Source organism: Diabrotica virgifera, chromosome 4, assembly GCF_917563875.1.
Source record: "Diabrotica virgifera virgifera chromosome 4, PGI_DIABVI_V3a".
NCBI lineage: Eukaryota > Metazoa > Arthropoda > Insecta > Coleoptera > Chrysomelidae > Diabrotica > Diabrotica virgifera.
This window is the reverse complement of record NC_065446.1, coordinates 138,288,535-138,432,713: the sequence shown is the minus strand read 5'-3', so window position 1 is coordinate 138,432,713 and position 144,179 is coordinate 138,288,535. Positions and strand designations below refer to the sequence as shown.

At 33.9% G+C, this 144,179-nt stretch overlaps 5 protein-coding genes across 6 annotated transcripts; 3 read left to right on the top strand and 2 right to left on the bottom strand.

Moving 5' to 3' along the window:
- Positions 1 to 2,565: 2,565 nt before the first annotated feature.
- Positions 2,566 to 3,162, bottom strand: LOC126883672 (uncharacterized). Its single transcript, XM_050649331.1, has one exon. The coding sequence runs from the start codon at positions 3,160 to 3,162 to the stop codon at positions 2,566 to 2,568; it is 597 nt and encodes a 198-aa protein (XP_050505288.1).
- A 6,138-nt stretch (positions 3,163 to 9,300) lies between these two features.
- LOC126883671 (tigger transposable element-derived protein 6-like) lies at positions 9,301 to 9,917 on the bottom strand. Its single transcript, XM_050649330.1, is given in 2 exon segments — positions 9,301 to 9,713; positions 9,716 to 9,917. Coding segments are annotated over 2 exon segments (615 nt in total).
- Positions 9,918 to 52,125: 42,208 nt separating this feature from the next.
- On the top strand, positions 52,126 to 55,395 carry LOC114339671 (uncharacterized). The gene is made up of 5 exons (XM_028290338.2): positions 52,126 to 52,334; positions 53,914 to 54,080; positions 54,254 to 54,476; positions 54,847 to 54,964; positions 55,199 to 55,395. The coding sequence occupies exons 1-5, from the start codon at positions 52,292 to 52,294 to the stop codon at positions 55,341 to 55,343; spliced, it is 696 nt and encodes a 231-aa protein (XP_028146139.1). The 5' UTR covers positions 52,126 to 52,291; the 3' UTR covers positions 55,344 to 55,395.
- Positions 55,396 to 82,737: 27,342 nt separating this feature from the next.
- On the top strand, positions 82,738 to 92,447 carry LOC114339672 (uncharacterized). The gene is made up of 5 exons (XM_028290339.2): positions 82,738 to 82,908; positions 88,406 to 88,575; positions 89,776 to 89,998; positions 91,149 to 91,266; positions 92,069 to 92,447. The coding sequence occupies exons 1-5, from the start codon at positions 82,866 to 82,868 to the stop codon at positions 92,211 to 92,213; spliced, it is 699 nt and encodes a 232-aa protein (XP_028146140.1). The 5' UTR covers positions 82,738 to 82,865; the 3' UTR covers positions 92,214 to 92,447.
- A 2,989-nt stretch (positions 92,448 to 95,436) lies between these two features.
- LOC114339673 (uncharacterized) lies at positions 95,437 to 130,994 on the top strand. 2 transcript variants are annotated; one of them, XM_028290341.2, is made up of 5 exons: positions 95,437 to 95,725; positions 101,770 to 102,002; positions 119,106 to 119,328; positions 129,489 to 129,618; positions 130,793 to 130,994. In XM_028290341.2, exons 1-5 carry the CDS (start codon positions 95,686 to 95,688, stop codon positions 130,944 to 130,946), a joined length of 780 nt encoding a protein of 259 aa, XP_028146142.1. In that variant the 5' UTR covers positions 95,437 to 95,685; the 3' UTR covers positions 130,947 to 130,994. The 2 variants fall into 2 exon arrangements, with proteins under 2 accessions (XP_028146142.1, XP_028146141.1); XM_028290340.2 differs by lacking the exon at positions 95,437 to 95,725 and adding an exon at positions 100,515 to 100,678.
- Positions 130,995 to 144,179: the final 13,185 nt, after the last annotated feature.

Below are 144,179 nucleotides of genomic sequence, written 5' to 3'. Positions count from 1 at the left end.
GTCTTGTGTGAAGACATTCTCAGTTCACCAAAAAAAGGTCAGTCTCATTTGTTTGGACATGAATGTATGGGTTCTTCGTATTAAATACCACATTATAAATTGAAGAACATAATCAATAATATCAGAAAAGCTTCATCAAACTTAAATAGAATTGTTGCCAATAAATCATAATAGTTAAATGTTAATAAAAACTTTCAATTGGAAACCAAAAGGAAATAAGATTCCCATGTGTAAATGTTATGTTTAAGAATAATAAGATATAGCAAATATTAAGCAGTGATTGCCATTTAAATAAAATAAACAATATTTTGATTACAATTGTAACCCATATGTGTTATTATTTTACTCTTTTCTTTCCTATCCCGAAAATAACATATTTCCACTTTGTATCCCTTCACAACATAAAAGATACGCTCCTGTAATTAACTATAAAATATGTTTGGACAGTAAGCAATGAGATATCAACACTCAATTTTTAATTTGTGTCTGTTCATCGTCGTTAGTGTGTCGTTTTACGTCTTTGGTAAGTTTTTAATATTTTTCTAAAATAATGTATTGTCTTTCATTTGTAATTTTAGAATCAATATTGACAAAGGTGAGAGATATCCACCGAAACGTTGATTGTGTATAAATGGAAAATAAAATCTAGTTCCAAATTTAAAACCTAATCTTTGAACCTAAGCCCAAGAAAAACAATATTGTTATATATATATATATATATATATATATATATATATATATATATATATATATAAAACAGATGAAATAGAGAATGTGGAAAAATCCCCTTACGAACAATTCACACATCCACCACTTCGGGCTGGGAAAAATTTTTCGAATAGAATCAAAGATCCAAACACCAGTTATTAAAAATGTGTTTCGCCCTCTTCAACCTCTCTGGGCTCATCAGTAAAGATGAGAGGTTGAATATCTTTAGACACATTCCAATCAAAAAACAACATTCGAGACCTAGACATAGAGTACGAGTACACATTTCGTACGAGTGGTCGTCAAACCATTAACCTTGGATCTTTTGATCACTGAGTGTGTTTCAAGGCTCTACATCTTATGTTTTTAAACATATATTTTACTTACTTTAAGTAATTAGGGAATTAAAACTTGAGACTGTCACTGTCGGACTTGCCGTAGATTTACGCACCTTCTATGTCTAGGTCTCGAATGTTGTTTTTTGATTGGAATGTGTCTAAAGATATTCAACCTCTCATCTTTACTGATGAGCCCAGAGAGGTTGAAGAGGGCGAAACACATTTCTAAGAACTGGTGTTTGGATCTTTGATTCTATTTGAAAAATTTTTCCCAGCCCGAAGTGGTGGATGTGTGAATTGTTCGTAAGGGGATTTTTCCACATTCTCTATTTCATCTGTTTGATTTCGTACGAGTGGTCGTTAAACCATTAACCTTGGATCTTTTGATCACTGAGTGTGTTTCAAGGATCTACATTTTATGTTTTTAAACATATATTTTACTTACTTTAAGTAATTAGGGAATTAAAATTTGAGACTGTCATTGTCGGACTTGCCGTAGATTTACGCACCTTCTATGTCTAGGTCTCGAATATTGTTTTTTGATTGGAGTGTGTCTAAAGATATTCAACCTCTCATCTTTACTGATGAGCCCAGAGAGGTTGAAGAGGGCGAAACACATTTCTAAGAACTGGTGTTTGTATCTTTAATTCTATTCGAAAAATTTTTCCCAGCCCGAAGTGGTGGATGTGTGAATTGTTCGTAAGGGGATTTTTCCACATTCTCTATTTCATCTGTTTTATATATACATATATATATATATATATATATATATATATATATATATATATATATATATATATATATATATATATATATATATATATATATATATATATAAAGAGAGAGAGAGAGCTTTGAGGTTTATTGGGATATGCAGCAGTGAAATAAGTGTACTCTTTTAACTAAGTTTCAAGCTTTCGAGAATGTTTATTTTCATCATCAGGAATAACTGAAATAAAGTGCTACTGTTAGTACAGCATCCCCGAAAACATATAATACAAGGTGTAAAGGTTTTAAAACTTACGTTAATGAGATTTGCTTTCCGTGGATGTTATACTCACAGGTGACAAATTTACGCACCACTCATTGATTGAGTCAAATATTAAAAAATACATGGTGTAAAAGACCAAACTGACAAATTATCTTCTACACTAACACATAAGAAAAAGACAATTAAAAACAGTTTTACATGCCACGTGTGCCGGCAAATGTGAAATGTGAGGTTAGAAGTAAATGTCATTCCTGGACATTGCAAATTACACCACTTCTTCTTTTTCTTTTTCTTATGTAGTACTACTACTTTAAGAATACACATCAAAATTTACCAGAAATTTGTTTGAAGTTGAAAAAAACCAAAATTGTAAACAAAATACTTTTCAATGAACTGAAAGCTGGAAACTTTACAATGAATCAGTTGTTGAGACATCATTGGAATGAGAATGGTTATTCAAATATAATAGATAGGAGTAAATAGAGCTTAATTGATTTATGTCACTCCTTTTGTTCATTGCATTAAATTTTATGCAATGAATGCCATCTCTAAGAACAGTCTTTTAGTATAGTTCGATTCAGAAGCTAAAACTCTGACCGATTCATAATTCATCTTGTGATGTTCTTTATTAACATGTTCGGCAAGAGCAGATCTTTCAGGATATAATCTGCTATCACTGCGGTGACTAATTAAATGACTATCTAAACTGCGTGCGGTTTGTCCAACATATACCAAATTACAGTTGTTACAGGGAATCTGGTAGACAACGTTAGAACAATCCTTAATGTCACTCTCGTCTTTAACCTTAGAAAATATAGATCTTGAATTTAACGAAGCTTTAAAGGCTATTTTCAAGTTGGTGATGTCTTTAAACAGTCTAGCCAGTCTGGGTGTTATGCCTTTTACGTACTTTAAAGAAGTACATAAACAATTGACATTTTGTTCTCCGCTTGTAACAGTAATTTGCAACTCATCATTCTGGTGTATTACGTTAGGGGTCAAACTGAATAATATCTTGGTGATTAGGTGTTTTGGGTAAGAATTGTCGATAAAAAGGTTAGAAAGGATTCTCAGGTTCTTCTGATGGCAAGAAGGATCACTGATAGCTATGATTTTATCCTTCATTTGCTTAATCAAATTGATTTTTATTGAATGTCGATGATATGACCAATAGTTAAGAAAACGTCCAGAACTATGAGGTTTTATATGCCAGTCAATTCTCAGGGAGTTGTTATGGGTTCTAATGGACCGGGTATCAAGAAAGGGGACTGAGCATAGATCATCCTCATGTTCAATTGTAAACTGTAGTAGAGGGTCATAACTATTGAATACTTGTAAAATTTCAGCGGATCCATTGCTAGGAATAGCGAGGATTAAGTCATCCACATACTTTTTTTACAAAAGGAATATAGAAGGACAATTCTGGGATCACCATATCCAGTAAATTATCCATCATATAACAGGCCAAAATGGGAGAAATAGTACCTCCCATAGGAGTTCCTTGTGTTTGTCTAAACACAGTATTGTTGAATGTGAAATAGGTGTTGTTAAACAGAAAGGAGATGAGTTTTTTGAAAGATTCCAAGCTGATATTGCAATGAGAACTGATAAAATTCCAATTATTTTCAACAGCTATTAAGGCTGCATCTAAATGTACATTAATGAATAATGAGACTACATCCAGACTGATAATAACATAGCCTTCAAGTAACTGAGAGTTGTTAAAGTTGTTAAAGACATCAAATGAACTTTTTATGTAATATTCATTAGAGACATATGCATTGGTCAAAATCTCAGTCAAAAAAGATGCTAATAAATTGGTAGTTGGAACTTCAGAACTTCAGTTTCAGTTTACTTCAAGCAGCAGCGAGAAGCGGAACTACCTGACTTGACAGTGGCAACGTCGTCAAAATAATAGTTTTTCTCAAAACCAAAATTATTCAACGCGGATTCAAACCCGGAAAACAACAGAAAGCATATATATATATATATATATATATATATATATATATATATATATTTAATTTTTCACAAGCGTCAATCCTACAGAGGGTAAAAAATGAACAGAAAAGGTTATTTATAGAAATGACACATATACAGAAAAATAAAAAATGTATAAATAGAAAATCAGATATAGACAAATTAAGTAACATTTATTGTTACATATTAGCATATCAACAAAAAAATTAGTACATCATAATCTGATTTTCTATCATATAATCCAACATTAAAATTTATATACATGCTTTAAAAAATGACTGGACTAATTGGGTTTGATGTTATTAATTTTTTTTTCATAGATCAATCTAATAAAATCTAATAAAAAATAAAAAATATGTTGTTACTAGTTTTACTTTCCTCCTATATAAAGTGTATACACTTTACATATTTCATGACATATTTCAAACATGACAACATAACTGAAGTTTTTAAAAATACTTTTTCATACCTATGTGCATAATTGTCCTTTTGGTAAAGTTTCAAATTTTTTCAATGTAATCTCATGACTAGTAAGTAATTAAGAAAATTGTAAGTACCTACATAATTTTTATATTTGTATATTTTTGTCAACAGATGTCTTGAAAAAGAATTAAAAATAAATTCGAAAGCTTGACAGTAAGTCAAAGAGTTTTCTTTGTCTTGTGGGCCAAAATAGACTGCATCCTCAAGAATCACTGCTTGATATTTGAATATACAGTCAAGAATACCATAATCTTATATATATATATATATATATATATATATATATATATATATATATATATATATATATATATATATATATATATATTTACTCCCAGCGTATGAAGTGAGCCACATATCAAAAGAAACTGCGGTTGAAGTGAGGTCCTATATAAAGTGAGGTCCAGTATACGGACCTCACTTTGTCAATCAATGTAAGACTTTTTCGTAGACATGTACTGATAGCAAACACTGTTTTTTTACAAAAAAAAAGTGGGACCTCATTTTGTATGGTCCACATCAATTTTTAGTTCAGACATTTTCCGCATAGAGGCGCTGACTTTGGCGTATATTTTCTAACCATGAATATTCTATGCCCCGTTGAATAACTTACGATACACATAGTGAGGACCATACAACTGGCAACATCGTTCAACCAATCTTTAAAACAGTGGATCGTCGCGTAATAAATTCAAAAGTACAAAAATGTATAATACTTTAATCCTTTTAAGAGCGTAGGCCCAAAATTTCGGGCGAATTCTTTTTAAACGCATTTATTTTTTTCGAATCCTGAGAAAACTAATGGGTATTTTTTAAAAATTTAAACGCAGAATAAAAGTCTACATTAGTGGCGAGGGCAGAAAGTCCCTTATAATAAACAAAAAGTTTCTTTGAATGATATATTTAAAATTAAATATCAGACTAATTTTTTTCACACCTGTGACTTATTAAAATAAATGTTATAGAAGTTCTCACGGACTTTCGACCATAGGTAAAGGCAAGCGTCCACAGGTCCGCATCGTACGCATCGGATTAATTTTTCACACTGCGTCCACTGTATCGGCAGCGATCGGATTGCCGATGCCACTACCTGCTAGGGTAGAAAAATTGCCAAGGTAGACTTTAAAATTTGTTGTTTATTTAATTTAAAATATGATATTTTGTAAAATATGATATTTTAATGTATTTGTTTAGTAATAAAAAATCCGCAAAAACGTAAAATATATAGTTCTTTTTTAAATATCTACAGAACGAAACATGCTAGGTACATACAACCTGATATGAAAAGAAAGCCTGTAACATTTACTACAAAATGCAATACTAATATACAGGGTGTACCATTTAAAGAAATGAAAACAAAATTTTATGTGCAAATAGTGTTCACATTGTATATATATTAATATACCTATGTCAAAGATATTAAATTATTTAAAAATGACACTATACTAGTAAAACTCTCATGCCATTTTAAATATTTCGAAAATTATTAATTTTAGACCTATAAAACCTTACACAAACTCTACATGTTTTTAAAAAATACACAAAAATACAAAATGATTTCTAAACATTTTTTATCGGCATAGTAATATTAAAGCTTATACACCAATTCTCTCGGTAGACCGTAAACTGTAGCAGAAATAAAGACGGTAGACCGCATAGTAACACAAATTTTTCTAACTAATTATACATTTGAATTTTTAAATATAAAGGAATACCTACACAAAGCTGTAACAATTTGACATTTCATTTGTAACAAATGAAAAATAGTAACTACATCAGTAAAAGTTTCTTTTTACACTTCTCTAATATTTAGTTCCAAAAAACCAGTTTAAACCAAATTCTCTTAATCTATTTTAAAGTTCCAATAAATCCAGAAATTATCTTGAATTACAAGAATTTAAAGATCACCTTAGATGTTACCTGTTTATTACTGGTGGCAATACTTTTATTAAATAAACTGGTTAAATACTGGTAAACATTATTTATTAAATTACTTTTTCTACGACCGTTTAATAAGATGCTCATTATTCGCTATTTTTTCATAGATAATAACACCCAATACTGTACCCGTGAGTAATAATTCATTACTCACGGGCTGAAGTTACTCACGGGTCATTACTCACGGGCTGAAGTTAGATTCAAGTGGCGCATGCCACTTAATCGGTATATAAACTGCAAATAAAATTACTTAAACATGTTTATTTAATACAATAATTATTGTAATTTATACCAACAATTAACTTCGAAACATTTTTAAACGAATTTTAACTGTAACAATGTCAGTATATTTTTTTACGTTTATATCTTGTTTACTAAAAATTTTGACGTTTATCATTTAATTTAGTGACAGTGACATTAGCGCATTTTGTTTATGTTAATTGGAATTTATAACTAATATTGTGTTTGTTTTTCAAGTTATATTGTGTTAAATATGTTATAACATATTATGTATAGTTATATATTGTTATATTATACATAGTTAAATGTAAATAAACATTATAACTATATATATGAAATACGTCCACCGACAACAGCCATTTCCTATTTATTAGATTCACTGATAGTATGTAGGTACAAATTTAAGCTTATAATTTTTCGGAAACGAATACAACTTATATTGACTATTTTTAGTTGTATTTTTACAATTAATAATAAGAATTTAGTAATAGTAGGCAACCAATTATTCAGCCACGTTCTAGGGGTAAATAGCATTTAGGTATTTTTGTAAATTATTATAATTTAAATCTCGAGTAGTTGATAATTAAATTTTTTACTAATTAAAATAAAAAAAAGGTCGTAGAAAAAGTACAGTATTCTACTCGCATGTAATGGCTATTACTCACTCTGATGAATTACGACACTCGCCTACGGCTCGTGTCGCAAACTTCATCATCGTGAGTAATAGTCATCATTACATGTTCGTTGAATAATATACTATTAGGCCATTTTAATTAAGGCCTTTTTCTTCTGATCTATTGATCATTTAATTAATTTATGTGGACAGCACTCTTTTGCACAAAACACATCTTTTGTAACATTTTTCAGAACTACTGTAGAAGCAATTTTTAAGTTTTTTTTTATATGTTTCCATTAGCTGATAAGAAGTGCTTATTAAACACAACAAAACATCTGTTAAGCGACTTTCCACAACGCGTTGGAGTTCTCAGTCACTGCGCACTACGCTGGCTGCAGTTAAAGTATTGGCAGAACCTTTTTATAGTGTTGTTGCTTCAATTGATTAATTCTCTCATAAACAAGAAAATTTATACACCAGAGGTACTGCACATAACCTTATGTCCGATTTGTGCAATTAAGGGCATAACCGTTGATCAATCATGACCAAAATAGGGGCACTTTGTCTTTATATTGAAGAAAAACGTAATCATATTATAAATAAAGTAATACATAGATTTTGCCACGACAAAATATGAGGACGACGACATTCCCACCTAAAAACTAATTCGACGTAGAAAACGAATGGATAGTGAGTTAGCTACCTATATAGGACTTACACTTCGAGCAGAACTTCAAAAAGATAATATTATGTTAAAATGTTTTGATATTCAATTTTAAACTCGAAACCAGATCAGTCCAATATGGCTTCATTGTTCGAGGCTGTGCAGACACACACTTTGCTTTTCCACGAACAGTGAACAGTTGAAATTAGCTGTTTCAACATTTTGTGACTTTTACCATGAAGAGGTATCAGAAGAACCTCCTGCTAGAAATACCAAGGCTCAGAAGACTTTTACAAGCGGCCAATATTACAGCATCTAAATGGTTAGCTGTAGACTTTTTAAAATTCATTGTAGAATATGATTTTATGGAATCTCTCCCAAACTTAATGGTCGCCTTAAAATTGTTTATGACCATTTTTGTATCGGTTGCTTCATATGAGAGAAGTTTTGGGAAGCTACAATCAATCAAGAATTACTGGCGAGAAACAATGACGTCAACAAGGCTAAATAACCTAGGTTTATTAACTATCGAATGGAGCGGTCAATGTTAGGAGAATGGAGCGGTCAATGTTAGGAATAACTCTGCGAGACAAAATCAAAAACGAAGAAATCAGGAGAAGAACAAAGGTGACTGACGTCATCGAAAGGATAGCCAGGTTGAAGTGGAGATGGGCAGGACACATAGCCAGAACGACAGATAGGCGATGGAAGAAGAGGTTACGGAAATGGAGGCCAAGAGAAGATAAGAGAAGCGTCGGTCGATCGCCTACAAGATGGACTGACGACTTAACAAAGCTAAAAAAAAACTGGATCAGAGCGGCGCAGGATAGATGGGGTTGGAAATGAGGGGAGGAGGCCTATGTTCAGCAGTGGACTTTTGAGGCTGGATGATGATGATTAACTATCGAACATGAAGCAACACAAAACATAAATATAGAAAATGTAATTTCAGAGTTTGTCGCTAGTAAAGCTAAAAAATATTTTAATTCATTCACATAGTGTAAACCAAAAAAGTAAATAAACTTATATAGAACTGCCGGGAACTAGATAGTGGTAGCACAAGATAGGGAGACATGGAGAAACTTAAAAGAGGCCTATGTTCAGCAGTAGACGATAGCGGTTAGACGATGATGATGATGATGATGATGATATACTCTTAACTGCAGTTTCGTTAACTATAATTCTTAATTTTTTTATTATTCAAAACATACGTTTATCGGATTTTCGTTGATTTTAACAATCTTTATTTTTAGGATTTGGGGTGACACCATCGATTACCGCCCCGGGTGTCACCCACACTAGCTACGCCACTGTGTTTGAACCCTTGAAACAACGGGGGGTTTTACTTTTTCCAATTAAGAGTGGTTTTTCTTTGTCCCCTATCATGTTGGTGCAAAATATTATTGTGATTCTTTCTTTTGGGTAGGGCTCTAAAAAATAATCCCGTCTCATCTGCATTAAAAATATCTCGCGGAGAGTATCCTTTAATTAAAGTGAGCAGTTTTTCCTTCCAGTCAGAAACCACTAACAAATCTACAGCAGCTGCTTCGCCACATATGGATTTGAACGAAATATTATGTCGCTTACAAAATTTCTCGAGCCATCCACAAGAAGCTTTCATATCAACACTTAGCTTCTTTGCAACTTCTATTGCTTTTTCTTGGATAATTTTACCAGAAACGGGAATATTTTTAGATCTCACTTTACAAAACCAATCGAAAACAATTTGGTCTAATTCAGCACCCTCGGTTTTCAAAAATTTTCTTTTGCTTCCAGGTTTCCGCACTCAGAAAATTTATTAATTAAATAACTTTTATGTTTCAAAATTTCACTGGCTTGAGTTTTTCCAATTCCAAATTTTTCTGCCAACTTTCTAACAATCGACTTATGCGTCTCTGCATAATGAACCACATCGACTTTTTCTCTCAAACTTAAAAACTTCCTTTTGGTGGACGCCATGTTATTTACGTTGCAAAACCTTTAAAACTAAAATTATTTCAGTTACTTTAATTTTATATAGGTCGATGTTCAGATAAAATCTATTGCGAAACTTAATCCGAAAATAACAAAAATTAACTTGAATTTTTGAATATGCTTCATCTGCTATTTTCGTTAAAATTGTATTCTAGACAAAACACAATAACGTTATTATAAAATTTAAAGCGGCGTCCTCATTGAGTCGACGTTGCCGATCGACTGTGTTTATCGACACTCTCGACTGAGTGTGTACGCGGCAATCGACGTGTCGACTGGTTTTCCATGCCCTGTCTGTAAAATCAAAGGGTAGTCGAGTCGAATCCGAAGTGTGGACGTGCATTCGACCTTCGACCTTCGACATTTAAAAATACAGTAAAAATAATTCAGCGTGCGGCGTAGTCTGCCTCATCTAAAGTCTCGTGTTTTGTACTTGTTGGAAAAATGGAATGGGAAAAAGAAAAAGTGATTGGATTTATTGAAGCTTACAAATTAAAAACAAATCTATGGAACACTAGAAGCAAGTATTATAAAGACTGAAACATCAGACACGATGCTTTGATGGAAATTTGCCAGTGAATTTAATGTAGAAAAGCAGGTGGTAGAACAAAAAATAAAAAATCTTCAAAGCCAGTTAGCAAGAGAAACACAAAAACAAAGGATGGCAATAAATCTGGCAGTGGCACGGAGGATGTGTACAAAAGTAAATGGTTTGCTTATGAAAGTTTAAGATTTTAAACGTGACAAAAATAAGACCAGGTCTACAATTGGTGTCTTGCTTACAAATTTTTGGCCCGATTTTTTGCAACAAATATTCAAATTCAATTTCCGACATTCGAAAAAAATTTCTGAAACGTCCGTTACATCTGAATTCAAGGTTCAATATATCGATATCATCCTTTTTCAAATCTTCCATCAGATTACTACCTCTATACCGATTTCTACTTTGAAGACTTGGTCGAACCCAAAATCTTCTTTTACGCAATGATTTACGTTTTTAGTTGTGATAATAACAAATTCGGTACAAACAATAATGGCATCATCTTCGTCACACATTTTCGTTTCGACTGTCGACAAATATTCTGCCTACCTGGTGTGGACATCGAAGCTTTTTCGATTTGTCGGTCGACAGTGTCGATAAAAGAGTCGATCGACAATGTCAACTCAATGAGGACGCCGCTTAATGTTCCTGGTACATATCGGCATTCTTTTCATCGGCTGACACAGGACATTAGTAAAATTTATTATTTCACTTGCTTTGCTTAATACAGTTCGTTAATGTGAAGCGGAAACATCAAACTTTTATTACTTGGTGCCGATAACCTAAACATTTGTAATATCAAATATCACTCATGGACATCTGTATTGATTTGAAATAATAAATCTAGGTAGTTCTATAACATAATATCGATCGTGTAAAGGCCAAAGGGCGTAACCCTAAAAAATTCGAAATTTGGTTTTTTTGTTATTTTCAAAGACCGACCAGAAATACACCTCCCGGACAAAGGTCATACCCATACCCCATCTATGTCGGCGCACACAGTGGAGGCGGTTTCCGCTAGCGGGCAACGCTAGCGGGACCCGCTTTTAAACGTTTTCAAAAAGAATGCACGTCTTTAAATGTGCACGAACATAGTCAAAGCAGGTCCGCGCGGGCCCCCTCTCCGGGGCTGTAATTTTTTCCTCGACGTTGGTGGGAGGGCCGAGTAACTGGTCTTGGTCTCTGTTTTTGTGAGGAGGGCACGACCAGTGAAACCAAATACAGTCCCAGCGTCCAGCGACTGTGCACTGGGTGGGCGCCGGACACCGCCGCTGGACGCTAAAGGGCGCAGCAACTGGGGCGAGCAGTTGCTGCGCCTTCGCCTTCAGCGTTTTTGTCTACCTTCCAACTTTCCTGCGGCTACACAAACCCCTCTTTGCTTTGATCGTCTCCCCCCACTTGGATGAAGGTCGAGGTTTTCCTCGACCTCCGCCAAACTCTCTTCATTTTCTTTAAAATGACCATCACACCCAAAATGTAGCCGACATGTCTTACCTCCACCTAACCACTTCTCCCACCACATCCCTAACCCAATCCCGCGTAGCTGGGGAAGCAGCAGTTGCGCGGAAATTCCAGGCAGACTGTGGATACAGACTGCCACTGCGCCCGGAGGCAACCGTGAGAAAAAGCCTAGAGGAGAAAACCTCAATAAAAAATCCGTAATCCAAGGTGTGGGACACCGTGCCGAAGGATGGATGACCACACGATACGTGGCCATGAACGGTTCCTCGGGGCACCTGGCGAAACCTCGTTGTAACGTAGCCTTACCACCACACGCGGGGCTCTGTGGTGGCGAAAAACTAGTTCCCTTGCTACTCGTGGGACCTATATGAGCTCATACACAATTAAAAAAACGCGGACGACCAGAGCGGTGAATCTGGAAGGATAACAGACCACTTTAAGAGGAGGAGTTCTATAAACTACCCCCCTGAAGCCATTTATACTAAAAGAAAAATGTCCACCGGCGACAAGCCGGAAGAAAAAGTATACAAAAAGAAGACATGCTATGAGGCAATCGAGTTACTCGACTACCTTGCGGACATATCGAAGCAGCTTTTAAAGTTTGATTCGCTAGTTAAAGAGCACACTACCACACCGAAGCCCATTAAGGACTTGTGTAAGAACCTCGCAAAAAGACATTCTTTCCAGAAGATGGATCTGGTGAAAGACTGGCTGGTTAAGAACTCAATGGAACCAGTAGAGAAACTGTTAATAGAGAAGGAGACCCAGGTTGATATGGGAGCCAAAAAAACCGTGGAATGCGGTACCCAAACCGACGCATGGCACGGTCCCCCCAGCGCGGTCAGGATGACGAGTTTTGATGGAATAAACTCTTACGAAGACTTTCAGAGGCACGCTCGCTTTGATTGGCCTGAGGGGATCTTTAAAAAGACAAGCGTTGAAGTGCGGAACCCCCTTGACTCGGTCTGCAACGTGAAAGTTGTGGTCTTAGAGTCAAACGACCCAAATATGGCCCTGTCTATACAGAGATTATACAGGGACTGATACCCGGCTCTCTCCACCCTCGAAGGCGACTTCGAGATGATGGAAAACTCCTATACGGTGAGAGTAGGCGGCGTAAGGAAAAAAACGGAGGAGAGAATCGTTAAAGTAAAGGCCAATACACCGGAGAAAATATGGCTCGCCCTGGAGCGGGTCAGAGAAGAAACCAAGGCGGGAGACTCGGTGGCACTACATCACCTTAGTTTCATGCAGGTGCATGATTTGCGGAAGATGGCTGAAGTCATCTTCTCGAAGACGGAGGTAAGTAAGGTGCAGATCCATACTACGGCCACAAGGAAAGAAAGGCTCACCTATGGATTCATAGTCTCGAAGAAAGATTCGTCTTATTCACAATTACTCGAGGGGGTGGAGAAAGCTGTTGGGGACTCGAAGGCGAAAGATGCCATCCGTAGTCTGCGCAGCACTAAAGATGGGAACCTTCTTATTACTCTGGTTAAGGACCAGGATGCAGCCAACAGCATCAAAACCGCCATCACTAACAAGGAGAGCGGGTTAACGGCCAAGATGGTGGGTGCGGAGAAGCAGGCCATCATACATATAAGAGGCATGACCGAAAATACTGAGGAATCACATCTAAAGGCAGCCATTAAAAAGGAATTGGGCACCTGGGAGCCCAATTTCCTAATTAAGCAACTCAGACCAATGCGTAACAGTACCAAGGCGGCCACGGTGGTACTAAGCGCACAGGCGGCCACGAAAATATTGGAAGTCGGACACCTCAAGGTTGGCCTCGTACGCTGCGAGGTGGAAAAGAGGTACATTGTGAAAAAATGACAAAGGTGCTGGAGCTACCTCCATGAAAGTAGTAAGTGTAATGGACCCGACCGCACTGGGTGCTGTCAAAACTGTGGCAAGAAGGGGCATGCTTTCGATGCTTGCAAAGAAGAGGAGTTCTGCGCGGTGTGCGAGCAGTCGCACCGTATCGGCAGCGGGAGATGTCCTGCCTTCCGAGAGGCGCTTCAGAAAGTAAAGGCGGCGGACCAAGGTAGATCCTCCGAACGTTCCCCACCACTATTCAACCAGCGGCCGGCCACCGGAAATAAAGTCACTAAAACAAAACGCGCGGGGACTCCGTCTAAGTAAGATATTCCTACCCAAGATATCGCTGCTACTTCTCGCACGCAACAGGAGGAGACCGAAATTAATGAGGCCTTAAGCCGTCGCCCTCCTACTACAGAAGACCTGGAGAGGATGGATGACGAGGTGTTCAACGGAGGAGTGTTTACCGACGAAGGACTTTTGGATAATTACGATGTGATGCTAAATGAGGCCACAGAGAATTTGCGTCATGTTAGGGAGACGACGAGTTCCCCCTTTCCACCCCCCCACCTAGGAAAGGGAACCTTGGATGTCTCAAATCCCCCTCAAGAACAATGCAGCGGTAGTGGCAGCACAAGTACGCTACCCCCCAAGGAGTCTTCCCATCAGGATGGCTCTGGGACCGAGGAAAATGTAAGAAATGTCGATTAGTGTTCACCCATTCTGCTTTTACACTTCGGGACTATTGGTTGGGTAGTTTTTCGTTACTAGCGCGATGACGACGGCGGCGAACAGACAGCTCAGGATTTTACAAGTGAATGTTGGTAGAGCCAAGGTGGCGCACGACTTGGTCTATGCGAAGGCCTTAGACATCGGGGCGGATCTGGTGATCGTACCAGAATCCAATAAAAATATCGCTAGTAAGTTTGGGTGGGTGACGGATGTGCTCCGCGACGTCGCTCTCCACCTTATCAATAAGAACGTGAGTATCCAAAAGATCCAAAGGAAGGAAAGTGTAGTCAAAATCAACTTAGTTGATGTGGCTATTATAGCCTGCTACATCTCTCCTAACGTCAACATGGCGGTCTACCGAGATAAGGTGGACAGCATCATGGAAGCTGCTCTGGTGGAAAAGGATTTCATCATAGCCGGGGATATAAACGCGAAATCCGTTCTATGGGGTTCCCCAAGGAACGACAGTAGAGGAGAGGTATGGAATGAGTGGATCTCCTCTCTCGATCTGGTCACCGCGAATAACGGTAAGCCTACTTTCGAGAGGGGGGATTGGCGCATCCATATCGACGTTACGCTGGTGTCAACCAAGTATTCCAGTAGGGTCACGAAGTGGGATGTGCTGGATGACAATCTATTCACATTCCACAAGTATATCTCCTACGAGATCGGATCCAGGGGGTCGACCAGTGGCGGTAGAAAGGTCATGACTTTCGATAGGGCAACCTTCATCGACCGTGTTAGGGATCTCCGCGGGGAGCCCCTGACTTTGCCAGCCTTAGAGATGTCATGATACGCGCGCATAGGGCGAGCACGAGGCGCAGCCAGATTCCGTATACGGTACCGTACTAGTGGAACGAGGAGGTACAAGCAACTAGAATTCACTGTTTCAGACTAAGACGCATCGCACAGAGGGACAGAACCCTGCAATCCAGGGACACATACAAACAAGCCAAAAAGGACCTCACCAAGGTCATCAGGAGGTCCAAACGAATGTGCTGGATGAACCTGTGCGATGCGCTCGAGGACGACATATGGGGCGAGGCCTACAGGATTGCCACTAAGGCCCTGCGTGTCGAAGCCCCATATAGACTCACCGAGAGTAGAACGAGAGACATTGCGGACATCCTCTTTCCCAGGAAGCCTGATTTGTTCTTCATGCCCGCCACATGTGAGCGCCCTGAAGCCGTCACTTCCATGGAACTCACCAGAGCAGTGGAAGCGATCAAGACTGGGAAGTCGCCGGGAACGAACCGTGTGCCGCCGGAGGCCGTTAAAATTTTGGTAGCAGCGCAGCCTGAGTTGGTCAGATTGGTACTGACCCAGCTCCTCACGGCTCAAATTTTCCCTGACGTTTTGAAGAGGGCACGCCTCACCCTAATTCCGAAGCCCGGTAAAAATCCGGAGGAGGCCAGATCCTACCGACCGATCTGTCTCCTTGATAGTCTAGGCAAACTCTACGAAAACGTAGTTAAGAACCGCCTACAAGCGGAATTGGATGCTATAAACGCCATCTCTGATAGGCAATTCGGATTCAGGAAAGCCAGATCGGCGGTAGATGCTGTTAAGTTCATTACAGACCGCGTTAAAGCCACGGCGAGGAGGTGGGCAGTAGTGATCATGTTCGATGTTAAAAATGCATTTAACTCGGCAGGTTGGGGACATATAGTCCGCAGGATGGAGGCCCTCAACGTGTCGAGTTATCTGACAAACGTGATCAAAAGCTACCTAACTAATAGGTACGTGTCTGCAGGTAACGACGACATTAAACTTACGGCAGGTGTTCCACAAGGGTCCGTCTTAGGCCCGACGCTGTGGAACATCCTCTACGACGAGGTCTTAAATATACGATACGGTCGGGACTGCATCGCGGTTGCATACGCTGACGACCTGGCCATTCTCGTAACCAGCGATATGTACTGGGAGGTGGTTAGTACGGCCGAGACGTGTTTCAGGCGGGTGAATGCCTGGATGAACGAGAACGACTTGAACTCGCAGGCGGTAAGACAGAGGTGGTTATCCTAAAGGGACCTAGGGATAGACCGGACCTATTGTTCCATTTTGGAAACAGCGAGGTCAAGTCGAGCCTCTGTGCCAAATATCTTGGCGTGGACCTCGACAAAGGGCTGGGATTCACCAAACACCTCGCAAGGGTGGTGAGGAAGGCCGAGGCACAAACTGCAGCTCTCCGGAAAATAACACCAAATATCGGAGGGCCAAGTAGTGCCCGGAGAAGACTGTACCTACACGTCGTACAGTCTACCCTTCTCTATGGGGTTCCGGTCTGGGTTGAGGTTCTACGTCACAAGAAATACAGAGATATGATAAACAAGGCACAGAAGAAGCCTCTGTTGAATGTAGTAAGCTCATACAAGACTGCATCAACCGTGGCTCTACAGGTGATCGCGGGCGCCCCTCCCATACATCTGCTAGCTAAGGAACGCCAGTTCCTATATGAGCACCGCCACGGCCACTTACCCGAGGTAAGATCGGCCGCACGACAACAACTCCTGGCGGACTGGCAGCTGGAATGGGAGGCGGAATCTACCAAAGCCCAGTGGACCAAAAGGCTGATCCCGAACGTAGAGTCGTGGTACGCCTGCGAGTTCAAGAGAGTAAATTTTTACTTTACACAATTTTTGACCGGTCATGGATCATTCAGGGCATTCACCCACAGGATCGGGAAGTCGGACGACGACCTGTGCCGGACCTGTCGCGTGAGGGAAGACGCAGAACACTGCGTTTTCCAGTGCAGCGTCTTTGCTCACGAGCGGGTCAGGCTACGTAGTAGGTTTAGCGACATCGGCCCTAACAATATTGTTAATTTTGCGATCGGAAACAAGGCGGATTTCGAGGCCATAATTGACATTATAACCGGTATAGTTAAGAGAAAATCCGAGTTGGAACGACTAGAGCAGAATGGGTGAGGCGGGTCAACACAATAGTTGTAAAATAAAAAAATAAATATAAAAAATAAAAAAAATAAAAAAGCAAAATAAGAAATAATAAAAAAAAAATAATCCGCGTCAGAGAAATATGACCCTAATTCTTCTAGGGCTCATTCTATCCGCCACACTACAGAAGAGTCACCCAAGCCCTGCCGTTTTCAGGCAGGGGTTGGCCCACCTTCCTCCGTGTAGGAATCAGACTTTTCTCTATTTAGTCCTACCGTTTCTAGGCTGGAAAATAGACCCTTAAATGACCCAATGCTTCTGGTTACCTTTTTACAGACAGCTCGGGATATCCCCATGCATCGCTCCCTAAGGAGCACGTCCAGGGATATTCCGGGTCGGAAGAGGGGGTGGTTTTAGTTGGTAGGTGGCTGGTCATGGGGGCATGCGGGACGCACGGGCCATATGGGTACTAGGGACACCTTCCCTAGTCTGCTAAGAGCGTTCCACCTAAGTCCAAAAAAAAAGGTCCGCGCGGGCCAACCGCCTCAACCCGCCTGACCGCTTTTGCTAGAATGAGAATTTATTTTTTTCCGCGCGGTTTTAATGTTTACTGCAATGATAATTTAGTTTATTCGCTCTTTTATAATAAGAAATAATAGTTCTCCATGGATTAATTTTATAAATAATTGTACATTATAATAAACAAAAGTAATAAAGTCAATCTTATTGAAACCGTAATTGTGTGTGACTTATGTATTTCTAAAACCATTCCAGTATTAACTATTAACTAAATCAGTACTTGAAAAATAAATTTACAACAAAACTACTTACCTCAATGTTATAACAAGAATTCTTCCGGAATGATAGCCTGCTTATGTAAATTACACCAGTTTTTAATTAAACGATACTCCTTCTTCTTCTTAAAGTGCCTATCCGTTCCGGATGTTGGCGATCATCATGGCTATCTTGACTTTGTCTACCGCAGCGCGGAACAGTTCAGTGGTAGTGGTATTATACCACTTTTGTAAATTTTGAAGACAGGAAATGCGTCTTCTTCCCGGTCCTCTTTTACCATTTACATACCTTCCCTTGGAGAATCAGTTGGAGAAGGCCGTAACGTTCTTGATTTCTCATTACATGTCCTAGATATTCTTACTTTTTTGTTTTGATGGTTATGAGAAATTCACATTCTTTCCCCATTCTACGCAGGAATTCCACGTTAGTAATTCGGTCAGCGCAGGATATACGTAAGATGCTCCTATAACACCACATTTCGAAAGCTTCGAGCCGATTCATAGATGTAACAGTTAGTGTCCAAGCTTCCATTCCGTAGAGCAGAACTGTGAATATATAGCATTTCAACAGACGGTATTTTGTTTTTAATGATATGTCTCGACTGTTGAAAATGGGTCTCATTCTAAAGTATGCTGCTTTCGCTTTTATTATTCGCTGTTTAATTTCTGAGTAGTCCCATTCGCTATTTAAATTCGTACCCAGATATGTATATTCTCAACTCTTTCGATATTCTGTTGGTTGACTGTAAGTTGAGAGTTTAATATTGTTTTTAACGATACTCCACTTTCTCCAAAATATATTTAAAAGTCTCTTGAGTCATTCTCATATACTGGAAGAATCGTTCATTATCTTTTAATTTTTGAAATAGATGATGATATTCTCCATAAATTAATCTTTCTCGATTAATAGGATGTACATCAACTCTCTTTCTTTTCAGTTTAGTCAAAACAGAATCTAAAGCAATTATATCATCATCGGAAGACGACATTTTTCTACAAGTAGTAGACGCAACTGCCATATTTGAACGATCTCTCTCGCTTTTACCCGTCTTCACTGTGTTACCATACCCGCGCGCGAGAACCGCGCGGTTTGCCCGCTAGCGGAAACCGCTTTCACTATGTGTGTCGCCTATGACTATAAACCTATAAAGTATCAGAATAATGTCATTTTGTATATTTGGCGGTTTCCCAATTTCATCCCAACATTTGGCAAAACCCTCACGGCGTAACCCAGAACAGCTAATATCACGTACCGGATAATTGGCGTAAGCCTAACTTTTCCTTGGCATCACCTGATCAATGGTTCTGGCCAGAGGGCGTAACCCAAAAATTGTGGTTATATTGACAAGCTATTTTATGGTTTCTGGAAACATCTACTGCTGTGGAAAAAGTTTCTATTGTATATCTTGAGCCAGGTCATACTTATATGCCTGTTGATTCATTACATGCCACAATTGAGTCAAACCTAAAAAAGAAAATAATTTGGGCTCCTTTAGAATGGCCAACGGTTATTGTTAATTCACGTACACAACCGCAGCCCTACGAGGTAGAGGTATTGAATTATACTGACTTCAAACATTTTAAAGCTCTTCAAAAAGCTATTTTTCCCTTATTAAAGAATGATAGTACCTAACGGAAATAACAAAAAACTATCCGAATTGAAGCTAATAGCTTTTGAAAAAAATTCCTCCACGGTGATAGCAAAAGATTCGGAAAGTGAAGAAATAAGAATTTGCGTGAAAGGACAAAAGACAAGGCAATCAACCATTACTTTACCTTCACTGGCACCGCTATATAACGAAGAATTAAAATTGGTATCTACTAAAAAATACGAGGATCTAGTGAATTTAATTAAAAATAATGTTATTCCAAATCGGTACCACGAAGAATATTATCCAAATGAGATCAGACACTTCGGAGCCGGATGAACTTGCTGAAACTGATGAGGAAGACTAATTTTTGTATATTCTGTTTATTATTAACACATGTACTCGTAATATAGCACTATTTAGGATTACTATTTTTTATTATTGTATACCTATAAGATCATTAAAAACAAATTATTAATAATTGTTAAAATTCTGAACTGGATGTATTATTGTCCTAAATGTTTTGCACATTTGTTGTATATCCGAAAAAAAAATCACATTTTATACAAGATATACAAAACTTTTTTATTTGTTTCAGTTTTTTAAGTGATTCCACCCACAGGCTCGTTGGTGTAGGTATAGCATTTATTTTAAATAATACAACTATGCCTATGCCTGCACATTCTGCATCTGCACAACACACAGCTGATTGATATTGATACTAAAAAATATCTTTTAATATCTGTTTTAGAATAAGCAGGTCATGTTTGCTGAATTGGAGATCCCATAATAGGAATGTCAAGTTCATCAAAATAGTTAGTTAAGCTTATCACATTTCTTAAACATATTTCAGTGAGCGTGAGAATCATTAAGGAATACAATAATACAAACGTTAAACAAATCAAAAATTATTGATGAATTTAAACAGTATTTTTTCTCGGAATTCATTATTTTTTTATTATCCTGTAACTAAGTATTAAGGTTTTATTATCTAAGATGACCCGGCAACCGGCAAAACCGGTTATTACGAAGTAAAAAAACCGCCAAAAAAGCCAACCAACATAAAGGGGTTTCTGACATTTACAGCGTAACCCTCATCAATAGTCATATTTAAACAGGCCAGCCAAAAGGCGTAACCCACAAAATATGATATAAAATTCTTATTTCTTATATTTTTAAGCAATAATATAAATTTTTGTTGTATTTATTTATTTCGGGAGATGACGTGCTACAAGTAAATAGTGAAAGAAAATTTAAACTAGCTACATAGCACAAGTAATTAGGTTTTTTAAGCCTCCTGTAAAATTCATAAATTGAGGGTTACGCTCTTTTGCCTTTATACCATCGATATAATGTAAAATAATTGGATAAAAATTTTTTTACTGTCCGCATTTGTACCATTATTTATTGTCCGCGTCCGTTGTTGAGAGTGTCCGTTGAAAGGAGTTAATAAGTACAGGTTCGCATATTGTCGAATTATTTTTGTTTTAAAAATCGTCCCTATCGTTAAGAGAGAGTTTACTGTATTACTTTTTTTCACTAGTTAAAAAATGAAACTACATATAATATAGTAGGGGAGGAAAGTATGCTAAATGTGCAGTCACTCGAGCGCTTAGGGGACCTATTGGGTTGTGAAGACTAGGTTCTAAAACCAAAAAAAATTAAGTAAAGTTTTCCGTTTTAGTGGGGAATTGTTTCAAATAAAAGTTACTTATTGTACGTAAGGAATCCGAATCTGCAATAAAAAATGGGGGCTCCTATTTAAAATTTTAAGTAACCCTCCAACCCAATCTCCGTTGGGGGTCGTGTTTGGTGCAATTCGATAGATTTTTCAAACATATTGAATAAGTGTATTTTTAAGCTTTTCGATCTGATCATTTCGAGAAATATCGCGGGATTCGTATTAAAAATTTAAAGTTTACCCCCACCCCTCTCCGTGGGGAGTCGTGTTTGGTATCATTAGATAGATTTATGACAAATATTGAGCACGTATTTTTTAGTTTTTAGATCTATCGTTCATTTCGCGAAATATTCGCTTTTTTCTTGTGAAACTTTGTGACTCACCCATTTCCTTACGCCCCGCCCAGATCGTCAGATTTTTTAAATATAAACTGTTTTGCATGTAGTTAACTTACACATTCTCGATTCGGACGTCGAGTAGTAAGGTCACTGCTTGCACACTCTACTCATAACGACGAAGAGCGAGAAGTTTGAGAGCATCAATTGCTGAAGATAGCAGAGCACGGTTAGCCCCAAGGAATTAGTTTGGACCCACCGAAAAACCAACGACGCTTGGCCGTGTAAACCAAAGGTAGACGGATAGTGGGGTTTCAGAGGAATACTCTGGCCCCGGGCTCGAGTGCAATACACTCGCCCCGAACTCTACCTAGCGTTCACGCACGGCTGCAAGAACAAGTGCCAGTACGGGGTACAAACTAATTTTGAAAAAGGCTTTCAACGAGGGACCAAATAGCAGCAGGGTAAACTGCACAAATCACAGGTAGTATAGTCACTGTCAAAACATCGGAAAGGCTAGGAGGGATAGGACAAGCCATCTTTATCCCTGGGGTTTACCCCTCAGAACACCCTGAGGCTGGGGTGCCCTCCTACTCGCTGAACCGACATCCAATCCAAGCACGACATGTCTATCCGAGATAGATCATCCGATTCCACCCGGTCGCTCCGTTCCCGGACGACCAAAGAAAATGTCGAAACATCCAACCAATACTCTAGCCTTAAGGAAGAAGGCAAAAACCACCCCCTAACGAATACAATCGCTCTCAGGCGGAGATGGATCTGGCTAAAGAAAATGCAGACCTGGCTATGGCACAGGCGAGGTTTAGGCAGAGCTATCGCCGCATGAGAGCGGAAGACCCCGAAAACCCCATGCTATTGAAGTACGATACTGAGTACCGTGAGCTTCAGGCAGCAAGGGAATACATCAAACAAGGCGCAACTCCAAAGGTAAAATCTATTCAAACATCCGAAACGTCAAATCAACGATCCAAATCAGCATCATCTTCTCATCGATCAAAATCACAACATCGCACTTCTTCACGGCCCAAAACTTCTTCTCACACTCAATCATCTCAAACATCAAATCAAACTTCTATACAAACATCTACTCAATCTTCTTCACAAACATCACAACAATCTGCCACGAATCAAGCCCAACAATCAAATCAAACTCCAAACAATGCTCAAAACAATTCGTCTGACTTCGCCTTCCAAAGAAGACAACGCAAATCATATGCCAACGCTGCCGCAGCAAGCACCCGCCCACGCAATCCCAACGTAGTCAACTCCATGAACAACCCTAAGATCTACGAATACTTAATTAAGGACCTTCCAACGGACCTTTGCGTGCAACGAACATTCTATCGTCAACTGAACGCCACCCCCCTTCTAAATAATAAAATCCACTCTATGAAAGTCCTTTCCCACGGTATCGCTCACATGCGATTATTCAATTCACTAAATGCAGAGGAAATCGAAACCACTATCCGTAAAGCCACAGGCCAGACAATGATTACGGTCACAAGCCGTACCAGGAATCAATCCAATTCCAACAACTCTCCGACATACCTCCTCTGCATTACTGGCGTCGAATCTGACTACTCCGAGGATGAGATCACCGCTTTGCTCACCGAACAGGACTTCCCAGTCGTCAAACTGTGGCGAGTAAAATCCTACAGGCTTGGGCGAGACTCTTTGGTGGTCAAGGTGGTGACCAATTCCCAGGAAAAGTATACACAAGCACTGAGCCGGGGCATTTCTTTCGACGGTACAATTTACAACGTCGAGCTCCCACACAGCTCCGATCCCGTACGTCCAACCCCGAAGTACTGCAGCAAATGCTGCATGAACGGGCACAACATCGACGAATGCCGTGAAAAAGCTTTCGTCTGTCCTCACTGCGGCGGTAACCACAAATCAAGTGCCTGCCAAACCCCTGAGCAACCCAAATGCCCGAATTGCAGCGGTGACCACCCTGCATATTCAAACAAGTGTCCCGACAGACACACAGTCCCATCCTCCGCCCAAGAGATTCAACCTCTCATGGTTGAAAGATCATTTCCACCACACGATATGCCTTTGGAGACGCAAAACATCATACTGATTCAAACAACGCTTCTGTTGAACTTGATGCCTGAACTCAGGGAACAAATAGCTACAATCACCGCTAACCTGGTCAGCCAGATCTATGATCACTCAACCGTGACCCATGGACATGGCAGCCAGATCAAACTGGCCTTCAGCCCGAACAACTAAACCCCCCCTTTATGGATTTCACCCTAGGTGCAGTTAACTGTCAGGGTCTCTCCAAAAAGAGACCCCTCATCAAGAATATCCTGTCGAAGCATAACATTCAAATCCTTGCACCCACAGATACTCTGTCGAAAAGCGATCCACACTTCGCAGGATATTCGATCATCCATCGAAGCCGCTGTCAGGTTTCACGCGGGAATGGTATTCTCGTTAAACACGGAATACCACACAGCATACATACATTCCCACAAAATTTTCGTCCACCAGACGTGGACTTCCTGGCAGTTGACGTGCACATCCCCAACAACGAAACCCTCACGATAGTCTCTTACTACAAACACCCGGATCAACCACTCAACAGGCATTTGCTAGAGTATTTTTCAAGGCTCGGCAAGGCCGTGTTGATGGGCGATCTGAATTGTAGACACACTCAGTTTGGTGATCACCGTCAAAACCCAGAAGGCATCCGCCTCACGGATTTACTACTAGACCTTCCAATCTCTCGAATCACCAACACTGAATACACGTTTCTGAACGCTGCTGGGGCTTCTATTGTTGACCACATCCTAGTTACTAGTAACATTCTGGATCGGTTCGAGGATAGATGCCACATCGGTGACTCAATAACGTCAGACCACGTACCACTTCTTGTCAACACTGACATACTAACTCCAAAACAACCCTACCCTCCAAGAACTATAAGAGACTATCGTCACGCTAACTGGACTGAATTCAAAAATTTCATCACTCAAAATCTTCCAATGTTAGGCGAACTCGACACTAATGATAGTATCGACACTAGTGCAACCGAAATTGAGAACCTCATCACCGAGGCAATCACGCACGCAATTCCACTCAAACAAATAACCTATACATCACCGGCACTACCTCAATACATCATTGCCAAAATTCAACAAAAAAGACGTCTTCTACGTCAATATAAGGCCAACAGAAACCCACTAATCAAAACAGAATACAACCGAATCTGCGCCAGGATAAAGAGAGAGATATCTGACCTAACGGCTCGCCGGTGGGAAGATACTACCTCAAAACTGGACTACAGAGACGGTAGTAAATTCTGGCACAAATTCAAAGTCCTAACAAAACAAAAATTATCTCAACCATCTCATCTGTTGGTCAATAATCACATAATCAATTCCCCAGAAGGGAAAGCCGAAGCATTCAAAAATTCGCTTCAAACCAATTTTCAAACTCCAGACAACCCGAACTTTGATCACTTATTTAAACTCAACACAGAATACATAGTAAATGTTACTCTCAATCACCACGTTCCAGTCTATGATCCTATCATGGACCCCCTCACAAACAGGGAAACGGAGAGCTTTTGCCAAATAGGTAAAAACAGCGCTCCCGGACCTGATGGCATCAACCGAAGATGCCTCAAAAAACTTCCAGAGAGTATCATCCCTCTTCTAACTAAAATATTCAATGCATGTCTCAAAAACAGCCACTTCCCTACTCCTTGGAAAGTGGCCAATACCATCATGCTTTTGAAAAAAGGCAAACCCCCAACCAACGTGGAATCCTATAGACCAATTTCTTTAATCAACACTCTGGGCAAAGTTCTTGAGCTAATCCTAAAAGAGAGGCTCAATGACTTTCTCGAAAACCACAATATCATACCAAAATTTCAATACGGATTCCAGTCAGGTAAATCTACCAAACATGCAATAACTGATTTCACTACTAAAGTTACTCAAACCATCAACGATGGTTCATTCGCCATAGCCACATTCCTGGATGTGCAGAAGGCTTTCGATCAGGTCTGGCATGACGGACTTGTTCGGAAGCTTCTGGACATCGGGCTACCATTACAATTTATCAAAATTGTACACTTATACCTCCACAACCGAACTGTCAGAGTGAAAATAAGTGATCAAAAGTCCACACCCTTCACTCCACAAGCTGGAGTTCCCCAGGGTTCAGTCCTAGCACCGCTGTTATACATCATCTACAACAGCGATATCACCAACCAAAATATCCCAGGCACTCGGCTGTTTCTCTATGCAGACGACACGGCTCTGCTCACAACAACCTCTCGATACAACCCAAGACTCCTCTTCAGAAGAGCCCAGGCTCTGTTGGACGGTGTCGGCGAATGGTGTTGTAAGTGGAGAGTCACGCTGAACGCGAACAAAACAACAACAATTGTGTTTCGCGCCCCTTCTGTGTCACATAGAATCATAATTAATGAAGACGACCAATATCCTCTGAGACTGTTGGGAGAAAGGCTTGCTGTTAGTCCGACTGCGAACTATTTAGGAGTTCTGTTCACCAGGACTCTTAACTGGAACGCAGATCTAAAGGCAACTTTAGATAGGGTAAGGAACAGGGCCAGACTTCTCAACTCTCTCTCTGGACGAATTGGCAAGACACACAAGAAGACTCTCATTCACACTTACAAGACCTTTATTCGACCCGTCATGGAGTATAAATCTTGCCTTTACTCTCTCTGCGCTAGAGCAAAACAAGAGTGGTTGTTGAGTGCTGAACGTCGAATCTTGCGTAGATGTAACTATGAGCACTGGCGATATCCCTCAAACGAAATCCATAACATCTCGAACATCCCCAAAATCACCGAGAGAATAAACTCTCTGAACAGGAACTTCACAATCAAAGTAATCAACGGCCCCCCCTCCGACACACAAGAATCTTTCAAATGTTCCTGTTAATCTTCCGGCCACGTACTCTACCGAAAGCCCAAACGCAAAAAGATTCATTTACCGTCCGCTCTAATGCAAACATGCATTGACGAACTCCCGGTAGAGTACGAAAACATCCTCGAGGCTACCCCGTTAGCCTACCGTACCCACCTTTAACATCTCCTCTTCCCTACCCCGAACAGGGAGAAGTTGGTTTTTTGCGGTTTCCCAACTTCATTGCACAATTATACCTGTTCGTCCCAAGAAAATAGCCGCAACTATTTTCTCCACTCGAACTCACACTGTCCACGCCGCGCTCAAAACCACCTCCTGACCGCCGACGAGGGACGCAGGTTCGCCTGTCCTTGTACAATGGTTTCTAGGGAGACTGGTCGAGAGCAAAGCACGGACAGTACACGTAAATGTCTATGGAACCAACAACAATCCACAAACTTTCTTCTCTGTTGTCTTCTTAGCCTTCTGGACACCACCGTCCGACACCACAGGATCCAAAAACACCTGGACACGGCGCTTGCCCCAGTGCGTTTTTCGGACTGTCTGCTTTTGCTGCCAACACTAAACATTCACTACAAACCCTGAAGAGGACAAAATCCTAAACGGGGACAATCATTGAACGCATTTCCACATAGCACTTTATCTATACACGCAAATCAAACAATGGTAGTAGTAGTAGTTAACTTACCTTATCGTAATCTGATGATTTCGAGTTTTTCTAAGGATACATTTTTTTTTCGGCCCCCCTTATTAACGAATTCCGCTGTGTTTAGAGCCAATATGTGGTAGAGATACATCTACAGGGTACCAGGTTTCTCCCCATATGATAATCTGACGCGCTCGAGTTACTGCAAAAATCTCCGCCGTCCGCTTGGGCTCCCCTACCAATAGGTAGCTAGGATTTTGACGTTTATTAGGTACCTACCTAAATAAAAATTACTTAACATTGTCAAAATTTATATCGCATAAGTTTACAGTAAACTACATTTTATGGTCTAAAATATATTTTAAATATGATATTATTGCAGTTTGTGGTCTACATACATACTAGATTAGTGTCACACTACACACTACACACTACTTAGTGTCATACATACTAGATTGTGGTCTACATACATACTAGAAGCCAATTAAAAATATTCAGAAACTTGAGTGTAGGTATTATAAGAAGTTACTGTTAATAGTATATAACCACGTTACAGGAAAAATTGTTGTATAAGAGCGATAACCTAGTGAGTAGACCTCGGATTCGTAAACCAGAGGTTTCGAGTTCAAATCCGGGGTGTGGATCTCCGATTTTTTTATTTATTTTTACTGCATTCATGTCTATAGACAATGCTGCAATCTATAGGCAGGGGGAGCAAAGTATGCTAAATTTGCAGTCACTCGAGCGTTATGAGGACTAATTGGGTTGTGACTATTAGGTCCTAAAACCAAAAAAAGTTTTCACTTTAGTTTCCATTTTTAATTTAATTTTCCATTTCCAATAGGTAATCGTTTTTCCGATTATAGCGCCATCTATCCATAATTCGAAAAAATGTCTTGAATAAAAGTTGCTTATTTTTACGCAAAGAATCCAAATCTGCAATACAAATTTGGGGGTCCCATTTAAGATTTTAGAGTAACCCCCCACCTCACCTCCGTTGGGGGTCGTGTTTGATACCATCCGATAAATTTTTTAATAAAACTTTGAAAGTGTATTTTGCAGTTTTTCGATCTGATGTTCATTTTGTGAAATATCGCGGGGTTTGTATTTAAAATTTTAAATTTACCCCCCACCCCTTTCCGTGGGGGGTCATGTTAATTCGATAGATTTTTGAAAAATAGTGAAGACGTATTCTTTAGTTTTTCGATCTGATGTTCATTTCGCGAAATATTCGCTTTTTTTTGTGAAAGTTTTTGACTCATCCATTTCCTTACCCCCCGCTCAAATCGTCAGATTTTTGAAATATACACTCTTTTGCTTGTACTAAACTTACCTTATCTTAATCTGACATTTCGAGTATTTTTAAGGATAGACTTATTTTTTCGGGCTCCTCTTAACGAACCTCCCTGTGTTAACAGCCAATATGCGGTAGAGGTACATCTGCAGGGTACCAAGTTTCGCTCTACGCGCTCGAGTAACTGCAAAAATCCCTGCTTGGGCTCCCCTACCACTATTGCAATGCGGTTTATAACTATATATTTAACATCAAACTAGTGCATATCTATATCTAATTGAATATACAGGGTGTTTGGTAAAGAATGGGCCATAACTTAACCTCAGATTCCTGAGCTTAGAATAGGTAGATTTAGGCTAACTCAGTGGTTCCCAACCTTTTTCCGATGATCGCCCCCTTAGACATGTTTCGTCAGTTATGAATACTACAATCGCCCCCCTCTCAAATTAAATTGAAACAAATAAGTAATCATTAAAAATAGACAGGCGAAAATGTCGGGTTCGTTGGGAAAAATATTCCCATGAGATTTTTTGCATAATCATATTCGTGAGACATCCCAGAATAAGGTTCAAGAAGTCGCCCACGTGAAAAGTGGTCCAAATTTTTTTTAACAATTTTTTTTAATCAAATTGCAAAAATCAGTATTTTTTTCCCGGACAATTTTTTTTTTAGGTTTTTTGGACCATTCTAGACAAAAAAGGGCTCTTATAATTCTTCTTTAAAGTTGATCTTTTTTGAGTTATAAGCAATTTAAAATTTGAAAAACACGAAAATTGCCATTTTTAAGACTTAATAACTCGGTTAAAAATTATTATTATGAAAGTCAGAAAGTGACTAAAACAAAGTTTAAAGCCCCCGCTACATGATCCTGAAGAAATATGTGTCATTAATTTATTACTATGCTGTTATTTTTAATTAATAACAATGAGCGGTTAGATCGTATTGACGCGGCTGTAAATGTGAGTGCGAGTAAGATACACAATTGGACTGCCGGAATGACATCTCTCTCGCACTCAGCATTAACGGCCGCGTAACACGTGCATGGCGCTCATTATTATTATTTAAAAATAATAACTTAGTAATAAAATAATGACAAAAATTTCTTCAGGATCCTGTAGGGAGGGCTTTAAACTTTGATTTAGTCATTTTTTGACTTTCAGAATAATAACTTTTAACCTAGTTGTTAAGCCTTAAAAATCGCCATTTTTCGTTTTTTTTTCAATTTTAAATTGCTTATAACTCGAAAACAATCAACTTTAGAAAAAAATTATACAGAACTTTTTTGTCCAGAATAGTCCAAAAAAACTAAAAAAAATTTCTCCGGGCCAAAAATATTGATTTTTACAATTTGATTAAAAAAAATTGTTAAAAAAAATTTGGACCACTTTTCACGTGGGCGCGACTTCTTGAACCTTATTCTGGGATGTCTCACGAATGTGATTATGGAAAAAAATCTTATGGGAATATTTTTTCCAACGAACCCGCCGTTTTCGTCTTGTCTAAAAAGGTACGTATCCATATTTATTTATTTTTATATTTCGTAAAATGATAAATGATTATATGTAATGGCTTCCTTGGGCCTGGTGTGTCTAACATAATTTCTTTATGTCTGGCTTAATGTTGGTTAATAGCAACCTCAAATCCCCTCTTTAAATTATGTCCAGCCTATTTCTTTGTTTGTTTTTCAATATGCATACAGAACTAAAACCTTTCTCCACTAAATATACAGGGTGTAACAAAAATACAGGTCATAAATTAAATCACATATTCTGAGACCAAAAATAGTTCCAATGAACCTAACTTACCTTAGTACAAATATGCACAGAAAAAAAGTTACAGCCCTTTGAAGTTACAAAATAAAAATCGATTTTTTCGAATATATCGAAAACTATTAGAAATTTTTTATCGAAAATGGATATGTGGCATTCTTATGACAAGAGCATCTTAAAGAAAAATTATAGTGCAATTTGTGCTCCCCATAAAAATTTTATGGGGGTTTTGTTCCCTTAAACCCCCCAAACTTTTCTGTACGTTCCATTTAAATTATTATTGTGATACCATTAGTTAAATCCAATATTTTTAAAACTTTTTTGGCTCTTAGTATTTTTTCGATAAGGCAGTTTTTATCGAGTTACAGCTTCTTTTTAAATATGTTTACATAAAAATTTTATGGGGGTTTTGTTCCTTTACACCCCCCAAATGTTTGTGTACGCTCCAATTAAACTATTACTGCGATACCATTAGTTAAACAAAATGTTTTTAAAACTTTTTTGCCTCTTTGTATTTTTTCGAGAAGGCACCTTTTATCGAGATATGGCTTCTTTTTTAATACGGTTCAAAATATACCTAAAAATGTAAATCATACATAAATTTTCATATTATTACCAAGTCTCCATAATCGTACTTAACCATATACAAATATGTGGTGGATTTGACAAATATTCAAAATATCTCGATAAAAACTGACTTTTCGAAAAAGCACTAAAAGCCAAAAAAGTTTTAGAAATATTGTGTTTAAGTAATGGTACTACAATAATAATTTAATTGGAACGTACACAAAAGTTTGGGGGGGTTTAAAGGAACTAAACCCCCATAAAATTTTTATAGGGAGCACAAATTTCCCTATAATTTTTTCTTAAGATACCACTGTCATAAGAATGTTATATGTCCATTTTCAATAAAAAAACTTTAATAGTTTTCGATATATTGAAAAAAATCGATTTTAATTTGGTAATTTCAAAGGGTTGTAACTTTTTTTATATGCACATTTGTACTAAGGTAATTTAGGTTCAATCAAACTATTTTTGGTCCCAGAATATGTGGTTAAATTTATGACCTGTATTTTCGTTACACCCTGTATTGTGGGGAATGCTGATAATCGTAACTTGATTGCATTCCACAAGATTGGATATACACTTCTTTTATCTGCGGTCAAAATCTTTCATAGCAACACTCCTGAAACAGACTTTCAATTTCAACATCATGTTTCAAATCAATCAAGCTTTCTTAAAGATAAGGACATGCCGTTGAAACTTCCACGCTAAAAGGATTGATAAACCAAGTTGGCACTTTCAGACTAGTCAAATCTTGGAATCGGGGCTGCAGATTTCTTTCAATATTTGAAGGTGGAGGCAATATGTTTGAAGATCCTCAGAATCACCACAACCACAAGAGGATTTCTTGTTGGGGAATTTGGTCAGATCTCTTCTCTGCATATTTTGTTCAAAAATAGATAGTTTGTCACTGAATACTCCGACTACTCCCTTCGTTTTGGCCATATTTATGTTCTTCCCTTGTAGTTGCAGGACAGTTAATTATTCGCATAGTACAGTTAAAATAATTACACTATAACTATAACGCAAGAGAAATTGAACGTTTTTTCTACTTTTAAGGACAAAAAAGCAAATTAATTAGCGAATCGAATTAAAAATTATTTTTCACATCAAATTTTAGTAGGGGAGGAAAGTATGCTAAATTTGCAGTTACTCGAGCGTTATGGAAAACTATTGGGTTGTGAAGAGTAGATCCTAAAACCAAAAAAAGTTGAGTTAAGTTTTTCATAAGTGGGGGACTTTCCATTTTTTAATTTAATTTTTCATTTCCAACAATCGTTTTTCCGATTATAGCGCCATCTATCTATAATTTGAAAAAAAGTTACTTATTTTTACGTAAGAAATCCAAATCTGCAGTAAAAATATGAGGGCTCCAATTTAATATTTTAACGTAACTTCCCACCCCACCTCCATGGGGAGTCGTGTTTGGTGTCATTCGATAGATTTTTCAAAAATATTGAATACCTGCATTTTTCAGCTTTTCGATCTGATGTTCATATCGCGAAATATTGCGAGGTTCGTATTTAAAATCTTAAATTTAGACCCACGCCTCTCCGTAGGGGGTCGTGTTTGGTATGATTGGATAGATTATTGAAAAATATTGAACACGTATTTTTTAGTTTTCCGATCTGATGTTTATTTCGCGAAATATTCGCTTTTTCTTTGTGAAACTTTGTGACTCGCCCATTTCGTTACACCCCGCTCAAATCGTTAGATTTTTGAAATATACACTGTTTTGCATGTACTTAACTTACCTTATCTTAATCTGAAGATTTCGAGTTTTTCTAAGCGCCGGACTCCACTTGCGATTTTCTAGTCGCGCGATTGTTTTGTCGCGAAGATTGAATACATTGTTTCAAATACAAGTCAATCCACGATTATTTAGTCGCAAATGGATTGACTTGTATTTGAAACAATGTGTTCAATATTCGCGACAAAAAATTCGCGCGACTACAAATCGCAAGTGGAGTCCGGCGCTTAGGATAGATTTTTTTTCAGACCCTTCGACCCGGACCTTTTTCGAACCTTTTTCCTGAACGAACTACCCTGTATAAAGAGCCAATATATTTATGGTAGAGGTACATTTACAGGGTACAGGGTTTTTCAGGGTTTTTCGCCCTGTGATTTTCTGACGCGCTCGAGTAACTGAAAAATCCCCGCTTGGGCTCCCCTACCATTTGAAACATTATTTGGTTAAAAAATCTCAGTTTTTTGGTAAATATATATTTTAATTTGTCTGGATTCAATTATGGTTCTGTCGATATCTGAGAAGACTTAGTATTTACACAATATCGCCAAACTGAATTTTGTTATAATCGGTTTAAATTTTCTAGTCCGTTTGCGAGACGACTATACCTATCGAACTAAATTGTGTCATGATTCATAGCCCTCTGTTACTAGACGAGATGCTTGTGTTATTATTACCATATTACCTGCACGGGTAAACATATTCATTTTTTATTATCCTATGGATATCCGATCGGAAGTATGGTATTTTTTTTCTCAACTACCCATTTCTCGGTTCCCGGATTCTAAACGCCCCCTTTTCTCTATCGCCCCCATATCGCCCCTTTCGCTCTGTCGCCCCCCTGAAAATCTTAAATCGCCCACCGGGGGGCGATCGCCCCCCGGTTGGGAATCACTGGGCTAACTTACCTTGGTACAAAAGTTGTTAATCACCGAAAGTCAAAGTTAAACTTTTATTTTATTTTTTTTTAATATTTCCTGACAGGCATGAGACAACAACACGAAATTTGGTATATGGTGCTGGTATTGTACAATCTAATAAATTATGTTTAAACAAACGTTTCTGGCTACTACCAGAGGCGTACGACGGCAGAACGTGAATGGTTGACCCTTCCCAAATTCTACGCCACTCGCGGAATTGATATTTTAGTGCAATTTTTTGATTATCCAATACTTTATTATACAAAGCCATTAGTTTTCGAGATATTTGAAGGTAAAACGAAGGAGCAAAAAACATTAACCAAAATAAATGTGCCTTTTCATTTTTAACTTCAAATATCTCGAAAACTCATGACATTACCGTTACGAATGAAAAGTATATTATTTGCAGAGAAAGTATTGCAGAATCTAAAAATTATGCTTAAATAGCAGTTTCATCAGTGGCGTAGAATTTCGGAATGATCAACCATTCACTTTCCCCCTGTCGTACGCCTCTGGTCGTAACCAGAAACGATTATTCAACATAATTTAGTAGGGTGTACATTGCCTACACTTTCTGCCAAGTATCACATGGATATGTCAAATTATTTTAAAGTATTTTTTAAATAATTTATTCTTTATTTAAAACTTTAAGAACTTTAAAAACGACTTGACATATCCTTATGGTACTTGACAGAAAGTGTAGGTACTGTACACCCTACTAAATTGTGTTAAATAATCGTTTGTGGTTAATACCAGAGGCGTACGACAGGGGAAAGTGAATGGTTGACCCTTCCCACATTCTACGCCACTGAAAAAACTGCTATTTTAGCATAATTTTTAGATTCTCTAATACTTTATATGCAAATAATATACTCTTCATTCGTAAAGATAAAGTCATGAGTTTTCGAGATATTTGAACTTAAAATGAAAAGGCACCCTTATTTTGATTAATGTATTATGCTCCTTCGTTTTTAGCTTCAAATATCTCGAAAAGTAATGGCTTTGTCGTTACGAATGAAGAGTATGTTTTTTACATAAAAAGTATTGGAGAATCAAAAAAATGCACTAAAATAGCAATTCCACCAGTGGCGTAGAATTTGGGAAGGGTCAACCATCCATGCTCCCTGTCGTACGCCTCTGGTAGTAGTCAGAAACGTTTGTTTCACATAATTTAGTAGATTATTCAATAAGAGCACCACTTACCAAATTTCGTGTTGTTGTCCCATGCCTGTCAGGAAATATTCAAAAATAAATAAAATAAAAGTTTAACTTTGACACCCTGTATTTACGTTATTATCAACTTTTCTACTAAGGTAAGTTAGCTTAAATCGACCTATTTAGAGCTCACAGGAATCTAAGGTAAAGCTATGGCCCTTTCTTTACCAAACACCCTGTAGGTATTAAAGTTTACTTTGTTTATCTTTATTTTGTTAGTTTTATTTTTGTTAGTTTAGTGGAGTTGAAATCAAATAAGTGTTTTGCCTGTAAATAAAATTAACAAACAGTACGAGCAAGAACAAATCGTCCATATCCTTCTTATAACTACAAGTGACTGAAACAGGAAACTAGGAAACGTCGGTAGAAACGAATAATCTCATATTTACCGACAACACTGTATGGTCCTCACTTGATGAGCTGTAAGAAAATATACACGTAAAGTTGTCCTCACTTTGTGCTCATAACTAAAAATTATATACAGTCTCAATTTAATAGCTGGGTATAATGGCCTCACTTGGGTGGTAATATACTTGAACAATACGGGACACATATACGTAATTTTTTTTGTGTATACTGGTCATTTTTTAATTGCTATTTACTTGTCAAGGTCACTATGAAGAGTTGAAACGATTATGTCTACGTTTTCTACCGGTCCTCACTAAGTGCGCGTAATGTCAAGACCTCATTTTGATATCTGTGCATAAATATATATATATATATATATATATATATATATATATATATATATATATATATATATATATATATATATATATATATATATATATATATATATAATTTAAGCAAAATTTATAATTACATCATTTCCTTATAATTTTAAATAATATTCAGAGCACCATAAATATTTCACTTTTTTCACATCCTTATAACATTTCTTTTGTACTTCTGTAAACTACTAAAATATTTTTTTTCTCTACTTATTTATTTCTTCTTTCTTTTTTTTAACAAATCATTACGTTATAATATATTTAAATAAATTACTTTTAGCTACTTGTCAATGTAGGCTGATTTTTTCACTGACATTGACTTTTTGTATTAAAATTTTTTTTCCAATTTACCGATCATTCAAATTCAAAATTCATTTCAAAAATTTAAATCTTTTGGCCATTAATTTATATTATGCAGTCTGGGAAGAATTCATTTTATGGATATTAATAGTTTTCCTCTTATTTATATGTATTAATGTTAGCAAGTTTTAATAACCAATCTAGATTTATCTGGTGAGTTATATTTTTACATGATCTATGTTTCCACTTTAATCAGTTACTTTTTAGCTCTTGAAAATGAATGTAAACACATTCGAAAGCTCGAGTAATAAAAAATAGTGTTTTTTATAAACCGAAACTCGAAAAGTGTTTTTTAAAAACAAGTCAACAAAGTACTTCTTTTTTCTTTATATATATATATATATATATATATATATATATATATATATATATATATATATATATATATATATATATATATATATATATATATATATATTTCTATTATTATTTTCTTTATATATATATATATATATATATATATATATATATATATATATATATATATATATAAGAAGTACTTTGTTGACTTGTTTATAAAAAACACTTTTCGAGTTTCGGTGGGTTGGAGTCAATAAAAAGGGGCTGTTAGAATACTATTTTTTATTACTCGAGCTTTCGAATGTGTTTACATTCATTTTCAAGAGCTAAAAAGTAACTGATTAAAGTGGAAACATAGATCATGTAAAAATATAACTCACCAGATAAATCTAGATTGGTTATTAAAACTTGCTAACATTAATACATATAAATAAGAGGAAAACTATTAATATCCATAAAATGAATTCTTCCCAGACTGCATAATATAAATTAATGGCCAAAAGATTTAAATTTTTGAAATGAATTTTGAATTTGAATGATCGGTAAATTGGAAAAAGATTTTTAATACAAAAAGTCAATATCAGTGAAAAAATCAGCCTACATTGACAAGTAGCTAAAAGTAATTTATTTAAATATATTATAACGTAATGATTTGTTAAAAAAGAAAGAAGAAATAAATAAGTAGAGAAAAAAATATTTTAGTAGTTTACAGAAGTACAAAAGAAATGTTATAAGGATGTGAAAAAAGTGAAATATTTATGGTGCTCTGAATATTATTTAAAATTATAAGGAAATGATGTAATTATAAATTTTGCTTAAATTTTGAATTTCTGATCTTTTATTTAAACTATGATCACTTCTACTAATATATATAATTTCCAAAAAAGTCCTTTTGAATTTATTACCTTCATTGCACAAAATTTTTATGTTGTCAAAATCCATGATATGATCTTTGTCAATCACATGCTCTGCCAAAGCACAAGACGGTTTTTTGATTCGGCAATCAATTTTGTGGGAAATTACGCAACTAGATAAATTCCTCCCAGTCTCAGTGTGAGGCTGTATATATTGGTGAGACTGGGAGGAATTTATCTAGTCGCGTAATTTCCCACAAAAGTGATTGCCGAATCAAAAAACCGTCTTGTGCTTTGGCAGAGCATGTGATTGACAAAGATCATATCATGGATTTTGACAACATAAAAATTTTGTGCAATGAAGGTAATAAATTCAAAAGGACTTTTTTGGAAATGATATCTATTAGTAGAAGTGATCATAGTTTAAATAAAAGATCAGAAATTCAAAATTTAAGCAAAATTTATAATTACATCATTTCCTTATAATTTTAAATAATATTCAGAGCACCATAAATATTTCACTTTTTTCACATCCTTATAACATTTATTTTGTACTTCTGTACACTACTAAAATATTTTTTTTCTCTACTTATTTATTTCTTCTTTCTTTTTTTTTAACAAATCATTACGTTATAATATATTTAAATAAATTACTTTTAGCTACTTGTCAATGTAGGCTGATTTTTTCACTGACATTGACTTTTTGTATTAAAAATTTTTTCCAATTTACCGATCATTCAAATTCAAAATTCATTTAAAAAAAAATTTAAATCTTTTGGCCATTAATTTATATTATGCAGTCTGGGAAGAACTCATTTTATGGATATTAATAGTTTTCCTCTTATTTGTATGTATTAATGTTAGCAAGTTTTAATAACCAATCTAGATTTATCTGGTGAGTTATATTTTTACATGATCTATGTTTCCACTTTAATCAGTTACTTTTTAGCTCTTGAAAATGAATGTAAACACATTCGAAAGCTCGAGTAATAAAAAATAGTATTCTAACAGCCCCTTTTTATTGACTCCAACCCACCGAAACTCGAAAAGTGTTTTATATATATATATATATATATATATATATATATATATATATATATATATATATATATATATATGCTTTCTGTTGTTTTCCGGGTTTGACTCCGCGTTGAATAATTTTGGTTTTGAGAAAAACCATTATTTTGACGACGTTTCGGCAAGATCTCACTTGCCATTGTCAAGTCAGGTAGTTCCGCTTCTCGCTGCTGCTTGAAGTAAACTGAATTCTTACTCACGATACCGTCACTTATGTAGTTGATCCTGATGCTGCTTGCCCTGCGCGAACCCTGGCTTTTGTTATTGGTCCGGTGTAGGTTGCAGTCGTCGGCGGGATTTTACGCGTGGATGTTGCGGCCTGATTTATTTTGGTCTTTTTCTTCAGTACCTTTTTCCATGTTGTAGGAAGCCGTTGCGCATCATCTCTTTGGTTTAAGCCGTTGGGATTTCTTTCAATTTCTATCGATTTTCTGATTTCCCGTTTTCTTTTTACTTCGATGTTAGCTAATATCGTTGTTTGGTTCAGGTTTATTGTGTGTCCTGTATTTGCGACATGTTTAGCCAGGGATGACGTGGTTTCTCCCCTTTCGATAGCATTTCGGTGTTCTTCTCGTCTTACCTGGATTCTTCGGTTGGTCTGTCCAATGTACGACTTTCCACAATCCCCACACGGAATCTCGTATACACCTTGACTTTCTAACGATATTTTGGTCTTTGGTGTTGGTAAAATAGTTGAGCTCTTTCTGTCCGTATTAAATATCGTTTCTATGTTGTGTTTTCTCAGCACTCTCAGCAAAAAACATTTTAAAATAAAATAAGCCCAAAATACTTGTCGGAGACTGCAAAATAACGTTTGAACTTGAATTTATAGGCGAGGAAATGAAGCAATAAACCTACCAAATATTTGCAATTATATAAATCGCTATGAAACTATTTTCATTCGATTTGCAAGAGCCTTTGTGAACAAAAATGACGATGACAAAATGAAAACTGCATTTCTGAACAAGGAAAATGCATTTTGAAGTGATGAAAAATGATAAATCTGTAATTCTGTATTCTGATAATCTGTAAAACCCGGGAGTTTTGGGTTCGCTGAACATGAAGGGTTCGTCCCCTGGAGTTTCATGAAAGTTGGATACAAATTAATGAAAACTCATTATTAGGAGGATTTTTGAATTGCTGAACACTAATAGCACGTCGGCAATAGTCTCTGAGATACCTGGTGCCTATAGTGGGTCTCATCTAGAGTTATAGTACAGGGCGCATCTGTTTTGAGATGGACGTTGAGAAGTGACTCATATTTTTTGCAAAAATTGCTTGGAATTAACTTATATAATAATTGAGTTATCCTCCCACTCAAAAAGGTCCGGAACATTGTTTAAATAATCAAAATGTCAAAAATGAAGGAAAAATTCGATTTTTTTCTTCGTTTTTTGATTATAACTATAAAAGTATTTACTTACGAGAAAAGTTGCACTAACAATAAAGTTGTGTAATTAAATTTCCTACAATATAGGACTGGTTAAAAATGTTAAAATTTGTCACCCTTGTTGCAAAATATCAATAATTGCGGAAAAAACCATAAAAAAGAAGTATTCGCATTTTACGTTTTTCAACCATTTATGCTACACTTAGGACCTTCATATTTTAACAAGAAAAGCTTTATCTTTTTTCAAAATGTTGCAGGACTGAAAATAAAGTAGATAGCAAGTTGAACTTTTTTTACATATAGAAGAATACTGTACCTTTCATTTGCAATTTGCAAAATTAAAACGGTTTTCTACCACGGCGTCAGGAATTCTTTTAAATTAACATTAATTCTTGGTGATACGCGCAGAACAGCGGTGTTCGATTCATACAAGTTGATTTCCACCAAAATGTCTTCCAATCTTTATCTAATATATTATTTTCTTGCTCTATATTTTGTTGTATTTTAATATTTTAATTCCACAAAAATCAAACTAGTTTGATTATTGTTTGTGAAATATTAATTGCATATGTTTAAAAATAATAAACTTTTATTCTCTAAATTAAAATATATGAACAAAGAAAGTTTTTGCTAAAAAATGTTATTTCAAAGGACAGAGTATGTGTCTTGATTTTGCAATAAACAAATTTATTTATTAATATCGAAATGTAATAAAAATTAAAATTAATCAATCATTATCAAAGGTCATTGGAATGCCCAATCAGAGCAAATGTATCCGCTGCCCTGCGCGTAGCACCAAAAATTAATATTTATTTAAAAAAATTCTTGACGTCGTGGTAGTTAACCGATTTAAATTTTGCAAATTGAAAATGAAAGGTACAGTATTCTTCTACGTGTAGAATATTCTACATAAAAAATATTCAACTTATTGTCTGCTTTATTTTCAGTCTTGCAACCTTATGAAAAAATGATTTTTTTTGCGAAAGCTGGATTGCAACATTTATTTTGCAAAATCTATTAAACTGATCTTAATAAAAGTTACAGAGCTGTTTTATTATATCATAAAGTTTTCCTGAGTGAAATATGAAAGTCCTAAGTGTAGCATAAATGGTTAAAAAATGTAAAATGCGAATACTTGTTTTTTTATGTTTTTTTTTCGCAATTATTGCTATTTTGCAACAAAAGTGGCAATTTTTTAAATTTTTAACTAATCCTGTATTGTAGGAAATTTAGTTGCGCAAATTTTATGTTAATGAAATTTTTCTCTAAAATGAATACTTTTAAAGTTATAATCAAAAAACGATGAAAAATATCGAATTTTTCCTTCATTTTTTGACATTTTGATTATTTAAACAATGTTCCGGACCTATTTGAGTGGGAAGAGAACTCAAATATTATTTTATGAGTTATTTTTTAAAAAAATATGAGTCACCTCTCACTCTCAACATCCAAATGTACTAATATTTTTACAGATGCGGCCTGGTCTATTATATGGAAGTCTACTTTTAGTTATATACTACTAAGTTTTATACTAAGTCAGTGCAAAATTATGACACGGGGGTTTTTGGGCGACGGTAATCATAAATATCATGACGGCAATGGCCTATGAGAGACCTGGTGCTTAGGACAGACCTTGTCTCTAGGAGTTTTGTGAAAATTTTATACAAAACCAGTGCAAACTCCTTATTTGGGAGTTTTTGGAAAGTTTTATCATAAATATTATGACGGCAATGGTCTCCGATGCACCTGGTGACCAGGGTGGGTCTCGTGTTCTGGGGTTTTGAGAAAATTAGATACAAAATCAAAGTAGTTAATCGGTTTTTTTGGGGTCAGTGAATACGATTATCATGGCGGAGATGATTTCCGATGTCACATATGACCACGACGGGCTTAGTTCTCGATATAATTTCGATACAAAATCAGTGCAAAGTCCTTATTCGGAGATACTTGGGATCGCCGAATACGAATATTATGTTTATTATGAATAGTCTTCGAGGCACCTAGTGTCCAGGAGGGGATTCCTCTGTAGTATTTTATGGAAATGGTCCTGCACATCAAGTGCCTCGGAGACCATCGCCGACATTATATTCGTGTTCAGCGATCTCAAAAATTTCCGAATAAAGAGTTTGTACTGATTTTATATTAATTTTCTACAAAACTCTAGGAGGCCAGGCCCGTCGTGGTCATCAGGTTAATCGGAAATCATCGCCGTCATGATATTCGTAACAAGCCACCCCAAAACACCCGATTAACAATTTTGCACACTAATTTGTATCTAATTTTCACAAGACTCCAGAAGACGAGGTCCGTCCTGATCACCAGGAGCCTCAGAGACCATGCCCGTCAGCATATTTACAGATGCTAGCGTGTGTAGACACCAGGGTGTTGAAATCAGTTAGGGTTTGGAAAAACAGTACATTTACAGAGGCTAGCGTGTGTAGACACCAGGGTGTTGAAATCGGTTAGGGTTTGGAAAAACAATACATTTACAGATGCTATAGCATGTGTAGACACCAGTGTGTTGAAATCAGTTAGGGTTTGGAAAAACAGTACATTTACAGAGGCTAGCGTGTGTAGACACCAGGGTGTTGAAATCGGTTATGGTTTGGAAAAACAGTACATTTACAAATACATTTACAGATGCTAGCGTGTGTAGACACCAGAGTGTTGAAATCAGTTAGGGTTTGGAAAAACAGTACATTTACAGAGGCTAGCGTGTGTAGACACCAGGGTGTTGAAATCGGTTAGGGTTTGGAAAAACAGTACATTTACAAATACATTTACAGATGCTAGCGTGTGTAGACACCAGGGTGTTGAAATCAGTTAGGGTTTGGAAAAACAGTACATTTACAGAGGCTAGCGTGTGTAGACACCAGGGTGTTGAAATCAGTTAGGGTTTGGAAAACAGTACATTAACAGAGGCTAGCGTGTGTAGACACCAGGGTGTTGAAATCAGTTAGGGTTTGGAATAACAGTACATTTACAGAGGCTAGCATGTGTAGACACCAGGGTGTTGAAATCGGTTAGGGTTTGGAAAAACAATACATTTACAAATACTAACAGATTAGGACACCTTGAAGTGATTTGGAGTGTTGAAACCAGCTAGCTTTTTTAGTGGTTATACATACATAGATGCTAACGGCTATTGACATTGATTTTATACAGTATAGTGCAAATGTCTGGAATAAATTCATTATTTAGGAAGCCACCGACTTTAAGGAAAAATCCTGAAACGGATCCATTTTTAATTTTAAATTATGACTTTTTGACATATATATCATACTAGACACGTCATCCATCTGGGAGTGACGACGCAATCGATGATTTTTTTAAATGAGAATAGGGGTCGTGTGCTAGCTCATTTGAAAAGTTTTTCAATTCTCTATTCAGTAATATTAACATTGACATACAGGCTGTCTTAGAAAAATTATTTTGAATTAAATTAATTTACACAAAAAGAAGAATAATATAATATATGTAATTTATTTAATTCAAATACTTGTATTACAAATAATAGCACTACAGTAGTAGTACTACAGTACTACAGTACTACTAGTAGTACTACACATAATTTCTGTCAGAAAACAGAAATAAATGTTTATTTCATAAATACACATTGCTTTTCGCTTAAATTCCACGTTCAAACTGCCAAGAGACAGATGGGTGGCATCTTGAACATTAAAATTAAACGAAAAGCAATTTTAATTTGAAATTAATGTCGACTCAATTCAAGTTCTCTGTTTAACCGAGGTATGACAATACCAAAAGGCACCGTTAGGAAAATATTCCAACTTACGGTTCAGAGAACCTGTATGAATCGAGTCTTTGTACTCTAATACAGAGTATGGCATTAGTAAAATAGAAAATCTAAGGTTTCGTTTTGATTTAAATTTGTCTCCTGCTATCCCCCGATAGTACTATTTCTAGGTCTACCCGTTGTCAAGGAGGCTCTACAGAAGACAAATTCACACCAACACTCCATAGTGTCTCGGTATAAAATAAACTATTTATACCGCTGTATGGTTATAACGCCCTCTAACGGGGAATAAGTGAAATGAATATCAACTCGATTCAAGTTCGATTGGTATTGTCATACCTGGCTTAAACAGGGAATAAGTTAAATGAATGTCGACTCGATTCAAGCCCGACTGGTATTGCCATACCTGGATTAAAAAGAGAACTTGAATCGAGTCGACATTCATTTCACTTATTCCCCATTAGAGGGCGTTCTAACCATACTACGGTATAAATAGTTTATTTTATACCGAGAAACTACGGACGTGCTGGTGTGAATTTGTCTTCTGCAGAGCCTCCCTGAACGGGTAGACCTAGAAATAGTACTATCGGGGGATGGCAGGAGTTTAAATCAAAACGAAACCGTAGATTTTTTATTTTACTAATGCCACACTCTGTATTAGAGTACAAAGACTCGATCCATACAGGTTCTCTGAACCGTAAATTGGAATATTTTCCTAACGGTGCCTTTTGGTATTGTCATACCTGGGTTAAACAGAGAACTTGAATCGAGTCGACATTCATTTCACTTATTCCTCATTAGAGGGCGTTCTAACCATACTGCGGTATAAATAGTTTATTTTATACCGAGAAACTACGGACGTGTTGGTGTGAATTTGTCTTCTGCAGAGCCTTCTTGACAACGGGTAGACCTAGAAATAGTGCTATCGGGGGATGGCAGGAGACAAATTTAAATCAAAACTAAACCGTAGATTTTCTATTTTACTAATGCCACACTCTGTATTAGAGTGCAAAAACTCGATTCATACAGGTTCTCTGAACCGTAAATTGGAATATTTTCCTAATGGTGCCTTTTGGTATTGTCATACCTGGGTTAAACAGAGAACTTAAATCGAGTCGACATTCATTTCACTTATTCCCCATTAGGGGGCGTTCTAACCATACTGCGGTATAAATAGTTTATTTTATACCGAGAAACTACGGACGTGTTGGTGTGAAGTTGTCTTCTGCAGAGCCTCCTTGACAACGGGTAGACCTAGAAAGAGTACTATCCGGGGATGGCAGGAGACAAAATTTAAATCAAAACGAAACCGTAGATTTTCTATTTTACCAATGTTTATTTATCAAAAAACTTCTGTTTTGTTTTCTGACAGCAGTAGAGTGTATTTTGAATTAATTAAATTACATACATTCTTCTTTTTGTGTGAATTAATTTTATTCAAACAAAATTTTGTTGTAAATAATTATGTTAATATTTATATTACTGAATAGAGAACTGAATAACCTTTCAAATCGGCTAGCACGCGACCCCTATTATTATCTAAAAATCCATCGATTACGTCATCACTCCCAGGTGGATGACGTCACTAGATTGATATTTATGTCAAAAAGTAATAATTTAAAATTAAAAATCGACCTGTTTCAGGATTTTTCCTTCATTCAATCGACCTGTTTCAGTCGCTGGCTTCCGAAATAATGAATTTATTCCAGACATTTGCACCATTCTATACAGTGCGTCCATAAAATAACGCATAAATTCATTATTTCGTAAACCGATGACCTTAAGGAAAATTTTCAAACAGGTCGAATTTTATTTTTAAATTACGCTATTCTGGTATATACAGGGTGCGCCAAACCTCTGGTTTTCTTTGATTACGGCTAAACTATGAGATATACAAAAAAATGTTTATAACAAAACTAATGTGTATTAAAGAGGTCTATAATTTAAAATTATTTTCAATTATACAGAGTGAGTCAGAACGACGGTATAAACCAAAGTTTTATTTTTTTAAATGGAACACTCTGTTTATTAAATCATTTTTGAATATATTATTTAAAAATATGAAAAATTTGTATAACGTCTTATAGGCCTGTTAATAATTTTCGAAATATTTACATTTTTATTGAGAAAAATGGTAATATTTATAGGGTTGTGGATTATGTTTTCAAGGAAATAAAAATTTAGGTGATAGGTCAAAGTTTTTAAAATATAGTGTTATTTTTAAATAATTTAATATTTTTTACTTTTAGCCATAAAATATACAGTGTGATCACTATTTGCAAATACAAAATTTTCTCATTTTTTTTAAATGGGACACCCTGTATATTAGTTTTGCGTTTGGTAGTAAATATTACAACCTTTCTTTTGGTATGAGGTTGTATGTACCTAGCATGTTTCGTTTTGTAGATATTTTAAAAAAACTATAGATTTTACGTTTTTGCGGATTTTTTATTTAAAAATTTTTTTGCAAAAAAAATAATTATAATCTGGTTTTAGAAACATACACTAAAATATAAAATATGAAAATAAAAACGTAATTAAAGATTAAAATAAATCGTATGCTAGTACAATTCAATTGAATTTAATAACTTTAAATTATTTTTCAAAAAATATTTTACCATATTAATGAATGCATAAATTAGTTACTAAATTAAATAAACAACCAAATTTTAAATCAACCATAGTAATTCTTCTACCGCAGCAACTTTCCTGTACCAAATTAATTGTTAGTTATATTGTATTTACGAGTAAGATCAGTTAATAACTTTTTAATTTACCTACATCTTGAGAACGTATAAAGTATGCTTTGAAACAAATGAACGGTATGGAAGTATATTAAGAAGTAAATAGTATCTATGTACCTACTCGTGTCACAAAAGCTGGTAATAATTTCTAATGGTTTCGTCCAAAACAAATGTCATATCCAAAAAATTTTCGGTTAAAAAATTAAAATTTAAAATATTAGGCAGGCCGCACATCAAAGAAACATGAAACGTAAATTACGTTTCATGGAAATAAACCCCTGCTAAATAAATATATGTCCGGCCATTTATGAAACTCTCCGAAAATAAAAATGTGTCATGAGCATGAATCACACTCGTTTCATTGGTAGGCGGACTTTGAGATTTGTTTAGCAATGTTTTCTTTTCATGAAACATGTTTTTCGTTTCATGTTTCATGTTTCATGTTTTTCGTTTCATGTTTCTTTGGTGTGCGGCTTGGCTAAAAAATTGTTACAAAAATTTCAACTACAAAAGTATTACCAGCTTTTGTGACACCAGTAAATACTATTTATACTAATAAATAATTTGGCTGATCCATTTAACATTCATTTGTTTCAAAGCATACTTTATAATAATTTTTATATTATAAAGATGTATGTAAGTAAATTTAAAAGGTAAATTAAAAGTTTAACTAAATACAATTTAACTAACAATTAATTTGGGACAGGAAAGTTGCTGTAGTAGAAAAATTACTACGGTTGATTTAAAATTTGGTTGTTTATTTAATTTAGTAACTAATTTATGCATTCATTAATATGGTAAAATATTTTTTGTAAAATAATTTTAAGTTGTTAAATTCAATTGAATTGTACTAGCATACGATTTATTTTAATCCTTAATTACATTTTTATTTTCATATTTTATATTTTAGTGTATGTTTCTAAAACAAGATTATAATTATTTTTTTTTGCAAAAAAATTTTTAAATAAAAAATCCGCAAAAACGTAAAATCTATAGTTTTTTTAAAATATCTACAAAACGAAACATGCTAGGTACATACAACCTTATACCAAAAGAAAGGTTGTAATATTTACTACAAAACGCAAAACTAATATACAGGGTGTCCCATTTAAAAAAAATGAGAAAATTTTGTATTTGCAAATAGTGATCACACTGTATATTTTATGGCTAAAAGTAAAAAATATTAAATTATTTAAAAATAACACTATATTCTAAAAATTTTGACCTAGCACTTAAATTTTTATTTCCTTGGAAACATAATCCACAACCCTATAAATATTACCATTTTTTTCAATAAAAATGTAAATATTTCGAAAATTATTAACTTTAGGCCTATAAGACCTTATACAAATTTTTCATATTTTTAAATAATATATTCAAAAATGATTTAATATACAGGGTGTTCCATTTAAAAAAAATACAACTTTAGTTCATACCGTCGTTCTGACTCACCCTGTATAACCAAAAATAATTTTAGAATATAGACCTCTTTGATACACATTAGTTTTGTTATAAACATTTTTTTGTATATCTCATAGTTTAGCCGTAATCAAAGAAAACCAGAGGTTTGGCGCACACTGTATATCATACTAGTGACGTCATCCATCGGGGCGTGATGACGTAATCGATGATTTTTTTTAAATGAGAATATAGGGGTCACGTGATAGCTCGTTTAAAAGGTTATTTAATTCTCTTTTCACTAATATAAACATTAACATAATTATTTATACAGGGTGTCAAAAACTTTTTTTCAAATAAATTAATTGACACAAAAAGATGAACGTATGTAATTTGCTTAGTTCTAAATACATTTTACTACTATCAAAAACCCTAAAAATGTTTTTTTTTTAAATAAACATTGATTTTCGTTTAAACGAAATGTTCAAATTGCCAAAAGAGGCAAGTGGGTGGTAGCTTTAACATTGAATTTAATCGAAAAGCAATATTTATTTGTGAAATGACAGGTTTTCCTTTTTTCTGACAACAGTAAAACGTATTTTGAATTAAATAAATTACATACATTCTTCTTTTTGTCCCAATTAATTTAATTAAAAAAAAATTTTGGACACCCTGTATAAATAATTATGTTAATCAAAAATGAATAACCATTTTCAATTTCGTTGCAAAACGAAAATACAGCCGAACCATATTCCAGTCCAATCAGAGAGTGCTGCAAGCACCTCTACCGGTTTCGAAACTTATTAGTCTCTCATCAGGAGGCACATATGCTGCTCTCCCTGATCCAACCAAAACAAACCCCAGCGTGCAGTCCCGAATTGCAACGAACGAAATGGCATAGATGCCCTAGCGGCAACTGCTAGCAAAAGACTAAGTTTTCACTCTAATGGCATATAAACTTAGTCTTTTGAAAGACTAAGTCTCTGAGTGAAAACTTAGTCTTTTGCTAGCAGTTGCCGCTAGGGCATCTATGCCATTTCTTTCGTTGCAATTCGGGACTGCACGCTGGGGTTTGTTTTGGTTGGATCAGGGAGAGCAGCATATGTGCCTCCTGATGAGAGACTAATAAGTTTCGAAACCGGTAGAGGTGCTTGCAGCACTCTCTGATTGGACTGGAATATGGTTCGGCTGTATTTTCGTTTTGCAACGAAATTGAAAATGGTTATTCATTTTTGATTTACATTTACTCTGTGTGGAGTATGAAGGGAACCAGTCTCGTTGGAATTTGACCGCGCTGAGCAGATGTGACGTGAATTGTAAATTGTAGAATTCCCTCATCTTCCTTAGTCTCAGCATCCGTATGGCTTGCAAATTGTAGAAGCCTCGGAGGTGTAACCAGAGAAGGTTCCCATTGTTTTCATTCTGGTGGGATATGTTATATGCCATTAGAGTGAAAACTTAGTCTTTTAATTATGTTAATGTTTCTATTAGTGAATAGAGAATTGAATACCCTTTCAAATGAGCTATCACATGACCCCTATTCTCATTTAAAAAAATCATACATTACGTATTCAACCCTAGATGGATGACGTCACTAGTATGATATATATGTCAAAAACATGTAATTTAAAAATAAAAATCGACCTGTTCCGGGATTTTTTCTTAAAATTGCCGGTTTACGAAATAATAAATTTATGCGTTACTTTATTGACTCACTGTATAAAATCAATGTCAATTGCCGTTAGCATCTATGCGTATAGCCACTAAAAAGTGGCAAATACTTAGTATTTGTAAATGTACTGTTTTTCCAAACCCTAACTGATTTCAACACCCTAGTGTCAACACACGCTAGCATCTGTAAACCTACTGTTTTTCCAAACTCTAACTGATTTCAACACCTTGGTGTCAACACGCGCTAGCATCTGTAAATGTACTGTTTTTCCAAACCCTAACTGATTTCAACACCTTGGTGTCTACACACGCTAGCATCTGTAAATTTACTGTTTTTCCAAACCCTACCTGATTTCAACACCCTGGTGTCTACACACGCTAGCATCTATAAATTTACTGTTTTTCCAAACCCTAACTGATTTCAACACCCTGTTGTCTACACACGCTAGCATCTGTAAATGTACTGTTTTTCTAAAACCCTACCTGATTTCAACACCCTGGTGTCTACACACGCTAGCATCTGTAAATGTACTGTTTTTCCAAACCCTAACTGATTTCAACACCCTGTTGTCTACACATGCTAGCATCTGTAAATGTATTGTTTTTCCAAACCCTAACTGATTTTAACACCCTGGTGGCATATTGACAGATGCTAGCGCGTGTAGACACCAGGGTGTTGAAATCAGTTAGGTTTTGGAAAAAACGTACATTTACAGATGCTAGCGTGTGTAGACACCAGGGTATTGAAATCAGTTAGGGTTTGGAAAAACACTACATTTACAGATGCTAGCGTGTGTAGACACCAGGGTGTTGAAATCAGTTAGGGTTTGGAAAAATTGCATTCTTTCGACTTCCCATTTTGATATTTTTTTAAATCGATGTCTTGAGCGACAAGGATTTTAATAATAATATTTCCATACACCTATTTTAATTAAAAGCTGGGATATTTACAATAAACAATTTTAAAATTCCTTATTAAAAAATAGGCTCTCGTGGTTAACCGATTCAAAGCTCTTCAAAACGCTTTTGAAAGCTTCATCCTTTCTTTATATGTAAAAAAAATCGACTATTTAAAGTGCTTATTTCGGGCCCAGAATAATTTTAAAAGTAAGTAATTTTTTGCAGACCATGGATTGCAAAATTATTGTTTGAAGACTATTAAACCAATCCCAACAAAATTTAGCACAGGTTTCAGACGTATTATTAGCTTCTTCTAGGCAGAATATGATTAGAAAGTCGAAAAAAATTAAAGGAAAAACTCAATTTTATGCACTTCTGTCCCATTTATTGCTTTTTTTAACAAAAACATTAAATTTCCAGTTTCTGGCTAGTCAAATATTCTATAAAATTGAAAAACGAAACTTTGTTAATAATTTTTTTTGGAGAAATAATATCTCTCGAGTTATAGGCGAAAATATTAGCACATAAAGTAAAAGTTTTCGTTTCTTTTTAAGATTTGGTTAAAAATAAAAAATTAAGCACATGATTATTAGTATAACAAACAGCCTGAAGTGATCGCAGCAAAAACGTATATCCTTAAAACGTGACACATCCCGCCTGAACTAATAATAAATATACTTAAAATTTACAGTGTGTTTTGTTGAATCTTAAATTTTTTCTGCATATTATTGACAAGAATCAATGTTTTGCATATTATTGACAAAAGTCGTGCATATTTATGCGCATATACTTTACGTTTAAATGTGCATATTTGCCTAGTTCTCATGACAACAGATACTTACAGTGCTGGATATTTAATTTTATGTTCTGTGGCAGTTATGGAAGGGTCCAACATCGCTACATGCCTGATGATGGCGTCAGACTTAGATTATGATTTTTAAGAGCTCCAGAAACAGGTTTTCTTTCCGTAATAGTCTCAGAAATCTAAGACGAATCCGACCGTTTCAATTGATAAATTGAATCTCTTGAAACACCAATATCACGTGCTTTGCTAATTACAGAGTCCCCTTTCTCAAGTAACGTTGAAGCACGAACTTTCTGTTCATTTGTGAGTTTCTTTCGCCTTCACCCTATAGTTTTTACTTCAGTTTTTCAAGAAGTTTCACATTGACTACTTGTATAAAGCCAACTGAGCCTGTTTAGCGTTTGAGGGGAGAGGTGATAACGTAGGTACTTGCGTCGGAAGGTGCTTGTAGTTTGCTGACATCTTATTTTCTTTAGTTTATTCTGTGCGCTTGTAATGTAGTCTTGGCTTTATACAAGTATTCAATTTGAAACTTCTTGAAAACCTTGAAGTAAAAACTATGGGGCGAAAGAAATTCACAAATGCATAGAAAGTTCGTGCTTTAACGTTACTTGAGAAAGGGGACTCTGTAATTACCATAGCACATGATATTGATGTTTCAAGAGATTCAATTTATGAATTGAAATGGTCGGATGCGTTGTAGCCTTTTGAGACTGTTCAGGAAAGAGAACCTGGTTCTGGAGCTCTTAAAAAACATCATCTAAATTTGACGCCATCATCAGGCATGTAGTAATGTTGAACCATTCCATAACTGCCACATAACACAAAATTAAATATCCCTATAAAGTAATAATTTGTAAAATTAAAATAATATTTATCCTGATTTATGAGCTTTATTCAATTTGTAAAGATTTTTTGCCGGTACTCTAGGTATAATTATTTAATTGGCGTAACTGCTTGAAAGATTTTAAACGATCGTTAAAAGTTGAGAATTTAGTTAATTTCAAAGATGCATCAATAGTTCTGAAAGCAACAGACAACAAACAAAGAAAAATAAAAGCTTGTCTTGTTTACTAGACTCAAATTACTCAAATTTTTTTAATTAAACTGACTAGGTTCTAGTAAAAATTGATCGATATTAAAATTCGAGGTAAATAGTTAAACATTTCTTGTAACCGTCGACGATTTATCAAATATTTTTAAAAACAAAATTCCCATAATCTAAACATACAATTAACAATTTACTAAATTATACTTAAATATTAATTTCAGAAAAACATTTCTTGTAATCTTATCTCCGGGTTAACTAGGAGATGCGACAATTCGTGTTGTTTATAATACCTAATCAAGACTTTATTTAGTATATAAGAGTTGACAACTGAGGACAAAAATATACCAAGTTCGGTCTTCAAAGTAGACAGATACAAACGAATACAAAATGAACAAGTATATGATTTTAGCTGTCCTCCTGGTAGGCGCTGGTAAGTGTTTCTTTTTTGTTCCGTTTTAATTTTTTGCCCTAATAATTCAATTTGCCTAATACGGTAGTTTAGACATGTTAGATAGAAATGTTTAACTAATTAGTAAATATTATTACTATTATTTCGGCTGAGAGTAGAGTTTTTATTTTTATTTGTTTAAAATGGTCTAATTTTTCTAGATTTTTTCCCAAAAATTTTCTCCACAATTTTCAGAATTAGTGGTGTTTCATATTGACGATAATTTTACAAGCTTTCTTTATATGCCTTTAAAATTTGACCTAAAAATCTAAGATTACTACTTGGTATAACTTTTGTGCTGTTGTATCGGTAAATGCTGTTCTGGTTATCTTCATAAAATGAGAGATTTTCATGTAAGAGGATTGGTTAAAGGTGTTACATACTAATTGCAAATACTATTTCCGTTCACTCTGAACTTGAAGACAATTTATTGGATATGTTTTGAAAAGAAGCTGTGAAATCGAGTAGGTACACCAAAACTACAATATTTTGACCTGGCTTTGCTTCGTTAAGTTCTGCTAGAAGAACTAAGTGAATATTTTTAAGGGATTTTATTCATAATTGTATCCTGAATTCCAGTGGAAAGATCCAAATTAATAGTATCCAATATACATACATAATCGTTCTTCTTCTACGGTTAGGTGCCGAGCGAGATGCGTCTAGCTTTTGATGAAATTTCTTCATTCTTTTATGTTCATCGTCAACTGTGTTGTTTCTTGTCAAGAGTTATCCTTATTTTGTAATACCTCCGCTATTCTTCCACTATTTTATTGCTCTTCTCCTTCTGTTTTTCCCTAATTATATAACTTCTCGCACTTATTTAATTATCCTGTTACTGCCTATCCGTGTTATAAGTATGACCGAATCATGTTAATTTGTTTGCCTCTATTGTTTCAAGCTACGGTTTAGTTTTAAGTGTATTTCTTATTTCTTCATTTCTATGTCTGTCTGGCCTTCTTACTCCTATCTTTTTTTGTCTTTTTTCTTGAGGGTTCCTCTATTAAGTATCTGGAATAGTTTTCTGGTACTCCGTAATCTGTTGTTAAGATCGTCCTAAATGCTTACTCTGTTATTTATTACTGTTCCCAGGTATTTTTATATGTTTGCTTTATCCTTTTTGTTGATCTATCATCACTTTGATTAGGTCGTTCGTTCTTATTTCATTGTCATTTTCATTACCTGTGTCTTCTCTTTATTTACACTGAGTTCCATTTTTCTAGATTGTACTTCAGTTGTCCTGCTGTTTCGGCATATGTCATCTGCAAATACGCATATATCTTCATTTATTATTTGCATGCTATTCCATCCTATAGAGTACTTTACAAAGCTATTATTCTTATATTCTTTCACTATCTCATTGACCTCTTTGTCTAATTCCATGCGTTGTTTTTTGAGGTTGCGATTGCATATAGTATTAGAATTCTTGTAATTCATATAGTCTTTCCATTTTACAGCATTTCTTATTCAACCAATTATCTTTTGCTTCATTTATCTTGAATTTCTCGTTGAAATATACGTATTTATATTTCTACTTTCATTATACTTCCTCTTTCTTTTCTAGTCCTCGTTCAGGGCAAAAAAGAAGACTCCAGCAGCTCATCTGAAGAAAATGTCAGAGAAGTAGCAGAATTATTGAACAAGAAATTCAACACCACCCTTCTTCTTGATGTTATCAAAATGGCCGAAAAAGCTAAAGCAAAATGTCCAGACTTGGAAGAAAAACTTGACGTAAGTGATTAACTGAATTATGTATATATTATTAAAACCGATAGGTAGATATTATATTTACCAAAATAATATGAATTAATCAACCGCTGATCGGAATACTAACGAATTTAAATGAAATAATAGTGCCATGTACAGAATAAGTTTAGAATTTTAAATTTTTCTTCTATTTATAGGATATTTCCGGAAAAATTGAAAAATGCGTTGACGAAATCGAACTTGGATCAGAAACTTTCTGCTCTCTCGTCAAGAACAACTTGGCTAGATGTTCCAAACCAGCCATCGATCTAATTGCCTCCTGTTTACCAGAGGAATCCAAAGACCTTCCTGTATTGGCCCAGAAAATCATTGTTGCCGTAGTAAAACAAGCATGCAGTTCCACTGTTGAAGAAATTTTGGGTAAGTTTTTTATTTGTTTGTACTTTTATATTGAATCAAATATTAAGGTAACTGAAAGGTAGTATTCCCTTGTGATTAATCTGGTATATTGACGATGTAGTCTTAGTAAGAAGGCAATACTGAAAGGAATTTAGAGTAAAGACTGGAACAGTGAAGATAAATTCTTAAAGAAAGAGGTTTATAACTTAGTGGGACAAAAACATAAACTAGTCTAAGGATGGAGTTTCTAAGCTGTTGCATTATGGCAGACGGAGTTAGTTGGAATATACTGATATTACAAAATGCTCTATGAAAATTGCAAAACTGGCTCTTTAGACAGATAAATGAATACTTTGAAAGGTGTATATTAATACATATCTTTTTATTTCAGAATTGTTGAACCCATGTGCCCTTGAAAAGGACTTCGCTTCTTTCCCAGCTTGCAGAGAAATCAAAACCGTTATCGACGAACACAGAAACAAACTTCCATCGAAATCACTCATCTGCTCGTAAGTATTTTATTAAATTAATATAAAATCTTGAACAAGTAAAAAGGAGAAAAAAAATTGAAAGTCAATAGCATCTTTCATTTTGTAGATCTTCTGTTTTTTTGTGGAATATCGGAAACTTAGAAAAATAACTTTTTGTGATGTGACATTGTAATATCTTTGCCGTAATTAAAAAAATGACTCCAACAATCAATATAAATATTGAACTAATCTTTGGTTATCTTTTTCTTTCAGAACTCTCCCCAAGATCAGGAACTGCGCCAAAGCTCACATTGAAGCTTCCTGCCAAAACACAGTCACCAGACAAGCTGCCTTGAAATTCCACGATGCTATCGATGCTGCCCTTAAAGACGACTGTGATGCCCTTAACAAAGCCTAAATCATTTATGACAAAATGCTCCAAAAAATTAATAAAATATTTTTATAGTTAACCTATTGTGTTATTATTCTACCCGTATTTTTCTGTCCCAAGTATAACTTTATTTAATATTAAAAAGGAGTGAGATATATGATGATCGTGATTATTATACATACATAATAATCACTATCATTATAATATATGATTATCAATTATCATACAGAGTGAGTCTGTAATTTGGAATAAATTCAATATCTCAAATACTACTCGTTTTTTTGAAAAATTCTGACCCGTCGATTAGGATTTCAATTTGTCCTTTTTGACATACAATAATAATGTATACAGGGTGTCCCAATTTAGAGATATGACGTCATCGCAAATTTTCTTAAATGGCAACACTGTCATTTTGATAGCTATTTTGATAGGGTGTGTAAAGTTATACATGACTACAAAATATTAAATTTTTATTCTCTACCATTTACAGGATAATAAAAAATAACAAAATTATGTCTGTAATTTGGAATAAATTCAATAATTCAAATACTATGTAATTGTTTTTTTTTTTGAAAAATGCTCAGACCCGTCGATTAATAATTCCAATTTTTAATTTTTGACATACAATAACAATGTATACAGGGTCTCCAAATTTAGAGATATGATGTCATTTTTGATTTTCTTAAATGGTAACACTGTCATTTTGATAGCTATTTTGATAGGGTGTGTAAAGTTATACATTACTGCAAAATTTCAAATTTTTATTCCCTACCATTTACAAGATAATAAAGAATAACAAAGTTATGAAAAACAAGTAATCAAATAATAATTGAATATAATTATTTCAATTAAGCAAATGCTCATAATGTTGCCCATTGACTATTTGACAGTAATTGAGGGCAACATTATGAGCATTTGCTTAATTGAAATAATTAAATTCAATTATTATTTGATTACTTGTTTTTCATAACTTTGTTATTTTTTATTATCTTGTAAATGGTAGGCAATAAAAATTTGAAATTTTGCAGTTATGTATAACTTTACACACCCTATCAAAATAGCTATCAAAATGACAGTGTTGCCATTTAAGAACATCAACGATGACGTCATATCTCTAAATTGGGACATCCTGTATACATTATTATTGTATGTCAAAAAGGACAATTTGAAATACTAATCGACGGGTCTGAGCATTTTAAAAAAAAACGGGTAGTATTTGAGATATTGAATTTATCCCAAATTACAGACTCACTCTGTATAGTGTCGTACATAAAATTATAGTGTATTATACAAGAATAAAAAACCGCTAAACGCCGTAAAAATGAGTGGCGCATACAATATTCCAGCTACAAAAGATCTGATATGAATATTACGTGGCGCAAAAATGTATTTTCATTTTGATGCAAAACAAAATTCTAGTTTTATTTTAAAAGATTTTTCCATAATATTTGCTAAATTTGAAGTAAAACTAGCCACAAAAGAGTAACTTTGATACAGTTTGAATTTTGAAACTATTTTGTGGCGCGTTTACTTCAAATTTAGCAAGTATTATGGAAAAACCTTTTAAAATAAAACTAGAATTTTGTTTTGCATCAAAATGAAAATACATTTTCGCGCCACGTAATATTCATATCAGATCTTTTGTAGCTGGAATATTGCATGCGCCACTCATTTTTACGGCGTTTAGCGGTTTTTTTATTCTTGTATCAGGAGTTGTTCAAAGTTTTTTATAAATTAAATGTATGAAGTTGAATGCAATGTTTCTCGATTACACGTTAAGCTTTATAAATGTTCGCCTTTGTCGCATTATCTCCCAAATGATCTAGTGTCCATGTACACTAGACTTTTTATTATTCGAAATAGATTGAAAAAAATATTGGGATGGCCGGTAAATGAACTCGGATTGCCCGTTGCGAGATCAAATTTAGCGTCGTAACCATTAAAACTACATAAACCATTTCGGGAATAATCGTAAATTGGATTATAATTTTGCAGCTTAATAACTTCTAAACGGCTTAACCGATTTTGATCATTAAACATGAGTTTGAAACGTATTGACAAGTAGTATCTGATGCATCTAAGGTCAAGTATGATAACTATGATAACTGAAGCTATTACAGAAATTATTGAGCTTGAAAAACCGTTTTTCCCATAGAAAATAGATTTGATCATATTTATGAGGCCTATAACTTAAAAATTCGAATTTTTCCGGATATGAGGTATACACCGTTAGATATGTCGAGAGTCCTTCTACAAACGCTCAGTTATTGGCGCAATTCGTAGGTTGAAGTTTTGAGTAATTGTCGAAAAACCAAATTTTCAAAGTTTAGTTTTTCAGTTTTTCGGCTATACTGAGCCGTGTGTATGTCTGATCCTGACGGCTTAGACACCATTTAAAATCTTAACTTAACACTATTGAGTTGGTGTATTTGCGGGTCTCCTATCTCTTCTTGAACCGAAGATATACAGGGTGTTTGGTAAAGAATGGGCCATCGCTTAAACTTAGATTCCTGAGGTTAAAATAGGTCGATTTAAGCTAACTTACCTTAGTACAAAAATTGATAATAAACGAAATACAGGGTGTTAAAGTTAAACTTTTATTTTATTTATTTTTGAATATTTCATGATAAGCATGGGACAACAACACGAAATTTGGTAAGTGATGCTGGTACTGTAAACCCTACAAAATTATGTTAAACAAACGTTTCTGGCTACTACCAGAGACGTACGACGGGGGAACGTGAATAGTTAACCCTTCCCAAATTCCACGCCACTGGCGGAATTACTATTTTAGTGCAATTTTTTGATTTGCCAATACTTTCTCTGCAAATCACATACTCTTTATTCGAAACGATAAAGTCATTAGTTTTTAAGATATTTGATGTTAAAAACGAAGGAGAATAACACATTAATCAAAATAAGTAAATAATCATTTTAACTTCAAATTTCTCGAAAACTAATGACTTTATCGTTTCGAATAAAGAGTATATGATTTGCATAAAAAGTATTGAAGAATCTAAAAATTATGCTAAATTAGCTGGTTCGTCAGTGGCGTAGAATTTGGGAAGGGTCAACCATTCACTTTCCCCTGTCGTACGCCTCTGGTAGTAGCCAGAAACGATTATTTTTTGGTAATATTTAGTCCAAAATAATATTCTATGAAAATGACTTATGTCATATGCCATTTACATGAATTATGTGAGGTTATGTACAATAAAGTATGGTTAATTACTGAACTCTAAAAAGAGCACATGGCGTTTTACTTATTTTCTAATTTCACAGTAAGATATCCACTGTGTTGATACTTTAAACAACAGGTTATGGCCCAGTTTGATTCGTGTTATATCCAGGGTTGGTTATTTGAAAATTGATAGTAATACAAGTACAAGTAAGTGCAGATTCTTTTAGAATGGCCTCTAATTATTTGATGAACTTGCCGAAAATAAAAGGTCGTATTGATTATGACGATTGGGCATTCGCTGCTCAGAATTTTCTCATCTTTGAAGGACTTGCTGAACGTGTCGAAAGTGAACCAGGAACTGACGAAGCCACGAAGAGTGAAGATCAGAAAACTAAAGCAAACTTATCTTAACCATAGATCCATCTCTTAATAAAATGAAGTCAATGTTTGACGATTCTGGCATTACACGACGCATAAGTGTGTTACGCAATTTGATTTCTATTCGTTTAGATAATTGTGATACAATGGTTCCTTATGTTAATCAGATTGTAGAAACAAGCCAGAGGTTACGAGGTACCGGATTTGGGATCCATGATGAACTGGTGGGTTCCTTAATGCTTGCGGGCTTATCTGAGAAATTTACACCCATGGTACTTGCAATCGAAAATTCTTCTCTTAAAATTACCACTGATAGTATTAAAACAAAACTCCTTAATGTGGTAAGTGATAGTGATAATAAAAGTGGTGCATTTTGTACCCGTCACAGAAATAAGCCAAATCGAAATTAGTCAAATTCGACAGTGCGCAACAATTTTGGTGAAAGTGATCGAGTTAAAAAAGAAGAACGAACTCGTGAAGTGAGGTACTTCGGATGTAAACAGTTTGGTCATTTCAACAACAAGTGTCCTTTGTTAGCAAAAGAAAAATCTCAAAACAAAAAGGAAAATGCCTTTAGTGTTATATTTTTGAGTACGAACTTTCAGAAAACAGATTGGTGTATAGATTCAGGAGCTAGTTCGCATTTAGTAGCTGATAGAAATTTGTTAAACAAGGTATGTACAGGCTCTTTTTGTCAAGAAATTATGGTAGCTAATAAAACAATGGTTCCAGTAGTAGCTACAGGTAACGTACTTTTAAAAATTATTGTAAATAAAGATGTTTTTGATGTTACTGTAAAAAATGTTCTCTGTGTACCACAATTGTCGACAAATCTTTTGTCAGTTAGTCAGTTGCTTAAAAATGGAAGTAAGGTAGTATTTGAACTTATGTTGTGTAAAATTTTTAATGCTGATAATAGTCTAATTGCTGTTGCTGAACTTTGTAATGGTGTGTATAAACTTAATGTACCTAGCTAATGTACAGTATTCTGAACAATGTAATTTTAATGTCTCTTCTGAAATATGGCACCGTAGACTTGGCCATATTAATAGTTTGGACATGATAAAATGAAAAATGGTTCTGTTTTAGGACTCAGTTGCTCAGATGTTACAAAGCTAAGTAAATCTAATTGCATTACTTGTTGTGAAGGTAAACAGTCTGGTATGTCTTTTAAAAACACAGGTACAAGAGCAGAAAAGCCACTTGAAGTTATTCATGGAGACTTATGTGGACCCATGGAAACTAGGTCAATTGGAGGCTCTAAGTATTTTTTTAATTTTTTGATGACTATACACGAATGTCATTTGTTTATTTTTTAAAAACAAAAGATCAAGTTTTCGAAGAGTTTAAAAAATTCAAAGTGTTAGTTGAAACACAACTTGACCTAAAGATTAAAACATTTAGATCAGATAACGGGGGTGAGTTTGTGAACAAACAATTTGACAGTTTTTTAGAAAGTCATGGTATTGTACATCAGAAAACAAACCCTTAAGGCTGTATGACACTATACATTTTCTTGTATCATTTCTAATATCGTTTCTGATATGTCAAAAAAATGCATAGTGTCATACACAGATACAAGAAACGATATCAGAAACGATACAAGAATTTGTGTCAGGCACAGATTATTGTACAAGATCTGCGCCAATTTCTGCGCAAAGAACAAAAACGTAAAACCTGCTGCTGCTGGTAAAACCGGTGGTAAAACATCTAAAATGTCATAATTACTTACTCATAATGGCGGCTGAAATGAAAATAGGATAATGTATTGATGAATTTATTTGTGTTTTTGTAGGTATTATTTATAAATCTTTTATTTATACTTAATATACCGTTTGGTATGGACTACTGTTCTACTAATAACCATATATTTAGCTCCTAGTAAAGTTCAAACTATAAATTTAGGTTTCATGGTGCATAATTTTTTAATAGACGAAAATACAATAGTTCCTAATTTGGATCAAACTGAACATAATTCTAATGCAAATATTTTAGCACAAATATCAAAACAAAATAAAAGCACAAATAATCTATCTCAGTCAACGTAAAATTCTGGTTAACATTAAAATGTTAATTGTATAAAAGTTTATAAATTTTATAAAATATTTAAAATCAGCTGTCTGTAGATGCAGTACTACCATAACGTGACACAGGGTGACAAACAAAATTTCGACCAATCACGTGCCGAATTTCATACAATTTTCGATACAAGAACTTGCATAGTGTCATACAGGGCACAAATGTACGTACAAGAAATGATACAAGAAAATGTATACAAGAAACGATATCAGAAACGATATTAGAAATGATACAAGAAAATGCATAGTGTCATACAGCCTTTATACCCCAGAACAAAACGGTATGTCTGAACGATTAAACCGTTCCGTTGTAGAAAAGGCAAAGTATATGATCTATGATATTTGATGCTCAATTGGAAAAGAAATTTTGGGCAGAAGCCGTTAATACAGCTGTATACATTAGAAATCGTTCTACTATTTCAGGATTAGACAGCAAAACTCTTTATGCAATGTGGTATAATAAAAAACCTGATATTAGCCATTTTAGAGTTTTTGGAAGTCATGCAATGGTCCATGTTGTTAAAGAAAAGCGACTGAAATGGGACAAGAAGTCTAAGAAACAGATTTTTATTGGGTATTCAGAAAACGTTAAGGGTTTTAGGCTGTTTGACCCAGAAACAAACGTAATCACTACTAGCAGAGATGCAATTATATTTGAGGATAAAATTGGTAATCCTATATGTGAAAACTCTGCAGAAGATGTGGAAGTATCAGTTGCAGTGGGGGAAAATGAAAACTTTCCAGGAAAACCCAGATTTACTAGAGCAAGAAACTGACACAGAAACCTTTGCTACACCTGATAGTTCTTCTGCAAATGAATCAAGTGGTGTTAGCGAATATGAACCTGAAGAAGATGTGCAGGAGCAGAATATACCAGTGGAGGATAGAGACAGACCTCAGCGTATCCGAAACCCTAAAGATTTTTCTGATTATGTGACATATTTATGCACAGAAAATAATCTAGAAAATGATCCAATTACTGTCCAACAAGCTCTGGAAAGACCAGATGGGAATAATTGGAAGCAAGCAATGTTAGAAGAGATGCAATCTTTCAATGAAAATTATGCTTGGGAAATTACTGAAATTCCAGAAACAGGCAGTGTGGTAGACTGTAAACGGGTTTTCAAAAGAAAGACTGACGGTGAAGGTAAGAATAGATATAGAGCTAGGCTAGTGGCCAAGGGTTTTACACAACAATATGGTATTGAAAATAAAATAAAAATTCCATTTTTATTCAGTTGCAATGCGAAGGCAAAACAATCTTATATTTCAATTAGAATACGGAGCGCAGTGCAGCCCTCTGAATCGACGATTTTCGACTCTTGTTGGAGTCTCATCGGAGAGAACGTAGGCCTGCTACTCCATACTCCAATTGATCAACACCGAGAGTTCATCCCCCACACCGCAACTGACGTGAATGGACTAGGTGACTAGCGTCATCTGGCAATTGAAAGATGAATTAGTTTTCAATCCTAATAGCAATATTAATATTATTTAAAAATATTAAAATATTACTAAAAGATTTTTAAATTGAAAACTTATTGGTCCATTTCCTTGGTAACACCTCCATGGCTTCTAAAATTTGCAAGCCACATGGATGCTGAAGCGAAGAAGACAAGAGGGAATTCAAAAACTTACAATTCACGACCCCGTCTGTTCAGCTGGTAAATTCCAACAAAAAATGGACCTAGTTACTCAAAGAAGTAACGACCAATATAAAAATAAAATAAAAATTCCATTTTTATTCAGTTGCAATGCGAACGCAAAACAATCTTATATTTCAATTAGAATACGGAGCGCAGTCCAGCCCTCTAAATCGACGATTTTCGACCCTTGTTGGAGTCTTATCGGAGAGAACGTAGGCCTGCTTCTCCATACTTCAAGTGAGCAACACCGAGAGTTCATCCCCCACACCGCAACTGACGTGAATGGACTAGGTGACTAGCGTCATCTGGCAACTGAAAGATGAATTAATTGTCAATCCTAATAGCAACATTAATAATATTTAAAAATATTAAAATATTACCAAAAGATTTTTAAATTGAAAACTTATTGATCCATTTCTTTGGTAACACCTCCATGGCTTCTAAAATTTGCAAGCCAGATGGACCGTTTCCTTGGTAACACCTCCATGGCCTTTGGTAACACCTCCATGGCTTCTAAAATTTCTAAAATGAGAACGATGGAGGAGTCCGATGAGTCTCCAACAAGAGTCGAAAATCGTCAGCTGGACTGCGCTCCGTATTCTAATTGAAATATAAGATTGTTTTTCCTTCGCATTGCAACTGAATAAAAAAATGGAATTTTTATTTTATTTTTATATTGGTCGTTACTCCTTTGAGTAAGTAGGTCCATTTAATGTTGGAATTTACCAGCTGAACAGACGGGGTCGTGAATTGTAAGTTTTTGAATTCCCTCTTGTCTTCTTCGCTTCAGCATCCATCTGGCTTGCAAATTTTAGAAGCCATGGAGGTGTTACCAAGGAAATGGACCAAAAAGTTTTCAATTTAAAAATCTTTTAGTAATATTTTAATATTTTTAAATATTATTAATATTGCTATTAGGATTGAAAACTAATTCATCTTTCAATTGACAGATGACGCTAGTCACCTAGTCTATTCACGTCAGTTGCGGTGTGGGGGATGAACTCTCCGTGTTGATCAATTGGAGTATGGAGTAGCAGGCCTACGTTCTCTCCGATGAGACTCCAACAAGAGTCGAAAATCGTCGATTCAGAGGGCTGGACTACGCTCCGTATTCTAATTGAAATATAAGATTGTTTTGACTTCGCATTGCAACTGAATAAAAATGGAATTTTTATTTTATTTTATTTCATTTTTATATTGGTCGTTACTTCTTTGAGAAACTAGGTCCATTTTCTGTTCTAATTTACATGCTGAACAGACGGGGTCGTGAATTGTAAGTTTTTGAATTCCCTCTTGTCTTCTTCGCTTCACCATCTATCTGGCTTTCAAATTTTAGAAGCCATGGAAGTGTTACCAAGGAAATGGACCAATAAGTTTTCAACTTAAAAATCTTTTAGTAATATTTTAATATTTTTAAATATTATTAATATTGCTATTAGGATTGAAAACTAATTCATCTCATCAATATGGTATTGATTTTCAGGAAACTTTTTCTCCAGTAGTGAGGCATTCCACTTATAGGTCATTGATAGCACTATCACTTAATTTAGGCTTAGATATAACTAACTCATTTGCATGTGGCCACAGCTTTTTTGAATGGTCAGCTGGAAGGAAATGTATTTATGCGGCAACCAAAAGGTTTTATCATTTAGGGTCAGGAAAATAAAGTTTTAAAGCTCAAACGTGCCATTTATGGTTAGTCCAGAGATATAAGATTTTTCTCGTGACACATCCCTCTCCAGTCCGAAACCAAATTTTTTGAGTAGTATGGAAATCTATATTAATAACCTTTATGTTTCCTGCAGCCGATTTTGATGATATACATAGTTATAAACAAATAAAGATCAAAAAACGGTAAATTTTCGCTTTTTTTGTCTATAACCAAAAAGTTAAGCATTTTAAACAAATTTGAGAGTAACAAACTCATAAATCGTCTAAAAAATTTCAATATGGCGTTCGCTGAATATGTCTATCCTTAGTGATTGATTAGAAAATTGTAAAATAAATAATAAATTTTGAGTTTTTATAAATATTCATAACTTAGGTAAAAATTAACTTAGAACCTTCTTATTACACGAATTGCTGAGACTTCTGGTGCTTAAATTATATTTTAAATTTCAAAACAATTGGTCAAATAGGTTAAAAGTTATTTAATCTGTTTATCCCAAATTCTTTTTTTTTAAAACTACAAGTCAGAAAATTATGAGGTTACAGTAAGACTTCTGACAGTAAATGGAAGAAGAACATTTACACTATTGACTTAATTTAAAAAAATGACAAAAAGTAATTTTAAACAGTGTAAAAACTTACTTATAAACAATTAGAATAACTTTTTAACCGTTACCCGTAGAAAAATTATGTTTTCATATTTGGAAAGACTGAATTTTTATACACATTTAGAAAGAAAAACAATTGTCCTAGGACAATTAGGGACGAAGTTAGCCCCCCTTTTTTTAATTCACATGTTTTTGCAAAATAATTTTGCAGTATTTAGAATTATTTTTTGTCACTTCTTTTAATTAAATTAATATCATAAATCTTCTTCTTTCATAAACTATCCAAATTATTAGTGTAACTTTATCATTTTCTGACTTATAGCGTTGCAAAAAAAATTAATTTGGGAAAAACCAATTAAATACCTTTTAAACTATTTGACCAATTGCTTTGAAATTTAGGGTATGATTTAAGCACCAGAAGTCTCAGCATTCCGTGTAATAAGAACGTTCTAAGTTAATTTTTACATAAGTTATGAATATTTATAAAAACTCAAAATTTATGAAATTGAAAATGGTTATTCATTTTTGTTTGAATATTGTTTGTTTGGTTTCTTAAGGTTATATTGTCTTTTTAACTAGCAGTGGCGTGCTGGCCATATAAATGAATCGGTGCAATCACCGAGAGGCCGCTACCTTATGAAGCCGATCAGATAGGTTTTTTTCACAAAAATTTTTAGATGTAACAAAAAAAATATTTTTTAATTTCTAATTGAATTTTAATTTTTCTAATAATATTAATAAAACATTTCAAAAAAATTTAAATTTTTTTAATGGTAAAATACAGTTAAATAAATACAGTAAGTAAATGAATAAGACTGTACTATACATAAATATATTGCTAGAGATAATATTTATTTTCATACATACAAGTATATTTATGGCTCTCCAATTTCCTTAAAACATGTATAATATGTACTCTGTAGAATAAAAAATGTCTTGAACATTTTTTCCGAATTATTGGAAGTATTGAAAAACGATTTGATCAAGACAAATCGTTTTATAATGTTATAAGCACTATACATCCTAGAAATTTTGACACAATAAAAATGGTATACCTTTAACGGCATTTAAATCATTTACTGAAAAATTAAGAAATGTTTATCCTACCATATCTGCGACTGCAATTAGACATTGGATTGTGCTGATAAATGGATTGTATTAAAAAATAGGATTTTGCAAAATACTGAAATTATAGAAGATCGAGTTAATGATGAATATGTTCAGTCTACAGAAATTATGAAGGATGATATTATTAATCTAAGTGATAATGAACATGAATAACAAATGGCAATGTTGTTGATATCGTGAAAACTTCACCTCCGTGTGGTACTAAAAAGTATAAAGATTATATAGCTTGCTGTTACGTTGTTTTGCATAAGTACAACCTATTTCAGTGTACTTATTCAAATTTAAATAGTTATAGCATTTATTAACTCTTTCAGTGACACAGAAATCTTGCGAAAGAAGTTTTTCAACGTTGAAATATATAAAAAATCAGTTAAGAAGTACTTTAACACAAGAACACTTGGAAATATTTATGATAATGGCTATAGAAAAAGAAGCTTTGTATGAGCTTAAAAATGATGAAATAATCGACGGATTTGTTAAAAATTCTACTTTAATGCGGAAATTATTAGTCGAGAGTTAAGTTATTATTTTATAAAATAATTGCAAAAGAATGTTTAGATTATTGCGTTGCATTAACATTTTAAATATTGTTGAATTAAAGTATTTGCACTGTACTTGTATTTGTACTCTCTTGTATAATCGATTTACTAAAATTCAACTTAATACATGATTGAAAAATTCTCAAAATTTTATTTTTCTTTTATCTTAATTACTACATCAAATTCATATTATATTTATTTAAGAGATCATGGTTTCTGCCTTACTGCATACAATATTGGCATACATGTCATTTATTATTTGTAAAATTATTGCTTAGTCTTAAATAAAAAAATATATCAAATTAAAAAAATCATTGAGTTTAAAGTTGTATGGTTGATTTAAAAATAATTTATATTTTTGTTTTTTTTTTGATTTTATAAATAACAATAAAACATCCTGATAATAGAAGATAAAATGATGGGAGGCCGCTTTTCTATAAAATCACCGGGCCGCTTGAAAAGTTCCAGCACGCCACTGTGAACTAGTGGGGGTGTTGGTAATATTTAGTCCAAAATAATGTTCTATGAAGATGACTTATGTCATATACCATGTACATGAATTATGTGAGGTTATGTACAATAAAGTATGGTTAATTACTGAACTCTAAAAATACAATATGGCGTTTTACTTATTTTCTAATTTCCCAGTAATATATCCACTGTGTAACATAATTTATTAGGGTGTACAATGCCTATACTTTCTGCCAAGTATGACACGGATATGCCAAATTGTATACTGTACACCCCACTAAATTATGTTAAATAATCGTTTCTGGTTAATACCAGAGGCGTACGACAGGGGAAAGTGAATGTTTGACCCTTCCCAAATTCTACGCTAATGATGAAACAGCTATTTTAGCGTAATTTTTAGATTCTCGAAAACTTTCTATGCAATGTTGTCCTGCAGCTATTTTCTTGTGGCATTTTTATAATCAACTATTTATAATGGGAAATAAGCCACAATTTTACCAAAAAAATATTTTATTAAGTTTTTATTTTATTCAGTAGTTTTTGTATTTTGACAACTAAACCCGATTTGGGCTTCGAAACGTTAATGAAATCTTTTTTGGTAAAATTGTGGCTTATTTTTCTATGCAAATAATATACTCTTCATTCGTAACAGTAGCGTACTGATAGATCAGCGGGCCCTGGTTCCAGCTGGGATGCGGGCCCCCCGAACAATAAAAACACATATTGTATATCAAAAGTTTTTAATAAATAGTAAATATAAATCATCATATTTTTGTAAAAATTTCAACTAATTTAAAACAGTAAATTAATATTAATCCTATCCTTTTTCATACTGATATGGCTGATCACTTTACTCCAGCTGTTTTTATAAAAATAATGAAACTCAAAAATTTTTCTACATCTATGTATGTACATCTCCAGTCATAACTAAAACCTTTAATATCGGAAAACTAAAACAGCTTTTAAGAAATGAACATTGGAATGAAATTTATAACAACAAAATGGATTTTCAAATTATTGTATGATACATTTATAATTAAGTTAAATAATTAGATACAAACCCCCAGGGAGAAAAAAGCTTAAATAAAAAAATAGCAAAAATAAAACCTTGGATATCGGTGGGGTTGATATATTTAATCAAGCGACGAGATTTTCTTAAAAAGGAATTAATAAAGCAATGTTCGCCAACACTTAAGGGAATAGGCGTAAATTTCGGCTCCAATGCATTTTAAATGCATTAATTTTTTTCGAATACTGAGAAAACTAATAAGTATTTTTAAAAGATTTAAACGCAGAATGAAAGATTACGTTATTGCCGAGGGCCGAAAGTCCCTGAAAACTTCTTTAATGTTTATTTTAATAAGTAACAGGGGTGAAAAAAAAAAAAAGAAAATTTAGTGTGATTTTTAATTTTAAATGTCATTCAAAAGAAATTTTTTATTTATTCTAAGAGATTTTTCGGCCCTCGGAAATAATGTAGTCCTTCATTCTGAGTTTAAATTTTTCAAAAATATTAACTAGTTTTTTCAGGATTCGTAAAAAATGGACACCATGCCTGTGGTGATATTTTCCAAATCGAACATTAGCTATCTTTGTCATACAAAGGACTCAGATGAACAGAATGTGGTGACAAGACATTGACAAACAAGCTTACTAAATATTTGACACTGACACGGCTTCAGCAATATTTTGAGTAATTTATTAAATAATATGGATGGTGTATTTGATAAATAATTTACTTAAAGGCACACTTAAGATGTGACATTGATAAAAAGATATTAATTGTTTATTATTTATGGAAGATCCAAGCAGAGAATACACCAGGATAAATTCTGTGATCCAAGTATTTTGTTGTTAATATTATGTTCAAAATTTATCTAAGCGTTCCATAGTAACAATGTATTATTAAAAAAATCACTTTTACTCTTATCTCGATTATCAGTTTTAATTGTATAGTATATAAATTATTATAATCACGGAATACATAGTTAGTGAAAAAATGATCATATTAATTAACTGAATTAATAATTTAAGCAATTATACAAGTACCTAACGGTTATCCAAGAACATTCAAAGGCCATCTCTAAGTTAATCATGACAATGCCATTGTCAACCAATGTTTATATCTCCATACCAGTAAGAATTTTACTACACGTAATTTGCTGCGTAAAGAAAGAAAAAGTAGGTATAGTCGGTTCGCTAAGCTCAGACACAACTGGCTAGTGATTTTAATAGGTAATTTTTTTGTTTTTTGCCAATTTTCCCAAAATTGGCAAAATTACTTACTAAAATCACTAGCCAGTTGTGTCTGAGTTTAGCAAACCGACTATATATCCGTAAATATTTGCGCCTACGCTCTTAATATTGAGTATAAAAACTATAGAAATAAGCTTAAAAGTTTATTAAAAAAAAACAAAAACGACTTCTATCAAAATAAAATTTATGAAGCTGGTGAAAACACAAAAAAATGTGGAATACTATAAATGATAGGTATATCTGGTCGGAAGCAAACCTCTAAAAATATTATACATCTAATAACATTATATCAATAATCACAGTAAAGTTTAAATAAATATTGGTATCTATTATAATATGGATTACCGTCGAAAGCCGACATGATCAACCAAAAAAGAAGATGTATTTCGTGATTTTTCTAGTGACCTTCTTGGGTGTGAATCTGTCTCTTTAATTTACTCCTCCCGGTTTAAAAACAAAGCGTCAATTGTGTCAATTGACTTAGCACCATGCCTAGGCAAGAGTTGTCTGTTTTGTGCTACACAATGTCAATAGACACTGTATCAATTATTTTACACAAAAGTGGTATTACGGTTGGAAGTTAGAAGTAAAATTAAACATCAACGTAAAGTTAATGCTACAGAACAAGACCGACGGTATACCGTAAACCACATTGGATGTTGAATACCTTGATAGTAAACTAAATAATATTATAGTAATACGTCGCTGAAGAGTTCTAAAAACAACTGCTTTTTGTATAAGACCAGACTAAAAATCTAAAAATTAAAGGAATAACGCAGAATACACAAAATATCGCCTATATGTATAACTTAATTAACCTATGAAATACCAATAATGTCAAAATTTCATAACAGTGGAGTAAACTTCCCTCAGGTTGCACTAATTACAAACAAACATTACGGAGCAGTAAATTTGAATTACACCTCCAGGTTTAAAAACAGAGCATAATAATATAAAATATATTAAATGTAATAGTATAGGCTTACTATTCAACGAGCATAATGATGCCTTCGACTCATGTCGTAATTCATCTCGAACAAAAGGAGCATGGAACGTCTACTTTATTGTCTTGGGATTATTTTTATAACACTAAGCAATACTTGCATTGAATATCTAAATTTCCGAAATTTTACAACTTCATAGTTTACAACTTAATTGAGAGATCGTGCTAATACAAGTGTTTGGGTTAGCAGATACAGGCGGTTAAACAAAGTGTTGGAACCATGGCTTCGGTTTATTGCGGGCAGGTAAAAACGAGTACAGAACCTTTACAAAGGCGTTCACTATATTTCTTCAAAAATTTTGTTTTCAATTTTTTTTATAAATAGGTAGGTATTCTATTTATTTTATAAGTAGGTAGATATAAAAAAATACCTACTACACCAAAATAAAAATTTATTAAACAGTTACATTTTCTACTATGTACTTGTGTAGTTCAAAATGTCCCCATAAAAAAAAGAAGCAAAAATCGAGTTAGAGCGGGCCCCTTCGGGGCCCGGGCCATGGTTCCGCGGAACCCGCGGAACCATGCTCAGTACGCCACTGATTCGTAACGATAAAGTCATAGTATTCGAGATATTTGAAGTTAAAAATGAAAAGGCACACTTATTTTGATTAATGTATTATGCTCCTTCGTTTTTAGCTTCAAATATCTCGAAAACTAATGGCTTTATCGTTACGAATGAAGAGTATGTTATTTACATAGAAAGTATTGGAGAATCAAAAAATTGCACTAAAATAGAAATTCCGCCAGTGGAGTAGAATTTGGGAAGGGTCAACCATTCACGTTCCCCCGTCGTACGTCTCTGGCAGTAGCCAGAAACATTTGTTTAACATAATTTAGTAGGGTGTAGAATACCAGCATCACTTACCAAATTTCGTGTTGTTGTCCCGTGCCTGTCAGGAAATATTCAAAAATAAATAAAATAAAAGTTTAACTTTGACACCCTGTATTTCGGTTATTATCAACTTTTGTACTAAGATACGTTAGCTTAAATCGACCTATTTTAACCTCAGGAATCTAAGGTTAAGCGATGGCCCATTCTTTACCAAACAACCTCTATACCCCCAAAAAATATGCCGCTTTGTACCGGGTGTCCCAATAAGAATGGCTCTCGGCCATATCTCAGGAACGGTTTATAGTAGAGCTTTGAAATAAAAAATTTTATAACAAAAGTTGCCTCAGGAAAGGCCTGGAAATTATTTTCATAATTGTGGGTCCACCGCTAGAGGGCGTAATTGAATATCAAAAATAAAAAAATCTAAATTTTACAAAATTTTCCCAATGAAGGGGCACTGTAAATCCGATTATTGTATTCTTCATCAAATTCTGCGCATATTTGATTTAACAAGTTTAACTCTACCTTTGCAAATAAGAGGTGGGGGTGAGTGGGAACCTTGTTATGAAAAAATGGCTGTAAGTCCGGTTCTGCTAAATCAAATTTTGAAAACTGGGTCTTGTTGAACACAGATCTCTTTCTTCAATGTAAGCGTGATGATTTTGAACCATCCTACTAAGTAATAAGCCAGCTGGGAGGCGTTATTAAATTTTTTTCAGAAATCTAGTTTTCTTTGGAAAATATTAAATACAAGTATGCATTTTTAATCATACTTTATAAAATTAGATTAAATTAGCAATAGAATAGCGAAAACCGCATGTCGATACCTTTTGTCTATCTCAAGATATCTCGAGAAACGTGTAAATTTTATACATAACTGTTACTATCACCGGTAAACTAAGTTAATGAAAAGTAGTGTGCTGTGGAAAAAAACAAAATAACATTTTCCAGATGTCAACGTATAAAAATATAATTAATTAAAACAACAATATAAAGAGAAACAATACTATTAAAATTAAATATAACACAGAACAAAAAGAACTACTTAGTGACGACCTAAATATTCAAATTGTTGCCCATCATATACTGCTCTAGAATACATTATCCAGAGAATACTAAACGCCATTCAAAGCATATTGAGAGCAGAAATTGAGACTGCTGTTCAATCTACTCTTGAAAGAGTAAATGTTTGCAACGAAAATGATGGGCAAAAATTTGAACGTTTCTGTCATCACTAAATAGTTGTTTTTATTTCTTTGTAATAGGGCTTTTCAACGCTTCTCATTTGTTTCGAGCCTCTGTCATATGCCGTATAATCCGTGTATAATATTAATATACGAGATATGAACGAGGCTCGAAACAAATGAGAAGCGTTGAAAAGACCTAATATACGTTGACAGCTGGAAAATGTTTCTTTGTTGTTTCCATAGCACACTACTTTTAATGAATTATTTCGTTTACCGGTGACAGTAACAGTTATGTTTTTAAATTTACACGTTTTGTAAGATATCTCGAGATAGAAAAAAGATATTAACATGCGGTTTTCGCTATTCTGTTGCTAATTTTGTCTTATTTTGTAATATGGTATTAAAAATGCATGTTTGTATTTAATATTTTCCAAGGAGCACTAGATTTCTGAAAAAAATTAAATAACGCCTTCTAGCTGGCATATTACTCAGTAAGTTGGTTCGAAACCATAACTTTTACATTGACGAAAGAGATCTGTCTTCAACAAGACCAAGTTTGCAAAATTTGATTGAGCAGAACCGGACTCACAGCCAGTTTTTCATAACAAGGTTCCCACTCACCCCCACCTTTTATTTCCAAAGGTAGACCTAAACTTGTCAAATCAAATATTCGTAGAATTTTATGAAGAATACGACGATCGGATTTCCAGTGCCCCTTCATTAGGAAAATTTTGTAAAATTTAGATTTTTAATATTTGATATTCAATTACGCCCTCTAGCGGTGGTCCCACAATTATGAAAATAATTTCCAGGCTTTTCCTGAGGCAACTTTTGTTATAAAATTTTTTATTTCAAGCTCTACTATAAACGGTTCCTGAGATATGGCCGAGAGCCATTCTTATTGGGACACCCGGTATATACCAAGTCCTATAGCTGGCTTATGGGTGGTCAAAAGTTACAAACTACCCCGGTTCTGAATCGGCCCTAACCCCCTCTTTAAACACAGAGAAAAATTCAGATCGGTTTAACTTTTCCACACACATACATACATACATATAGTCCGTCCGCTATAACTTTTCCCATGCGGTACGAATCATTTTCAATCAAATTAAGTCAAAACAGAAAGTGAAACGTACGCCGATGTGTGTAGTATATAGTATACAGTATACAAAATATATATACACATCGACGCTCGTTTCAATTTATGTTTTGACTTAATTTGATTGAAAATTAATCGTACCGCATGGGAAAAGTTATAGCTGACGGACTATACATACATACATACATACATACATACATACATACATACATACATATCCACAAACATTTTCCCTTTTTTAAATAGAAAGTGAGTCATATTTCTGAGCTCGGTAACTTTTAAATGGTATAACCGATTTTCAAAATTAGACATGCTTCGGAAAGGTAATGATCAGTACTATTAGAAGCCGCGAAGGTCGGTCCTAAATTTTTGAAGTTTTGGGAGTTTTGGGGACGAGAACGAAAATCAGACCCTAACCAGGAATGGCCGTAAAATCCATACCCTTGGACCAAAATTGACGGTTGATATATTAGTGGGTGAGTCTTTTATTGAACTTTAAGATGGGAGTTGGCCCAAGTTTCAATTCAGTCAGATTTAGAAAATCGAAAATTTCGTGTATATACATGGTGAGGCAGATAAAGGGCCTATTAGAAATATCTCGAGAACTAAAGGTAAGAGAATCATGAACATTGGAATTCAGGGGTTTTGAGGTATGAGCTATTTAATGAAAATATTTTAGTCTCTTTGATACTTCCGGTTATACCGGAAATTGATTGTAACTTCGTTTTTTAAGGGGACACCCTGTATATTTTTACATTTTTGGATGTTGCTTGATGTCTTCTTTTTTAAAATATGAGGTTTTGTAATATTATACAGGGTAGTTTAAAAGATAATTACGGTTTTTTATTAATTTTGTAGCAAACTTCACACCCTGTAGAATTGTACTGATTTGATATCAAAAAGTCCATTTATGTTCAAGTGATTTTTAATATAGTCTATTATTATTAAAAATTAATAATATAGCGAAATGTTTAATTTTGGTATAAAGGTTTGGTCGAAACTCGGAGTGAGTTTTTTCTGAGTTTTCTTAAATAGAATACCCTGTATTTCTGTATTGTAATGAAGTGATATTTTATAGTACTTTTTTATTTCTTAGGCATTCCCTGTACCTAACTGCTTTAATTTGTAAGTTATTCGTAGTTCTTTAAGCCAAACATTAATTGCAACAAAAATTTCGTGAAATTTTATTAGGTTCGACGTGAAAAGATTTAATCATAAATCATTTTTCGAAAATAAACACATATTAATCTCGACTGACCCTTAATTTATTAATATTGGTTAATAATAATAATAATATCTCATGGCATTTTTGTCGAGGAGATCCTTTTTGGATTGTTCCGGCGCCATTTACATCTTTAACTCTGTTTCAAGTAACTAGTGTCGATGTACACTAGCCCAGGGGGACCGATGGCTTAACGTGCTCTCCGAGGCATGGTGAAACGGCTCGTATCATTTTTAGAAATGATAAATTGGATGTCTTTGGCAGGGCTCGAACCCACGTGCACTGGCGTATGAGGCCAGCGATTATGCCGTGTCGTTACGGCCGCTCACACACACTAATACTGGTTGATATATCACAATAATTACGTAACTAAACTATTGTAAATTATTAAAATGAATTAAATGTTAGTGTCACTGAGAATCTGCATATTAGTACGAATGTTCTCGTAATCTAAGTGTCTAGTACGTCTAAACTATTCTAGTAAACTTTGAGAATTTTCTCTCTTCTTTGTTGTCGTCTATCAGGAAGTTGCATGTGATAAAATCTTATTGCTAGTAGTACATTTTTATTATACTCTCCTAGAACAAAAACTTTAATAATCAGTTCCCCATTACGAAAATTTATATTAGTTATGGTAACAAAGCAACTGGAACTACACAAATAACATAATGCCTAATGTTTAATCATGTTTAGTGTCAAAGCCATAGCCAACTAGAAAGAATTTGGTTTGTTTTTATTAATATTTTATGCACCAACAATCTTAACAACGTAGGCATTTTTGTATCTCATCCAATATTAATAAATTAAGGATCATGCTAGGTTAACATGTATTTATTTTCAAAAAATTATTTATGATTGACTATTTTCACGGCAAATCTAATAAAATTTCACGTAATTTTTGTTGCAATTAATGTTTTACTTAAAGAACTACGAATAACTTACAAATGAAAGCAGTTAGGTATAGGAAATGCTTAAGAAATAAAAAAAGTACTATAAAATATCATTTTATTACAATAAGAAAATACAGGGTGTTCCATTTAAGAAAACTTAGAGAATACTCATTTCGAGTTTCGACCAACCCTGTATACTAAAATTAAACATTTCGTTATATTATTAATTTTTAATAATAATAGACTATATTAAAAATCACTTGAACATAAATGAACTTTTTGATATCAAATCAGTACAATTCTACAGGGTGTGAAGTTTGCTACAAAATTTATAGAAAACAGTAATTATCTTTTAAACTATCCTGTATAATATTACAAAACCTCATATTTTAAGCAAGAAGACATCGAGCAGAATCCAAAAATGTAAAAATATACAGGGTGTCCCATTTAAAAAAACCAAGTTACAATCAACTTCCGGTATAACCGGAAGTAGCAAAGACACCAAAATATTTTCGTTAAATAGTTCATTCCGCAAAACCCCTGTATCTCAATTTTCATGATTCTCTTACCTTTAGTTTTCGAGATATTTCTAATAGGCCTTTTATCTGCCTCACCCTATACCGGGTGTCCACTAGGGTGGAGCGCAAATTTATTTTTTCAAATTTCATTTTCGCGGGGTGCGGAATTGATGCGTTTGAATTTTCGAAAAATTTTCATTTTCGAATGAAAAACTTAGATGCCATTTTTTTGTATTTTCAGTCTGAAAAGTGCCCCAAGGTGATTGAAATTTTGGAATTTTGTAAAAAAAAATTCTAAAAAAAATTCGATAGAGTCAACTAGAGTCAACGATAATGTTTTATTAATTTATTTAAGCTATTAGGACTATAATATGAAGAAAAAAAAAAGAAAAATAGTCAATATAAAGTAAAAAAAATATGCTTAAAAATTGAAGAATAACATAAAAACTCATTGTGAACCATAGTCTTTCTTAGTATCAAATTTAGACATAAAAAGGCATGATTTGAGCTTATTCTTAATGAATCCGCCTCTCCTCCGTGACCCACAGAGGACAGCACTTGCTTCTGTAACTAATTTGACCTACCTTTTAGCGGATTGTGTGTAACATGGAATTTTTCCGTGATGGCCTATGATGGCCTGAGATATCCTTTCGGTACTTAAATTCTTCGTCAGTGGAGGTTCTGTCTTGTGTTTTCCAATCTATCATATCGAGGCAATCATCAGCATCCATATTTAAAGTAGGTACTTGGAAAATATGAAAGGCTCCTATGTATGATGTCTCTCTGATCTTCAATATTCTGCGCAATTGCAACTTCTCTGACGTACTGTCTCTTGTCGGCTAACATTCCTAGTAGTAGATTCTCTGAATGTCCAAAGAATGCATTTCTCTGTATGACTGGGACAATAACATTCTTCAAGTGGTTTGACAAATAGCGCGACAGTTTTATCGTATCATATAAATGTTTGGAACCAAAAATACAAATTGGCCTGGTCTTGATTCTGAACCACCTAGGAGCATAGACAGTTACAATAAATGTGCTTAGTATAATTAGGTTTTCTGACGGAGTTTCGCTTGAGACATATAATCTCAATATCCGATTAACCATTGTCAACCATCTAGGGTGAATTAGTTTACCAGGATATTTTTTTCACAAAATTTTCATCACAATATCCACTACTGATATACTGACATATTTGTAGTAGATATAGTTAATCTGTGCTTAATTCCTGTTACGATTTGGTAATATCGGGCAACGTACATTTAATTGCATGAAACGGAACAATGGGTAATACTTTACAGTTAGTAACTGCCTCGCCAATGGGACCTGTGAAACCTTTTGGTCCACTTCTAGTGTCATCTAGATGTTGAAAAAGATGACGCAATGTCAGTTAATTGGCGTGTAGTTGGCATATGAACCATTGGAGTGGAGGTGGAAACTTGATTTCCAATAAACGAATAACGCCACCTTTGTTTCCTTGGTTAACGACAGTCCCATCAGAACCAACAGCCATTTTTTGATTTACATCGATAGACTTCGAGGAAAGAAATGTCAGAATAGAGTTACAAAGTAGTCCTAGCTTTAGAACGAGCTTTTCGAACTCTATTTCTGTCTATAACCCGTGATGAATCGTTTTCAGTAATGAGACCAATGTGGTGGAAAGCTGCAGAAATGATTGCTACTCCAGCACGATTTGCCACCCCATAACGATCTAATGTTCTGGCAACAACCGGAAATGTGACTTCAGCCATTGTGAGTGAAGAAGTGGAAATATTCGATTGCGATTGGAAGTCCTCAATTTCACCGTTTTTGTTTAATGTATCTGGCTGTTGAACATTCGGTCGTATCTTTGAAGTTGTAGGTAATCTAGAAGTACTAGGAATGGATTCCACCCCTATTTGCAAGACTATTTGTTCTTCACGTTGCTCTTGTTGGTGTAATCTATGTAAATCTATCTCAATTTTTTTGGTCGCTTCACGATCTAAACTATTAATCATTATTTTATGGTCAGTTCGTTGGTCGATTAAGAAATTTCGTTCTGGTATTGGAATCTTTCGGTTTCTAGGACAGTTGCAATCTCTGAACTCTTAAACATTTGCAAGTTTCAATATCAAACAATTTCTTGCTATCCTCACCAACCTTTAATAGCTTCTCTTTGTAACCGTCTTCGTCCTTCCTGCCTTCATAAGGAATCAATAATGTTATATACTTATGATGGAAAACTATAATAATTCTAGCCAATGTTGTTTTGTGTTCTACTTACTTACTTATAATTGAAATTGAGTGGGAGAGTGAAGGCCGACTCCTGTGACAGGTTATAACTCTTTGGTTGCAGCGTTAGGTCGGGGGTTGGCGCGAAATTCAAAATAGATCAATTTAAGTAGCGCTGGGGCAGTTATTCTGATAAAAATAGAAATTAGTGTTATTGAAGTTTTCGATTCATATCCTAGAAGCGAATTGATACCGCACCCCGCGTAGGTAAAAGTGCAAAAAAATTTTTTTTTTCAGATTTCAAAATTTGAATCACGTTGGGGCAGATGTTAGCTTCATAATATAAAAAAATGACAAATAACTTTTCCAATCCTTTCCCACAGTAGCATCGATTCCGCACCCCGCGGTTGTAAAAATTATTATTTCATTTTTCTCCATATAACAGCGCTCGACTCTAGTGTCAACTTATATTTTCCCCCATTTTAACTGCCTATAACTTCTAAACGGCTTAAGATAGAAATATGCGGTTTTTGATGAAATGTTTTATTTTAGTAAAAGTTTTGTCTCAATGGATTGAATTTTTTATATCGCTTTCAAATACGAAAAGAAAAATGGCGGATTTTAAAAAAAAAACGTTGTTGACTTTTTTTAATGGAACACCCAGTATATTTTTTTGTAAATTGAAAGAAAGGCCATTTACCTATCCAGCGATATAAAGTTTTTCAAAATCGGTTGTCAAATCACTGAGTAATTAATTTTTAAAATGAGAGGTGCAACGTGGATATCACATACCTAAATAACATAACTAAGCAAATTGATATTATGTTATGTGATTTCCACATTGCATCCTTTATTTTAAAAATTATTTGCTCAGTCATTTGACAACCGATTTTAAAAAATTTAATATTGCTGGACAGGTAAATGGCCGTTTTTTCAAGCTGCAAAAAAACATACTGGGTGTTTCAATAAAAAAAGTCAACAACGTTTTTTTTTTCAAAAATCCGCCATTTTTTATTTAAAAGCGACATAAAAAATATTCATTTACCTAAAAACTTGAAAAAACGGTCATTTCCATAACCAACGATATAATTTTTTTTAAAATCGGTGGTCAAATGACTGAGAAATTAATTTTTAAAATGAGAGATGCAATGTGGAAATCACATAACATAGTATTTTGCTTAGTTATGTTATTTAGGTATGTGATATCCACGTTGCACCTCCCATTTTAAAAATTAATTACTCAGTGATTTGACAACCGATTTTGAAAAACTTTATATCGCTGGATAGGTAAATGACCTTTCTTTCAATTTACAAAAAAATATACTGGGTGTTCCATTAAAAAAAAGTCAACAACGTTTTTTCAAGAATCCGCCATTTTTCTTTTCGTATTTGAAAGCGATATAAAAAATTCAGTCCATTCAGACAAAACTTTTACTAAAATAAAGCATTTCAGCGAAAACCGCATATTTCTATCTTGAGCCGTTTAGAAGTTATAGGCAGTTAAAATGAGGGAAAATATAAGTGGACACCCGGTATAGTGTCCCGTGTAGGAGGGTGTTGGTGTGCGCAACTGGCAAGAACTGCCGTTCTCTGGTAACAAATATCAATTTATTTACTATATTTGTTTAATACATAATATACAGTGATGAGCGCGCTAATAACCGGCAAAATAACGCAAAGATGAAAAACATAATACATTGCGAAACGAAAAGAGATGAAACTAGGTGGAGGTGGAAAGTATCGTTATAAGCGTATAAATAATTAACATTACATTACATAGTTTCCCACCTTTAGAGGTCTGTGAGAGAAATATTTTATAAAATTCTACTGTCACAGTTACAGTTGTTATACTCCTCTGGTACGTCTAAAGGTAGGAAATTATCTAATGTTAATTTATACATTTATAACGATAAGTTCCACCTACACTAGTTGCATCTCTTTTTGTTTCGCAATGTATTACGTTATCCATCTTTTGTGATATTTTGCAGGTTATTAGCGCGCTATCATTGTATATAAAGGGTTGTCCACAGCTAGCGATGCTTCCCTTCCGTCAGCCATACTTCCATTTTTCACGATCTTCCCAGTCTCCGTCTTCCAATCCTTTCTTCGACATGGCTTCGTCGACTTCATTTTTCCATGATATTTTCAGTCGTCCTCTCCTTCTTGTTCCTTGTTCCTCTTGGACTCCATTCTGCCACCTTGTTTATCCATATGTCTTTATATTTTTTACGTTTGCTCCAACTTGTGAATATGTACTATTTAACATTAATAAGCACCTACCTCTTGTAATCTTCTTCTGCTTCTTCCAATCTTCTTAAGGTCATCTGCCCATCTCATTTGTGGCCTTCCTCTTCTTGTCCTTCCTAACCATGGCCTCAATTGTTGCATTTCTTGGTTCCATCTTTTATCCTTCAGTCAGGTGCTGTGTCCTGCGAAGCTCCATTTGTGTCCAGCACTCTGATTTTTGCACGAGAGTTTAATGAAAGGGTAACAAATGAATTGGAAGTTCTGTCCAACAAAATACATGAGACGTTTTCGTAGTTTGACGTTCCAAAGTTTTAACCTGTTCCACAATTACCCTGTTCCAGTGTTCCCGTACATCAAAGTTCATCCGACTAGACACCGTTAAGCTATTAACAAATTTTCAGCTTGCTATTAATCAACTTTTTTTTGGTACGCGGGATCCAGACCTAATTTTTGATACGATAGATAGTATGAATGTTCCAGTATTTATAGACGAGCTGGTTACATAATCATCCTCTTCAGAAGAGTTATATGAAATAAAGTTATTAATAGCCCATTCGAATTTACTATAGATTTCTCCCGCTACACTTTTTATGCTCTTAAGATTCGTAATTCGTACATACTTTCTTTACCTACATTATAGTCAAATTCTTCAACAAATCTCTTACAAATTTTGTGCTACATTAATACATTATAACAGAAACAAGTGCCCACTGTACATAAAATTCGAGATTTGTTAAAGAATTTGACTATAATTGAGTCAAAGAAAGTATGCTCACGTTTATCTCTATTCCGGTCGGGGTGTATGTAGATTGATCAAGCTCAACCTTTAATTCCTTAAAATGAGCACTTAAAATACACGTTTAGCTTTCAGCTTAATCTTTGCTTCATATTCAATAAATGTTGCGCCAGAAAAGTGAGTATTTTCCACATTTAACGGTTTCCTCTGTGGTTTCTGTAAAAAATGTGTTTTGTTAAAAACTTGTTTAAAAAATGATAGTGTTCAGAATTTTTCTCAAGAGCAATCCTTTATTTGTTTAAGTTTTCCAAGGATTCTAAAGCCAATAATTGTTTCGTTAGTTTAGGTTACAAGACCAGAAAGTGGTACTTTTCAGGTCGAGTCAATTAGATTGGGGAGACGTGAAAAACACTAATTTTCGGTCGTGTGACGTACAATATTTTTTTAAGACCGACACTTTGATGTAAATATAATCCTTTATTTTATTTTACTTTATATGATAAAATGATTAACAAATGCTAAGACTAGATACTGAATATAACTGCATAAATTTAATAAATAGGTACATTACTTTTGAATATTTATCTTAAATGTACAATTGTGACTGTTAAATATCTGAAGGTAAGACGTGTCTGAAATGCTTCGGATTGTTATATTTTTTGTAGCGGTATTGACAAAATTAATTTCTTGTCATTATTTTTGGAATATCATCCATTGATTTTGTTTGCTATATCAACTTTTTTTTTTAATCTTCAAGGTAGACTTCTGCTACAGTAGAGGATTTCCATCCTGTGTGCCGTTTTAAATTTATAATATCACCTCCTCTATCTACGAGTAGAGTTGCTGAGCTTCGACGATAACAGTGACTTGTGAATTCGCCTGGATTTTCTAATTTAAGATAAGAGGCGATTTTGCTAGGTGCTTTTCCCACATAATGCAATCCTACTACTTGGGTTGAACACTAGCCGTTTATTCTGTCAAATAAATAGTCCGTAACGGGATCAAGGCAGTCTGTGTTATGAAGTACCGATTAGAAAATAAAATATAGGGACCGGAAAAAGCTTTTGCCAGTCCCTAACGTTCACTTTCCGGTCTTGACCGGCAAAGTGGTAATTTCTGGACAAAAAATTATCCAGAGAGTGTACATATTCTGGTCGGTCTTAAAAAACATAATTAATACGCTAAAATATCCTATATAAGTATAATATGAACAATTTTAATCTCTGAGAAAAGAAAAATTGATAGCTGTTTCTCTTTGAAACTGGCAGACATTGACCAAGTTAACCCTATCTAACGATACACAATAAAAAATAAGCATAAAGTACGTCTATCTTTAAAAAATTGCATGCCTGGATACTAGATTTCTAACTACTAATTATTTCTGTTTTTAAAATTACTGCATAATCTTTAAATTTTATCTTATTAATAACAATTTTAAACTTACATATCGCAAGGCTAGAAAAAAGTGCATGTTTCTCTTATATTTATCAACAAAATTCTGGAATTATCCATCAGTTACATAAACTTTGTATTATTTACAAGAAATACATTTTTTTTCTTGGTGTACAATATATAAAGGCAAGCAAACTCAGCTTAGGGTACACTTCTGGTCTGTTCATTGTTTTCAGTTACTGGTCCAAAAGCCAAAATGAACAAATTCATCGTGTTGTTTGCATTTGTAGTTGCCATTGGTAAGTACCTACCTTAAATACATTACATAATATTCACACACCTCAGTACCAAAAATTTTTCTAAAATTTAAGATGTTTTGTTTCTCATAATACATATTTCAAATTTTGTTTCTACATATTTCAAATAACATTTCTCTTTTGTCCTATTGCCTTATTTCCACGGTTTGCTACTGGGGATGAGGTAAAAATCAAAATTATCTTCTCCTCATATGCATGTCCTGCTTGCTATATCGATTGCAAAAATCTCTGCATGAAGCAAATGTATATTGTCTTCATCATCATTCAGCCAATTGCGTCTACTACTGGTCACAGGCCTTTGCTCAGTTTCTTTCAATATTCTCTACACTGGGTCGCTTCCTCGCTAGATCTTGAATCTACAGCTGCCTTGGACAATTTTGGTGAACTATTTTCTCCTTGTCTTACTTCTCGACCTAAGCTGAATTTTCTGTGTTTCTTCTTCTCTTCTCATTCAAAAGCCTTCTTCTAATCAACAAAAGCAAGGAACAATGATTCAATGCATTTTTCAATTAATATCTTTATGGGATGCAAATAGCAATTTGTGCTGTATCCTGCCCTGAAGCCTGCCTGTTCTTTGCTGATAGAAATGAAGTTAGCTGTTAGTCAATGGTCTCCAATACACGCTTTAGGCAGCATGCGGCTTCTATTGGAGACAACCGGCTAAGTCAGTGGTCACTTAGATTCACCCCATAATTTGAATTTGTTTTAGAATTACTCTTTTTTTAACTATTTTCGGTTGTAAGAACATTTTTGTGCTTCAAAGTTTATTATAAGTAACGAAAATGAATAATTTTCCTACGGCGGCGTGACGATATACGTAGCAGCTTCTATTGGAAACCACAGCCTTGCTTTTTTCGATAAGATTTTCTTAAAATGTTTGTACATAAATATCCTGAGGTTGATGGGTCTATAATTTTCTAATTTAGTAATATCACCTTTTTTCTGTAAACAAACTATCACAGCATTGTTCCAAGCGTTTGGAATAGTACCCTCATCTAATCATGTATTAAAAAGTTTGCCACCAACGAGTTCATCACCAGGTACTCAAGGGTTTTACCTTGGTTTTACTTTCTTTAAAGCTACACTTTAGACCGGGCAGTATCGTCGCCCCCGCTAGCGAAATTATTCCGATTCGATTTTTTTGCACAAACTTACTCAAAAAGAGGTCCTTATAACATATCCACAGGGCGCCGGGCGGTGCCGTAGTCGAAAAATTGTTTAAACAATTTTTTTTAAACAAATTCACAAAAATAATTTTTTCATTTCGATCAATTTTTTTAGATAAATTGGCTTATTCTGAGCAAAAAAGGTCTCTTGTCATTTTTTTCTAAAATTGATTGTTGTCGAGTTATATGCGATTAAAAATTTGAAAAATGCGAAAATGGCCATTTTCAAGGCTTAATAACTCGATTAAACATTATTATTATGAAATTCAAAAAGTCACCAAATCAAGTTTCAAATCCCTTCTTCAAGGTCCTGAAGAGATTTTTGTCATTATTTTATTAGAAAGCTGTTATTTTTAATTATTAACAATTAACGCTACAGTCCAGGATTTATCGTCGCCTCCGTTAGTGAAATTATTCCGATTCCATTTTTTGTAGAAACTTACTCAAAACGAGGTCCTTATAATAATAATATATCCAAAGGGTGCCGGGCGGTGACGTGGTCGAAAAATTGTTTCAATTTTTTTAAACAAATTCACAAAAATAATTTTTTCACTTCGAACAATTTTTTTTATATAATTTGGGACATTCTGAGCAAAAAATGTCTCTTGTGATTTTTTTCTAAAATTGATTGTTGTCGAATTATACGCGATTTATAATTTGAAAAATGCGAAAATGGCCATATAACTCGACAACAATCAATTTTAGAAAAAAATCACAAGAGACCTTTTTTGCTCAGAATAACCCAAATTATCTAAAAAAATCGTTCGCAATAAAAAAATATTCTTGTGAATTTGTTTAAAAAAAATTGTTTAAACAATTTTTCGACCACGGCACCGCCCGGCACCCTGTGGATATGTTATAAGGACCTCGTTTTGAGTAAGTTTCTGCAAAAAAATGGAATCGGAATAATTTCACTAACGGGGGTGACGATGCATCCTGGATTATAGCGCTAACTGTTAATAATTAAAAATAACAGAAGACTAAGTTTTCACTCTAATGGCATATAACATATCCCACCAGAATGAAAACAATGGGAACCTTCTCTGGTTACACCTCCGAGGCTTCTACAATTTGCAAGCCATACGGATGCTGAGACTAAGGAAGATGAGGGAATTCTACAATTTACAATTCACGTCACATCTGCTCAGCGCGGTAAAGTTCCAACGAGACTGGTTCCCTTCATACTCCACACAGAGTAAATGTAAATCAAAAATGAATAACCATTTTCAATTTCGTTGCAAAACGAAAATACAGCCGAACCATATTCCAGTCCAATCAGAGAGTGCTGCAAGCACCTCTACCGGTTTCGAAACTTATTAGTCTCTCATCAGGAGGCACATATGCTGCTCTCCCTGATCCAACCAAAACAAACCCCAGCGTGCAGTCCCGAATTGCAACGAACGATGCAATGTTGGATCAGGGAGAGCAGCATATGTGCTTCCTGATGAGAGACTAATAAGTTTCGAAACCGGTAGAGGTGCTTGCAGCACTCTCTGATTGGACTGGAATATGGTTCGGCTGTATTTTCGTTTTGCAACGAAATTGAAAATGGTTATTCATTTTTGATTTTTAAAAATAACAGCTTTCTAATAAAATAATGACAAAAATCTCTTCAGGACCTTGAAGACGGGATTTGAAACTTGATTTGGTGACTTTTTGAATTTCATAATAATAATGTTTAATCGAGTTATTAAGCCTGGAAAATGGCCATTTTCGCATTTTGCAAATTTTTAATCGCATTTAACTCGACAACAATCAATTTTAGAAAAAAGTGACAAGAGACCTTTTTTGCTCAGAATAAGTCAATTTATCTAAAAAAATTTTGTTCTAAATAAAAAACATATTTTTGTGAATTTGTTTAAAAAAAGAATATGTGTGTACTTTGTACGCACGTAAGAAGTTATACTTCTATTATATGATTTAAACGAAATTAATATACTTTTTATTTATATTTTGTTTAAATATTAAACTAATTTATACTTACTACTTCTCAAACATTTTTATTAGAACAGTGGCAAAAATTAAAATAATAAAGAATAAAACACACACAAACACATTAAACAAGCCACAAATGATGTCTGAACATTAATTATTGTCGAAAATTTTTTTAACTAAATACGTATTTTCTGAAAATACAATTATATAATAAATATACTTACAATCATAAAATGTATTAAAAAAAAAAAGTTTCTATTGGGACTCGAACCAGCGCTGATAAGCGCGGTTGGTATTGGAATTCATTCGCCTTCAACGCTTAGCCACGGACACTATGTGTCATTATTTACGAAGATCGACTAACTAAACGGATTAAACTTGTGATATTTTGATATTTTGAAAATTGATCAAATTATTTTAATTTTGAATTGAAATGATTTAGAATTGAAAAAATACAACAAAACATAGAGTAAGAAAACAATATATTAGGTGAATATTGATAGAAATTTTGATGGTAATCAAATTATATAAATAAAAGTATTACATACTATGTATTTTGGCAGATCAAATAGGTAGGTTTATACCCATGATACATTAACAATTATTACGTACCTGTTGCTTTTAAAAACTATTTAAAAGTCACTACAATATTATAAACTTTTTTGTTTCTGTCCTCACAACAATAAAACTAATATATTATACATTTGTTTACCTTTACCTTTACCTCCAAACCACAGCTGTCCTACAGCTGCCATATCGGATAATTTTTGACATGTCATTTGAACATCCAATCAGAACAAAGTTATAATGCGCATGCGCCGGGCTGATAGGTTTTAACATATATAAAAATTCACCCTCTATCGTCGGTAAAGAAGTATAACTTCAAAAATTGTTTAAACAATTTTTCGACCACGGCACCGCCCGGCACCCTGTGGATATGTTATAAGGACCTCTTTTTGAGTACGTTTGTGCAAAAAAATCGAACCGGAATAATTTCGCTAGCGGGGGCGACGATACTGCCCGGTCTACTTATTTAATGAAAAAGTACGTTATAAGACGCTTAGTCAACATTAAAGTTTTAACCTCTGTATTTTTGGGAGGCTCCGCATGTCAAGCCTATAACAAGGATGATGCTCTTTTTAGAGAGCAAAAAGGTTTTGTGGTATTTGTAGCCCTTTTAAGAGTTTTTAAATAAATATACCACCTTTTATACAGAAAATAATTTTTAATTAAAACTTATAATTAATGGTATACAGCCAGCTACAGAAAATTCTTTCTTCTGAATATCTACACTTATTTATTCAGTAAAAATACCTCAGCTCCCTGCTGGTCTATGAGAGCCCTTGTCGAGAAATTGTTTTGTGGTCTTTTGCTAGTATAGAGGTCTTTATAAAAGTCTCTAGTTATTTTCAGAATGTCTTGTTTATTAATATTTCTCTTGTTGCTTTTTAATCCCTGTTTTTCAGTTTTTCCGGCTTATTTTCAGCCGCATGTTTCTTGTTTACTTTGTATGAGTTGCCTTTCATTATCTTTAAATATTTTGTGTCTTTTACTATTAATTACATTAGTATTATATCTTCTTAGATCTTTCTAATTTTTGCTGAAATTCTTTTATTTAATGTTCTATATTCTTCTTTATCTCAAAGTTGATAAATATACAGTATAATAGTAAATTTTAATTGGTAGTATGTAACATCTTTCCGGAAAACTGCCATTTATCTTCAATCGTATTTTTTTCGTTTAGTATCAAAATATATTATTTTCGGAATTTATTTCTTTAATAGTTCTGAGCCAATGTTGTAGTCGGTTCAGAAAGGATTTCTGGGTTAAATGTTCTTTTAGTATTTTGTACATGGGAAAATGTTTCGGCGGCATCTTATATCCATCCTTTTTCATATTTTTTAAATGTTACGATAAGTTATTACGCTATTTATAGGCGTCCGTCCTTCCAATCTATTGGCTTTTTTCTTGATCTTTCACTTCTATCCTCGTATCTTCTAGGTCATCATAGATAAAAAGTGAAATCCTCCACTTCTTTCATGAGTTACTCGGTAGTAACCGATGCAATCAACGATTATTAATCTATATTGAGCTTGTTCTTTTCTAAGAATCTATTTTTTCCTTGTGGTGAATATAATGATATTGGACTTTATTTGGGCTGTCTTTTCTTGACGCCGTCTGCGTGACAGAGTGCTCTAGTTTATCTGTTCCTGATTTTGTGTTGCGTGATAATTCTTCCTTATATTTTTTCCCTTTTATTTAATTATCCCTTTTAATTGAGCATTACTGCCTTCTTCTTCACAATGTTTACTTCATTTTCCTATATATTAGAATTACTAGTTTTTAGTGTAAATCTTCTAAAAACGTTTATTATATAGGAACTACCCATGCTGCATCCGTTAGCAGCAGCAGCTCTTCCTCAGAAGAAGACATTGCCGAAATTGCACAGTTGTTGAACAAAAGATTCAACAGCACCATCATCCTCGATGTTATAAAAATGGCCGAAAAAGCTAAGGACAAGTGTCCAAATATTGAAGACAAAATTGACGTAAGTAACTAATTTTGAAATCTCGTTTAAAATAGCTGTAAGTTATAATTTTAGCCTATTTATAAATTATAGATAATTCCACGACAAGATCAAGCTTAAATAATATATTTATTGTAAAATAATGTTAAACGTCATGAAATAGTTAACACAGTTCTCTTGGAACATCTACAAAAAACGGAACTAATTCTACTTGGCAAAGACAAGTGTAACATTAAATTCTCCATATTATCAAGTCCCTTTTTAGCTTTCCTGATGTGACCCAGTTTCATCTATTTTAACATTCCAAATACTCTCTTTTTATCCTACTAAGTTTTAAACTGTTTGTTTCAAGATCTTGTATGCACTGTTTCAGTTTTGGTCAAAATCCCTTACGGTACTCTCTACCGATTCTATATCAACAGCATACATTAAACACCAGTATATGTTATCCTATAGTTTCGCTTTTTGTATTACAGTTTCTCTTTAGGAACTCTGTCATATGCTTTTTAAAATCAATGAATAATATTATGACTATTTGTTTCTTTGTTGTTGTATTTTTTTATCAGCTGCCCTATTATTAAAATTACATCTGTTGTTGATCTGTCTTGTATAACCAAAAACCAAACTGATTTATCGAATACTTCGTTTCTATACTACTATACTTTGTGCATTAGTATAAATTATATTTTATCTCCCTTGTTTTTGTAAACTGCTTTTCCATTCGTCTGGTATTCGTCTGCCACTTCCATAATTTTATTAAATTAACCAGTTAGGTCATTTTTTCTATCTTCCCTAAAGCTCTCCATACTTCCTCAAAAACATCATCTGGTCCAAGATTCTTTGTTGTTTTTGTTGTCCATGGTTCTTTTTCTCGGATTTTTTGAAGCACTTAAACAACTTCTGTCTTTTGTTACTGTGTGCAATACTTCAACTGGATATCTGTCATTTTCTTGATTCATTAAATTGTCAAAGTACTTTTTCCATCGCTTTTTGATATCCTATTCGTAAACTCGCATTTTATTGTTATCATTTCTGATATATCTAAACTGATTATAATCTTTTGCTTTCTTTGTTCTATGTTTGGCTATTTATATATCTTTGTCTCATCTTCCCCAGTATCAAGTAACCGGTATAGATTTGTAAATGCTTTTGTCACACTCCTCAATACGTTCATTATATATACAGCGATCCACAATTTTTATACATTCTAATCCCTTTTAGGAGGTAGTTGAAAAAGTCGACAAATGTATGGACGACATTGAATTAGGATCAGAAACTTTCTGCTCACTTGTTAAGAAAAACCTCGCAAAATGCTCCAAACCACTCATCGACCTCATCACTAGCTGCTTACCAGAGGAATCCAAAGACCTTCCAGTATTGGGACAAAAAATTATTACTGCCATTGTAGATGAAGCTTGCCACACCACTGTTGAAGAACTATTAGGTAAGATAAACTTTTAGAATATTATTTTTATTTTGTTTTAACGTTTCTTAAAAACAAGTACAATAATATTTTACCTCTTTAACGGAAAACGGCAGAAAACTCTAAGAAGGAACAGCGATTTGAATAAGTCAGTGTGAACAGTCAACAAAAAGAAAAAATAAAAACATACACATGCCTTGGTACGAACGTCAGTGGCATTTGGGACCTTTCCCTAGAAATCAAATGTAGGATAGAGAAAGCAAGATCTGATTTATCAATACCCATAAAAATCAGGTTACTACGATGTTATATATTTCCTATATTGTTGTATAGAGTTGAGTCGTGGACTCTCACAGACGCTACCTGCAAGAAAATTGAGGCTTTCGAAATGTGGCTTTTTCTTCGAATCCTGAAAAGATCTTATATCGACCACTCTACTAATCAGGATGTTAAAATTGATGAATGTTAAGAATACAGAATGAAAAAGAGCTCTTTTTGAAATGACTTATAGAATGAAAAAGAGAGAACCGCAATAAAATCAGCCAAAATCAAATACCTCCGTCACATCATGAGGAAAAGTGAGAGATGTGGAAGGTTGCAACTAATTCTACAGAGAAAAGTAGAAGGAAAACGAGGACCAGGAAGGCGAAGAATTTCCTGGCTAAAAAATCTACGTACGAGGTTCAACACAACAACCACAAATTTTTTCAGAGCAGCAGTGTGCAAACATTTGAAACGCATAGGCATTACAATAAGAAGAACAGAAAACGTTTCGTATATGAACCCATACACATCATCAATTCTAATCTCCAAATAAAATCGTCAGATTCAGATAAAAACAATTAGGCGATTAGGACACATTTCACAAGAGATTTCCTGTCACATCTGTTTTTATTTAAAAAAATCTTCGAATGTACACCATTTGATTACAAGTCAAAAATTAAAACTGATGTATTTTAAGATTTTTGTAAAAGTCATCTGTTTCTGAAATAATGAATTATTTCATAGATTTGCATCATACTGTATATCATTGTAAAAACCATTTCAGTGGTGTAAATCGATATCTTTAATTAAAGTTGTGATTTATTCCCAATAATACAGTATTTACTACAAAGAACATTACACTATAACTTTATTAAGCAAGACTAAATAAAGGTTATTTTCTTTACAGAATTATTCAACCCATGTTTCATGGAAAAGGAATTCGTCTCCGTCCCAGCTTGTAGTGAAATCAAAGATGTTTTCGTCGCAAATAGAAACAAGCTCCCATCGAAGTCACTCGTTTGTTCGTGAGTATTTTTTAACTTATTGTTATTACTGGTAAAAATAGTGAAACACGTTCTCAAATACGATATTATATGTTGATCCAGATGTGTGTCTAAAAAAGGTTGTGAACAGCCCATAGTGTGCTCAGAGCACACTATGGACTGTTCTGAACAGATCAAGAGATCGAAATGTGCATGGCATATACAGATAGTGATGGTCTCTGAAATGAAATTAAATGTTAACTGTCTTTATTTACCTTCGTTCTTACTCACGAATTGAGTACTAGGAATCTAAATTTGTTTGATCTTCATCTAGATATATTGATATGGAATGCATATCGTAGATTTCCCACGTCTATTCATTTATCGCTTTTTTTCCTTGCAAATTATAGAAGGATGGGGTACAGGTGAAAATCAGAATTTGTTTCTGACTTAAGAAATATATTAAATTTTTAAATCGCTTAGGTTTCTCCTTGCGATTCATGGATGCTTTTCCACTTACATCTTCCTCAATTTTACTGATAAATTATTTCAGCCCTTCGTTACCAGCTTGTCTTCAACCTTCGATGGTTTTTAGCTGATTGAACAACTTTTTTTACAATTTACTCCGTCTATTGTCAAATGGGATGTCTACTTTTTAGAGATCTGCTTGGAGATTGTCTCTCAATCGTAGTTGGGGGTCTAGAAGTCACCTTTTCCTGTGAAAAGCCCAGGCACACCAGCTTCACAATTTTTGTCCCTCAAATCATATGAGATTTTCTTGATTTATACGTATAATGTATAATGTATAAGTGCAAGTTGCTAACATCACCTTATATTTTTTCAGCATGTTACCAAAAGTGAAGAGCTGTGTTAAAGGACACGTAGATGCTTCTTGTCAGAACCCAACCACTAAGAGAGCAACATTGAAATTCCACGAGGCCATCGATAACGCTATTAAATCAGACTGTGATGCTTTAAACAAAGTTTAAATTGGAACGATTAAGATAAAAATGGCAAATAAATAATTTTTTACAGATGTACTAAAATTTTGACAAACTGTATACGAAACATATTATTTGATAATAAAAAAAGTATGAAAAAAGTTTTTGTTTTATCTTTCTCTCTTAATCTATTGACTTTATTTTTTATATCTCTTCTGAATTGTTATATGTGCAGTTGAAAGTTTTATTTTAATAAAATTAATAATAATATTAAAAATAAAACTTTTATTGATACCAAGTTCCTGGTAACACCTTCGCGGTTTCTACAATTTACAAACCAACCGAATGCTGAAAAAGGAAGGCCAGAGGGGATCTAATTGCATCTTACTTCCTACTTGTTCAGCGTGGCAAAATTCCAACGAAAACTTGATCCCGAATACTCAGGAGTAAATCTAATATAAAATAATAATTTCTTTGTAAAACGAAACCAAGATACGTCTTATATTTCAGTTCGTTCAGAGAGTGCCATAAACACCTTTACCGTTTTCAAACTCGTTAGCTTTCATCAGAGAGAACTTTTTAATAAAGTAGAAAGAACAGCACAATTAGAACAGAACTACTGACAGTAAATATACTAAAATTACTACTAGCATACGTGGATGACATTGACATTGTGGGAAAAACAGTCACAAATGTGAAGGAGACTTTCAATAAATTAGAGGTAGGGCCAAAAAACTGGTCTAATGGTCAATGCAGAGAAAACCAAACAAACAATAGGACACAATGTTACAATAGACCCATATAACTTTAAAAGAGGGGAGAGTTTTAAATATCTAACAGATATTTGTAGAGCCTCCACAACACTATTAAATCTAAGAGCCTAACACCAACATCAAAAAACAGGATAATATATGTATATATTATATAAAACAGTTATTAGATTTTTTTTTCATGTATAAGCGTGAGATGAGGACGCTGACAAAAGCTTCTTCTTCTTCTCTTACTTCTTGGAGATCTTTCGATCTGTTTAATTCTGAAGCTGCGTCTGGTTAATTTCTTAGGAGGTAGATTACCAGCTATCCCTCCATCTTTTAGGTGGTCTTCCGCGGGGTCTTGAACCGGTCGGGTTGTTTTCTGGGGCAATTTTTGGGAGTCTATTCTCATCCATTCGTCTTACATGCTTGTACCACATCCTGTTGCGCTGCCTTCCCCATCTTACAATATCTTGAATTTTGCATTGCTCTCTAATAGCTGTATTTCTCACTCTGTCTCTTCTTATTTTCCCCACTGTTGTTCTTAGGGTTTTCATTTCGGCAACTCTTAGCATCTGTTTCGTTTTGTTGGTGTCTTCGCGCACTTCTATGCCATATGTCATGATCGGTCGGACGCAAGTCTTATAGATTCTAATTTTACTATCTGTGCGCATATACGGATTTGACCAGACTATCTCCCGCAGACATCTTGACAATGCAGATGCTTTGTTGATCTGACTCCTCAGGTCCTTTACTGACAAAAGCAATTGAAAGAAATCTTAGATGTTTTGAGAGAGAAATCCTCAGAAGAATTTTTGGACCTGATTATAAACTGAATACTAATCAATACTGAATGAGAACAAATACCGAGGTCAAACAGGTTTACGAGTATAGGTTAGTAACGTAGTCCAAGGGATTGAATCCTAACGTATTACCTTACGTCAAGATGGGCTGACCATATCCATAAACCCAGTTAATCTCGAAGAAAACCTCGATAGGAAGCCTTTAGGATGTTCACGAATGTGACGGGGAGAGAATATATAACCAGATTTAAGAATAATGGGGCTACCCACTGAGACAACTATGATGGCCAATGCGTCATTCACTTCCCTCTTGAACCGACGAGACGATTTTTATCAGCACCTATCGTCTGGCAACTTTTTCATTATGTTCGGGATGACGTTGGAAAAAAATATTACAATAGAAAAATAGGTGAAAAGGCATATGTAATTACATTTACAGTGCATAAAATGCGTCTAAAATTCAAGCAATTTTTAAGACAATATCCAATTTTATGACATCATTTAATAAGTATATCAAGGACCAGATTTTGTTACTTGAGATTTTTTGGGGTCGCTCAATAGGAATACGCTATTAGAACCCACGCCCAGAGTACCTGGTGCCCAGTGTTACTGCTAAGAAGTTTCGAGGGTTATCGGCTTTAATTGATGCAAACAGAGTGCTTGGGGGGTTTTCGGGGTTGCTGAGTACGATTATGACGTAGAACATAGATACGAAGAAAAAAATATATAATAACTAATATCGTTTGTTCCCAAAAACTAGCAACTTCGCATTTTACAATTAAGAATTTGAAGATTTTAGGGAATATTTTACATTATCAATTATTTATGGACGCATTTAGATTTATCACATCATTTATTAATTGTCATCTTCGTCGGAAAATTCCTTTTTTTCAAGATCGGTTTAGTATACTCTAATTTTATCGTATTATTATTGGGCATATAGACATCATTATTCGTCAACTTGGACACCAGATATTCCAGACACATTGACCTGCGTCATATTCGTGGTCAGCAACCCCAAAAACGCACGAGTACCTACTCTGTTTGCATCAAATTAGTATTGAAGAGTCTCGAAATTCCAGAAGATAACATGGATAGCAGTCAACTTGGGCACTAGGTACTCCGAGGGTCATTTTTGATGTCATATTCGTGTTCATCAACCCCAAAAACTACCGAGTAATTTGTTTTACCCCGAAACTCCAGAAGAAGATGTACCTTAGCAGTAGACATATGCACCAGGAGCTCCTGGTCTCTCGGTTTTGATGGCGTATTCGTGTTCAGAGGCTTCAAAAACTCCCGAGTAACAAAATCTGGCCCTATATAACATTTTTTCATGGATGCCTTTTCTGCACTATATGACTTTTCCTGACGTCATTCCGAACACAATGCAAAAAGTTGCAAAAGGCGATGTATTGAAAAATCAATTTATTCCAGTTTTTTGTTCTAAATGCCTTTAACATAAAGCAGTTTAGTATTATTTCTCATTATCCGTTAAAAAGTATGTTGCAAAGAAAATTTGTGGCCATTGAGGTAAGATGGCAATGGAAACAAAAAGCAAACAAATTCCAAAAAGATTGACGGAAAATAAAGTTTACAAGAATTTAGAAAATATAACAATTGATTTCGTTGTAAATTACATAAAACATTCATGACCACTCCCTGGTACCAACTTATCAGTAAATTTCGTAATGATTTTGTAGTTCATCTCAAATCTACACTTGTTTACGTGTTGACATAACTATAACCTTTCATGTAACCTTCAATATCTTTCATTATAGAAAAATATTGTTTCCTAAAACTTATGCACTTCGTCTTAAACATTTTATCTATGTCAAAGATATTTTGTCAAAAAATTAACCATTTTTTGAGACAGATTCACGAAATTTAGATAGCAGGAACTATATAATGAGTAAATTTACAACTCATATTTGTGTAATTGGTATTTGCAAAAGTTAGACTGACAAAATGAACAAATTTCTGGTTAACTTCGGTTTGTTTGTTCTTGGTGAGTACTTACTTTAAAAGTTGTAACATTTGTTAGCCATTAATCACTATAATATAGCCGTCTTCTGATACCGATGTCTGTCATAGGCCTTATAGCGGCTTTATATTATATTCTATTAACCACATTACCAATGTTATTATGTTTTATTACGCCATATTGTATTGTTTATACGAATATTTTTGTTGATCTCGTTGTTTTGATTTCTTACTTCTGTTTCAACAGTGCCATAGCCTTTCTATGCATAAATATTTAAACTTCATATGTTGCTGGATATTTGATATTCACCTCGAGTTTACATAGTTTTATATACACTGACCGGCACAAAAAACGGCCACCCCACAAAATGCGTCATTTTTGATGTCTCGAATTTACTAAACCAGTTGTCCGATTTAAGTTATTTTTTTAATATGTTATAGCCTTATTCTTTAGCAATATCGATGTAATAATATTGTTACCAGACCGGTAAATTATCATTGTATACCAGGTGTACCAATCAAACTGTGTTTTTTTTTCAAAGTTCACCAACCCTGTGGAATATTCTAGCGTTTATAAAATACTGAAATTAAAACCCAACTACAGCCTCAGGTTTTCTTAACATTCTGTTTTTTGATTCATTCGCTTATGTTGGATAATAAAAAGTTAGGTACTTTAACAACTAGCCATGTTCTTCATCAATACAGGGTGTTTCTAAATAAGTTCGACATACTTTAGAGGTAATTCTGCATGAAAAAATAATGACCGTTTGCTCTATAGACATATGTCCGCAAATGCTTCGTTTCCTAGATAAGGGATGTTGAATTTCTTACAAACTGACGATTTGTTTATTGCTATAAAAACCGGTCAAGATATGCAAATGAAATTTGGTAGGCTCTAAGAGGTTATTTATTATTGCGCATTAATTTTTGACATACGATTAAGAATTTTATATTCACGATTGGCGTGCATGCGGGTAATATTACCCGTATGCGCGCCAATGGAAAATATAAAATTCTTAATTGCATGTTAAAAAATGTGCAACAACTGTATCTTAAAACCAACCAAGTTTCATCTGCATATTTCAACTGGTTTTAGAGCAATACATAAATCGTCCGTTTGTAAGAAAAAATTTCCCGTACCTATCTCGAAAACAAAGCATTTACGGACATATATTTATAAAGCAAACGGTCATTACCTTTCATTCAGAATTATCCCTTAAAGTTTGTCGCACTTATTTAGAAACACCCAGTATTGATGAAGAACATGGCTAGTTGTTAAAGTATACCTAAGTTTTTTATTATCCAACATAAGCCAATGAATCAAAAAACAGAATGTCAAGGACACCTGAAGCTATAGTTGGGTTTTAATTTCAGTATTTTATGAATGCTAGAATGTTCCACAGGGTGTGATGAACTTTAATAAAAAAAAACACAGTTTGATCGGTACACCCGGTATACAACGATAATTTACCTGTCTAGCAAACAATATAGTCTAAGAGCTAGAGCCGAAAAATCATCGTCATAAGTAATATGGAGTTTGGCATGTGAAATATGTCCATTGTATATTGACAATTATGACCCCTTTCAGGCTGACACCTCAGTGGATACAGGAAGTAGCAATAAGGGATGAAAGGGGAAAGTTAGTGTAGTCTTAGAAGGTTTTCACCTCCTATTTTGTTAAACCTCCATCGATTTGCATGAAAATTGGTGACTAGTTAGAGCATACCCCAAGAAATAAAAATGATTTGGTGCCAACTTGCACTTTTACCCTGGAGGTGGATACCATCCCTTCGCCGGGGTGAAAACTATTTTATTAAAAATAACCCCACAAATCGATAGAGAGACAAATTATAAGTAAAATTGCTTATATCAGTTACTAAAATAAATCAATACTTTTTGAGTTATTAAAGATCAAAGTTTTGTCTGTTTAAGAGCACATGCGTGAAGTTACGGATGATAAAAAGAACATATTAATTAATTGTATGTTACTAAAATATTATTTTTATATTATTTCGGTATTATAAATTTAGCAAGCAAAAGTGTATTCGAATATGTCAAATGTACCCATTATTGGACACCCCCAGTTTCTGGATATATTCAGTTTATATTGATAGAAAAAATTCAATTAAATATCGAAATACATAATATAAAAATAATATTTTACTAACATATAATTAATTAATATGTTCTTTTTATCATCCGTAACTTTACGCATATGCTCTTAAATAGACAAATATTTGATCTTTAATAACTCAAAAAGTATTGATTTATTATAATAACATGATTTAACAAATTTTACTTAAAATTTGTCCCTCTATCGATTTGTGGGGTTATTTTTAATAAAATTGTTTTCACCCGCGGGAAGGGGTGGTATTCACCACCAGGGTAAAAGTGCAAGTTGGCACCAAATCAGTTTTATTTCTTGAGGTATGCTCTAACTAGTCACCAATTTTCATGCAAATCGATGGAGGTTTAACAAATTAGGAGGTGAAAACCTTTAATGACTGCACTAACTTTCCCCTTTCATCCCTTATTGCTACTTTCTGTATCCACTGAGGTGTCAGCCTGAAAGGGGTCATAATTGTCAATATACAATGGACACATTTCACAGGACAAACTCCATATTACTTATGACGATGATTTTTCGGCTCTAGCTCTCCGTCTAATATTATTACAGCGATATTGTTAAGAATAAGGCTGAGAAAGGCTTGTTAAGAATAACATATTCAAAAAATTACTTAAATCGGACAACTGGTTTAGAAAATTCGGGACATCAAAAATGATCCATTTTGTGGGGTGGCCGTTTTCTGTGCCGGTCAGTGTAGTAGTAATAGTATTCACCTCGAGTCTTATAAGTGTCTTTGATGTTGTCATACTTTTATGTGAGGTTAAATTGATGTAGGAGTCGCAGGTTTTCCTCGTTTTTGGCAACCAATGCCGAGTCAGTTGCATAGTACAAGATTGTACCTTTCACACATTCTTTATTATCTTATCCCTCTGCTTCTTCTGCTCAAAGTATCCACGATGTAATTATTTGAGTCCACTGCCCGTCATTCATTCTTACCACATTGCCTGACCAATTCCACTTTAGCGAAGCTGTGCGCTCTAGGATGTCTCTGCCTCATATCCTTCTAGGTCAAACCCTCAACAGGTGTATGTTTTCAAAAAAATTTATAGTGTGCCACAAAAATTGATAGATCACATGGCATTATTAGAGCTTCGTCTTACAAGTCATAAAGGCCTCATAGAAGAATATTTGGTGAAATACAACATAGTAGATTTTTTTCTAAATTAGATGTAGGGCTAAGTCTCTCATCTGTTTTCTGTTATAACAATTGTGTTGCCTGCATATCCCTCTAGTAGGCAAGACCGCCTAAAGGAGGTCTAATTTCTAGCTATTTTTCAGCAGTTTTTCAGCTATTTCAGCTATTTTTAGGCATGTAGCATGCAAACCTTTGATCGTATACTACTGAGTCTACTTGTACCTATTTGGTTAACGATAATTGATTGGCTCTTTTAAGTCAAAAGATATCAAGCTTTGAATTTTTCCATTGAAAATAAAATTGGCCTGCTAGTTAAAAACCTCTCCATTAATAGTTTCACTCGCTCTACGATCGGCCAAATATTGCCGTAAGCTAGAATCAGTGTAAAAATTAAGAGAAGAAGAAAGAATACAGCCAGCAAAAGTTGCTGTATTTAAAAATAGATTTATTCCAGTTTTTTTATTCTAAATGCCTTCAACATAAAGCATATTAAAAAAAACAGTAAAATCCTGTATAAAAGGTATATTTAAAAACCCTCAAAAGGGCCACATCAAAATCACATAACTAGTTTTCGACTGGTTTACCAGTCATCATCAGTGCTTACGTGCAATGTACATGCTAACCACCAAGATAGTATTTAACAAAAATATTAGGGTCAAAGCCCAGTAAAAAAAGTCCGTCAAGGAAACGTTGGTTTAAAAAGCTACATAAAGTATGGATGTTTAAAATATTTAGCTAATCTGCCCCAGGTAACATCTGAGATGTGGATTTGACTTGTTTACATGCTGAATGTATGACGGCAAGTCTCATTCAACATGTAAACAAGTCAAATCCACATCTCAGATGTTACCTGGGGCAGATTAGCCAAATATTTTAAACATCCATACTTTATGTAGCTTTTTAAACCAATGTTTCCTTGACGGACTTCTTTTACTGGGCTTTGACCCTAATATTTTTGTTAAATACTATCTTGGTGGTTAGCATGTACATTGCACGTAAGCACTGATGATGACTGGTAAACCAGTCGAAAACTAGTAATGTGATTTTGATGTGGCCCTTTTGAGGGTTTTTAAATATACATTTTATACAGGATTTTACTGTTTTTTTGTATTACATGGTATACAGCCAACCATAGGAAAACTTTTTCCTTATGAATTTTTATATAACATATTATTTCTCATTGCTTGTTAAAAAGTTTGTTGCAAAGAATTCGTATTATCTGCGATCATTGAGCTTAGATTACAATATAAAAAAATCAAACAAATTTTAAGAAAATAGACGGAAAATTAAGTTTACAAGAATTTAGAAAATATAACAATTGATTTCGTTTTAAATTATATAAAATATTCATGACCACTCTCTGGTAGGTATCAACTTATCAGCAAATTTCGTATGCGTAATTATTTTGTAGTTCATCTCAAATCTACATTTGTGTACGTGTTGATATAACTATAACCTTTCATATAACCCTCAATGTCCTCCATAATCGAAAAATATTGTTTCCTAAAAGTTATGCACTTTATCTTAAATATTTTATCTATGTCAAAGATATTTTGTCAACAAATTAACCTTTTTTAAGACAGGTTCACGAAATTTAGATAGCAGGGACTATATAAAGAGTAAATTTAAAACTCATATTTGTGTAATTGGTTTTTGAAAAAGATAGACTGACAAAATGAACAAATTTCTAGTTAACTTCGGTTTATTTGTTCTTGGTGAGTACTTACTTTAAAAGTTGTATTATTTATTAGTCATTAATCACTATAATATAGCCGTCTTCTTCCTAAGGTACCAGTGTATGTCATGATAGGCCTTATAGCGGGTTTTTATATTCTGTATTAACCTCAATGCCAATGTTTTTATTACTCCATATTTTATTTATTATACAAATATTTTTGTTGATCTCGTTGTTTTGTTTTCTTACTGCTATTTCAATATTGCCATAATCTAACAGTTCTAGGCATAAGTATTTTAAACTTCATCTGTTGTTGGATATTTGATACATTCACCTGCAGTTTACATCTTATAGGTGTCGACTTCTACAGTTGATTCTTCAAGGCAAGATTGAGAGCAAAAGAGGCCCTGGGCGTAGACGTATATCCTGGCTGGACAATCTTAGGAAGTGTACCGGTCGAAAGTCAACTGATCTGTTTCGATGTGCTGCGAATAGAATAAGAGGGGTCAATGTGGTCGCCAATATCTCTAGAAGATAGGCACATTTAGAAGAAAAAGGTGCCATTAATGTTGTAGTTGATGTTGTTATACTTTGATGTGAGGTTAAATTGATGTAGGAGTCATTGTAGGTCTTCCTCGTTTTTAGCAATCAATGCCGTGTCAGTTGCATAACACAAGATTTTAACTTTTACACATTCTTAATTTACTCATCCTTCTGCTTCTACTGCTCAAAGTCTCCATACTGTAATTATTTGGGTACATCGTCATTCATTATGACCTGCCCAATTCGACTTTAGTCAAGATATGCGCTCTAGGACGTCTCTGTCTCATATCCTTCTAGGTCAAACAAGCAACAGGTGCGTATTTAAAAAAAAAATTAATAGTGTGTAACATAATTTATTAAATTTAGCCAAGTACTTTCGGCAATAGCACATGCCATCATTAAAGCTTCGTCTTACAGGTTATAAATGCCTCATAGAAGAGTAATCGTTGAAATGCAACGAATTAAAATATTCGAAAAAATAGATGCAGGGCTAAGCCTCTGATCTAGGGTGAAAACCCTTTCAAATATTAAAAATTTTCACATCCTATGTTTGTTAATAAATATTTATAAAATATTATCTTCTTACAGCTGCAAGCTGTGTAGTTTGCGCTCCAAACGATGGTGGAAGAACTAAAGGAGTGATCGAGGAAGCAGATATTCAAATCGGTGAATTGGTCAAACCATACATTGGCGAACGTAGAGTGGTATCGAAAGCACTGCAAAAGTATCTTAAAGAATCCGATTATCAAGTAATAAAAGACCTTACTCGTGAATTCGACAGACACAAGGACAAATGCGCAGATATTGAAAAGAAAATGAATGTAAGTAATTCTTTGTTCGTTGTTCGTGAAAAGTACAAATAACTGTTATAAGAAATACTTTATTAGGCATTCTTAAAAAGTAACTAAATAATTCGTATTTATATTCTCCTTCTTCTTATAGACTTGACTCTGTCTGTTTTTTCAATGTGCCTCTAGTAAGATTCCGTTCCATCGTTTTCGTGGTTTTCCTACTGATGGTCTTCCTATTAGGAAACCGTTTCTCGCTGTCCTTACTACTCTATTTGTTGTCATTCAGCTTATGTGGTGATTTCATTCTATTGTTCTGTTTCTTACCCAGTTATTAATGTTGTTCACCTTGCATCTCTGTCGTATATCTGTATGTACTTCTAGCTCTGTCCCATAGACCCTTACCATCGATTTTTCGAAGGGTCTTCATCTCCGCTGTTTCAAGCAATATTTTTGTCCTCTAAATGTCATGTCGTGTATCTGCCGTATATGTCATTATTGGTCTGATGACTGCTTTGTAAATTCTGCCTTTCATTTTTTTTTCAGATATTTTTATTTCTCCATATTGTGTCATTCAGGCAACCTGCGGCTCTATTTGCTCTATTCACTTGATCTTCCACTTCTGTTTCGAGCCTTCCGTAGCTAGATAGTGTGATGCCTAGATATTTGAACTCCATTTTTTGTTCTATTTTACGAAGAATGGGGAAAGAAGAGAGGTGATGTATACCATTAAAAGGAGAAAGTTAAAATATCTCGGACACATAATGAGAAACGGCAATAAGTACAGATTACTGAAGGTAATCCTTCAAGGTATAGTATTCGGAAAGCGAGGAATTGGGAGAAGAAGAATATCATGGTTAAAGAACCTGAGGAAATGGTTCTCCACAACAACAACTAATCTATTTAAAGCATCAGTTAATAAAATATTTATAGCCAGAATGATCGCCCAATATCCGAAACGAATAGGTACTAAAACAAGAAGACTTGTTCTATTATCTGATCCTCCAGCTCCAATTTATATATGTACCTAAAGTTAGCGAACCACTTCTCCCAAATTTTATGGCAAGCACAATGAGAATTTGCCGCTTTTTACCGTTAATTAGTTGTGGAAAAATTAATTTTGCCGCTTTTTTTATCTTTTTTTTTATATTCTATATTTCGCTAACTTCATGTGAAGTTAGCGAATCACAACAGCAAAAAATGTTGCAATTAAAATCGAGTTGGTGCTGAATTTTCCGTTTTTTTGCCGATCATTAGTTGTGGAAAAATTAATTTTGCCGCTTTTTTATTTTTTTTTAATATTCTATGTTTCGCTAACTTCATATTATGAAGTTAGAGAATCACAACAGCATAAAATGTTGCAAATTCAAATCGAGTTGGTGCTGAATTTGCCGTTTTTTCCACCTCATTCCTTGTGGAAAAATTAATTTTGCCGCTTTTGTATTTTTTTTAATATTCGCTTTTTCGCTAACTTCATATGAAGTTAGCGAATCACAGCAGCCTAAAATGTTTCAAATTCAAATCGAATTAATGCTGAGTTTGCCGCTCATTAGTTGTGGAAAAATTAAATTTGCCGCTTTTTTATTTTTTTTTAATATTAGGTGTTTCGCTAATTTCATATAGGGTGGGGAATTAGTGTGAAGAAGTCCAATTACTCGTTTAACGTAAGAGATACAAAAAAAAAATTATTTAGTTAAAAGTTGGTGCCCAGGCACGACCATAATTTAAAAATATTTTCTAATATACAGGGCTATCCGTATTTACAGGGAGACACAAACATATGTTTTTTTACATTTTTGGATTCTCCTGTACGTCTTCTTTCCTAAAATATAGGCTTTTGTAGTAATATGCGAAGTAGTTTGAAAGATAATTACGTTTTTTGTCAATTTCGTAGCAAAATTCACACCCTGTAGAATTGTAGTAATTTGACATAAAAATTTCTATTTATGTTGAAAAGATTTTTAATATAGCCTACTATTGTTAAACATTATTAATATAGAGAAACGTTTAGTTTTAGTAAACAGATTTGGTCAAAAGTAGGAATGAGTATTTTTTGAGTTTTCTTAAATGGATTTTGATATAGTATTTTAGTATTGTAATGAAATGATATTTTATCGTACTTTTTTATTTCTTGAGCAGTCCTTATACCTAAGTGCTTTAATTTGTGAGTTATTCGTGATTCTTTAAGCCAAATAGCCAACAAAAAAAAGTACGTGAAATTTTATTAGGTCACCATGAAAATATTCAATCAAAATAATTTTTCGAAAAAAAAACATAATAATCTAGACTGCTCGATACTTTATTAATTTTTGAACTAATAAATTTATTAATTGGAAGAGATATCAAAATACCTACGTGCAGGTTTGTTGGCGCGTAAAATATAAATCAAAACATAATATTCGCTAACTTCGTATGACTCACGCCAATCGGATTCTTCTCTGTACTTCAATTGTTTGGTTCTCTTGAACCTAACAATCTTTGATATGTTATCCTAAATACAATAAGAATAACGACAACAAAATAAATAACGAAATAAAAAGGGCTATTAAAATAGCAAAAGAATATTGGTTAAGCTCGAAATATACAGAGATAGAGTCAATACAACAAGAAGATGATTCGTTTAACCCCCATAAAAAATCAAAGTAGCTGCAGGCTTATATAAACACAAGAACACTGGATTTTTGACAGATAATCAGGGAAACATAGTATTGTAAATAAAACAAAAAAGGGATATTTGGACTAAATACATGGAAAAAAACTTTTCAAGATATACGAAGTAACACTGGCATCACAACAAACACCAATTGCGAATCTGGACCTCCATTTACAGTCGCAGAAGTAAAGTATGCCATCAAAATACCAAAGATGGTAAAGCAGTAGGCCCTGATAATTTTCATTCCGAGTTCTTAAAACTTATGGACTACGACGCGACGGCATAAAATATATTTAACAATATATGACACAGGCATAATTCCCCAAAAATGGCTAGAATCAACTTTTATAAATCTTCCAAAAAAAACCCAATGCAAGAAAGTGCGAAGACTATAGAATTATAAGCCTTATGAGCCATTTACTTAACACATTTCTAAAGGTCATTCACAAAAGAATATATGCAAAGTGCGAGGAATAAGCATGTCAGGAGGCCCTTTCTGCTGTACAAGTGCTTTTCAGAGATGTAGGGATGTAAATTGTGATATATATGTATGCTTTATAGATAACTAGAAAGTATTTGACAGAGGAAAACATGACAAATTAATAACGCTAATGCAAAGAATTGGAATTGACAACAAAGATCTGAGAATTATCACAAACATTTATAACAATCACACGGCCAAAATCAAAATAGAAGACCAGTTAACTGATAAAATTACAATAGAACGAGGAGTACCACAGGTCTGTATTTTATCTGCATTACTGTTCAATATTTACTATGAATGGGTATTTAAGAAAGCTTTAGACAGTTGTGCGAAAGGAGTATTAATAAACCGTAAATGGTTGAATAACATTAGATATGCAGATGAGACCATAGTTTTTGCCGATAATCTGAATGATTTACAGATATTAACAAATCATATAACAGAAGTCAGCAACAGATACGGACTAGCTCTTAATATAAAGAAGACCAAATTTATGACAATTAGTAAAAAACCAATATGTACTAAACGCTCAACTTACAATCAACCAACAGAATATGGAAAGAGTTGAGCAATATACATATCTGGGCACGAATTTAAATGTCCAATGCGACCACTCAACAGAAATTAAACAACGAATAATAAAAGCAGAGGCAGCATACGTTAGAATGAGACCCATTTTTAACAGTCAAGACATATATCATTTAAAAAAATACCGTCTGTTGAAATGCTACATATTCACAGTTTTGATCTACGGACTGGAAGCGTGGACCCTAACTGTTGCATCTATGAATGGACTCGAAGTTTATTAGCCGCTAATTAGCGGCAAAAAAGCGACAAACTCAGCACCAAGTCGATTTGAACTTGAGACATTATTCGCTGTTGTGATTCGCTAAGTCCATATGCAGTAAGCGAATATTATAATATGTATTTGTTTTGGTTTATATTTTAGCCAACAATCCTGCACGTAGGTATTTTGATATCTCTTCTAATTAATAAATTTATTACTTCAAAAATTGATAAATAACAAGCAGTCTAGATTATTATGTTTTCTTTTTCGAAAAATTATTTTAATTAAATCTTTTCACGGTCACCTAATAAAATTTCACGTACTTATTTTTTGTTGCAATAAATAATGTTTGGCTTAAAGAATCACGAATAACTCACAAATTAAAGCACTTAGGTATAGGGAATGTTCAATAAATAAAAAAGTACCATAAAAATCATTTCACCACAATACTAAAATACTATACTAAAATCCATTTAAGGAAACTCAAAAAATACTCATTCCTACTTCTGACCAACCCTGTATACTAAAACTAAACGTCTCTTTATATTAATAATATTTAACAATAGTAGACCATATTAAAAATCGTTTGAACATAAATAGAAATGTTTATGTCAAATTACTACATTTCTACAGGGTGTGAATATTGCTACGAAATTAAAAAAAAAAGTAAATATCTTTTAAACTACTTCATACATTACTACAAAAGCCTATATTTTAGGAAAGAAGACGTAAAGGAGAATCCAAAAATGTAAAAATATACAGGGTGCTCTATTTAAAAAAACATAAGTTAGTGTCACCCTGTCAATACGGATAGCCGTGTATATTTTAAAAATTTTTTAAATTATGGTCCTGTCTGGGTGACAACTTTTACCTAATAACTTTTTTCGTATCTTTTACGATAAACGAGTAATTTACTTCTTCGCACTAATTCCCAAACCTTCATGAAATTAGCGAAACACCTAATATTAAAAAAATAAAAAAGCGGCAAAATAAATTTTTCCACAACTAATGAGCGGCAAAAAGCGGAAAATTCAGCACCAACTCGATTTGAATTTGAAACATTTTATGCTGTTGTGATTCGCTAACTTCATATGAAGTTAGTGAAACATCGAATATTAAAAAAATAAAAAAGCGGCAAAATTAATTTTTTCACGAAAAGTAAGCGGCAAAAAAGCAGAAAATTCAGCACCAACTCGATTTGAATTTGAAATATTTTTTGCTGTTGTGATTAGCTAACTTCTGTGAAGTTAGCGAAACATCGAATATTAAAAAAATGAAAAAGCGTCAAAATTAATTTTTCCATAATTAATTAACGGCAAAAAACCGTTAAATTCAGCACCAACTCTATTTGAATTTGAAACGCTATTCGCTGTTGTGATTCGCTAACTCCATATGAAGTTAGCGAATATTATATGCTTTGGTTTATATGTATTTTACGCGCCAACAATCTTGGACGTAAGTATTGTGATATCTCTTGCAATTAATAAATTAATTTATTTAAAAATTAATAAAGTAACAAATAGTCTAGATTATGTATTATGTTTTTTTAACGAAAAATTATTTTGATTGAATATTTTCACGGTCACCTAATAAAATTTCACGTACTTAATTTTTGTTGCAATAAATAATGTTTGGCTTAAAGAATCACCAATAACACAAATTAATGCACTTAGGTATAGAGAATGCTTAAGGAATAAAAAAGTACCATAAAATATCATTTCACTACAATACTAAAATACTATACTAAAATCCATTTAAGGAAACTCAAAAAATACTCATTCCTACTTTTGACCAACCCTGTATACTAAAACTAAACATTTCTCTATATTAATAATGTTTAACAATAGTAGACAATATTAAAAATTATTTCAACATAAATATAATTTTTTATGTCAAATTACTACAATTCTACAGGGTGTGAATTTTGCTACGAAATTAACAAAAAACGTAATTAACTTTTAAACTACTTCGTATATTACGACAAAAGCCTATATTTTAGGAAAGAAGACGTACAGGAAAATCCAAAAATGTAAAAATATACAGGGTGTTCTATTTAAAAAACATATGTTTGTATCACCCTGTCAATACGGATAGCCATACATATTTGAAAATATTTTTAAATTATGGTCTTATCTGGGCACCAACTTTAACTATGTAAATAATTTTTTTCGTGTCTCTTACGATAAACGAGTAATTGGACTTATTCACACTAATTCCCCACCCTTTATGAAATTAGTGAAACACATAATATTAAAAAAAATAAAAAAGCGGCCGATTTTAATTTTTCCACAACTAATGAGCGGCAAAAAGGCGACAAATTCAGCACCAGCTCGATTTGAATTTGAAACATTTTATGCTGTTGTGATTCGCTAACTTCATATAAAGTTAGCGAAATATCGAATAGTAAAAAAATAAAAAAGCGGCAAAATTAATTTTTTCAAAACTAATGAGCGGCAAAAAAGCGGCAAATTCAGCACCAGCTCGATTTGAATTTGAAACATTGTTTGCTCTTGTAATTCGCTAACTTTATTATGAAGTTAGCGAAACATCGAATATTAAAAAAAAATAAAAAAGCGGCAAAATTAATTTTTCTAAAACTAATTAACGGCAAAAAAGCTGCAAATTCCCATTGTGCTTGCCATAATATTTGCGAGAAGTGATTCGCTAACTTTATAGACGGAGAGCTAGAGGCGAGAAATCATCGTCATAAGTAATATGGAGTTTGGCATGTGAAATGTGTCTATTGTTTATTGATAACTATGACCCCTTTCAGGCTGACACCTCAGTGGATACAGGAAGTAGCAATAAGGGATGAAAGGGGAAAGTTGGTGCAGTCATTAAATGTTTTCACCTTCTATTTTGTTAAACCTCCATCGATTTGCATGAAAATTGGTGAGTAGTTAGAGCATAACTCAAGAAACAAAACTGATATGGTGCCAACGTGAGCTTTTACCCTGGGGGTGGATGCCACCCCTTCTCGTGGGTGAAATTATTTTATTAAAAATAACCTCACTAATCGATAGAGGGACAAATTTTAAACAAAATTTGTTACTTCTAATTTTTAAAATAAATCAATACGTTTTGAGTTATTAAAGATCAAAGTTTTGAATTTTTCGTGAAATAAATGAATGATGTAAAGCGGTTTTCCGTGAATAATTCAAAAACTGTAAGTTTTATCAAAATAGTTGTAATTACAAAAATTGAAGATAATAAAAAATAAAAGAGATTTATTATTCTAAAAACCTTTGAGAATTAATAAAAAGTGAGTTGTAGGTGATGGAATGTATATTTTTTTTCGGCTAGTACCCAAATCTAAGTATTCAAGCTCAAATAACGGGAAAATGGTGCATTTTATAAAATATATTTACTGAACACTTGTCAAAGTACTCAAGAATACCTATCAAGTGAGCTCCAGATGAAGTTTATAACATCAAAGCTAAGCAAGTGATGATGAAAATAAGAGAACCCTTTCGAGTTTTTAGAAAAAAGAGAAAATTAAAACATACGCTATTTATATTATTATTTTGAAATTTGTTAACAGAATAATTTTTAAAGGAATTTCGGGAATGAAGTTAGGATTATAATTTATTATCAAGTTCGTTTTATTACAAGTTAAATATAACAAGTTAAAAATGCGAGCATTATTATAACGAAAACTTTGTTTTTTATGTATTTAAATTCCTAATATGGAAAATTGCTATTATGAAAAGTTGTTTAGAATTAAAAATTATGTTTAATGTGCAATTATATCCTACTATTTAAATATTGTGAGCTATAAAGGCACTTTACTGAGCGAATTTCTTGAGCGAAATTCATATTTTTTACACATCGACTAAAATCGATACAATTTTATATAATCTTATGTTTATGATTGCATCTTGGATTTTAGACCGTGCAGATCTTTTTATGAAGAATAATTTTTGTTCGTAAAATTAATAATAAAAGAGTTATAAATGAAAATGATGATTGGTAGGTATCTCTAATTTGAGAAAAAATTAAATATTTTCTTTTTATTAGAAGAATGTAGATACTTACTTACTTTCCGTGTCCGGAACACCAACAACTTTAAATTCTGTATTTCCAATGGTTGGCCACATAGATGGCCCTGTCATTTGCTATAATTAAGTCTTGTTCTGTGCAGGTCTCTCTCATCTCTGTGCATGATAGTAGATGCCGGCTGGTCTGAACCGCGCCACAGTCGCAGGTATCGTCCTCCTGGTATCCCCATTTTTTCAGGTTACTAGCACAACGTGAAACGCCGGTTCTTAGTCTGTTTAGCGCTTTCCAAGTCGGATACGGTAAATTGTGTCCAGCAGCCATTTCCTCCGAGGGAGGAAAATGTGTCGCAGTAGTTGACGCTTGCCATAGGTGTATTCGGCGCGTCTCTGGCGCTTCGGGGATGGATCTTGATGTTTTCAGGAAGCTTTTCCGAGATCTTAGTCTGCTTGGCTGAGTTTGGTGGTCATATAAGGGGTGTCTTCGGTCCGTCTCCTGCTTTTCCGTTCTACCTCTGACGTGACCTTTCTCCTGATTGGTGGTGGAGCAATTCCAGCAATGGGGTATACCTCTTCGATAGGTGTCGGTTTCAGGCAACCCGATATTATACGGACCGTTTCATTTAGAGCCACGTCGACGTTCTTTGCGTGAGCAGAGTTTGCCCATACTGGTGCTCCAAACTCCGCGGCCGAAAAACATAATGCCAAGGCAGAAGTGCGGAGAGTGTGTGGTTGTGCTCCCCATTTTGTATTAGTTAGCTTGCGGATGATATTATTTCTGGCACTTACTTTCTTCTTAACATCTTGACAGTGGTATCGGTAAGACAGAGTTCTATCCAGACGGACGCCAAGGTATTTTGGGGTCTTGTTGTGTTCCAGCATCTGACCACGCCATTCCACCTCCAGCGACCTTCGGGCATGCTTGTTTCTCAGGTGGAAAGCACATACCTGGGTTTTTGTGGGATTGGGTTTCAGATGGTTTTTATCATAGTATAGAGCTAAGTCTCCCAGGGCATCTGTCAGCTTCACTTCGACTTCATTGAAGGTTCTTCCCTGAGCTGCCACCGCTGTATCATCAGCGTAAATAAATTGCCTTGTTTGTTGGTGTATGGGTTGGTCGTTGGTGTATATGTTGTATAGAAACGGCGCGAGGACAGAATGTAGATAATAGTTACATTATTATAATAATTATTAATTATTTAATTATAATAACAACTATTGCATATATTAGAACACAGTTTTTAATTCCAAACAATTTTTCGTAGTAACAATAATTTACAACAGTGTGAAAAAAAGGTACTTTAATCTTGAGCGAAATTCATATTTTTTAAAATATTTCCTATAATATAGATAAAATTTGCTATCTGATGATTGAATCGTAGGTTTTAGACGATGCAGAACTTTTTATGAATTATAACTTTAATTCGTAAAATTAAAAATAAAAAAGTGTCCAGTAATATATGTGTCCAACTTAAGTAGACACACTGTATATTATACAATATAATATATATAATACATAAATCATTGGGTAGACAGTACCAAAAATTTGTAACCTGCCATTTAACATTACTTACATTAAAATTAATAAGTAATATTTATTTATTTGATATTTCAATTCTTTTACAGTTTACTTATATGAAGTAATATATTTTTGAAATAATATGAAATTTTCATTAACATTTTTACGTACAGTGTCTCCATTGTAGAATTATCTCACTATCTAAAATTGCTAAAAAATCATAAATTGCTGTCCCTAGATGCAACTTGTCTTTGAGGTCGGTTATCTCGAAGATGGTTTGAGATATCGAAATGCCGTTTTCAGATTTGGATTCAGGAGACAAAAAAAACATTGACATCGGTACATAAGCTCCAGATATTGCAGGGGTGGCAACGAACGAACGGACTTTGCGAATTTATAAACGAAATCAAAATTTTCGTTGAAAATACTATTTATTCTTCATTTTCGCTGTCACATTCACTAAAATCGCTATCATAATTATTTTCATCACTTTCGCTATTATGAATGTCATCATCAGCTTGCTCATCATCCATCTCATCGTCTGTTTTATTCTCAAAAATAATATCTCTAACAATCTCTGGCATTTGAGGCCATTCAAACGATTTGAATATATATGTGTTATTTTCAGCAAGTTCCCAACCATTTTGTTCAATAACCAGATCTGTTGGATTTTTTTTATAGGCGTTCAACCAAATACTTGTAATGTATCGTGCTCGTAAAAGATGTTGATATATTATTTCGATATTTAATTTAATTTTTTCTATCGATAGAAGCTTAGTGGCGGTTCTAGCCAGGGGCAGGGGAGCTGCTGCCCCCCTTCAGTTTTTACAGTACTTTTGTACTATAATTTTCGTTAAAAAGGCACGTTATCTTGTTTATTCACCGGTTGTGTTCCCTTGCCCCCCACTTTTTTTGGTCTAGAACCGCCCCTGTATAAACTGAATATGTACAAAAACTGAGGGTGTCCAATAATGGGCACATTTGACATAATATTCAAATACATTTTTGCTACATTTTATATAAATGTCTTAAAACAATTTTAAAAACTTATATAAATAATATAATAATTAAGCTCCAAATTTTTGGAGCCTATGGTTGTAGCATAATGTTTAATGGTATCAACTTTTCCGGGAGCTCATTTGATACATATTTCTAAGTACTTTGACAAGTGTTCAGTAAATATATTTTATAAAATGCACCGTTTTCTCGTTATTTGAGCTTGAATACATAGATTTGGGTACTAGCCGAAAAAAAAAAATATACATTCCATCACCTATAACTCACTTTTTATTAATTCTCAAAGGTTTTTAGAATAAGAAATCTCTTTTATTTTTTATTATCTTCAATTTTGGTAATCATAACTATTTTGATAAAACTTTGTGTTATTTACTTTGAATTATTTACGAAAAACCGCTTTACATCATGCATTTATTTCACGAAAAATTCAAATCTTTGATCTTTAATAACTCAAAAAGTGTTGATTTATTTTAATAATTAGAGGTAATAAATTTTGCTTAAAATTTGTCCCTCTATCGATTAGTGGGGTTATTTTTAATAAAATAGTTTTCACCTCTGAGAAGGGGTGGCATCCACCCCCAGGGTAAAAGGGCACGTTGGCACAATATCAGTTTTGTTTCTTGAGTTATGCTCTAACTACTCACCAATTTTCATGCAAATCGATGGAGGTTTAACAAAATAGAAGGTGAAAACATTTAATGACTGCACCAACTTTTCCCTTTCATCCCTTATTGCTACTTCCTGTACTTATGACGATGATTTCTCGCCTCTAGCTCAGACTATTATGTATGTTACAGTTCAAGTTGATTATCCAGTTGGAGTTGACTTTTCCTAGTTCGAGTCGACTCAAACGGCTGGTTTTAGTAAAAGTTGATTATAAATATAAAATGAAGATTTTTATTCAACATTTTCTAGTAAAAGTACACTCCAAATAGTTAAAGTATACTCTTCCCAATGCCATTTAGTAAAAGTTGATTCACACAAACAACCGATTCTAGAAATCAAATGTTACTGTATATTATGTTCAAATCGTGATATTTATAGGCCAGGCTGTATCGTCGCCCCCGTTAGGTAAATTATTCCAGTTCGATTTTTTTGCACAAACTTACTCAAAAGAGGTCCTTATAACGAATCCACAGGGTGTCAGGTGGTACCGTAATCAAAAAATAATTAAACAAATTTTTTTTAACAAATTCACAAAAAAAATTCACTTCGGACATTTTTTTTACATCATTTGGGTCATTTGGAGCAAAAGAGGTCTTTCGTGATTGTTCTGTAAAATTTATTGTTGTCGAGTTATACGCGATTTAAAATTTGAAAAATGCGAAAATGACCATTTTCAAGGCTTAATAACTCAGTTAAAAATTATTATTATGAAATTGTATTACTAAGCTGTTATTTTTAATTATTAACAATGAGCGCTAGGAGAGTATTGAGGCGGCTGTCAATGTGAGTGCGACTGAGATGCACCATTAGTGAAGCAGATATGTGAAACAATTGTGCATTTAATGATAAAAGCATATAATTTGGCCCACATATTATACACATATAAACGTTCAAATTTAGATGGGAGGCCATCTCAGATTTTGCCTTTCACAAAAATGGCGTGGATTCAAAATGGCGTCTACACATATGTGACTAATAGCACGATAACTTTTGAACTAGACTTCAGATTTTAACCAAATTTGGTATATAGGTTCTGTTTTTGATGTATAAGATCGAGGTCTTGAACCAGAAGAATCGGTTTACCAGAAGTTGTGTTTTCCTGGTTTTTATATAAAAATATGCTGTTTTTTTTTTCAATTCTTTCACCTTGTATTAAGTTAATACCGCCATTGAAAAGAGCGTAAAAATATTTTTTAGGAAATATTTTTAACTTTTTAGTTGTGTTAATTACCATTTAATAAATGAAAAACGTATCTTCACATGTACCTATATGCGGCAGATTCGTGCAAATATAAGAATTATTGTGCATTAAATGGTAGAAGCATATAATTTGGACCACATATAGTACACCTATAAAGGTTCAAATTTAGATACGAGGCCATCTCAGTTTTTGTTCCTTTTACAAAAATGGCGGGCATTCAAAATGGCGACTATACATATGTGACTAATAGCACGATAACTTTTGAACGAGACGTCAGATTTGAACCAAATTGGGTATATAGGTTGTTTTCTTGATGAATAATATCGAGGCCTTGAAACGGAAGAATCGGTTTAAAAGAATTTGTGTTTTTACTGTTTTTTATGTAAAAATATGTTGTTTCTTTTTCAATTCTTTCACCCTGTATATATAAATTTTTCAAAAAAGTAATACCGCCATTGAAAAGAGCGTAAATATATTTTTTAGGAAATATTTTTATATTTTCAGCTGTGTTAATTACCATTTAATAAATGCATAACGAATGTCCGCATGCACCTATGGGCGGCAGATTCATTTTGAATGCCCGCCATTTTTGTAAAAGACTAAATCTGAGATGGCCTCATATCTAAATTTGAATCTTTTTATGTGTAGTATGTGTGGTCCAAATTATATGCTTCTACCATTAAATGCACAATAATTCTTATATTATCTTTAATCTTATATTATTATTTGCACGAATCTGCCGCACATAGGTACCTGCATGTGAAGATATGTTATGCATTTATTAAATGGTAATTAATAAAAATAAAGAGTTCAAAATATTTCCTAAAAAATATTCTTACGTTCTTTTCAACGCAGGTATTACCTTTTTAAAAAATTAGCATATACAGGGTGAAAGAATTGAAAGAGAAACAACATATATTTACATAAAAAAAACAGTAAAAACACAAATTCTGGTATACCGATTCTTCCGGTTCAACACCTCGATATTATTCATCAAAGAAGAACCTATATATCAAATTTGGTTGAAATCTGTTATCTCGTTCAAAAGTTATTGTGCTATTAGTCACATATGTATAGTCGCCATTTTGAATGCCCGCCATTTTTTTAAAAGGAACAAAAACTGAGATGGCCTCGTATCTAAATTTGAACCTCTATATGTGTAGTATATGTGGTCCAAATTATATGCTTCTACCATTAAGTGCACAATAATTCTTATAATATTTGCACGAATCTGACGCATATAGGTACATGTGAAGATACGTTTTGCATTTATTAAATGGTAATTAACATAACTAAAAAGTTCAAAATATTTCCTAAAAAATATTTTTACGCTCTTTTTAATGGCCGTATTAACTTTTTGAAAAATTAATACATACAGGGTGAAAGAATTGAAAAAAAAACAACATATTTTTACATATAAACCAGGAAAAACACAACTTCTGGTAAACCTATTCTTCCGATTCAAGACCTCGATCTTACACATCAAAAATTCTTATAATATTTTCACGAATCTGCCGCACTACATTGGACGGTCGGAATGGAGGATCTTACTCGCAATCACATTGACGGCCGCCTCAATACCCTTTTAGCGCTCATTGTTGATAATTAAAAATAACAGCTTAGTAATAAAATAATGAAAAAAATTTCTTCAGGATCTTGTAAGGGGGGCTTAAAACTTTGATTAGGTGACTTTCTGACTTTCATAATAAGAGTTTTTAATCGAGTTATTAAGCCTTAAAATGGTCATTTCGCATTGTTCAAATTTTAAATCGCGTATAACTCGAAAAGTATCAATTTTAGAGAAAAATCACAAGATACCTTTTTTGCTACGAATGACCAAAATAATCTGAAAAAATTTGTCCGGAGTGAAATACTTAGTTATTTATAAAACAGTTCGTGAAGTAAGCTTTTTGCGCACGCACGCGATGTTTAGAGCATGAGCGGGTCCGATTGCTATACATCGCCTAAGTGCGCAAAAAGTACTTCACGCACAGTTTCATACGATATTTTATCTACCAAAAAACAAATAAAAAAACTGCAACTCTTCGTCACTGGAATACTTTAACAATTTTTTAGAACTTTGACATTTAAAAATTCAAACTTCTGTCAAACCACAAAACTGTCAAAACTTTTTTTGTAATTTATTGCTCACATGTCATCACCATGACAAGGCAAAAGTTAAGGATATTAGATTATATGAAAGTGTGCTAAAAAACAGTGAGAAAAAGTAAATCCCATTTAAAATACATTATTACTTTAGCACACTTTAAACCCTGCATGCACTGCTATCTATATTTATAATTTTCACACAATAAAGACCTATACATAATATGTATGAGGTAGCGTAGATAAGAATTATTTTTGTGAATTTGGTTAACAAAAATTGGTTAAACAATTTTTCGACTGTGGTACCGCCTGACACTGTGTATTTGTTATAAGGATGTATTTGTTTTAGTAAGTTTGTGCAAAAAAATCGAATCAGAATAATTTACCTAACGGGGGCGACGTTACAGCCTGGACTAATAAGTAGTTGAAACGGTCAAAACCAAGAGACGCACAGTCATCAAAAATGCACGTGAGATTATACTCCTATAAATTGTATAATCTACTTTTACTAACAAGGGTTAGGAAGAGTCAACTTCAACTAGTAAAAGTTGATTTAAATTTTTCAAATCAACTTTTACTGCTCGTTTCAGTTGGAGTTGACTCGAACTAGGAAAAGTCAACTCTAACTGAGAATCAACTTGAACTGTAACATGTACATAACTTACATCTTATTGCATTTGCTGTTATCAATATAACCATGCATTTTTTCTTTTTTGTCGAAATTAATATGTTAAATTTTCTGACTGGTTATGTTAAATTGGTGCAGGATACGTTGTAAAACAGCTTCATTTGTATTATTATTGCAACGTCTGCATAGCAGATTATTTTAAGTTGTTTTTCTTCCATTTAGTATTTATTATCCTTTATTAGTTTTTACATTTTTATTATTTCATCCATGATCAGGTGGAACCCCTGTTTTATCCTATTGCCATCTTCAATTGAGTCAGTTATCATCTTCAGTCATCGTCAGTATTTATATTCGTAATTCGTAAAATCGTTTTTACCAATGATTTCAAAATTGTATGAAAAACTGTTTTTGCTAAAAAGACCAAAAATTTAGAATACGACAAAAATGTATTTCTCCACTTTATTAATTTGGATTTAGAAACAATCACGTAACAATGAAAATCAGAAAATCACTAAAACGAAAAAGCCTATGTTCTCTAGTAGTTCAGAGAAATAAGGAAAAAAATATCCTGTTGGTGACACAACCCCCTTCAGGCCAAAACCAAATTTTTTGAGTAGTATGGACATCTATAATAATAACCTATATGTTTCCTGCAGCCAGTTTTGATGATATACATAGTTATAAACAAATGAAGATCAAAAAACGGTATATTTTCGTTTTTTCGTCTATTACCAAAAAGTTAAGCATTTTAAACAAATTTGAGAGTAAGAAACTCATAAATCGTATAAAAAACTTCAACATAGCGTTCGCTGAATCTCTCTATCCTTATTTGTTGCTTAGAAAATTGCAAAATAAATCAAAAATTTTGAGTTTTTATAAATATTCATAACTTATGTAAAAATTAACTAAGAACCTTCTTATTACACGGAATGCTGAGACTTCTGGTGCTTAAATCATAACCTAAATTTCAAAGCAATTGGTCAAATAGTTTAAAAGTTATTTAATTTGTTTATCCCAAATTAATTTTTTTTGCAACACTAAGTCAGAAAATGACGAAGTTACAGTAATAATTTGGATTGTTTGTGAAAGAAGAAGATTTACACTATTAATTTAATTAAAAAAAATGACAAAAAATCATTCTAAATATTGCAAAATTATTTTGCAAGAAAATGTGAATTAAAAAGGGGGGGCTAACTTCGTCCCTAATAATTGTCCTAGGACAATTGTTTTTCTTTCTAAATGTGTATAAAAATTCAGTCTTTCTAAATATGAAAAAATAATTTTTCTACGGGTAATGGTTAAAAAGTTATTCTAATTGTTTATAAGTAAGCATAAAATCGACATGTTATTGCAAAAGAATTTTACACTGTTTGAAATTACTTTTTGTCATTTTTTTTAATTAAGTTAATAGTATAAATGTTCTTCCTTCATAAACTGTCCGAAGTATTACTGCAACCTCATAACTTTCTAATCTATAGTGTTGCAAGGAAAATGAATTTGGGATAAACAAATTAAATAACTTTTAAACTTTTTGACCAATTACTTTGAAATTTAAAATATAATTTAAGCACAGGAAGTCTCAGCATTCCGCGTAATAAGAAGGTTCTAACTTAATTTTTACATAAGTTATGAACATTTATAAAATCTCAAAATTTATGACTTATTTTGCAATTTTCTAAGCAACAAATAAGGATAGACATATTCAGCGAACGCCATATTGAAGTTTTTTATGATTTATGAGTTTCTGATTCTGAAATTTGTTTAGAATATTTCACTTTTTAGTAATAGACGAAAAAAGCGAAAATTTACCTTTTTTTGATGTTCATTTTTTGTTTATAACTATTTATATCATCAAAATCGGCTGCAGGAATCATATAGGTTATTAATATAGATGTCCATACTACTCAAAAAATTTGGTTTCGGCCTGGAGGGGGATGTGTCACGAGAAAAATCTTATTTCTCTGGACTATAGTCCAAATTTTCTACTACACAGGTGAATATGATTTCAAATAACTCTTTATATACTTTAGTAATATCCCTTCTCATCCTATTTTATTAATCTTTTTTAACAAACTTACAGGCTACCATCGAGGACCTCGCCAACTGCATTGAAGATATTACCATTGGATCAAGTACCGTGTGCGCTACTGCCCAACGTACAATTGAAAAATGCGCCAAGCCAGTCATTGAATTAGTTAGCGGTTGTTTGCCAGAAGAATCCAAAGAACTTCCCGCCTTAGCTGAGGGAATTGTTCTTGCTGTTTTGAAACAAGCTTGTGCTTCTACAGTAGAAGAAGTATTAGGTGAGTTGTTTTTGAAACTTTGAAGTTTGTGGGAAAGAGATGATTGTAGATAAGTAGTGTAACCTCGGAAACCTTTTTTTGGATGGTGCTAGAAAGGTCACCAATGGAGGCATTGCGACAGCAGCCGGATGGTAGGTGGAAAGCGAGTCGTGGGTTCGAAACTAGCTTTTGGAACGTGGAAGGGAGCCAATAGAAGAAATAGGTAAAGATAAGACAAGAGAAGGTAGATTAGAGAAGAGAGAGAAACAGATAAAAAGATAGATATGTAAAATTACCTAATATAAGAGAAGAGATACAGGGCGCCACTTAACTTTTTGGGGTTGCAAGGGGAAAATTAAGAAACCTTAGAAACGAAAACAGGTAGGTAAGGAAAGATAATGAGGTTCTGAGAACAAATACAAGAAAATATATAGACAGTTAATTAGTAAATATTTAGAGGTAATCTCTTATCAGGGAACTTATTAGGAGTAGATAAATAAAACTCGTGACATAAACAAAAAACAATATATTGTACAAATGGTTCACCAGAAGGGTGAATCCCAAAAAAACACAAGAAATAAAGAGAAAACAATATACACCAATCAAAACTGCACCAACAATTAATGTGTTGTTGTGTACAGTTAGAAATAAACAATAATTAGGATAGAATAAATACAAGTATCATATTATGACAAAAATATGCACAATTAAAAACACAGTAAAGAGAGCCTGGTTATGAATTAAAAAAAAATAAAATCAAGCATCTATCATGAAAAATCTCTCTTTACTGTTTTAGGGCTTATATCGAGATCACTGATATATATATATATATATATATATATATATATATATACACAAATGGAAAGGATTAATGGGTAAGCAGCTGAAATAACGGAGCCAAGAGTACTCTTTTTTCAATATCAAATATATTTCGGTATTGCCTTTATACCATCATCAGTGATTGCTACAAATGTGTTATAAGTGAGTTGCTTTGTGAAATAATTAAAAATGTTATTAAACTTACAAAGTTGAGATTGCGGCTCTATGGTTAAAAATTTTTGTAAAAAATCATCCAAAAGGGGAAACATCAAACATGTTAAAATTGTAAAAACACAAGAAAAAACAAAACATTTAAATGAAAAAAACTGTAACAATGCACATTTAAAAAAATAAATTAAGCTTTAAAATCTTTTTTGAATCTTAAGAAACCAAAACATTAGGTAGGTACAACCAGTACTTTTTTTGTACAAAAAAAACTTGAAATTAAAATGAATTAGCGGTAATCCTAAATGTTATGTTCTATGTTCTATGGTAGAAACAAATGATAGCTGACAATGACATAATGAAATTTTGTTTTGTGGTTTTATTCACCCTAACCTAACCTTACTTTTTTTCCACTTAAAAAACATAATTCTCAAATGCAGATATTCGAGACGGAAAGAAATACGAAAAAACCTACAGCCTACAGCTTATATGCTTTTGGTTTATTCACATTCATCAAAAACCATGGTGTTACGATGTAGTTTGTTTGTATTGAATTCTTTATCTAAGTGAAGTAAGTGTGAGTAAATCTCACTTAAGTGGCTGATGTCTGATTTTTTGTTTATAGTTAAATCAGTCTCAGAAATAAAAGCCATTTCAAGAAACAACCTTTTAAAAGGTTGTTTCTTGAAATGGCTTTTATTATTTCTGAGACTGATTTAACTATAAACAAAAAATTCAGGCTTTTATTTCTGAGACTGATTTAACTATAAACAAAAAATCAGACATCAGCCACTTAAGTGAGATTTACTCACACTTACTTCACTTAGATAAAGAATTCAATACAAACAAACTACATCGTAACACCATGGTTTCTGATGAATATGAATAAACCAAAAGCATATAAGCTGTAGGCTGTAGGTTTTTTCGTATTTCTTTCCATCTCGAATATCTTGTAGGCTGTAGGTTTTTTCGTATTTCTTTCCATCTCTCTCGAAAGAAACAACCTTTTAAAAGGTTGTTTCTTGAAATGGCTTTTATTTCTGAGACTGATTTAACTATAAACAAAAAATCAGACATCAGCCACTTAAGTGAGATTTACTCACACTTACTTCACTTAGATAAAGAATTCAATACAAACAAACTACATCGTAACACCATGGTTTCTGATGAATATGAATAAACCAAAAGCATATAAGCTGTAGGCTGTAGGTTTTTTCGTATTTCTTTCCATCTCGAATATCTGCATTTGAGAATTATGTTTTTTAAGTGGAAAAAAAGTAAGGTTAGGTTAGGGTGAATAAAACCACAAAACAAAATTTCATTATGTCATTGTCAGCTATCATTTGTTTCTACCATAGAACATAGAACATAACATTTAGGATTACCGCTAATTCATTTTAATTTCAAGTTTTTTTTGTACAAAAAAAGTACTGGTTGTACCTACCTAATGTTTTGGTTTCTTAAGATTCAAAAAAGATTTTAAAACTTAATTTATTTTTTTAAATGTGCATTGTTACAGTTTTTTTCATTTAAATGTTTTGTTTTTTCTTGTGTTTTTACAATTTTAACATGTTTGATGTTTCCCCTTTTGGAAGATTTTTTACAAAAATTTTTAACCATAGAGCCGCAATCTCAACTTTGTAAGTTTAATAACATTTTTAATTATTTCACAAAGCAACTCACTTATAACACATTTGTAGCAATCACTGATGATGGTATAAAGGCAATACCGAAATATATTTGATATTGAAAAAAGAGTACTCTTGGCTCCGTTATTTCAGCTGCTTACCCATTAATCCTTTCCATTTGTGTTTAATATTGTTCAGCTGTGATCAAAATTGGATATATATATATATATATATATATATATATATATATATATATATATATATATAATCAATTTCCCTTATACCATATTGGTGTCGGGATTATAATAATAACTTAGATATTGTGTAGAAATTTACGCCACTGACTTCTATTTTGTGCCAATACTTTTGCTTCCTTCCAGGATTTGCCTCTCTTTTGTAGAACTTTTGCAATAGCTTGGTCCCTGTTTCTCTTAGTCTTCCTCTCTTCCTCTTTGATATTTACTCTCGTTTCCCAGATCCTTTTTACCGATTTTCTATCGTCTAGTCTTTGCAAATGTCCCCACCAGCTGATTTGTCTTTTTTCTATGAATTCTATGATTGATTCCACCTCCAGATCCTCTCTTATCTGCTCATTTCTTACCATGTCAAGTCTTGTGACTCCTCTCGCTTTTCTTAGGTACTTCATTTCCGTCGCTTGTATTCTGCTCTTCTGCCTCTCTGTTAATGTCCACGATTCGCAACCGAAGGTAAGTATGGGTCTATATATTGCCTTAAATACTTTCATTTTTGTACTTTGCGCTATTTCCTTTTTTCCTATAAAAGTTGTGTTCATTACATAATATGAATTTATTGCATTATTTATACGTTTATCGATTTCTAAACCTTGCTGACCTGAATTTTCAATTTTTACACCCAGGTATTTGAAGCATTCAACTTGTTGTATATGTATACCATTGATCTGAGTATTCACGTTTTCTTTAGTTTCTGCTACTACCATTACTTTTGTTTTTGTTAAGTTTAGTTTCATGCCATTTTCTTCTAGTATTTCATTCCAAGTTTGTAAGTTTTCTTGTAAGTCCTTTTCTTTTGCTGCCATTATAACGATGTCATCTGCAAAAGCACATTCTGATATTTCGATCGGTTTCAAATTTTTGTATCCTACAAATAGGTGTTTTGTTCTCTGACTACATTTTTTAATTATTTCGTCTATAAACAGCGTAAACAATGTTGGACTCAGTCCTCCTCCCTGTCTTAGCCCATCTTTTGTTATAAAATTTTCTGACTTGAGGTTTCTAGTTATAACACAGTTCGTCGTATTTTTATATAGACATTCAATTTTCTTCCTTAGTTTGGTTGTTATTCCTCTTTGTTTCAGGAGCGACCATACTTTTTGCCGAGGAACAAGATCAAACGCTTTTTGTAAGTCGATAAACGCAAAATATGCTTTTCCTCTTCTGAGTTTCGTTTTCTCAATGATCTGTTTAATAGTGAAGATGTGATCTTGCACACTTCTTCCTTTCCTAAAGCCACTTTGAGATTCTGCTAATGTTGTATCGATTATCTTTGTCAGCTTTTCTTGTAATATTTGTTCGTACAGTTTCATCGCCGAGCACAAGAGCATTATGCCTCTATAGTTTTTGCATTCTTTTTTATCTTCAGATTTATATATGGGTGGTATCAACGAGATCTTCCATTCTTCTGGTATTCTTTCAGCTTTCCATATCTTGTTTATTAATTGTAATAATATGTGTTGTCCTTGTACTCCCATATATTTGAGCATCTCCGTTGTTCTTTTATCATGCCCTGGTGACTTTCCATTTTTCATTTTTGCCAGTCCTTGTGTAAATTCTTCCCATATTATTGCAGTGTCTTGCGTTTCTTCTATGGTTTCTCCGGTATTTGTCCTGTTAATGGTACACTGTGGTGTTCCGTTTTCGGTTGATAATAGTTCTTGAAAATACCTTTTCCATCTTTCCATTAGAGATTAGAGATTAATACCAAAAAGACCAAATTCATGATCATCTCCAGAAACTTGGATGCATTTGAAAACTCCACCATAACACTGAATACTAAGTTCATTGAGAGAGTGAGCAAATTCAAATACCTAGGAACGTGGCTTTTTGAAGACTGGGCATCGGATAGGGAAGTAAAATGTCGCATTGAGCAAGCTCGACAAGCTTTCGTAAAATTCAGGAAGGTACTGACCTGCTCAGAGTTCGACCTTACACTGAGACTAAGGTTTACTAAATGCTACGTGTGGTCGGTGCTGCTATATGGCATAGAGGGCTGGACACTCAAAACGAGGGATATAAACAGATTAGAAGCCTTCGAAATGTGGCTTTATCGCCGTATCCTAAAGATACCATGGACGGCGAAAGTCACAAATGTGGATGTCCTTAAAAGAATCAACCAAGAACGTCAGCTTTTCGAAAACATCAAGAAAAAAAGACGGCGTATTTGGGTCACATCATGCGAAACGAAAAATACCAGTTCCTTCAACTTATAATCCAGGGTAAAATTGAAGGCAAGAGCGGAATAGGACGCAAGAAAATGTCCTGGCTCCGAAACATAAGGCAATGGACAGGGATTAACGACATACAATCTCTGATACACATTGCAAGAAACAGAGAGTTAATGGAAAATGTGATCGCCAACATCCATTAGTGGATTTGCATTTGAAGAAGAAGAAGATCTTTCCATTATTTCTTCTTCTTGTGTCAAAATGTTTCCTGTTTCGTCTCTAATTGTCAATTGAACTGTATTTTTTTCCCCTTCTTAACGTTTTCATGGTCTTATAAAACATCTTTTGGTTTACTGATATGGTAAATTTAATAATTGATAGAAAATATAAAGTACAAAGATATAATAAAATTAAATGCAAAGCATACAAAGTTAACAAACGTTTACGGTTCAAAGATCAAAAACCACCCCGCACTTGGTTTTATAAACAAAAAGCCAATCGCACAGCTATTAATGAATTAGTGAATGTTTGTACTTAAGGTTTGACAATGAAAAGTTCTTATGTAATGAATAAAAAATTCTATTAATGAAATCGTTGATGAGATTACATCGGAGGTTAGCCTTAACCACAGATGAAGATATTTTTGAGGTAGATAGCCCATAGATTGCTCTATTTTTGGAAATAGTTGTAGGTAGTATAGTTAAGACACTTACAGTAACTCTGCCTCTTAAATTGCACTGACTCTATATTTACTTTAACTAGTAAGCAAGCACTGAAGTTATACGGTAATTTGAATCTAATCGGGTGTTAGATCCAAATACAGATACGATAAGCGAGTGAATACCACTCAGATAAGATCATAAGATCATAGAGTGACTTCTCACTCCCAAGATATATTGCAGATAAGGTATATGGTAGATAAGATATGCGGTACTAGAGACACACATCCGCACTTCAAGCTACTCACTCGCCAAGTCTCTCCTCGCAATCTTTGCGATCTTTCCTTCTAAAAAAGTGGGGATATATCCCTACGGGGTTTTTAGGTAAAGTAGCGGTCTTTTATAAAGATGCCGAAAGATTAAGTTAAGGGGCCTAACAATGGTTTTCAGAAGGGAAAGTTATTCCTTTGAAATATTACTGAAACGGAAAGTAACTATAAAACATTGCAATACCATGCCGCTTTGAATAAAGTGTAATACCTAACGGAACTCTAGCAGAAACTCCTTGGGAGGTTTCTATACGAAACAGATAACAATAGCAAGAGCTATATAAAATAAGAGACTTTGAGTTTATTTCCAAAACATTGTGTTTCGGCAAAGCTGCAATAAAAAAATGGTCCCGTTTATAATAATAAACTCAGTTATTTGCGTTTGTCATACCGACAACGAAATGTGCCAGTACCGTTATGATAATAAATTTAGCCAAGGGTAGTTATTTACTGAAACGGCCATAGGCGTACCCGTAATGAGTACTAGTGGGTTTAAAATTTAATCCAACAGGTATATTAATTATTTACTAATCTTATAATATAAAAAATGTTACAGTAGGGTAGATTGTGCCTCAAGAACCTAGTTCTTGAGGAAATAATTTAAAAAACCGATGTAATCGGCTATACAAATACCAAAACAGTAAAGTAAAATTACTGCATATGCAAACCATGTAACCATGATTAGTAGGAGCAAGCAACGACTAATGGAAGTGCTGAAGGAAATTGATCCTAAGGCGCTAAAACGAGGGCTTAAAAGAAACGAAACAAAAACTAAGTGCATGTCCGTCAAAAGATTACCTGACAATGAAAATAATATCGCAATAGACAACAATACTGTCGAACGTGTGGATGCCTTAACATATCTGGGCACAGAAATCTATCAGAAAAATACCGTAAGTTGTGAAATTAACACACGTATTGCCAGTAGAAGTAGGAAGGAAACAAGTTTCTTGGTTAAAAAACGTTCGTGAATAGACTCAGCTATCAAATTCAGGACAGTTATTTCATACTGCAGAAGATAGAGAAGACTTCGCAATAGTGATCGCCAATGTCGGATAATTCTGATATGGCACGTGAAGAAGAAGATTGCCAGTGGAAATCGTTCATAAATTATGGCATGGCCAAGAAAAATAGTGATTCAGATATCACTGTGGTGATTCAGATATCACTGTGGAAATTTCCTGTTCCATCGAAACTTTTACTGCTTCTAACGTAAAATTAACATTTGGATTGGCAATTCCATTTTTTATTTGCACTCAATAGGGTTTAAGTCTGCATAATATAGTGGACGTTTTAAGGAAATATGTCCACATTCTTGAAGAAATTTGTCATATTAATATGTATTAAATACAGTCTTGTATTGTCTTAAATACAGTCTTAAATACAGACTGCTTAACTTATTACACCAGGAAAATTTATCCGTGATGAACTCTTTTTTCGATAAAAAGCCTCAGCGTAAATGGACATGGATAAGCCCAGATGGCAGTGTCAAAAATGAGATAGATTTTATCATAATGAACAGAAAAGAAATAATTAAAGATATTGAAGTATTTAACAAATTTTCGATAGGAAGCGACCACAGATTAATCCGAGCAAGGATACAATTAAATGTCAACTTGGAAAGAACAAAGATGATCTTCAAAACACGAAAGAAGAAATGGATTCCCCCAGAAAACAACGACCTCTATTTAGATATACTAACCAGACGTATACAAGACTTAGAAAACGAAATAGAAGACATCGAACTAGCAAATAATCTCATAACGAAGGCACTAAAAGAAACCGAAAGGGAGTGCTGCCCGACGGTCGTGACCCATAAAGAAAAATTAAGCCAAAATACCAAAGAATTAAGTCGGAATTAATTAATCTTAATCTTAATTAAGAATAAGTAAAAGAAGACAACTGACGGAAAAATACGACTCCAACTACACAACACTGAAGAAATTAAATAAAGATATCCACCAGTCAATCCGAAAAGGCACAAGAGAAAACAATACAAGAAAAATGACTCAAATAATTATTCAAGAAAACAAAAGTTTAAAAGTTTTGCGGCGAAATACGAATAACATCGGTAACAAAAATATGTACAGAATAAGAAATAAAGACAACAGCATTGCTACGGATAGAGCCGAAATCCTTAAGGTTGTCGAATGGTTTTACTTCGAAATGTATGAGAGCACCAACGCAAGGCAAGATCAGCTCCTGCCCAAAATCACAAACCAGGGATCAGAATTAATGCCAGAAGTAACACCATACGAAGTTAAAAAGATACTTTCAGAAATGAAAAATAATAAATCCCCTGGCGATGACGGAGTAGTGATTGACGCAATCAAACAAGGTGGAAATAAAATTATCCAGGTTTTGGCCAAACTTTTCACCGAATGCATTTACCAAGGCAAAACGCCTTCTCAATTAATGCCAGAAGTAACACCATACGAAGTTAAAAAGACACTTTCAGAAATAAAAAATAATAAATCCCCTGGCGATGACGGAGTAGTGATTGACGCAATCAAACAAGGTGGAAATAAAATTATCCAGGTTTTGGCCAAACTTTTCACCGAATGCATTTACCAAGGCAAAACGCCTTCTCAATGGAACAATGCAGTCATTGTTTTATTGCACAAGAAAGGTGACATAACAGATCTAAAAAACTACCGTCCTATCAGTCTGTTATCACACATCTATAAATTTTTCACAAAAATTATCAAAAAAAGACTGGAGGCTAAGTTAGACTTCTATCAGCCTAGAGAACAAGCTGGCTTCAGATCCGGATATAGCACTAACGACCACTTACTGGTAATAAAAAACTTGATCGAGAAGTCTGCGGAATACAACAAACCATTAGCACTGATATTCGTGGACTACGAGAAAGCGTTCGATAAAATAAATCAGCAGAAAATGTTAAAAGCATTGACAGAATGCCGAATAGACCATCGCTACACTAACATGATAAAATATATCTACCACAACGCAACGGCTAGCGTAAGACTATCTGATCAACAAACAAATAAATTCTGTATACAGCGAGGAGTACGGCAAGGAGACACCATCTCACCAAAGCTGTTCACAACCCCTTTTAGAACACAGTTTTAAGACGGCAGATCTGAACGAATATGGTATCAACATAAATGGAGAGAAGCTCAGTCATTTGAGATTCGCAGATGACATCGTCCCTATAGCCGATCGTATGAATGATACAATAATAATGTTGAACAAGCTATATCACGCTTCCTTAGAGGTCGGACTAAAGATTAACATCAACAAGACGCAAATAATGACTAATCTGGTGCTAAATCGTAATATTGTTGTTGATGGAATGGATATTGAGCAGACTGCATCTTATAAGTACTTGTGACATGAAATTCGGTTGGGAAGAGATAACCAGACTTGCGAGCTCCCACTTCGCATAGGATTAGCCTGGGCAGCGTTTGGTAAACTGAGCTATGTATTTAAATCGGACTTACCCATATGCCTGAAAACGAAAATCTTTGACCAGTGTGTATTGCCCGTACTCACTTATGGAGCGGAAACATTAACACTCACAAAAAAGGTAGTGAACAAGATTCGCATAACTCAAAGGGCTATGGAGCGCCAGATGTTGGGTGTCTCCCTGACGGACCGAATCCCAAACGAAGAAATACGTCGTAGAACAAAAACAGCGGACGCCGTCAAAAGAATCGCGTCGCTCAAGTGGAATTGGGCAGGACACGTCGCCAGATTATCAGACAACCGATGGTCAAAACGTATTGCCGAGTGGAGGCCACGAGAAGAAGAACTACGGAGCAGAGGATGACCACCAACCAGATGGGCTGACGATCTGAAGCGTATTGTCGGCAACTGGATGCAAGCCGCACAAAACAGAGAAAGATGGAAAGAGCTGAGGGAGACCTATGTCCAGCAGTGGACGCGTACGGGTTGATGATGATGACAGTCTTGTTTATGTCATTTGATTTCATATAATTGAGGTAATAACACTGATGCTAAAAATGGTATAGTGTTTATATTTTTTATAATGGATGAGTTTATGTCATCATGATAATCTCCACACTTGGGACCTGATGTGAAGATCAAAATAGCATTCACTTAAATAATTTAAAAACTTTGTAACTTAAAAATGAAAAAAAAAAACATATAAAATTATCATTTTTACTTATTTCAGAATTATTTAATCCATGCCAATGGAAAGCTTTCGGAAGCATTGAAAAAGTAGATTCCTGCAAAGCCGTCGCCACTGAAGTTGACAGTTGGGATAACAAAAAACCCGTTCCCACAACTGAAAATATTTGCACGTAAGTATAATTTTTCTTTACTTTACAATTGTAAATTTTCTTCACTAGTTAATAAACATTCAGACGTAGCTTCTTCACTGGTCAATAACTTGCTAAAGCTATATAGATACAGTCGAACCCGCTTATTGGAATAGCCTTTGTGCAAGGCAAAAATATTCTTATAACCGGGATATTCTAATAACCGATCATTGGTGGCTAGTCGAAATAAGTGTTACCGAATATACGTAATAATATTATTTACATACTGTGCCAATATGTAGTTTTACATACTATGCCAATATGTAGTTTTATTACATACTATGCCAATATGTATATCATATTATATGTACCTACATATTCAGTGTATGTAAATGGTTTTAGGTCTTTTTACGTCAATAATACAGTAGTGTAACTAGTACTTATCTATATATGTGTTAAATACCAAATTACATTACATGTATGTGAATGAATACATTATATAATTAATATGAAATGTATGCAATATGTAGATATGTAAATATTTTCTTATTAAAATGCATACCTATATAACAAAATTACTTTTTTTTTCTTGAGAAATTATTGGTAATTATAGCTTTTTCGTTGTTAATCCGTGTGGTCATCCTTAATCCATTGGTTGAATAGAAGTTTTATTGGCGTCAAGAAATGGATTGTTACATTCTTGTTCTTTTCTCTTCTTTTCGAATTTAACAAAGCCATAATTCCATCTTGCAAACAAGTAGGTACTCTCTGAGTGAATTCTAACTAAACTGCTTCTAACAATTTTATAACAGGCAACAGTGCCTTTGTGTAGACAAATAAAAATTATTTTATGACCCATGCATTTGTCGGCTATGCTAAAGATCGAATTGGTATTCCTAACAAAGTAATAAATATTTATTACCCTAATAATATCTAATCCAGCACTACCGGCCGTTGACGACAAACCATAATACCAAACATAATTTAAATTTTTAGTAAATTGTAAAAAAATATATTCTTTGACCTGCAAAATATGCTAATAAGCGGTATTATCTAGTTAGATCCTATTCCAATAAACAGATAAATTTATTAAGGAGTAAATGGAAACGTTTCGGGAACTTGAATTTATATTCCATAAACCGGGATATTCCTATAACAGGGATTCTAATAAGCGGGTTCGACTGTACTTGCTAACCAAATGATGTTTTAATTTCAGAGTTTTGCCCAAACTCAAGAAATGTTCCTCTGACTTCCACGGACAGTACTGCAAGAGCCCAGTCACCCTTAGCTCTTTCGCCAAATTCCACAAAGCCGTTGAAACCGAAACTGAAAAAATTTGCCACAATCCTGTCAAAAACGAAGTCGCTTAATTTATGAATGTTACTTTTTGTTAAATAAATTTTATACTCATCTTTTTATCACTTTATCTTTTATTTAAAACAAATTTTTGGTCAGCTTCACTTGTTTTTGAACAAATAAACTTACATCAATTGCTAAGAGTTGTGCTACAAAGGGAATTACACTACAATATAGATAGACTACAATATGGTTTACAATTTTTTGTAACTACACTTAAAAAACTTGTAATTTTTATTGCTGGTGTAATGTGCATTCTAAAAATAGACTCCTATAAAGCCAGGTTTAACTGGGAGTGATCTTACTGAAGAAAAGGCAACAAATTGTTAACCTTCCGATGGCCAACCTTTTTCTCTTACATGGATGACCAACGGGGGTAACAAATGACCCCAGTCAAAAATAACAATTGACAAAAAATATATTCGTAATTTTAATGTTAGTATTGTATCAATTATAATTAATGATTAATAGACCATTAATAAAACACATCTTTAATTATTACAACTGAACAAAAACAGGAATCATCATTCTGAACTTAGAACTAAAGAAATTTTGAAGTGTGCACTAATTCACGGCGTCACAGGTATATCAAATTTTTTTTCAATAGTGGAATGTACCTTACAGACAAAATGTTTACATTTATCGCATTTCGATGTGAATTTTCTGTAGGATGATCGACTGAAAATTTTTCATCTGCCATGTTTCCAGGGATTTTCTGTTGGCTCTACATCTTCAGAATCTTCTGGGTTGTTTGAATGTGTCTATGTAAACCTTCATGCGGTCGAGATTATATTAAAGGATGTAACTAGCTCAAGAGCCAAATCTTGAAGCAAGAGATTTGAAAAGATTTTCCCTTTTCGTAGTTTTCATATTTATCTATGTACAGGGCAAAAATCAACAGGCATAGAATAAAAATCGATTTTGATAATGCTCAATGCAAAATTACTCGGAATTTCACATAATAGACGATATTTACTTCATATAAAATTGGAACCCGAATTCAGAAAATATTTTTTATTCGTAAAATATAGGGAATTTTTTTTTATTACAAAATATAAGGGTATCTAGAATGATATTAAAGTCAAATAAAATAATAACGAGTGAAAAATTGAAAATATTTCTCAATTTATTTAAGAAAAACCTACACTGGGGCCAAAATTTACCCCCCTTTGTCATCCGAAGGTTAATATTTTCATCACAAAATATTTAACACCTGTGTTTTTAGATCAATTTGCAAGTTTTATTTAAGGCATTTTTGTCGTGATCCTGTTCCTGTTTCTTATTTTCTTTTGCTTTGCTCATATTCGTCATTTTACGTGGTAAGTACCTCTTTTTATCTGCGCATGTAATCGTCCACAATTTTAATTCCTCAAACCTTGTTTTCAGTTTAGACGATTATGTTTATCTTGAGTATTAGTTTTAGTGTTTTAGTTTGTCGTATATTTCGGGTTCCTTAAAACGCTAATCGTCTACAATGTCTAATACCTTTTCTTCTTCTTCTTCAGCCTTCAGTAATCCAACTTTGGACATAGGCCTCCCCCAATTCAATCCAGTGTTGTCAATTTTGGGCCACCTGTTTCCAGTTGTGTCCTCCAAACTTCTTTATGTCATCGGCCCATCTCATTTGTGGCCTTCCTCTACTTCTTCTTCCTAACCACAGTCTCCATTGTTGTATTTCGTGATTCCATCTTTTATCCTTCAGTCGGGCATTGTGTCCTGCGAAGCTCCATTTTAATTTGGCAGCATGTTCTCCTGCGTCTTTTACTTTGGTTTTGTTTCTAATTCATGTATTTGTTTTTTTTTGTCTATGAGCCTCACCCCGAGCATTGATCTTTCCATCGCTCTCTGTGTCTTTACTATTTTATCCATATTGGCCTTGGTGAGTGTCCACGTCTGTGAACCATACGTAAGTATAGGGAGGATACACTGATCGTAAACTCTGGTTCTCTAATATTGTTCTATTTTAGTGTTTTTCAAGATCCAACTCAGTTTTCCAAATCCTGCCCACGCTAACCTTATTCTTCTAGTAATTTCGGCAGTTTGATTTCCTTTGTTAACTTTTATTTTCTGTCCCAGGTAGATGTATTCGCTTACTGTTTCTAAATCTATGTCATTCAACATTATTTTTGTAATGTTCGGTGTATTCGTCATTAATTTTGTTTTTTCCAAGTTCATCTTAAGACCTACTTTTTCCGAAGTTTAGTAGATCCTTAAGTCTTCCTTTACTCCCTTCATTATTTGTTTATTCAATTCTTTGAAACCGTCGGTGTTTCGCTTTCCTTTGCTTAGAAATATTCGTCCCTTTTCCATCAACCGTTTTGTTCCAACGCTTATTTTGTCTTTTTACTTTTCGTTTTGTTTGCCACAGTCAGGCCTGCTTTCAAGAGCTTTCGTTGCATTTCTCTATTAATTGTGTTCATGTCGGTATTTTCTTGTTGATAATATCCTACAAATTCTTCTCTTAAGACTTCTCTGTACTCATCTCCCTTCTGTCGGATTTTAGTTTGATCTATCTGATTACAATTATGTGGCCTGTTTCTACGGGTTTTGGTCTGTTTAAAAACAATCCTTGCTCTTAAAAGACGATGATCGCTGCCAGTTGTGAATTGATTGAGAGCAGTTATGTCTTCAAAAATGTATTTGTTCCCACATAAGAAGTAATCGATCTCGTTTTTCGTTTTTTTATCGGGAAATATCCACGTCCATTTTCGGTTTGCTTGTTTTTTGAAATATGTGTTAATGGCATATAAATTTTGTTGTTCTAAGAAGTTATATAATTTTAAACAAACTGGAACATGAAGTAAAAACCACTTCTATGTAAAAGGTATATTTACTAAAAATTTTTAGAATCCCAATGGATTCAATAAAATGAGTTCATCAGAACGTTTTCAAACCTATCGGTCCATCATCAGTGATCTAAAATCAAATAAGTAATCCCACTATTAAAATTAAAAAGATGGTTGAAATTGTGAAAGTTAAAAAATGTGGTTATGATTACTTACTTGAATACTTGCAAAATAGCCCCAGAACCAAACAATGGTTGTGATTATAAATAAATCTACATTATGTTGAAATAAATTTAAAATGGCTAAACGCCGATGTTAAAGGATTAAACCTCTGGGAACATGGTGAAACTCTACCCGAGGACCCAATCAACCATCTTCGGTCAACGATGACTACTAAGTGTCAAAGCTATGTAAGGAAATGCTTGATGTGACATTGACAGTTAAGGAAGAAGGTAGTCGATTTTCTAGGAATTTTAAAAAACAAAGTCATGATCCAGAAGAAGATATGTTAAAGCTTTAAATATCTGAAATTGTCTGTTAATTAAATCTATTGTTGTTTAAAATTAAAAGATAATGTGTTTTACAAAATAAAATTATTTTAACTGTAGGTAACTACAAATTGACTGTATCAAATAAAATTAACCTGATCAAAAAATTACAATATGATAAAGTGAGCTGATTAGTAGTAATAACAGAAATAAAATTAAATAAGTGGTGTTATAGAAGAAGTTTTAAATTTTGAAAAGGGATATTATTATATCAAGAAATTTATATGTCCACAGCATGTGTATTGATGGTTGTATAGGTAGTAGGGAAATTATTGTTTGGATGTAGGTGAAAATTAAAAAATTTTATATAGATTGGAGTTAGGATAAAGTCAATCTGATAGTAGAAAATGTGATTCAGGAATGCAATTCTTATGGAAAAATTTTAATGAAATTGAGAAAATTCTTGTGACAAACTGGTGAATATGTAATTGATAATAAATAATTGTAGGAAAAACAGGTTGTCCAGTTGATACAAACTAAAATTTAATTAGTATAGAAAACAATAGGTGTAATGAATGAAATAGAATTAATAAAACAAAATTAAGAGAATGAATATTGTTATAATTTGATTAAAGAATGACTGATTTACTATAAGGTATACAGCCAATCCAGGGAACTACCCCTTTTTAGTTTATATAATTTTCTCCTCTTGCATTTCGTGTGCCATAATCATGCATCCCTATTATAGTTTCAGTATTTTCTTCGTTTTTACCTAATTTTGCGTTGAAATCTCCCATAATTATAGTATATTTTGTATCATTTTCATCAAATGCTGTTATCAGATCTTCGTAGAACATTTCAACTTCCTCTTCCTGATGTGATGTTGTGGGAGCATACACTTGTATTACCTTTATCTTAGTTTTATTATCTAGGTCTACTATAATATAAGCTACTCTATAAGAAACGCTTTTATATGTTCAAATGTATGGTGTGAGATACTTTTTGATAAGAAATCCTACTACACCATAGGTTTCGTCTATTTTCCCTGTATAGTACAGGCGATTTCCAGAGTTTAGCTGCATGCATTGTTCGCCTCTTCTTTTCACTTCTGACAGTCCTACAATATCCCACTTTATAGCCTAAGAGCTAGTGAACCCTCCGACTAACGGTATTCCTGTAAGGCTAGAAATTTGTATAGTGATAATTCATGGCACACCAAGGCTAAAAACCATAACCTGGCAGGCATCAGCCCTGCACATGTATCTACCAGGTGAATCGAAAAGGGCATAGTTTAGGGGTAAAATAAACTTTCTCCTGTAAGGTTTAAATTTAAGTATGTGTTTGAGTAAGTCATTTAGAAGAAATGTGTACAATGACAGGCGATTCTGAAGAGCATAAGACCTTGCCAAGCGAGGGGAAAGATTAGGGGTTTTTCCTAAAATTATTTTTTTTGCATCAAACAAATTTTTTTTAGGTTTTTTGAATCATTCCAAACAGAAAAGGTCTTTAGTGATTTTTCTCTTAGGTTAACAGTTTTTGTTATATAAGTGATTAAAAATTTTGAAAATTGCGGAATCGGCCATTTTAACCCTAAATCGGACATTTATCTAAAAATTTCAATGTTGCCAAGGTACGTAGATATTCTTTAAACATTGATTGATGAAATCCCGAAGAGTTTTTTGCAATAAAATATCGAAAACCCATTTGTTTTTTTAATTGCTAATCAAGCGGGCGCGACACTGTAGTATCCCTAATAGCACAAGGACGTCCAATGGACGTCCATTGGACGTCCTTCACGGACTTTAGGGACGTCCTTTGGACGTCCGTTTTCGTCCGAGGAACGTCCTTTATACGTCCTATTTTGGTCCAAATGTCGCGCTACCGAACGTCCATTGGACGTCCATCTAAGGTCCGAGGGGACGTATATTGGAACTTAATCGGACGCAAATTGGACCTTAATCGGACGTCCTAGGGGACGTAAATTGGACCTTAATCGGACGTAAATTGGACCTTAATCGGACATAAATTGGACCTTAATCGGACGTCCTAGGGGACGTAAATTGGACCTTAATCGGACGTAAATTGGACCTTAATCGGACGTAAATTGGACCTTAATCGGACATAAATTGGACCTTAATAGGACGTAAATTTGACCTTAATCGGACGTAAATTGGACCTTAATCGGACGTAAATTGGACCTTAATCGGACGTAAATTGGACCTTAATCGGACGTAAATTGGACTTTAATCGGACGTAAATGGGACCTTAAGCGGACGTAAATTGTACCTTAATCGGACGTAAATTGGACCTTAATCGGACGTCCTAGGGGACGTGAATTGGACCTTAATCGGACGTCCTAGGGGACGTGAATTGGACCTTAACAGGACGTCCAATTTTGGTCCAAAGGCCAAGTTGTTAAACGTCCAATGGAGGTCCACCTAACGTCGGAGGGGACGTTCGGTGGACGTCATTTGGGCATTCATAGGATGTCCCAGTTTGGTCCAATGTCTTGCTGCTGAACATCCATCTAACGTCCTGGAAGGTCATTCGGTGGACGTCTAGCGACGATATTTAGACCTGTGGAGAATGTATTGTGGGAAATAAAAAATATATTTTTTAAGGAACTTATATTTCATCTTATATCAAATTACAATTATTGGATATTACAGTATTTACATTAAATTACAATACACTTCTCCAAGAAATTAACGCACCACCTTAAATATGGGGTATATTTGATGTCTCGTATTTCCTAAACCTGTTGTCCCATCTAAGTGATGTTTTTATAATATTATAGCCTAGGCTATAGGTTACCTCCTTAAGCTTGTCATGCTGTAATATATGTATATTATATCATATCGCTCTCTATAGTAATGTGATATAATATATATTACAGTATAGCTCCCTGTGCATGACAAGCATAAGGAGGTAACATATTCTAGGGCCTAGGCTAGAATATTATAAAAAAAATCACTTAGATGCAACAACAGGTTTAGGAAATTCGAGACATCAAAAATGCCCAATTTTTAAGGTGGTGCGTAATGGGCTGTATATACAGGGTGTAACAAAAATACAGGTCATAAATTAAATCACATTATTCTGGGACCAAAAATAGTTCAAATGAACCTAACTTACCTTGTACAAATATGCACATAAAAAGTTACAGCCCTTTGAAATTACAAAATGAAAATGGATTTTTTCGATTATATCGAAAACTATTAGCGATTTTTTATTGAAAATGGACATGTGACATGTGGCATTATTATGGCAGGAATATCTTAAAGAAAAATTATGGTGAAATTTGTGCACCCCATAAAAATTTTATGGGGGTTTTGATCCCTTAAATCCTCCCAAACTTTTGTGTATGTTCCAATTCAATTTTATTATTGTGGTACCATTAGTTAAATTCAATATTTTTGTTTCTTAGTATTTTTCAGATAAGGCAGTTTTTATCGAGTTGCGACTTCTTTTTTAATATGTCCACGTAAAAATTTTATGGGGGTTTTGTTCCTTTAAACCCCCCAAATGTTGTATGTTCCAATTAAACTATTACTGAGGTACCATTAGTTAAACAGAGTGTTTTCAAAACTTTTTTGCCTCTTTGTATTTTTTCGATAAGGCACGTTTTATCGAGTCTGGCTTCTTTTTTAATATGGTTCAAAATATACCTAAAAATGTAAAGCATAAATAAGTTTGCATATTATTACCAAGTCTCCATAATCGTACTTAACCATATACAAATATGTGGTGGATTTGACAAATATTCACAATATTTCGATAAAAATTGACTTTTCGAAAAAGCAATAAGAGGCAAAAAAGTTTTTAAAACGTTGTTTAAATGGTAGGTACTACAATAATAATTAAATTGAAACGTGCACAAAAGCACATTGTTTTCGATACATTGGAAAAAATCACTTTTCATTTTGTAACTTCAAATGAGTGATAAAGGCACAGAGACTTAGATAACGAGGTCACATTGAAAGGATGCCAAAAACGAGGACTCCGAAAAGGGTACTAAACTACACTATAGCTTCAAGAAAGAGAAGAGGAAGACCGGAAAATAGATGGAAGCAAGAGGTCGAAAAAGATTTGGAAAGAATGGTGTTACAGGGTCAGAAAAGAAAAATGAATAAGAGGAAGGAATGGAGAAAAATCACATATCAAGCCAGAGAAGATCTCAGTACATAAAGAAACGTGAAAATGAAGAAAAAACAAACTTTTCAAGCCATGGGCCTCTAAGGCCCTTGGTGCTATTAATATATAACTTCAAAGGGCTGTAACTTTTCTTTTGTGCACATTTGTACTAAGGTAAGTTAGGTCCAATCAAACTATTTTTGGTCCCAGGATATGTGATTAAATTTATGACCTGTATTTTTGTTACACCCTGTATATATATAAAGGTTATATTTGGTTCTTGGGACATCAAAGTATATTTTTTAGACATTCCCTGGATATAGTCACTGATGTGACATACCTCCGATTTGTTTTTTCATGAGTTTTGTAAGAGAGACTAAAAACTTTTTTATGGTTACCTCCTGTTTTCATATATTTTTTGACATGTTTTGTAGTAAATTCAACTATCTATTTACTACAAGACATGTCAAAATTTACATGTGAAAGCAGGAGATGATCCTAAAAATGGTTTTTCGTCTCCTACAAAATTCATGAAAAATCAGATAGGAGAATTTGTACATTACAATTCTCTGATGTTTGGGAAAAAGGGCTTAAGTCAGAAATGCACATCGATAATGTTTTGATGATTTCTGGACCAGAAAAATCGGCTCTTTTTATTGGTACATACAGTTTACGTCTACAACAGTTTTTTGCTGGTCCAGAAATCATCAAAACATTAGCAATGTGCAATTCTGACTTACGCCCTTTTTGCCAAACATAAAAAAAGCAATCTGGTCATAACTGACCAATGAGCAATTTTAATTTAACCTAAATTACTAATGTTTCTTAAAATGAAGAGCTTACCCGATAGCGTCTCTGATCTAATCTAACAAGATCGTGCACTATTCTAACATACACAGCCACATCACGCACTATGCTCTGCTTTTCACTATCACCTATCACTCAAACTAGTTCAAAAGGCTTTGTCCTCTTCAATCTTCTAGTTTGCCCAGTAGTATCGAGGAGGATTTCCTCAATATTCTTGTACTTATTTAAGTTGTTTGTCGGGATTCCTGCTATCTTCTTGATGATTATATCCAGGTTCCATTCCTAGGTATTAATATTTGTTTATAAAGTAATAACTTATTATGCATGGACAATGTTGTTTCTTCCAATTAGCCAATACACTTTTTATATCTTTATTTTGGTTATATCTGGTTTTTTGTAGACCACTTTCAGCTGATTCTAAAAAAAATTAAAATGAACGGTAATTTTTCTATTCTTTACAATTAAAAATCAAAATATTTACAGGTAATACATGCATAAATGATTCGTTTCATAAAGAAAATTGAAAACGGATTTTATAATACTTACATAATTGTTTAAGAGATCCAGCCATAGCCAAAACTAGCATACTAAACAGTACAGTTGAGTACAGCAAAAAAAGCCACTAATTTCCATTTTTCACCCCCTTATCGATGCATTTTTTTCCAATCAAAATTTTTACTAAATTTTTAGGTTATCTTATGATGAAAATGAAATAATTGATGACTTGATGACCAATGACCACGCGACCCTACATAGATACTCGCGCGGCAAATTTGAAAATGAACGCAAATTGAATAGTAAATGGCCTCTCTTTAGAGTATGGAAAATTTTACCCCTCCAGGAGGACATTGTACTCTTTTCATAGAATATCTTGTGGTAACTTTCCAGCCATAATTTAATCAGATGTTCACGGAATAGAACTTTGATAGTAGAATTCCTGGAATGTTTTGTTGTTAGGGGAAACTTTTATTTTATTTATTCTTGAATATTTCCTGTTGTTAAACATTGTAACCAATAATTTACAAATAAGATTTTCATTACATTACATGAAATCAAAACATGTTTTGGATATTAAACTATCTAGTTTTATAATTGTAATAATTTAATATACAATTTTGAATTAAGATTTAATCTTTCGATCTAATCGATTTAAACTACAGTAAAACTTGTGTTACCGGCCCCCTGCCAACACCGGCCACCTGTACTAACGGCCAGTTTAAAAATTCCCCACACTAATTACAGTAAAACCTGTCAGTAACGGCCGCTAAAAATGAAAAAGCTATTGGCCGATATAGAAAGGTGACCGGTATTGCCAGTTTTTGTAGTCTAGATATAATTGGTTTGGGGAATTTTTAAACTGGCCGTTAGTACAGGTGGCCAGTAACACAGGTTGTACTGTATATCTAGGCTACAAAAACTGGCAATAACGACCACTTTTCTATATCGGCCAATAGTTCTTTCATTTTAGTGGCCGTTAGTGACAGGTTTGACTGTATTTCATTAACGTAAAGTTAACGCAAGTTAATATTTTATTGAATTATTTTGCTATTTGATCTCGTAATTGGTATAATGTGTCCAATATAAGCGTTCATAAAACGTCCGTATTTCGTCCAGTATGGACGTCCAAAGTCGGACGTCCAAAGGACGTCCATATTTATTCCGTCCGAAGGACGTCCATATTTATTCCTTCCGAAGGACGTCCAACATGGGACGTCCGTTTATAGTCCATGGACGTTAGGACCAAAAATGGACCTATTTTGGACGTCCAAATGACGTCGTGTGCTATTAGGGAATTGTCCGTATTTCGTCCAGTATATATACGTCCATATTTGTTCCATCCGAAGGACGTCCAACGTCGGACGTCCATTTTTATTCCGTCCGAAGAATGTTCAACGTCGGACGTCCAAAGGACGTCCATATTTATTCCTTCCGAAGGACGTCCAACGTCGGACGTCCATATTTATTCCTTCCGAAGGACGTCCAACGTCGGACGTCCAAAGGACGTCCATTTTTATTCCGTCCGAAGGACGTCCAACGTCGGACGTCCAAAGGACGTCCATATTTATTCCTTCCGAAGGACGTCCAACGTCGGACGTCCAAAGGACGTCCATTTTTATTCCGTCCGAAGGACGTCCAACGTCGGACGTCCAAAGGACGTCCATATTTATTCCTTCCGAAGGACGTCCAACATGGGACGTCCAAAGGACGTCCATTTATAGTCCATGGACGTTAGGACCAAAAATGGACCTATTTTGGACGTCCATTGGACGTCGTGTGCTATTAGGGATAAGTGAGGACGTTTGAGTTTACATAAATTCATTATCTTGAGAATGGCCACATTTCAAGAGAAATCTTTAGACAAGTCGATTTTTATATTTGAATTAGGACTTTTTGGCATATATATATAATACTAGTGACCTCATCCATCTGGGCGTGATGACGTAATCGATGATTTTTTTTAAATAAGAGTAGGGGTTGTGTGATAGCTCATTTGAAAGGTTATTTAATTCTCTATTCAGTAATATAAACATTAACATAATTATTTATACAGGTTGTCCAAAAAAAATGTTTCTTCTATTTGTCAAATTTAATCAAGGTTAATTTAATAAAAAAAAATTTTGTACACCCTGTATAAATAATTATGTTAATGTTTATATTAGTGAATAGAGAATTAAATAACCTTTCAAATCAGATATCACAGAACCCCTTCTCTCATTTAAATAAATCATCACGCCCAAATGGATGACGTCACTAGTATTATATATTTGCCAAAAAGTCCTTATTAAAAAATAAAAATCGACCTGTCTGAGGATTTCTCTTCAAATTTGCCCCTTCTCAAGATAATGAATTTATGCCAGCTCAAACGTCCTCACTTATACTACAATGTCGCGCCCGCTTGATTAGCATTTAAAAAACAAAGGGATTTCCGATACTGTATTGCAAAAAACTCTTTGGAATTTCATCAATCAATGTTTAAAGAATGTCTACCTACCTTGACAACATTGAAATTTTTAGTTAAATGTCCGATTTAGGGTTAAAAATGGCCGATTTCGCAATTTTCAAAATTTTTAATGGCTTATATAACAAAAACTATAACCTAAGAGAAAAATTACTAAAGACCTTTTCTGTTTGAAATGATTCAAAAAACCTAAAAAAAATTTGTTCGATGCAAAAAAAAATAATTTTAGGAAAACCCCTAATTTTCTCCTCGCCTGGCAAGGTCTTATGCTCTTCAAAATCGCCTGTCATTGTACACATTTCTTCTAAATGACTTACTCAAACACATACTTAAATTTAAACTTTACAGGAGAAAGTTTATTTTTCCCCTAAACTATGGACTTTTCGATTCACCTGGTAGATACACGTGCAGGGCCGATGCCTGCCAGGTCATGGTTTTTAGTCTTGGTGTGCTATGAATTATCACTATACAAATTTCTAGCCTTATAGGAAGACTGTTAGTTGGAGGGTTAACTAGCTCTTAGGCTATTATCTTGGATAGTTGTTCTTCTAATTCGTGTACTTTTTCATCTTTAGCCATCGATTGAATGTTGTATGTGGCTAGTATAGTAACTTTTTTTGTTTGGTCGTATCTATTTTGGCGCGTTTTGTGGAGCTTGTGCCTCCCACGAATTCGTGTACTTTTTCATCTTTAGCCATCGATTGAATGTTGTATGTGGCTAGTAGTAACTTTTTTTGTTTGGTCGTATCTATTTTGGCGCGTTTTGTTGAGCTTGTGCCTCCCCCAGAGTCCGAGAGTGTGACAGTTTTTCCGGTGTGGGAGTCTGAGCTGCTTGCTCTAACCACCTGGGGAACCATTCCGTATTGTTTCAAGTTCAACATGTTTTGTTTTGAGGGGTATATTGGTATTAAAACACCACGCTTGCCGGACGGGTTGGTGAGTGTTCGCAGTATCACAGCCGGTTAAATCAATATCAGATTTTCGATAAATTCGTCATCCTATCTCGTTTTTCCCCGATTTTCTGATTCCTTGTAATTATCGTCCATCTGGCCTTGCATAACATAAGTCGAATTTAGATTACGACGATTTGGTAAGATGGGCACGAGAACAACTCCGGAAATGGAGAGATCATGTCGAGAGAATGGATCCAGAAACAATGGGCAAAACACATAAACCCATTACAAAAATACCACTAGGAAGGCCCCCGAAAAGTTGTTGCGACAGCTACACATTAACATCACAAAAGCTGGGATGGTAGAATAAACAGGACTGCAAGAAGCAGAAGGAGATTATTGGATAAGAGAATGCCGAAACAAATCTACAAAAAAGATAACCTAAAAACAAGTTATAGAGACAATAGCAAATCATAAATGAAAAAACTTTGAAAGGAAACCCGTTTCCAGGATTTGACATTTGTTGTTAAATTGTTTATTACAAAATCAAGATTCGTTACTCTGTCAAACCATGATACTTTTTACATGCAACGGTAAGTCCTTATTTCAAAGACCGAAAGCTTATCCATTCCAGTTTTCATTAATGTCCAAATATCCGAACCATAAAGGAGAGTTGAATAAACGTAGTATATTAAAGCTGTTACACCAAAAAAAGTATCTGACATTTATAAATGATCCACTATTTCTAGCCGGACTTTTATATCATGTCAAGCATCTAGAGTTTGGTTAGGTTAACCAGCTACCAAAATATTTATTCTTTCTCATTTTCTCCAAAATTACCAGAGACCTTATCTTTCTTGAAAATGACCACAACTTCGTTTTGTGTTATAAACTATTATAAGGTTATCTGTTATAACAAATACATCTGTACATCGTATATGGTTACAAACCTCTCCATTAATAGTTACATTCGCTCTACCATCGTTCAAACATTGCCGTAAGCTAGATTCACTGTATAAATAAAGAGACGACGAAAAAAATACAGCCAGCAAAAGGTGCTGTATTTAAAAATCGATTTATTCCAGTTTTTTTATTCTAAATCCCTTTAGCATAAAGCAGTTTAAACGTATCTGTGATCCTTGAGCTAAGATTGCAATGTAAAAAATTAAACAAATTTCAA

Coding starts and splice junctions, on each gene's coding strand:
- LOC114339672 (XM_028290339.2), top strand. CDS start 82,866: ATGAACAAATTCATCGTGTTGTTTGCATTTGTAGTTGCCATTG. Junction 82,909..88,405: donor TGCATTTGTAGTTGCCATTG/GTAAGTACCTAC, acceptor TTTATTATATAG/GAACTACCCATGCTGCATCC. Junction 88,576..89,775: donor ATATTGAAGACAAAATTGAC/GTAAGTAACTAA, acceptor AATCCCTTTTAG/GAGGTAGTTGAAAAAGTCGA.
- LOC114339673 (XM_028290341.2), top strand. CDS start 95,686: ATGAACAAATTTCTGGTTAACTTCGGTTTGTTTGTTCTTG. Junction 119,329..129,488: donor TACAGTAGAAGAAGTATTAG/GTGAGTTGTTTT, acceptor TACTTATTTCAG/AATTATTTAATCCATGCCAA. Junction 129,619..130,792: donor ACAACTGAAAATATTTGCAC/GTAAGTATAATT, acceptor TTTTAATTTCAG/AGTTTTGCCCAAACTCAAGA.
- LOC114339671 (XM_028290338.2), top strand. CDS start 52,292: ATGAACAAGTATATGATTTTAGCTGTCCTCCTGGTAGGCGCTG. Junction 54,477..54,846: donor CACTGTTGAAGAAATTTTGG/GTAAGTTTTTTA, acceptor TTTTTATTTCAG/AATTGTTGAACCCATGTGCC. Junction 54,965..55,198: donor TCGAAATCACTCATCTGCTC/GTAAGTATTTTA, acceptor TTTTTCTTTCAG/AACTCTCCCCAAGATCAGGA.
- LOC126883672 (XM_050649331.1), bottom strand. CDS start 3,162: ATGAAGGATAAAATCATAGCTATCAGTGATCCTTCTTGCCATCAGAAG.